General features: G+C 44.7%; 3 protein-coding genes and 2 long non-coding RNA genes across 16 annotated transcripts; 2 read left to right on the top strand and 3 right to left on the bottom strand.

The window, feature by feature from the left end:
- Window positions 1-43,680: 43,680 nt before the first annotated feature.
- LOC108385828 (uncharacterized) lies at window positions 43,681-115,690 on the bottom strand. 6 transcript variants are annotated; one of them, XR_012127595.1, is made up of 8 exons: window positions 115,060-115,690; window positions 101,498-101,580; window positions 98,349-98,515; window positions 96,198-96,381; window positions 94,618-94,768; window positions 50,912-51,017; window positions 48,467-48,735; window positions 43,681-46,387 (listed from the first exon to the last, which is right to left on the bottom strand). It is a non-coding gene; the product is annotated as an uncharacterized lncRNA (long non-coding RNA). The 6 variants fall into 6 exon arrangements; XR_012127594.1 differs by lacking the exon at window positions 50,912-51,017 and having other exon boundaries at window positions 43,681-46,108; window positions 46,201-46,387; XR_005060602.2 differs by lacking the exon at window positions 50,912-51,017.
- Window positions 115,691-115,739: 49 nt separating this feature from the next.
- On the top strand, window positions 115,740-121,359 carry EOLA2 (endothelium and lymphocyte associated ASCH domain 2). 7 transcript variants are annotated; one of them, XM_037015488.2, is made up of 5 exons: window positions 116,255-116,436; window positions 116,900-116,952; window positions 118,868-118,954; window positions 119,564-119,846; window positions 120,506-121,359. In XM_037015488.2, the coding sequence occupies exons 4-5, from the start codon at window positions 119,594-119,596 to the stop codon at window positions 120,970-120,972; spliced, it is 720 nt and encodes a 239-aa protein (XP_036871383.2). In that variant the 5' UTR covers window positions 116,255-116,436; window positions 116,900-116,952; window positions 118,868-118,954; window positions 119,564-119,593; the 3' UTR covers window positions 120,973-121,359. The 7 variants fall into 7 exon arrangements, with proteins under 7 accessions (XP_036871380.2, XP_036871383.2, XP_073084301.1 ...); XM_073228200.1 differs by adding an exon at window positions 118,447-118,732 and having other exon boundaries at window positions 116,255-116,952; XM_037015485.2 differs by lacking the exon at window positions 118,868-118,954 and having other exon boundaries at window positions 115,740-116,392.
- An 8,452-nt stretch (window positions 121,360-129,811) lies between these two features.
- LOC140847465 (melanoma-associated antigen 8-like) lies at window positions 129,812-130,953 on the bottom strand. The gene has a single exon (XM_073227880.1). The coding sequence runs from the start codon at window positions 130,671-130,673 to the stop codon at window positions 129,990-129,992; it is 684 nt and encodes a 227-aa protein (XP_073083981.1). The 5' UTR covers window positions 130,674-130,953; the 3' UTR covers window positions 129,812-129,989.
- A 189-nt stretch (window positions 130,954-131,142) lies between these two features.
- LOC140847477 (uncharacterized) lies at window positions 131,143-133,395 on the bottom strand. The gene is made up of 3 exons (XR_012127530.1): window positions 133,327-133,395; window positions 131,685-131,777; window positions 131,143-131,408 (listed from the first exon to the last, which is right to left on the bottom strand). It is a non-coding gene; the product is annotated as an uncharacterized lncRNA (long non-coding RNA).
- Window positions 133,396-134,027: 632 nt separating this feature from the next.
- On the top strand, window positions 134,028-135,320 carry LOC108389019 (melanoma-associated antigen 1-like). Its single transcript, XM_073227554.1, has one exon. It carries the CDS (start codon window positions 134,256-134,258, stop codon window positions 135,318-135,320), a length of 1,065 nt encoding a protein of 354 aa, XP_073083655.1. The 5' UTR covers window positions 134,028-134,255.
- Window positions 135,321-144,179: the final 8,859 nt, after the last annotated feature.

The following is a 144,179-nucleotide window of genomic DNA, read 5'->3' as shown; positions in this document are numbered from 1 at the left end:
CCTATTCTGTTAATGCAATCCAGTATATTTTTCATCTCTACCAGTTTGATTTGAGCCTGTTTATATCTCCTATTTCTCTCTTCATCATCTTCACGTTGCTCCCCACCTTCATAGTCATATAGAATGTCTTTATAATAGCTGTTTTAACATTCTTGTCTGCTAATTCCATTATCTCTATAATTTCTAAGAATTTGTTTAATTGGTATTTCTCCTGGTTATGAATCATATTTTGCTGCTTCTTTGTATGGCTGATACTATTTGATTGGATACTGAGCACTGTGTTTTACATGGTTGGGTGCTGGATTTTATTGTATTATTTTCAATATTATTGGGTTTTGTTGTGGAATGCAGTCACTTGGAATCAGTTTGATTCTTTCAAGCCTTGCTTTTAAGCTTTGTTAGGACAGGTCTATATCAGACTTTAGTCTAAGGATAATTTAGGCCTATTACTAAGACAATATCTTTTTGAGAACTCTAGTTGATATCCTAGGTATTGCAGGTCTTTCCACCCTGGTTGGTGGAAACATGAGCTATTCCCAGCCCTGTGTGAGCTCTGATAATTGTTCAGTCTACTGCTTGCTTTCTGGTGGGCCTTTCACTGACCAAGGGTAGTTTTTTGTCATGCATATACAGATCGGAATTCAAAGACTCAAGGGGAACTTCTGCATATCTCTGAAGCTCTCTCTCCTTCTCTGTACAGATCCTGGTCTCTAGTATTGTTTCTTGCAATTTCTAGCCTTCTCGGATTCTATGAACTCTTAGATTTCTCTCTCCTATTGAGCAAGATCTCTAGGATTGTTTTGGGTCCCCCTTACTCTGCTGAAGCCAAGATAAGGACTCCAGGCAATAAGCTGTGACGATCACAGGGCTCACCTCACTTGTTCTCCCTCTGTCAGGAATCACCATTTTGCACTTTTGTACGCGTGTTTTCCAATGTCGGAAAGCCATTATTTCATATATTCTGTCTGGTTTCCTAGGTAAGATGGAAGATAATCAGTCCCTGTTATTCCATCATTGCTGGGAGAGGAAGTTCCCACATTACGTTATTTTTACATTTTCTTACAAGCACAACTGTTTAATAATTTTTAAAAAATTATTTTAAGAAAACCATTCTTCATCTCTGATTGTATTTATTTTCGGTGCCATACATCTGGTCATCAAGAAAAGAATGATCTAGACCAACTCTCAACCTGAGAACTGCTGACATTTTGTGTTGGAAAAATTCTTGGATGTGGAGAGCTGTACCATGTACCAAGGATGTTTGGCAGTTGTGACAACCAAAAAATTCTCCAGTGATTGCCAAATGTCCCTGGGGGTGGGGGTTGGGAGAGCACAATTGCCCTGGGTTGAGAACCAATCTTTCAATGTTGTAGCAATCCAGAGAACATCCACTTTTATAAAAAGGTTGGGAAGTCTTAAAAACATAACAGGAGCGTACTGTAAGGGCACAGAAGCCAACCTGAAAGAGTTCCCAGTGGCCAAAGTTGAAGCAACTTGAACAATGAGCAAAAAATATCCCAAACAAAATAAAATCCTTAGATTCATACCGATATAAATACATAAATATGGGAGAAGGTACACACTTCCTGATAAAAAATTAACAGACATAGAAGGATTGAGGGAAGCAGGAAAATCACCATTAGAGCACCACAGTGATAAATGCTGTAAAAGGTATCCACCAATGGCTGCTGCAGTGAGTGGGCAAACATTAAAGCAGAAACAGTATACCTGCATAATCTCCAAGTATTTCCCCCCCCAAGTATTTAGTAATTACAGAGGTGGTGGAAAATGATAACTTGATGGTGGAGAATACTGAGAAATCACTTTAGCCAGCGATCAAGGGTAGCGTCCCATTAACACATATTGATACCATGTACCCTGTGATATTATAAACCGATAAAGGCCCATCACCTGTGTGGCAGCTTGTCCAAAACTGCACAGTCTCCATCTATTCTTGAGAAAAATCAAGACAAAAGTAAACTGAGGGGCATTCTACAAAATAACTGCTTGGTGCTCTTCAAAGCATCACAGTCATAGAAACAAGGAAAGACTGATGAAGTGTCATAGACTGGAGGAGACTAAGGAGATATGATGACTAATGCAGTGCGGTGTCCACGACTGGATCCTGAAGCAGAAAAAAATACATTAGTGGAAAAACTGGTAAAAGCACCCGAAAGTCTGTAGTTTAATCAATAGTATGGGACCAAGGTCAAGTCCTTAGCTTTGAGGACTGTAAGATGGTTAATGTAACATGATCACATGGAGGAAGCTGGCCCAAGGTTATGCAGCAGTTCTGTGTTTTTGGTGGCATTTTTGCAACTTTTCTATAAATCTATATTTCCAAATAAAAAAGTTTTACAAGTTGGGGCATCCTACAGTCTCAACTGTAGGCATATATCTGCATATTTAAAAAGATCTTATTAGAGTGAACATTGGAGCCACTAAGTCTCAGGGTTGGAAGGGCCCCCATAGATCACCTAGCTCAGTTCTTTGATTTCACCTTTTGGGCAAACTGGGACTAGGGAAGGAATGGGATCCACCCGAGTTGATGCAAAGAGTAGCAGAACAGGGACTGGAACCTCTTTTCTTGCTCCCAGGTGCGAGCTCTTGCTGTGTCTTCCTCATAGGTTTTCACCCTCACCTCGGAAACATTTGTAAACACACCCGAAGATGTTTTGGGTAGATGTTATGGCGGACCTCTGTGCTCTAGAACAGGGGTCAGCAAACACTCTCTGTAAAGGGCTACATCGTAAATATTTCCGGTTTTGTGAGATGCTGTGCAACTGCTCAGCTCTGCTCTTGCAGCTTCAAAGCAGTCATAGACAATATGTGAACAAATGGGGTGGGCTGTGTGCCAGCAAAACTTTACAGAAGCAGATAGTGGTTCAGATGTGACCTGTGGGCCATAGTTTGCCAACCCCTGCTCCAGGTCTTCACTAAAGAAGATGATGCATGTCACGCAGTACAAAGATAAGTGAAAGTTATGTGCATGCCCCTAGCTGGGCAACAGTATTAGAGAGGTGGTTGTGATGATGAGACCTTCTGAAATGAAGACAGAATGGTAATAAGAGATAAGGTCTCTTTGTTCTTCCTGTTAGGTTGGCCCGAGCAGAGGATGATCAAGTACCATAAAGGATGTCAAAGATGGTAAGCCCATAAATGGAAAGATGAACAGCCATCCCCCTGACACTTCATTCTGCCCTTCAGGCGAGCTGGGGGCTTTCTATAGAAATACCCAGAGCTGCAGAGCTTTCAGGTTTCAAAGGCAATGAATTAAACCTTATTTCAAAATAATTGGTCTTCATGCCAAAACATACACATACACAAAGGAGCAAAGTGTTGTGATCTAAAGGGGTTGGGAAAAAAAATGACAGAATAAAAAGAGTTAAGATCTGTTAAGAGATCATGATGTATTTATTATAACTCTGTTTAGTACCAAGAGAAGGCAGGCAGCATGGGCGAGCAGCTGGACAGCAGAAGAAAGAGTTTCCTTACATACAATGTTTAATGTTATTTCCAAAGAAAACGTTTTCTAACTGGAATCTTCTCTCAAGAAAAATAATTTCTTTTCTATTTAATAATGGTTATTACCTATTTTAAAGATACCCTGTGATGAAAATAATCTTTTGAGATGGAGCAAAACCTCAGTACTATCTTTCCTTTTTATTTTTCCTCATTTATCTGCAATCTTCAACCACAAAGTAAAACAAATGAGAAAAATTCTAAATATACTGAACATGTGTTTAAGTAATTTTTATTCCTGACAGTTACTTGACATTGACAGAAGGCTTCGATGGGTTTGATTAGCTTGTTACTTCTCAGGTTAAATAGTTCATACCCTTATTTCGTTTCCTTCTGCATTTGACTTCAACCTTACAGGGAGACATACTATTTTACTCCATCGTCAGTCCTGACATACTGTGACTTAGCTGGTTAGAGCAATGGGGACCGCAGGTGCAGTCTGTCTGGGGCTCAGCTAGCAGCCCAGCCATGCTGTACCTATGAGTCCCAGGGCTCTGTCACCTCACTGCTCCTGGGAGGCCACTGGAATAAATCACAAGAGGGCAGGAAAAGAGCCGGTGAGGACTCAAAGCCATGTTAATGAAGAATATAAGATAGTTCCAATAGCTGGAAGAGACCCACTTCCAATACTTGGCCTTATTGATCAGACCCCAGTACATTTGCTCTTGTCAGATTATGGGTCTAGAATTTTAACTTCAGGGCTAAGAGACTTCAGATCCAGACAGAAGAGATGGGACAGGGATTAAATGAGAAGAAAACTGTATGATGCTTCCAGAATCATGGTTACCTTCCCCCCTCCCCTGCCTACTTCCCATTAAGGGCTGATTGGCAGTGAAGTCCTGAAAATGAAAGAGGTATCAGCCCAGCAAAGCAGGCGGAGACAAGTACCTGTGGCATGTCACTGGGTCTCTCAGAACCTTCCATTCCTCTCCTATGGAATGTGGATCTAATACCATCCTGACACACTGGATATGAGGATTCAAGGTTAGAATGCATGGAAAGAGCCCTTTAAAGCTCTGGCACAGAGGACACCCTTATGTTTAGTAGAAATCTACCCCTGGGGCTTATGGGAAAAGGGATCCTGGGTAGCCAGCCCAGGACAGGGGAACATAGGCCGAGAGCTTAGCTCTCAGGAAACACAAGTGGGCTTTCTGGCCATCTCAGCCAGCTGCTCCCACTGCGCTGTGGGACAAGCAGCCTGGAGGACAGGCCCCATGGGAAGGCAGTCAAACAGCTTTCCCCAGTTGAAAGCCAGCACCTTTGGAGTGAATAGTGCCATGTGATGACACTGAGTACTTTTGGGGAAGCAGCCACCAGGCAAGAGAATTCTCCAGTGAGCTCTCTCAAAATCCCAGTTCACCCTAGAATAGATGCTGAGCTGCAGGCCATTGCAGGATACTGCTTAACTGAGGAGGCTCCTCTCCTCGCCACCATTTCTGCCTTCAGCCAGTACCTTTTAGCAACTGTCAGAAGGTTGTGCTCTTTACAGCGGCTGCTGCTCCCTTGCCTGCTAGAGCTGGAATGCTGAGGCAGCCTAGCAACTTCCTAATTCTGATCCTAAGGTGAAGACAGAACCACACAGCATGTGAGTATCAGGGCAGAATACGTAGGGTTAAAAACCTCATCCCCAGTTGGTTTCTATGGCTTGTTCAGTCCATTTTGGATTTATTGCCCACTCTAGCTGCTGTGACCTTGAAGAAAGAAAAGCCATTTTAATAGCAGTGCAGGTAAAGCTAATTTAAGGGAAATCTGCTGCACACGTATCAAATAATGTCTTTCAAACTGAAATGAGTGACTTTGGAGTGACACAGATTTGGATTATCCTTTTGAATTATCCACACTTCTCTTCTTTCTTTCTTCAACACACCTGAAAGCTGGCGTAGCCATCACACCTCAATTCTAGGGAGGGGGCCAGAGACAGTGAGGAGGGGTCGTGGACAGTTATGACTATTCGTGACTGGGCGCTCAGAAAAAGAAAGGAAGCATGATTTTCAAAACAACTTCACTGAGGCAATACCTACTTTCACAGAGCTTGACTTGTGTTGGCATCATCTATGTGATGGCATCTCTCCTCCAAGTCAATTTGTGGTGTGTGTTGAGTATCTACCAAATGTGAAACAGAATACTCCACACTAAACACAGAAGCCCGAGCAGTCACAGAAGATGTGATGTCACTCGGTAGGAAAAGAATAGGAAATGGGGAGGGAACTTGACGATACATACACGTGTGTGTGTGTGTGTGTGTGTATAAAACTTTAATTCTCCTAAGAACCATGGAAGATAGGTGCCATGAGTTAATTTTAAAAATGCAGAAAGTTAAAGTGGGTAGATAGTAAGTTGTTTGTCTACAGCCATACAAGCAAGGTGAGGTAAGGCCAGGATTCAATTCCAAAGACTGGGCTCTTTTCACTGTACTATGTTGGCGTCTAAAAGTACGGCTCTTCATATCTGGGACAGGAAATGTACATGATTGTCCCAGACTTCCTCATCATACCTAGCAAGGAAGATTTTAAAGACTGCTAGTCATGTGAAAAGGACTCACGGAGCCAACTTAAAGAGTCTCCCACTGGCCAGTGCAAGTCTCAATATAAATAAGAACAATGGATTAAAAGACATCAAATATGGTTAAATCCACGAATTCATCATTATACTTGAAAGAATAATCACTCACTGCCTTTATTAGTGGATGCTAGCAAACTAGCTCATTATTTGGAATCCGCATTTAACTTGCCTTTTTGTACAAATTTGTCCCTAGATAATGAAGTATCAGGTGTACAGATGTATTCCAGCTAAAAGCTAAGAAGGAATAATAAAAGAACATTATCTTTTTTGCAACCCTTAATGAATGAATGAATCTAGACTTGATCACCAGTGGCTGCTAACTTAAAAACAAACAACCAGATGGTATGTGTCTCTTAATGGAGAGCACAAAACCATGTATGAAGTCGTCTCACCAAATACAAAACAAAACAAAAAAAATACCCTTAAACCTAAACCTGATTAAGTCTCTAAATTCAACTACTAATTTAGAGAAAACACAGAAGTCTGAGGATACTGAGACTACATAAATATTACACGTAACAACAGGAACACAACCAGCAAAATCCAGAGAGTGGAAAGTGTAACAGTAGAAACAATTCATTTTCTTCAAAAAATAAATTGCAGAAAGGAAAAAGATCTAAAGCAGGAACCTACAGATTAAAAGAGACTAAAAGGATTTATCAGTCAATTGTAGTATCTAGCCTGCATTTAGAACTGTATTCAAACAAGTAAGAATCCATGTATCCTAATTGTAAGATAATTGGAAACTGGAACACTGACTGGATATTTGTTGATTTTAATGAAGTTTTGTTCATTTTGAAGTGTGATGATTGCATTGTGGTTATAATTTTTAAGAGTCCTGATCCTTTAGAAAGACATACTTAACTGTTTAAGATTAAATCTAGCAAAGATTAAACATGATGCTTGCGATTTGCTTCAAGATATTACAGAAAGAGGGGAAGTGGATATGGTATCGGTGGAAGAAGGGTGGCCATGGCTTGATCATTTCTGAGGCCGGGATATATACATATGCCAAAACCCCACTTCTTGGAATTGATCCTATGGATATACAGTGGAATCACATCATATACAGACTGAGTTATACATAGGCAAACGCAGGCACTCAGCATACACAACAGTAGGGGAGAAAGGAGAGAGGTAGACAGAGGCAGACGCAGAAAGAGAGTTGAGAGAGACAGAAGACCACGGAAGTGGTGGAGCAGTTTGTGCCTGCCGTTCTGCTCAAGGACGCTGCCATGCCCTGGAGAGAATTCAGGTGGAAGCTGTGAATCTGTTGCTCCCTCAGTAAGTCTCAGTCCCCACGTGCCTCTCACAGAGTGAACACCTCATTGTGATCGTGGTGTTTAAAGATGCATATCTGTTATTCAACATGGCTCATACCTATAAGCTTGTCTCTTCATCAAGTGCTGAGCCAAAGGGTCAGCAATCTACTGCAATACTGGGGGACAAATAGGCAAGGAGGCTCTGCTGGCATGATGAAGGTATGATATGTCAGCTTTCTCAGGGGACCTTGAAGGGCAGTATTGATTCTATGGGGTTTTCACCCCATATGCTAGTTCAATAAGCTAACAGAAAGAAGCCAAAGTCCACTGTACCACACACATGGGTGCAAGGACATGTATAGAAAGATATTTAGTGGTCAATGTATTGCTGTAATATTTTAAAAGCTGGAAGGATCCTAAATGTCCACTAACAGAGGACTGGTTAAACATGGAGTGTTTAATCCACAATGGAATACCTGATGGAGCCGTTACAAAGAAAAAGAGACATTGTCCATGCCTTGGTAGGGAAAGATGTCCGAGACACAGTGCTACACGAAAAAGGGATGTGGCAGAATGATGTATGCGGTGTTCCTCCCTTTCTGTAAATGACAAAAAGAAGAGACATATCCCTAAAAATACATACACGCCACAGTGTTTTTATTATGGGGTATTTCTAGAAGAGTACACAAGAAACTGGCTATAGTGATAGACTCTGATGAGAGGAAACGGGAGTTTTGAGTAGGACGGTGACTCCCTTTTCATTATATACTCTGTATTGTTTGAAATCTTACCATGTGAACATACTAATATTTAAACTTTTGCTGAAGTATAACACACATGCAGACACATTCAAGTTCATACCTGTACAGCTCAATGAATTAGCAGAAAGTGAACACACCCAAGTAACCACCACTCAGGCCCCCAAATAGAACATGACGAGGCTCTAGAAGCCTCATCAGGTCCCCATCATCTTCCTCTCCTCCCTCCCGAAAGTTAGCTACCACCCCGATTTCTATTACTGCAGTTTAGTCTATTTTTCAACTTTGTAGAAATTGAATCAGACATCATGTGATCTTTGGGATCTGACTTTTTTCAATCAATATGATAATAGTCTTCCATGTTCTTGTGTGTAGCTCTAATGTGTTCATTACCATAGAATATTCCATCATATACATGCACCACAATTTATTTATACATTCACTGTTCATGGGATGTTTGGGTTCTTTCCAGTATTTGACTGGCACTAAATAATGCTTTAAGGGATATTCTTGAGAATGTCCTTTAGCAAATACATATAGTGGAATTGCTGGGTCATAGGAGAGGGGTTTACTGGGCTTTAGTAGATACTGCCAGTTTCCCAAAGTAGTTGCATCGGTTTACCCTTTAGCTAGCAGTATATGCAAGTTGAATTAATTTTTCAAGCAAATAATAACAAAAACAAAACCCTAATTCAATTAATATAAACAGCATTGATTCGATTGGTATTTCTGTGTTATATTCTGTGTTTAATCTGTAAAAATTACAGACATGGGTCATTGTGTTACCTAATGTACTTATACAAGGTTCTTATCATAAATTCCTATTTGAGTTTCATGTCAGTGAGAACCTGATCTTTAAAGAGGACTACAACTGCTTTCTGGTTCTCAGATAACATATACCATTGTAACTCTTACCCTTAACTGGCAAAAAATTCAGAGTCAAAGTCAGTGCTCAATAACTGTAGCATTCTACTTATCTAGTGTACCTATCTGGCAATAACTACTCTTTCTTCTTGAAATAGACAATTCTGGTCTATGCCTTGTTTTGCATTATGCTTAAACTAGTAAGCTTCTGCAAATCTTTTCGGAAATAAAGGGGAGAAGATAAATTGTAAATAAATAAACCAATAATAGTTTTTCTAGCCCCAGATGGTGAAGTTTTAAAAGGAACTTTAAGAAACTAAGGCTAATGCAACCCAAACAACAGAAGTAAAGAAAAGAAACCGTATAAAATGCAATGTTCTGTAATGTGTGATTGACAAACCACCCTGTCACATGGCTGGTGGCCAAGATAATGGCAGGCTTGTGTGAGTCCTGAGTTGTCATCAGACAAAATGCTATGGTTTTATCCTGATGAGGGAAGGTGGAAAAAGCAGTGTTCTCCCAGGATTTGGGATCTTTTGACTCAGTACCCATTGGCCAAACCCCTTCCCCCAGATGAAAGTCCAATTTCTTTTCCTTGAACTAGAATTAAATCTACTGTGGAGGGGGCACACAGACAACTGAGATATGTCTCGGTCAAGTACTGCCCTCCTGGAACATATTCCTGGCTGTGCCTCCAAGCAGATAGAATCACACATCCTTTTTAGCCACCATCAGAAAACAGCCCAGCCAATCCAAAGTTGTGCTTCCCTCACCTCTGGATGCGCTCTGATGTTCAGTTCATGCTTGATGAGCACACTGATGGAGTTCTTAGATCTCACAGTAGGGACCACATGTGCTCAAAGAGATCTTCCCATCTGGCTAGGGACTAAGTCTGCTCAGTTTCAAATGGACATCACAGAGAGTAGGAGCTCAAGGGAGAGAGCGAGCCTGGACTGAGGTTTCCAGTAGTTTCCAGAGATCTGGAATTTGAGTGGAACTTTGAAGGACTGATAAGGTATAAGGGTAATAATTAACATGATGCTTGGGAAGTCACATATGCAGACCAATGTGACTATAATCCAAAGCAGAAGGAATGACTATGAGGAAAGGAAATTCGAGTCACTTCATGGAGGCCCTCAAATGCCAAAGTAAGAAATTTGGATTTTATGCTATTATCAAAGATTTTTGAGTGGGGTGAGAAGAGATCACGGTGAAAGCAGTATTTCAGGAAATGAGTCTGGCCATGGTCCGCAGCAGAGACTGGACTGGGGAGAAAAATGAATAGGGATTCCCCTGCTGTTACTATAGTCCAGGCAACGACAACTAGAGTCTAAAATTGGGTGAGAGCAGCAGAGGCAAAAAAGCAGAAACAGAAGAGTACAAAGGAAGGATCACCAGGGTTTAGCAGTGATCAGGTACAAAAGGAAACAGCAGATAGAGCTGAGAATGCCACTGAGGCTTGCAGCCAGGAGAACCCTGGGACAGACACCACTGCTACTTACAGTGGTGCTCTTTGTAATAGCAAAGGCCACAATGCCTGTCAACAGGGGCTGACTGGCTCAACACACCACAGTTCGTCTTTGGGACGGGATACACACAGTTACGAAAACAGAACAGGGAATATCTCCGTGCATCGACACAGAACGATCTCTAGGACACGGTAAGTGGAAAAAGGGAGCAGAGCAGTTTTTACAGTGCTTGCTACATTTGTGTAAGAAGTAGGCTGGAATACAATGACTTATTCTCATTTGTTTAATAAATATTCAAACACATAATGGATGCATGGATGCATAAACCCAAACCTAATCAAACATGATTACTCTAGAAGGAGGGAGGATAAAGAATGGGGGCAGGATGGAAGCCAGACTTTTAGGATAGCTCCTGCTACATAGTTTTGACTTTGAAACCATGTAAATGTTGTACATCAATGAAATGTAAGAAAGGGAAAGAAACCAGAGGGGGGGAAATGAAGCAAATGAGTCCAACTGTGTATTAAGTTGGTAACATAACCATGCAGGAAACACAAATTACTTCAAGAGACTTTAAAACAATACTTTTGACTACCTCCCTAGCAGGACTTACTCTAAGGGCCAAAGGAAGAACAAAGACAACTTAAACTGAATTCAGTAATCTTAGAAGGAACATTGGAATTGTTCCTTTGAAACTGTTACAGACATACTGTAGGGTAATGCAAATAATTATGTAATGTCATTAAGAGCCAAGACGTTCAGATGGAGAGAAAAGAGACACAATTACAAAACCAAAGATATTAAGTAAAAGCCCTATACTCATAAATTCAACTCTGAAATATCAGTGGGAACTCATCGTGTTTCTTTTTAAAAAATATAGGCCTTTGCCAGCTCTTTTCACTACAAAGCAAAGACCTGACGACCTAGCAACAGGAACCCCAGCCCTCAGACTGTGCTCTGGTAATACCATTTCCCATCAAGAGGAACTAGAGCTCCTTGGAGAAACGGTTGACTCCAGGTCTGGGTTGGGAATTCTACAGGATGAACCTGAAACCTCTAATCAAACCAAAAATCAAGAAATCAATCATGACAAAAGGAAACAAAAGCCAGCTTGAAAGGATCCCCACTGGCTTAAGATGAAACAATTTTAGCAACAAAATGAATAATGACTACAATGGATCAAAACACATTAAGCATTTAAAAATCCATGAGTTTATAACAATACTTAAAAGATTTGATTGGTCAACGTTGGAGGCTGCCAGGATACCAACTCATTGTGAAAACTGATGTTTTTCAAGGGAAGGTATCAAACATTTATCCTGTATTTTTTTTGTAAACACTGTAATTCAAGATAACTAAATGGTTGATGAATAAAACTCTTTATAGAAAAGTACCAGTAATGAATGCAGAAGAAATAACAGAATTAGAAAGTGCCATTTCTCATCTCTTAATGAAAAAATGGACCTAAATGGTAATTATCAATGGTTGTTAAAACCACTAGGTCAGTGGGGACCTTTATAGTGATTGTCTTGGAACCTATTGATCTGTCTTAGTATCACTAAAAGTGAGACAACAGACGTCATTTGCCTCATGAGGTGATGAGATAGAAAGCACACAGCACTGGCTTTGAAGCATTCTTATCCCCCAAATTTTGACTTGAATCTAATCAAAGCCTCTAGACATATAGTTTTCAGGAAATACAGGGGATAGACAAACAGGTTCAACAACAACCCAAGAAAATAATCAGACAAATTGAGAATGTGAGACATTCTTCAGGGCAGATGACCTGGTTTCTACAACAACAATTTTAGCAACAAAATGAATAAAGACTACAATGGATCAGAATCAATAAAATCAATAAAAGACTTGGGAGATCTAGCCAGATGCAATGTGTGGGCCCTGTTTGGATTCTAATTCAAATGAATCAACTATAAGATGACATCTTTGAGAAAATCAGGGAAATCTGAGTATGATTGGGCATTAAATGAAATTAATAATAAATTAATTACTGTTAATTTTGTTAGATGCGATAATGATATAGTAGTTAAAACATACATATTCATACATATTCCTTATGAGTGAAAATTGATTGAAAGGCACTACCGCTAATGTGAAATAGAAATGGAGGGAAGGGTCAGTTTGGAGAAAAAAGGCTAAGAATGTTTAGACATGAAGTTTGGGAAGACAGCCAGAGAACCAGGTAGAGATGTGCAGCAGGAGCTGGAAGACTCGGAGCTCAGAAGAAATGCCAGAGCCAGGGAGAGATTGAGGAGCTATTCATACCAATGCCTCTAAAGAGCCCAGCCTTGGGATTAGATTAATTTTCACTGGGAAAGGAAGAGGTCAGGGCCAGGTCCAAACCCTAGAGAATATTTACATCACAGGGTGGTGTTGGAACTGGAGGAGGAAGAGCTGTGGTGAGGACGCAAGAGAAAAAAGCAGACTCAATACTACCAAAACAAAGCAAGGGTCAGAAAAGCATGAGAAAGCCCCAGACAGTTTGGTCTCAGGAGGTTAAAGGAGAGCGATTCAAGAAGAGTGGTTAACAGTATTCAAGGGTGGTTAGCAGGGTTCAGAGGCCTGAGGGGAGTCAGGCCTTAGAAAATGAACCTATATCTTACCCCACATTCTTACTATAAATCCCACCAAATTTCAAGCTGACAATGACTTCACTAATAGCAGCAAGGCTGTACGAAAGTGTCTTAGTCATCAGCCTCCGTCTGTCCCTCATTCACGCCTTCCCTCAGTCAGCCAACCCATGTAACCCGCATTCCCCGAGTCCCTACTCCCAGACCCACACATCCTGCAAGTACTGAGACAAAATATCTGCCCTCCAGAAGCTCACAGCTTAATGAGGAAAACAGGCCTGCAAAATAATTACAACATAGTATTAACATTTCAGTAAGGACTTACTAAGTGTGTATTCTGGGCCAGGCCCTGTGGGAGGTATGGGAGATACACACACAGACAAGTGGTTCCCTGAAGCTCAGACCACAGCTTGGAAGGCAGATGGAATTGTAACATATTGTGATATGAACTAAAATAAAAGGAATGTACAGATTATATGGGCCCATTTTACGTACAAGGGAACTGAGGTACAGGGGGACATACAGCTGTGAGTGGCACAGCCAGAGTTCCAGTGCAGGTTTGTGAGGCTCAGGTGCTCTGTCATACTGCCTGAATGACTCTTCTGAGACTCCCCATTCTCTTTCCACTGTGACCCCAGGGGCACAGAACAGGGGATCAGTGAGTGTTTGCTGAATGAATAAATGAGCTGTACAACCTCACAGGGCTGTTGGAAAGGTTCACTGAAGTAAGCACTAGGTTCATTAGAGGTTACTGTGTAGAGTCCTCGTGTAGGGTGGCAGCTGAGGACACAAAGACCCCAGCCCCAAGTGACGATCCCTGCTGTGTGAGCTGCTATTACCAAAAAGAGAAGGCATATCTAACAAGTGTGTAGGGCTAGCTAGGGACTGGCATCAGGGAGCTCTGAGAACGGGGGGCAGTGCCTGGTCACGTGGGCCCAGAGGGCTCACGCTCTGAATGCAAGGGCTCAAGGACTCGGATCTAGTTCTCAAATTGGGCCACTGACAGCCAGCCAGGTTGGCCTGGTCCTGAGTCTGCCAAGCCACTAGCCTGAGGCTCTAGGAAGCCCTCTGAAGATGGAGGAAGGACAAAAAACAGAGGGAGAAAAAAGGGGAAAGATAGGATAGGAAGGAAGCAGAGGGGAAAGGAGGATGGAGGTAGCTGATATTTATCAAACGCTGATTGCGGCCTGGCGCACGGACGGCTGAGTGCTTTACAGGCAGTCGGGTGACCCTCACATCCATGTAGGAGGCAGATACTAATATTAACTTCCCCATTTTGTGGACGTTCCCCAGAGACGTTAAGTAACGTACTTGAGGTCACAGAGCTAGGATTTGAACTCAGGCTGCCCAAACCCCAGGCTGGAGCTCTAATCCACTATATTTACTGGATCTCGGGGTCTTTCTGAGCTAGGGGCAAGGGCTCTGCCCTTCTCTTCCTGAACCTATCAGAGCCCTGCCTGCAGGCAGCAGTGGCCGTGCCTGATGGCTGCACAGGAGACACATAAGCACAGCAGAAAACTAAGCATCTGCTCCAAATGATTCTTCGGGCTGCAGAGAGAAGGTGCCAGGGTGGGAGAGGCAATGTTTCAATCTCCTCCTGCGAGCTGCTAGTCTGCAACAATGAAGATGTGCGCAAGGCCTTGAGCTGAGGCTCTGCCCTGTGGTTTACAGAGACTTTCACATATATTACTTGATTAACATGTCACTTGGGAGAAAACAATTTTTTTAAAAACGAGTTGGTTCTGGATCCTGGAGATTTTTCCCAGAAAATTAAGTATTTCTCTCCACTTCAATCCACATGTATTTCCCAGATGTCTTCTAGTCTTCCCGGAATTTCTACTAAGAATTTCAGCTATCCCAATAAGAATGTTCAGACAACACAGCTCCTACTAACATATGGAGCACAGATACCCTGGCTCCAAATTCATTTCCCTTTCCACCACAGCTGGGGCCAATGCTTCCAAAGGAATGGCAGAAGGAAAACAAGCTCCATGGGAGCGGGGCTGTCACTCCTGGTTCGGTTCCATTAGTGCCCAACTTAATTCCCCTAACATACTCAGATTCCTACAGCTGGACCCGACGGGCCTTCTACCTCGAGGCTCAGGCCCAACCCAGTCCCCAGACCAACTGAGGCAGAGGCGTGTGGTTAGTGCCTGGTCTCAAAATGGCTGCCTGGGCAGCTGGATGCCCCCAGACCAGAATTCTCCCAAGCCTACTTCTTACACTGGCCCAGTCATAACGGCTGGCCCTCTGCCTCCATTCCTACCCCTAAATCCATGTTGTCCTGCTTACTACTCCCACCTGCTTTGCAACCGGAGCCCTGGCCTGAATGAGACACTATCTTCCTTGTCTCTTTCCCCAACACCTGACACAGAGGATGGGTGTCAGTTGCAGGCCTGCTGGGTAGATGAGCCCCTCCGCCCCACCATGATTTTGTCCACCGTTCTCTCTGGAACTGGCGCCTTGGCCCAGTGGCTGGCTTTGGCCATTAAGGAGAGGTTTTCCACATGATAAATGCCCAATCGGCTGAAGACCCAAGCAATACCCACATACCCACCCCTGAGTTGTGTGATCTTGAGCACGTTGCTTGACCTCTCTATCTCTTGGTTTCCTCATATATAAAGTGGGGAAACAGCATTGCTACCTCACAGGATTGCTAGGAAGATTAGAGAGTGAATCTAGGTTAAGTGCTCAGCACAGTGTCCAGAGCAGTGCCTGCTCTGGCCACTGTTATTATTGAGTTAGTTACCCTAGACCCCAGTGTTGACCATTTTCCGGAAAGTCTCTGAGGCACCTGGGCCTGCCGAGAAACCATTCTCCTTCACCTGCTTGCCTGCCTCAGTGTATAACAGGGCCACGTCCCCAAGCATGCGTGCTGGCCCAGCGGCCATATGCAGTGTCAGAGCTCAGTTCCCCCTGCCCACCTCCTGGCTGGCTTCTGCCACTAGGCCCACTACTCCAGGTGCACAAGTACATACTAGGATGAACACCCCTTTCTAACAACCGAAGTTTGAGTAAGCAGACTGTTCTTGGTACTCCAAGTAACAAGACTGGGCAGTCCCTAGAGTGCGTGGAGGTGGAAGGAAGCACCAGTAGGGTTCAGAGAGGCAGCAGGCCTGGGGCAGTAAAGCAGAGCCACAAAAGCTGGGGCACATCTCTGGAAACTAGGGTGGTTGCACAACCTTCCAAAGGCTGGAAAGACCACTTCCCCTGACACAGGAGTTTGCAAAGAGAGCAGGAAGGCAGCTGGGCTGCTTGCTTCGCGGGGAGCCTGGGTCCTGCCAGTGCAGCCCCTGACATAACCCAAACAGAATCCCCGCACCTCGGAGACTCGGGCCACATCCCAAGGGAGAACAAGGCCTAAGCAAGAGCGCTTGTCTGCTGCTCAGAGCCCTGGAGGAGAGCGGCTGTGCAGACCTGCTGACCTGGGGGATGTCTGACGCGGTACCCTCAGAGCTTATGCAGCCCACTGCCTTTCTCTACAGGCAACGAAACTGGGGGCTTATTTGGTGGAACTGGCCTCTTCACTCACCCAGCCAGGAGCAGCATTTCAAAACTAGCCTCAGCGAATACCTAATCTTGGCAACTGGCCCACAGCACCCCCTCCCTATGATCCACAGGGCTCGTTCTCATTTTTGTGGCCCTGTTCCACAGCTCCCCTTCCCCACCTCAACTCCTCCATCTACCCCTTTAATGCCTGCTGCCTTTGGTCCCTCAGTCTGGCCAATGCACGTGGACTTCCTCTGGCTTGTGGACTTGGGCTGTCCCTCCGGCCTTTTCACTGACTGTGTGGCTTCAGGCAGTGTCTGCCGAGGACGCCTCCTACAGCCCCAGCCCAGCCAGTCTCCTCCCCACCTCCCCCAACATGCACACAGCTTCCAGGTCATGGGGTTCAGGCACTGTGGCTCAGGAAAGGAATAATAATAGTAGCACAAGCTCCTTGGCAGAAGGTGAGATGTTTTTAATTTTTAAAATAAAGAACAGAACCCTGGTATAAACCTTGACTGCAGCTGCCTAGCTACATGATCCTGAGGAAGCAATCCAACCTTCTTGAACTTCAGTCTTCTCATGCACAGGATGTAGACTGAATGGGATATTGTACCTAAGTGGCAGGGAGAGCTCACCAAATTGTAGCTAATAGTAGTAGTAACAGATAATCTAGTAACTTCGACGTCTTCACCATCTGTTAACCTGGTGCTCCAGAGCAGTTGCTCGGTAAGTGCTGAGTGAGAAAGATGCTTCCTTACCTGATTGGCACAATTACCAGGTGAGGCAGGTAGAGAAGACACTGGTCTCTCCAGAGATGGGGACCTGAGGCTGCGTGGCTAAGTGGCTTATCCCAAGTCACAGTTAGTGAGCAGCAGAGCCTGGACAGGGAACTTCTGCTTCCTGACCTGATATTTACTGTTTTATGGTACCTGATCAAATTTAGGGCTGAAAAGAAATGTAGAGAAATTGAAAGCTGAGGCCAGAGAGCCCAAGGATGTTTCCCAAGGCCAAAGAGTTAGTCAGCTGGGGAGCAGAGCGCAGGTTGCCTGACTCCCAGCCGAGTGCTCTATCAACAACACAACGGCTTACCTTGCACATATCACTTCACTGCTCCTAGTTGAGCAAACATGCCATCCCAGGCTCAAGGCTACCACAGCTGTCTAGGGAAACACACTTACACGGCTGGGAAGTGCAAAGGGCCTCTCCAATGACAAGCCCGCCCTCAGAGTACCAGATTCATTTTCCACGGAGGGTGCACTTGCCATGTGATTTGAAAGAATGTGTCAATGTGAAGCCCAGTGACCATCAAGAGTGCACCAACAGTCACACACTTGGTGGCGTGGAGTACCATCTCTGAAGTGGACCGTACAGTATTTCTGGAATGTTAAGCATGAGCTCTGAGAAACACCTCACTTGGCAGTTTCTTCTAAAGCAAAACAGTTAAATGAGGCCTAAGTACCACAGGATATTACTGTTTACATGCAACCCTTATCCCACGAATGTGGGAAATGGAGCCAAATTCTACCAGCTCTTTCCTTGCGAGAGACGCTTCACAGAACAGAGAAGGTCAGCACTGCTGCTTGGTCTGCCTTGTTTCTTGCAGTCAGCTTCACTTGAAAGTGAAAAATGCTGTCCTCCAGGCGTTGGCTGGGGAGATGTATTAGGCTTGCAGTTAGTCTGAGGACGCAAAAGGGAAATGAGCGGCGAGTTTGCCTCAGATGAAAAACGTAACGGAGAGGGGCAGAAGGGAGTGACTCATCTGTCAACTCAAGTAAAAAGGGATCGCCAACACTTCTAATTTAAAAGGTTTTGAAATTCTAAGGGTTTCTGATGAAACGAGAGGACGTTTTCTATAAAAGAGAATCACCACCTTGGATTCTAATAGCATTGTTTTTCTCCCCTTGAAAATACCACCAAAACACATTTGTTATCCAGCCCTGTGCTGTTGGGTAACAGTGGCCGTAGAAGCAAGTGACTGATGGAAGAGGCCTGTCTCCATGCCCACGGCATGCCCTGGCCAAGCACACAAATCATGAGTCCCTTGCGCTACTACCCCAAGCGCCAGCAAGCTATGCAAGTTGCGACAGGCGCAAGTAAACGCCACGCTTCCTGGTTCCCTCTGCTCCCAGTATAAATAGCCACAGCAAGTCTTAGACAAGCAGTCTATCTTAGTGCGCTTGCCTGGGTCTTGCTAGGAAAGGCAAAAGGCCTTTTTGAAAGCACCATCTTTGTGGAGAATCTCCAAAAAATGTTACCATTTCACAGTTGGTTTTACTCTTACTGTATTCACCTAACACTTACTACAGGCCAACTTTTGGGCTAGTTGTCAGAGACAGAGAGAAGAATAAAGGAGGAAGCAATTAATTCTGTTTGTGGAGGAGGGAATGGGCTTGATACTGCTTGACCTAGTCCTGGGGAACATGAATAATACTGCACCATGCATAGGGGTTGGGGTGGAGTACTGATGAGAGAGAAGATGTAAGAAGGAAAGAAGCTGGCTAATGGCTCATGCACTCATTTGCTTAACATTTGTATCACTGGATTGTAAATGGTTGGGGCTGTATTCTCAATGTGAATGAGTATATTCATGAAACATACACTTGTTATTAAAATGATGCAATGCCTTTTTGCAAAAGATTTTGTGGAGCAGAAAGCAATGGACTCCCATAACTATATTATCACTCATTTGTAAGACTTCTGAAGCTTCTAATAAACAAGAATTTGGTTTGTGTCTAATTGGGTTTTAATAGCTTTGACGAAATTAAGGGCTCAAGGAATTTGATGTGACTATTTTTCATTCACACTTTGTATCATCCTAATCTCCTTAGAAGGTATAAATTATAACTTACTCTCATAAGACTATAAGCAAAACCTATAAGCAAAAGAAAACTACTTAATAAGATATTTTTATTAGACACTAGTTTTATTAGATAACAAATACATACTGCAACCACAGTCCTATGTCTGGTCAACGCCATTCATTATTTTCCAGCTTATTGATGAGACATTTTATAAAAATAAAGATTGTCTCCTAGACTGTTAAGACATATGTCTGCAAAGGTGTATTTTACATCTATATCCTAGATTGTAATATTATGTCTATGTCATTAACTAGGGAAGCTCCCAAAACAATTTTTTTCATTCCTTGAAATTCTCGAGGGTCTTCTAGGGTTCAGAAGGAATCTCTCATTGTTAAGTTTCAGGGTCTACATGTTCTAATTCTAACAAATAGTTATTTTCATTTTTTTATAAAAAGAGATAGTTATCCCAGTTCTTATTAAAATTGCAAAATTACAAATTAGCCCTCTCTCCAGAGCCAACCCTGGACATGTCACAGAATCCGGAGATGGATGGCTCTATGGAAGTAGCATAAAAACAATGATGAAACCGCTAACAGAACAAAAGGTGGAGAACTCAGGGAGCTGAGTAAGGTAGGACTGGGGGGAAAGAAAGCCCAAAAAAGGACAAGAACAATGTACAGGAGTTAAAGTAGAACATTAAAAAAATATACTAATTCCCCCCCCACACCCCTTTATTTATGCCCCTTTGACACTGGGAGGCATATAAGCAGTAGATCAGTACCCAGCAGGGGTGGCAGGGTAACTTCGGGGTAGAGCTCAGGGCTGGCTGGGATGATGGATTCTAGGTAACAGGTGAATGTAGATGGTGTAGCCCTTAATGGTTTTTCCCTACCTGCATCACATACCAGTACCTTGCAAGCTAGAAGATTACAACTGGGAGAGGCTTCTTTGGAAAGAGAGCAATGCCAAGGTTGAGTTACCATTTGTAACATTAGAGTTTTTTTCCCCAGAGGCATATTTTCTCATCAAACTCATCTGGTGGGGTGGCACCAGCCAAGGCTTAAGGTTTATTTTCTCCCCACAGCAACACATTACAACCCAAAGTAGCCAATAACCCTAGTGGAATAAGAGCTCAGAAGGTAAAACAGTTAATGGGTATTCACTGGAAATTACAGTGGGACAACTGAGAATAGCAGCTGAAACTGGGGAGTGCTGACCACTCTAATACCAAGTGAGTGCAAGGGGCCTGTGCCAACAAGCACTGAAGAGGAATCTAGCCCCTATGAACTCTCAAAGCCGACTTGCTAAGGCCCCCTTCTGGGACAGAATCCCACATGAAGGACGTATTGGCAAAAGTAAAATAAAAATTCATCAGGATAGTTTCTTCTGCTTCTGATACGGCTCAGTAAGCTTCTATTGATCCTGATCCTCCTGCAGACAGCAACTCTAAACTCCAGAAAAAATATAAAGAAACAACAATGTGAAGAGACTGGAGAGTGGATATAAACAGACATATTCTGAAGGGGAGTTGGCACAAGGTGAGTTACCAAATTTTTACAGCTTTTTGGCTGAGGGCAAAGTAAAGCGGCTGAGTGGCTAAGACACTAAGAGTAGAACACCAACAGTAAACCTGCAATCTTTCTGGAAGAAATATAGGACAGAGCTCAGGACAACCACAGCCATTGGAAAGTAAGGGAGGGATCTTGAAAAGGAGAGAGCCAGACAGAGGGAGCCCTTATTTCTTCCTGTAGACTCTAAACCAATCTCAGCTGACTCCTGAACCATGCATACTTGGGACAGACTTCAGCTAAAGATCAAAATCCTGAACTAAGATTTCAACAACCACCGAAGAGTTTAGAGTTTGAATCTAACCGATTTATTTACCAAAATGATAAATCAACATTTTTCAGAGGAATAAATCAGAGCTAAAAGAATCAGCAGAGAACAAACCTGAGATGACCCAGGTTATAGAATTAGCAGACAAGAATTTTAAAGTGATTATTATAACTATGCTCAAGAGAGTAATAGAAAATATGCTCAAAATGAATGAGAAGATAGAAAATCACAACAGAGAAATAGGAACTATAAAAAAAAGGAACTAAAAAAATCCAGAATTAGGAAACTTAGTATGTCAAAAAAAATTTTTTATTTTGAATTTAAATCACTGGATAGACCCAACAACAGAATGGAAGTGAAAGGAAAAGTTTCAGGAAAGTTAAGATAGAACAATAGAAACAGCCAGTGTGAAGAACAGAGAGAAAAATATATTAAGAAACAAAAGCATGAACAGAGCCTCAGGGACATTTGGGACAATATCCAAGGGTGTAACATACATGAAATTGGAGTTCTAGAGGGAGAAGTGGGAGAAAATGGGGTAGGAAAAAATACCGAACTTGCAATGGCTTAAATTTCCCTAAATTTAAATAAAGACATAAATGTAAAGATTCAAGAAGCTCAGCAAATCCCAAGAGGAGAGAAAACAAAACTCTGGGAATATCACAATCAAACTGCTGAAACCCAAATATAGTTAGAAAATCATAAAAGCAGCCAGAGAAAAGCAACACTTTATATACAGAAGGGGAAAAATGTTTCAAATATGGTTGACATCAGCAACAGTGGAGGCCAAAAGAGAAAGACCAAAATCTTAAGAGTGATGGGAAATATGTCAACCCAGAAATATATACTCAGTAAATATATTCAAAAATGAAGGCAAAATAAAGACATGATAAAAGAAAGGTAAAAAAATTTCTTAGTCAGCAGATTTGAACTACAAGAAATGCTAAAGGTGTAGGAGAATAGCTCTACCCCACAGTGCCCAATGACCTTTTTTGGTCTCCATATGGGCCATCTCTTCAAGGCTTGACCACAGTCTGACCTGGGTCTTGGTAGAGCCCCTGCAATTCCTCCTGGAGCGAAGGGAAATAAGCAGCCTGGTAAGGAACTATCACAAGGCCATTCTCATCCATCTCCCTAATGTCAGTTGATCACATGACTTTCCATCTTTCCCCCCACCTTAGGGTACAGCTGCATGGTAAATACCTGCTGTAGTTTAGAGTTGACTCCTCAATAGCAGAGCAACCCATTGTCCGTGTCTCCTGTCATCTCTCTCCTCTTGATTCAGTGTCATCCTGTAAAACTAGAGATACAGGGTGCAAATACCATGCTGAACTTGTTGTTGCTCTCCAAATAATGAAGTGAAGCTATTCGGGCTTGTTGTCTCTTTACCAGATGAATCTATGAAAGTGTGACAAGCCACCTAGCAGCTGCAGCAGTGATCCTATTGACCTCATTAGCCACAGCACTGGTACTACGTGACCTCTTGACAAAAGGAAGCTCTGCATCAGGCTGAAGGGAAATGAACCAGATGGAAATCAGACACTCATTTAAAAAATAAAAGCAGAGGTGATAAATATCTTGGCAAATATAAAAACCTATCTTGTTCCTTTTAATTTCTCAAAATGCAAAGGACTATTTAAAGCAAAAATGCTGCTGCTTATAGGCTTTATATGTAGATGTAATACATATGCCAACAACAGAAAAAAAGGATACAGAGGGGTTATATTGACCTCTAATGTTGCTAGGTTTCTACATTTTATATAAAATGTTATAATATTATCTTTACCTAGACTGCGAAAAGTTAGAAATATATGTAGTTATCTGGAGAACACACACTTTAAAGAGGGTTCTCTAAGAAGCCATTAATTCTCATGTCATGCAGAGAATTTGGAATAAAATGCTCTTAAAAGAAAGCAAGTTTGCCCTAAACTTAAAATAGGCTAATATTAAACTCCTTTGTCCTACCTTGGCTGATAAAAAGTAATAAGTGACTTAAACATTTCTTAAGGCAATAAATAAATGAACATGGGAAGACTTAACATTGTAAAGGTGTCAATGACCCCAAAATTAATGGGTAATTCAATGCTACTCCAATTAAAACTCTAGCATTGCTTTTTAAATTATTTTCTTTTGAAATGATTATAGACTTACAGGAATTTGCAAAATAGTTCACAGAGTCCATTGACTGCTTCCCCCAGCTTTTCCCAAAAGCGACATCTTAGTTAACTAGACTACAGAGCTTATTCAGTTGTGACCAGTTTTTATGCACACCTATATGTGTATGAGAGGGGTATAGTTCTATGCAATTTTATTACATGTATAAATTCATCCAATCAAAATCAAGATAAAAGGGTGTTGTGTCACCACAAAGGCATTCCCTGATGCTACTCCCTTTTACTCACACCCACCCCTAACCCCTGTTCCTGTCCCCTAGCAACCACTAACCTATCCTCCCACTGTATATTTGATCATTTCAAGAACATTACATAATTGGAATCATACAGTGTTCACCTTCTGAGAGTTACTTTTTTTACAAAGCATCAAGTCCTTAATATCCACCTAGGATTTTGTATATATCACTAGTTCATTCTTTTTATTGGCCAATACTATTCTATGGTATGGATGTAGCACAGTTTGTTTATCCATCCCCCATTGAAAAACCCCCATTACATGAACATCAGTTTTCACTTAATCTGGGATAAATGCCTAAGAGTGCAATTAAAATTATATGGTAATTGCATTTTTAGTTTTATAAGAAATTGTCATACTTTTTTCCAAGGTGACTATACCATTTTACATTCCCATGAACAATGTATGAGAGATAAGTTTCTCTGTACCCTCACCAGCATTTGGTGTTATCACTATTTTTTTTATTAAGGTATCATTGATATACACTCTTATGAAGGTTACACATGAAAAGCAATGTAGTTACGACATTCACCCATATTATCAAGTCCCCCCCATACCCCATTGCAGTCACTGTCCACTACTGAGATGTCTGATGATAGCCTGATGGGTTTTCCTTTGTATGTGATTTTATTTCTCTCTCTGGCTGCTTTTAATAGTCTGTCCTTGTCCTTGATCTTTGCCATTTTAATTATTATATGTCTTGGTGTTGTCTTCCTTGGGTCCCTTGTGTTGGGAGATCTATGCACCTCTATGGCCTGAGAGACTATCTCCTTCCCCAGACTGGGGAAGTTTTCAGCAATTACCTCCTCAAAGATGCTTTCTATCTCTCTTCTCTGTCTTCTTCTTCCGGTACCCCTATAATTCAAATATTGTTCTGTTTGGATTGGTCACACAGTTCTATCAACAGTCTTTCATTCCTAGAGATCCTTTTTGCTCTCCGTGCCTCAGCTTCTTTGTATTCCTCTTCTCTAATTTCTATTCCATTTACCATCTCCTCTACTACATTTAATCTGCTTTTAAATCCTCCATAATATGTGTCATTTCAGATACTGAATTCCTTAATTTTTTAATCACAGTCCTGAATTTGTCCCTGAGTTCTTGAATATTTTTCTGAACCTCCATGAGCATGTTTATGATTTTTATTTTGAAATTCCTTTCAGAAAGATTTATGAGTTCAGTTCCACTTGGCTCTCTTTGTGGTGTTTGTGAGATTTTGGTTTGAACCAGGTTCCTTTGATGTTTCATATTTGTATGTAGCGCCCTCTAGTGCCCAGAAGCTCTACTCTCTGGAGCTGCTCAGCCCGTAGAGTGATGTTGGGGGTCGCAGGGGAGTGGTGCTGGTGCCTGTGGGGAGGAATGAGCTGTTTCCTGCTTCCCAGCTGTTGTGCCTGTCTCCACTGCCAGAACCACTGGGCTGAGCACACAGGTGAAAGCCTGTATGCTTTGCATTTGTAGCTGCTGTAGGCACAGTCTCCTGCTGGCTGGCCTGATGTCAGGGCAGGGGCCGCTAGTTTGAGAACCGGTGCTGGTCGGCTGGGAGGAAGGTGCAGCAGGCTGCATATCATGGTGGGGGGCCTCGGAACTGTGTTGCCAGCCAGGGGAATGGAGTGCCTGAAGCTCCTGAAAATTCCCAACCTGCTGGGCAGAGTGTGCCCAGACAATTTTGTCCAACTGTCTTTTCTCCTGAGCAGCAAGTTCTATGTAATCCTTACCCCTTTAGCAGCCCTCTTGCTGTTAGGAAGTCTCTCAGACTGCCTGTGCTTCTTTTGTCCCACAACAGCCAGATGTAGATCCCTGTTTTCCACAAGTGGCTGAAATCTCAGTCTCCCCAAGTATTCCACCTGTCTTAGCTTTCCAACCCCATTAATCTCCAGTGTACCATGTGATGTAGGTTTGTGCTCCCAAAGCAGATCTCCAGGGCTGGGTGTTCAGCAGTCCTAGGCCTCCACCCCATCCCCACACCCTTTCTCTCCCTCCCACCAGTGTGCTGGGGTGGGGGAAGGGCTTGGTTCCCGCTGGATCATGGCTTTGGTATGTTACCCTATTCAGGGGGTCTATTCTTTTCTCCAGGTGTATGCAGTCTGGCACAGCCTTCTTTCCTACTTCTCTTTCAGGATTAGTTGTATTAACTATATTTTCGTATTGTATATGGTTTTAGGAGGAGGCCTCTGTCTCACCTCTCATGCCACCATCTTTAATCCAATTTCTATCACAATTTTTTTATTTTAGCAATTCTGATAGGTATGTAGTGGTATCTCATGGTTTTCACTTGCATTCCCTGATCTCTACTGATGCTGCATATCTTTTTATGTGCTTATTTGCCATCTGTGGATCCTCTTCAGTGAAATGTCTTTTCATATATTTTGCCCATTTTCTAATTGAATTATTTGTTTTTTCCTATTGAGTTTGGAAAGTTTGTTATAAATCCTAGATACTAGTCTTTTGTTGGACATGCAGCTTGCAAATATTTTTTTCCACTCTGTAGCTTGTCTTTTATTCTCTTAGCATGGTCTTTCACAGAGCAAAAGCTTTTCATTTTTTTAATTTCAAAATTTGATTTTTTTAAATTTAATTTTGATGAGGTACAATTTATTAATATTTTCTTTTATGGATCATGCTTTTGGTATTCTGTCTAAGAATTTTTCACCAAGCTCCAGATCTGGACATTTTTTTCCTGTGTTCTCCTCTAAAAGTTTTATATTCTGTGAACCATTTTGATCCAGTTTGCTTTAAAACATATTCTGCATAAAATGGTCCAAGAATAAGAATACATAGTTCAATTCTTCATAGGAAGAGCAGAACTATTAAACAAGTATGGAAAATTCAGTCTCACTAGTAATCAAAGAATGCAAAATTGCAACAATAAACATATTTTTAAACAATTAAATTAGTAAAAATTCAAGAAATTTTCTTGTAGAATTCCCCACACTCTAGGTTTGGTTAATTGCATTGTTATGGTGTTTTACAATGTAGGTTTTATTATTACTTAGGTATAGTGAAGCCAGCAAAGCAGGAGACAACTGTCATTCCATAGTTTGTTAAAAGTTTCTAAGAAGGAGACATGGGATGGAAGGCTTTAGAAGTATAACTGACTCAAAATCCAGTGAAAACAAAAGGCTGACAAACTGGGCTACATAAAAGCAAATAATATTTGTGCAACAAAAACACTAAAAATAGAGTAAAAGAACAACTGGTAACTTGGGAGAAAATATTTGTAGCATATATCCCAAAAGGCTAGTTTCCTAAAATATTAAAAAACACTCAAAAATTGAGGGATAAAGGACCAAAAACCTGATACAAAAAGGGGAGGGAGTCTCATGAACAGATCGATTTACAAATATATATATATATATATATAATATATATATATATATAAACAAATGAAAAGATGTTTCAACTCACTCAAAATTACAGAAATACAAATTAAAACACTAAGGTACCATTTCTCACTAATAAACCTGGTGAAAATTTTAAAGTATGAGAACACATTTTATTTTTGACACTGCTGAGAAACAGGCCTCTCAAATATGGTTGGTGGGAATGCCCTTTGGTACAATTTCCATGGAGGAGAATTTACCAATAGCTAACAAACCTAACACCTTTTGATCCAGCAATCCTACTTCTAAGAACTAACCATGAAGATACACCTCCAACAATACAAAATACATACGCACCTGGTTTTTTATAGCAGCAGTTTGATATTTCATAGTATTGAAAAAACCATAATGCCCATATATAGGAGAATGTTTGAGAAACCTATGATATATCCACACAGTGGAGTTCTAATGCATTTTGTAATACAAGGACAATGATGATCTCTATGAACTGACATGGAATGATTGCCAGGATGTGCTGTTAAGGAAGAAAAAGAAAATTGCAAAAGAATTTCTCTAGTATGCAAGCTTTCATGGTAAGAAAGAATGGGATGTGAGAAAATTTACATATGTCTGTGCATTTGTGCCAAAAGAAACATGAAAATGATAAACTGCATATGAATGAGCTTGCTTACCTAAGAAGGGATGCGAGAACACTGTATACTAGGGTATAATAGGATTGATCAAACTTGCGAATACACTGCAGGTGATGAGTATAGCTTTCTCACTGCTGGGGAGAGGAGTTACAAACGAGGAAAGGAGGAAGGTAAGAATGAGCCCTGTGCTGTTAGGTCGGAATCAGCTGCAACAGTATGAATTCATGGTGTTTAGGATAGATGGAGAGATGCAAAAATTAGGATGCAAAAGCATAATAAGTAGGATATTTACACTGTCTCAAACTATCTCTCCACAAGATTCTTACTAATTACAAAGGGAAAAATAGTAACTTTAGGATAGAGAAACCTGGCAAGACACTCCTTTAACCAAGTGGTCAGTTAATATTGCCACTAATGAGATACAGAGCTGTCATGAACTCCCAGATATGATGCATTGAGAAGGCACACATACTTCAGTGGTATTCTTTCCAGAAAAGCATGTGCTCAATATAATCCAAAGAAAACATAAGACATCCGAATTGAAGGACAATCTACAACATAACTGATGAGTACTTTTCAAAAGTGTCAAGGGTGTGAAAAACAAAAGGAACTGTCCTAGATTAGAGTGGGATGGGGATTAGATCCCCAAACAGAAAAAAAAAGACATTAGTAAGACAAGTGGTGAAACTTGAATACAGTCTGTAAATTAATTAACAACATTGTATCAGTGTTAATTTCCTGGTTTTGAAGTAAGGTGGTGAAGTGGATGAAGTGAACTCCATGTGTTATTTTTGGTGAAGTGAATGAAGTGAACTCCATGACACTACTATTTTTGCAAGGCTAAAGTTATTTCAAAATAAAATATTTTTAAAAGTTTCTGCCTGAACTAGCACCAAATTCATTAAGAGCTCTGCAGATGATCTTTCATGTGGGAAGGTCAAAGGGTGGAACGTAGCTTGGAGATACTAAAGACCCCAAGGCCTTGCTCCTTCCGGATCCTAAACCAAGGTTGGTGAAAGAGGTTGCTAACCACTAAAGGTGGGCACAAGGGCCTTCCAGGTCCTGCATGAGATTGAAAAGGAAGATGATATCCATGTGCAATTCATTAATCCTCTCTTTATGACCGAGGAGAAGCTACATAAAAGGCCCAAACTAATATTAAGAAGTAATAAAAAAGATAACAGGGGTTCCAGTTATCCAAAATAACACAATAAGAACTGAAATTTAAGCAATCCAATTTTCCAGTTAGGCAACATTCAGATTCCTACCTTCCCTTCCCAGACGTAAGATCATGTACAGTGGCAAGAAACTGGGCAGCACAAAAAGGATTCCCCTCACCCCCTGCAAAGTGGAACTTCTACACAAGAGCTCTAAGAAGAACAGAGAGGTTTCTTTCCTACTCAGCTTGTTCTCCAACCAGGAAGGGGCAGAACAAATGAGGAAAAAAGAAGTTTCGGTGCTGTTCGTTGGTCTCTAATCTGCTGATCCCTTACTGACCAGTCATTTCTTGTTACAGGAAAAGCCCTTTCCCTTTATCTTTATAATCTGTCACCTTATGTTCAGGATCCTTCATGTAACATCTAAAGCTGTCCATAACATGGTCCTAACCTTTCTTTACAGTCATGTGTTTATTTTGGAGGCACAGAGCTTAATGGTGACATGATGGTGTTAACTAAAATTACTATGGTAATTATTTCACAATATATACATATATCAAATCACTATGTTATACACCTTAAGCTAATACAATGTTACATGTCAATTATATATCAGTAAAACTAGAAGAAAGAAAAAGATAGAGAGAAGAAGGAAGGAAGGAAGGAAGGCAGGGAGGGAGGGAGGAAGGACATAGGCTTGGGGCCTGACAGAGCTGGTTTGAATTTCTACTCTGCCATCTCTTAGCAGGTGACCAAGTTAATTGCTGTGAGCCTTAGTCTCCTGATTTGTACAGTAGGAATGATACTGCCTATAACTAATCAGATAGCTATGGGTGAAAATTAAATAAGAGAGTGCATGCAGAGCCCTATTCAGAGCACAGAGTAATGACTCGATATAAGGGGACTATTACTAGCCCTAAACAGATCTGATGATTTCTCACCTTGTTACTTTACTGGCTCTTGAATCTTGGAATGCCTCTGCTTACAGAAATTCTACCCGTTTCTCAAGGCCAGTCCCCATGTCTACCTTGGCAAGAAATCTTTCCTTCTGTTCCACCAGGATAAATTCTACCCCAGCCTCGAACCTCCAGAGCATCTGTACTCCCCCCCGTGGCCCTGGTAAGTTGACTTGAGCACTGCCCAGAGCTGAGCCTGTACTGAGCAGGTGCTCCATGACTATTTACTGAATTAAATCCACATAGTGCCCAAATGTTACATGATTTCTTAGAATTTTCCGTAAGAATTCCAAGTTCAATAATTAATTTCAGATGCCAGAGTTTCTGTTAGCAACCTCAACTCATTGTTAAAAACATATAATGAAGAATTGAATGGTGGGTGAGGGGTGAGGCGTGAGAGTGGTGGTGAGAAAGCATAGAGCGGAGGATGGTGGGAAGGAATCCTCTTGGCATTTGCTGCCAATGATATTGGCCTCTGAGATGTGCATGTGCCATATATGTGTTTTCAGGCCTGCTACTATCATTTTTTGTTCTGTCCAGCAACTTTTCTTTGGGATTTGCAACAAAATGATAACTAAGGGAAGTTTGAAAATAGTTAACAAACATCTTAAACATAACACAAATGCTTTTTAGATGGGTGGAAAAGATGACATTTGCCTATCAGAAGGGTGTAAAGGAATAATTCTGATGCCCCTCTCAGCCCTGGTGTCTCTTGCTCTTCCTGCCTCCAAACCCAACACGTAATGCCAATGGAAAGAAAAGTGTGAAACCCCACATGCCCACCCAATTCTTCCCTTAAAGTTAAAAGTGCCTGATTCAAGACTGAGTTCTTAGGGTTGGGATGCTGACAGGCGTGCTTTGCCTGCACTGCCTCAGCAGGCACTGTATACAGTCACATATGAGCAAAAAGAATTACATTGCTGAAGAGGGAGAGAGATTTTCACCAGTTCCGTGGAGAAGCACTGATGAATTTCAGACAAAGCAAAGCCCTTGTAGATTACTTTCACTTCTTATTCCTGACTTGGGAATGTTCACGAGCACGTGAGCATATCACTTTCCATCATTAATGACTCAGAGGGAGTTTGAGGGTCATGGAAAATCAAGTAATGATCAATTCAAGTGGAGTCAAAATAAGCAGGTTGCCTTTACCATTTTGTTAGTGAAATGAATAATGCCCAATTATCTTCACGTCCATCAGACTTAACATCAGAAACATACATTAGGATGTCACAAAAAGGAAGAGAACAGCTCTTCCCTTGAATGGAAGTAATCATAGCTTTATGTTTCATCCTCAAAATTCCCTCCCTCCTTCCCTTTCTCCCTTCCTTCCTGTCATAGACATTTAATGAATACCTACCACGTACAGAGCCCTGTGACAGGTACTACTGGAAATAAAGAAATCAATAATACTGTGTCCTCAGGTAGTTTGTAAGCTTACCAGGAAAGATAAAACTGTAACAAAAGCAGAAAGGAGCCACTGCAGATTCCTACAAAATTGCATACATACCCCAGACACTGGCTCCCTCCAAAGAACTCAGTCCTGGAAATGCTACCAAAATAAGAGGAGGGGGGTTGATGGATCTGAGAAATTGAAGGGACATTTGTGAGAGGCTTCTGGGGAAGTACACCCATTTATATTTATTGTATGTACCATTTTATTGGACTTATTTCAAAGAAAGTGGTAAACTTTCTGAGGCCTTGAATGTCTGAGATATTTCATTCTTATATTTAAGTGATATTTAGCTGGGTATAAAATTCTAGGTTCCAAGTTTTTGTCCCCACAATACTTTGCAAATTATCACTCTACTTTCTTCTTGTATTTTGAGTACTGGGATATCAACACAACTTTGTTCCTTTATAGGTGATCTGCTTTTCCTTGCTGGGAAGTCTTCTCTGTTCTGATGCTTAAAAATTTACTACTATGTGTCTAGATACAGGTTCTATCTTAAATATCCTGTTTGGAAAACTGAATTTGTTTAAACTGAGGTCGTCCATATTCCACTAAAACTGGAAAATTCTTGATCATTATTTCTTCAAATACTTACCTCCTTTCTACTGTTTTTCTCTCCTTTTTGGACTCTTACTATACTGACTTGGTACTTCTCCTTCCATACTCTATGTCTCTAAAATTTTTAAAAAGAATCTTCCAACTATTTATTCCTTTCTGATGCCTTCTGAGAAAGTTATGCAACCTGGTATTTCAGCTCATTCATTTATTCTTCATATGTATCCATTGTGTTATTAACCTCCCCACAGTCAAGTTCTTTATTTCAACTCATATTTTTCATAGCTAATATTTCTGAAAGCTTCTTTGTAAGTGTTTATTACTACTTCATGTTACCAATACATTCCCTTAGCTCTTCAATGATATTCTAGTTTTGTTTTCAACTATTACTTAGACTAATTCATTAATTCAGCTTTGTCTGGTAAGGTATGTTAATTTTATTGTCTTTCTTTTGGAATAGTTGCACTCTTCATAAGAAACATGTTATTTAAGAGGACCAATGCTTAGTAACTTCTAAGGTTACAACAGCAATTTTTTGATTGATCAGACCACCTGGGTTATAACTTTCAATCAGATTTCTCAGACTCATGTTAGTGACTCTACCCTTATTCTCTTTGGTTTAGGTTGTACATTCACCCTTCCAAAGGTTTATTCACCCATCAAAGAGAAAAAGTTGCAATTAAGATAAGGATCACCAAGCGGTAGTAACTGCTATGCTTGTACAGCTTGAAGTAAAAGTATCAGTTCTGTGTGTGGTTGGTTGCTTGAAACAGACAATATAACTATGCATTGCCAGATATTGCTGTTTAAACTTGATGATATGATGTTTTAAAAATTGCTAAACAGAGCAACATCACTATATTTAAGTATGACACACAGAGAAAAAGATTTAATAAAGTAAATGCCAAAGTGCATCTTGGTATTTTGTTTTTCACTGTGATTTTTTCACATCATGCTTAATATGTTAAGGAGTCTGAGAAAATTCTTTGGTTGGTTTGACTCATCCCGGGTGGTCTGCTTTTTACCTGTGAGAGCCAGTGATTGTCACTATGGTAATACAGGGTTAGAAGTCTGGACTCTCTTCGGGCATGGCTGAACTAAGTAAAAGAGATGTGGGGTGAAAACAGCACTTGCCTGGGAATTGGTAGACCTAAGCTCCAACCACAACTGCGTCACATAATAGTTGTGTGATCTTGGACACATCACCTAACTCTCTAGGCTTCAGTTTCCTCATTTGTAAAAGTAGGGTTGAATTACATCATCTCTAATAGCTCTTCAAGCTGTGCAGGTTTACCATTGAATTTCATACAGCACTACAAACATCAGTATTTTATGTAGAGGAATTTACTGCTTTAGAACACACAAAAAGGTAAATAAAATTACTTTTACATGTAAATCTTTCAGTTGCATACAGAAAAATCAAGAAAAGAAGAAAGTCTATATGCAGAGTCCAATTTGTAACTTGCTCTGCAATAAAGCTCAGTTTCTAACCATTTCCTTTGTTAATCTTTCTCCTAACAATAGGCTACCTCAGGGCATTTTCACAGCTTTCACCAATTTGTCCCCATTTAACTTGATCTGTGAAGTCTATAGACCCCAAATGCTAAATACTCGATTAATAGGTGCTTACTAAGAGTTCAACTATCTCAGCTAGTTCTCATGCTCCCAGCTTAATCTTTTCTCCTGTCTCCCCCAGTAATCAGTTGTTGCACAGTTTCCAAGTGTCAGCCCCTTTCTCCAATTCCCATTATTTTCTCTCCTTCATGAATCAGAGTTTCTGAGCTGCCTTTTATGCTAGAGGCATATGATGTCATTGTGTCTACCCCCAGCTGTTCTTAATTTTCTCTCAGATCAGCTTTCTTGAAGGACTCTCAGCAGGCCCAAAGGCACAGCCCTCCCTTCTAGGGTGCGGATAAAAGGCTGGGGTGGAGGGGAGAAAAGGGCAGTTCACCAACCCATAATGACTAATCCTAGCACAATAAAGGGCAGGGCTCTTTTAATAAACAGAGCACTCCAGGAAGAGGGTGGAGCCAACTGAATAAGCCCCAGACTCTGATGAGACAAGTGTGCTCTTAGAAGCTGTCATAGCAACAGGAGTTTGCTGTCCAAGATGTTGATTATCTCTATCTAAGGTAGTCCTCTAAGACTGGAGCATCTCCCTCTGAGGCCATCCTTGCTTCTCGCTGACGTGAAGTACCTGGCTCTAACCACCTACAGTGCCAGCCTCCTGCCTTGAACCAAGGGCTGGCCTTCTCTGCTTAGAGAGTTAAAATGGATAGTGGGGGACTCTAGATAAATTTAACTCTCTCCTCCACAGACACACAGTGTTTTGTGGTGTTGCAGAAAAAAACTTGATACACCAATTCACATGACTTATAATTCTTACTGAATTCATGTTACAGCATCCATAAGTGCTGCTTCAAAAGTGATGATGTAATGATGCTTTACACAAAGGAATAAATCTCTGAGATGGAAATTCTTACTATACAATGGCACCAGGCTAGAGAAGATAGGATAGTACCCATGATAGTAACTTTGCAACAAGTGTTTCCCAGTGGGATAGTGGTAGAACCTTTTTTTTTTTTTTTTTAATCTTATCCTATTTAGGCCAGCAGCCAGCTGAGAAAAATCCCTCTAGGGCAGGGCAATTTTGATGGAAGAAGGGCAGGCTAGAGAGTAAGGGAATACAGTGGAAACCCATGGTGCAGGACCTAATGGATGAGCTAGTAGCAGTGCTAAGCCCTGGCTACAAATAAGAATCTCCTGGGAGGCTTTATACTTTAAGTTCATTTTGAAATAATTTTAAAATTACAGAAAAGTTGCAAAAACAGCACAGACGACTGCTGCACACACTTCATCCGGCATTTCCCATGTCAAAATCTTACATAACCATGGTACAGTTATCAAAACTAAGAAATTAACCTTGGTACAATATTATTAACTAAACTACAGATTTTATTTGTATTTCACCAATTTTTTTACTAATGACCATTTTCTGTTCCAGGATCAAAGTCAGGATACCACATTGCATTTAGTCATCATATATCTTTAGTCTCCTCCAATCTATGACAGTTCAGCAGTCCTTCCATGTCTTTCATGATCTTGACACTTTGAAGAACACCGATCAATTATTTTGTATAATGTATCTTATAAGTTTTTCCACTAATGTCCTTTTTCTGTTCTAGGATTGAATCCAGAATACTATGTTGCACTTCATCATCAGATCTTCCTAGTTGCCTGCAATCTATAACATTTTTTCAATATTTCCTTGTTTCTCATGACCTTGACAATTTTAAAGATTACTTGTCAGGTACTTTGTAGATTGTGTCCCAATTTTGGGTTTATCTGATGTCTTCTCATGATTAAATTGGGATTGTGTATTTTGGGGAAGGATAGCACAGAGATGAACTGACTTTCTCATCACATAGATATCAGGAGAGGAGGTACATGATATCAACATGGGATATTGGTGATATAAGCCTTGATCACTTGCTTAAGATTTCTTCTAGGTCTCTCCACATGTAAAGCTACTATTTTTAAATTATGTTGATGTAATTGTAGATTCACATATGAAGTTGAAAATGTAATACACAGCTCTTGTGTATCCTTCACCCAATTTCCCCCAATGGTACATGTATAAATTCTTGTTAACCACCACCACAATCCATAACCACAAAGATCTACCTCTTTATAGTCACAGCTCCTCTCTCAACATCCTTAACCCCTAGACACCACCAATCTGTTCTCTAGCTCTTTAATTTTATCACTGTTGAGAATTTTGTATAAATGGAATCAATCGGTATATGACCTTTTGAGACTGGCTTTTATCATTCAACATAATGCCCATGATATTGATTCAAGTTGCTGTGTGTATCTACAGTTCATTCTTTTTATTGCTGAGTAGTATTTCACGACATGGATGTGCTATAGTTTCTTTAGTCACTCACCTTTTGAGGGACATTTGGGTTCTTTTCAGTTTTGGGTTATTGTGAATAGCTCTGCTATGAACATTCATGTACAGGTTTTTGTATGGATGGAAGGTTTCATTTATCTGGGATATGCACCCAGGAGTCCAGTTGCTTGTATGGTAAGGTTGGTAAGTATGGCAAGTTAATGCTTAGTTTTGTAAGAAACCATTGTCTTGCCAATGGGTTTCAGCTCTGGGCAAGTTCTCTATGGATTCAATGTGACCAAAGAAATTGACAGCAAAATGTTCTTGGGGTGAAAGGGTTATACCCAACTTTATTTCCAGGTGGCAGGTCAGTCACTAAAATCCCATTCACTCAGAGTGAGTCTGTATGCAGCAAGCTGGTCTCTGCCTCTGGGCCCCTCTGTCTGCACAGCCATCCTCTGGGCCTCTCTGCCTGCACAGCCATCCCACACAGCTGTCCTCTGGGCCTCTCTGCACAATTGTCCCACACAGCCATCCTCTGGGCCTCTGTCCTCTGCTCTGCTCTCCTGCAGCTTTGCAGCCCTGCCACCGTGTCGCACCCAGAGCACTGGGCAGAGTTCTTTATATAGAGTCAACAGCCATGTACTGCCCACAGGTGTGCAGTGAGCTAGTCAACCAGGGCCAGGTAAGAATCTTGGCCATGGGAACTCTCATTTTATCCACAACCACTAAACTATTTTTCAGAATGGCTATACCATTGAATTTCCCACCAGCAATTAATGTCCAATTTCTCCATGTCCTTGTCAGCATTCGTTATTATAGCTATTTTTACTTTAGCTGCTCATATAAATATATAGTGCTTATTTTCTAATTGTATTTTTTAATCCTATTGAGTTTTGATAGTTCTTTATTCTTTTTCAGATACATGACTTGTGAATATTTTTTCCCAGTCTATAGCTTTTATTTTCATCCTCTTTAACAGGGTCTTTCACACAGGGAAAGTTAGATTTCCTCCTGTATTTGTCTTCTGAAAGATCTATAGTTTACATTTTGCAAACTTACATGATTCATTTTGGCATAATGTCTGCATAAGGAGTGAGGTTTTAGTTAATGGTTTTTCTCTTTCCTTTTTTTTTCCTTTTCTTTTCTTTCTTTATTTTGCCTATGGATGTTCAACTGCTCCCACACTGTTTGTTGAAAAGGCTATCCTTCCTTTATTTAATGACTTTTGCAACTTTCAAAAATCAGCTGGGCATATTTGTGTAGGTCTATTTCTAGATTCTTTATTCTGCTCCATTGATTGGATCCTTCTGCCAAACCACACCGTTTTGATTAATGTAGACCTATTATAAATCTTGAAACCATGTAGTCTGATTCCTTCCACTTTATTCTTCTTTTTCAAAATGGTTTAGCTATTTCAGGTCTTGTGCCTTTTCATATAAACTTAGAAATAGTCTACTGATTTCAGCTCTGATAAGAGCTGGGAAGTCATCATGCCCTTCCTTAAAAGAAAGAGTGAACAAACTGAAAAATCAATGACTTTTCTTGAGTCCATCAGAAAACTGAGGTTGCAGGGCAAACCACCACCCTAAAATTCAGAGTCAGGATCATCCAGAGAGATACAGCTGCAATTTACTTACCAGGAGAAGAAACCCCTGGGATCATAAACTAGTAGGAACACCAAAAATGGTCATTATGAAAAATTGCTGAAGACTCAGTGTGGACTACTGTGAAAGAGAAATTTCTGAGGACTGCAGCACAGGAGCACACCCAAAATTTCAGGAAATCTATCAAGTTCTCAGGGTAAAGATCTGAAAATTCTCTTGTGGCAGGGGAGGGAAAGAAGAATCATTGTGAATTATGCCTAAAGCCTTCTCCATAACTCTACTGGGGAAAAGACTTTGTCAGCACCTTATCTCAACTGGAGAAGGGCATTCCTTCCACTGCAGAAAACTAAAGACAAAGCATCTTTAAAGAAGACAGAGTGAGGTGGGGCGGGGAATCTTACAAAGGAACAAGTATAAGAATTACTTTAGAGCTCTAGTCAGAAACCATGCAAACAAGAAGACAGTGGAGTGAAAGACTTAGTGTTGAAAGAAGAAAAAGCCAACCCAGATTATATATCCAACAAAATTATCCTTCAAAGGTGAAAGAGAAACAAAGTCTTTCTCAGAAAAACCAAACTGATGAAAATGACAATAGACTTTTTCTGCACAAAATCTTAAAAGGAGTTCTTCAGGGGGAAGGAAAATGATAGAGGTCAGAAACTCAGATCTACATAAAGAAAGGAAGAATGTCAGAGGAAGGACAAATGAAGGTAAATTAAAATCTTTCATTTTTTGAATTTTTAATTGCTCTAAAAGATAACTATTTAAAGTAATAATACTAACAATATGTTGGTTGATTATAGCATATGGATGAGTGAAATAAATTACAACAATGTTACAAGAGATAGAGGAAAGATTTGAAAATATTATAAGGCACCTACACTGCATGTAAAGTGGTATAATGTTATTTGAAGACGCACTCTTAGTTTAACATGTATATTGAAAACTCTAAGGCAACCACTAAAAATTGTAAAAGAATGTATAATTGATATTTTAAGACAGGAGGTAAAATGGAATCACATAAAATCTCTCTTAAAACTGGAGAAGGGTTGGGGGGCACAGGGACGGCTGTGCAACACAGAGAAGACAAGTAGTGACTCTACAGCATCTTACTACGCTGATGGACGGTGACTGTGAAGGGGTATGTGGGGGGGACTTGGTGAAGGGGACAGCCTAGTAAACATAATGTTCTTCATGTAATTGTAGATTAATGATAACAACAACAACAACAAAAAACTGGAGAAGGCAGGAAAAAGAGTGGGGGAGTAATTTTCCTTGCTCTGAAGTCTACTTTATCTGATATTAACATAACTACTCCCACTTTCTTTTTGAACAATATTTGCATAACACGTCTTTCTCTACTTCTATTTTCGACTTACTTATATATTAAGTAGAAAACATAAATAGGAAATAGTAAAACCACTATATTTCCCTTTCCATACCTGTTAGGACTGAATTACTAAGTCCAGCCCACACTGAATGGAGGGGAATTAATCTCCACCTCCTGGAGGAAGGAGTATCAAAGAATTTGTGGACACGTGTTAAAACCACCACAGTAATTAACGAATATGTTGGGGATGATATTTTGAAGCTATGCAAATATCTTGCTCTCAAAAACTATTACTAGGCCTAGTTTTTTAATTTGAGAATGGTATGTAGAAAACAAAATGCAGTGCTAGGTGAGCTCAATTCTACTTGAATATGGGTGCTTTTAGGCCCTATCAGTGGACAGAGCTGGAAAACACACGTGTGTAAAATAATCCATGTATACACATATATCAATATTTATTTCTGCATTTATCTTTATATGTATATATCTTTACATAGATAGGTACAGACGTGTTTATTCCATGTGGATCTCCCCGACTCTAACCTAGTATCACAGGGTTTCAGCTTTCCCTCCTTGCTTATTTGTAATTTTTTTCTATGACAGACTCTCTGTGGTGCCTTTAAAAATACAGATGCCTGGAGCCCTAGCCAATATCAATTAAGTTGGATGCATCCATATGTTTTAAATATACATCCAGGCAAGACTGGATACATGATTTGTGAGGCCCAAGACAAAATGAAAATGTAGGGCCCCTTGTTCAAAAAGCAGGGGAAAATGTACTAAAATACCAGGATTTTTTCTTTCTTCTGTGGTCTATCATTCATGGTGTTGCCATGGTATTTTCTATTTGCTATTCAATGTCATTCTAAGTTAAGGAAAAGTAAAATTTTAAATCATGAACATGCATTTTACTGTTTGTCTTTACATTGTGCAATGCCAGTTTCAAATAAAAATATCAGAGCATTTAACATATATGCAGAATCATACCAAACCTGTATAATTTGTATTTCATGTCTCATCCTTGCAAGGTGCCTTGAACTGACTAAAAGAGATGAACATTAGCCATATTCAGGAAAGTTGGAAGAAGGAAGATAGTGTCACCCAGATATGGAGTAGACACAAAGGATATTCTGTAGGGCACAGGGATACTCATGGGGCAGGTGTAGACCCTTACAGACACCTGGAACCCCACCCAATGACTTATGTCATCTGCGTGGGCCTCACAACTGTTGGGTCTCCCCTTCCACCAGCTGCTGGACTGACATGCTGTGCATTGTCAAAGGGAAGGGAAATTGATCCAGCTATCTCCCTTCTCATGAGCCTGCCACCCTGACAACATGTAGGTACCTCCCAAGGGTATTACCACCTCTCCAAAATGATGCACCAGTACCTGAATCAGGCATAGGGAAGAGGCTCACTTGCCCACTGAATACGACTGGTGCTGTGAACCAGGTTCAAGGATGGTCATTGCCATGCCCCACCATGAGGGGCTGCAGGATGCATGTACCTGACTTTGACCCTCCCCACATCTAGACTCCCGCTGGGGAATGGATGGCCGTAGATGGTGGGAGGTGAAGGGGGCCCAGGGCACTAGGAATTAATGGAATGGCAGTCAACAATCCATCTTGAAGGTAATAGGGAGGCAGTGGGAGGTACAACCATATGTTAATCAAGGTTCCAAGCCTTTCCTAGTACATGTTCTTTTGTCCCACGGGACTTCAGTTACAAAACACAGTTTCAAAGATAAAATTATTATTAGAATTTCAAATGGCAACTATAGAGCATTAACTCCAGCATGGGACCCCTTCTGAGCATGGGACCCCTTCTGAGCATGGGACCCTGTGTAATTGCACTGGTCACATGGCTATGAAGCTGTCCCTACCCACTGATGATCTTAATGTTCACCCAGGGTTGAAAACTACTGACTTAGATACTGCAAGATTTGGTGGACAAGGCAGTCTTTCTCAAACCAGCTCCCAGGCTACCAGAGCCCCCACAGGAAAACATGGACGGATATGGGGACCCAAGAGTAGCTCAGAGGAGACCAGACTGGGTGTCATTGCCTGTGGCTGTCATTGTAGAAGTCAAAGTAAGGAAGCAGGGAGGTCTAGTCCTTAGTTTTGAAGAGTCTCCAATTCCTCTCCCTTTCAGAGTCCACAGCCCTATCTCAGTGCCCTTTGGTTGTAAACTGGCCTGCCTTACCCAATGTGAGGGGTTTTAAGATACAGGCTACACACACCTAAGCAAACTGCATGTGCCCGCTAAGCCATAGAGGCCACCTCACTCATCTCCTTCTATTTTTACCTATTTTACCCACTAGCTAGCCAGGCTCTTAACAAGGACTCCTGAGGCTGCTCCAGGCAGCCATCCAGGTCTGGAGCCAGTGCTTATGCACTGAATTCGAGAGTCCTAGTGCACAAAACCTCTCACCTCTGGCCCCTCCATGACACAAACTCCTTAGAGGCTTCTTTCCTTTTTACTCAACATTGATTCTTTTTAGAACCTTTCAGTCTGTCAAGTTCTGCACTTGGCACCTAGCACGCACTCACTCAGTATTTGTAGCCTGACTCATCTGCTTGCTTTTGGCCGGCTCAGGATTCAGTTCCTGCATTCTCTCCCCTAACTTCCATTGCTCTTCTTGGCTCCTCCCTCAGATAGAACTCCTTCCACCTCCCAGTATTCTCTTTCTCACTCTTCTCCAGTCCCCTGATGCCACTTTATGAGACCAAAGCAACTGCATTTACATTGCAGGGCAAAAAGAAATAAAATAAGAACATACACGAATGCCCTTGTACTGTTCACCATGTAAGAACTTATTCACTATGTAAGAATTCGTTCACTATGTAAGAATTTGTTCATTATGCTTCAGAAGATTAGAAACTGATGAGAACTAGGCTTGAGATGGATTAATGATTGTGCATTGAGCATTGACCCCCCTATACAGAATTTTATTGTTGTTAACAACCATTTGATCAATAAATATGAGAGATGCCCTCTCAAAAAAAAAATAAGAACATACACATATTGGGGGATTTATTACAGGTCCCCTTCTGACACTTTGACCCCAAAGTCCCCTGGGGAAGATGCACAAGTGTAGTGTCAAGAACTGGAGTTCTGAAACTTGAATCCTAAACCTGTCTCTTACCAGGATGCCATGTGACTGTGTATAAGTTACTTAACATCTTTGGTCTCTAGATTCTCCCTCTATCCTACTTTCCTCCCCAGGAAACTGCCTGGTATGGATTGTATCAATAGGTGTCGCCGGCCACTGGCTTCTTAGTTGGGTTTGGCCAGAAAGGAACTCTGGCCGGTGATCAAAGATTGTAGCTTCCTCTCAGCTTCCTCCCTGTGGAGTCACCCTGTGGGGGGTCAGCCATGTGCCTTGGCCAAAGCCCTGCTCTTCTCTAGGCTGCTCACTCTAGAGGTCTCTCCTTCTAGAAACACGTCCTAGACTCTCCTTTCCTTCACCCCTTTGGGCCTGGTGGAGCTATTTATTTAAATAGCCCTAGGGTATTTCACTAGCCCTGTGGTTTCCTTACATCCCTCCTACATGTTGTAAATAGTCACTTTACTAAACCCTCCTCAAACTATCCTAATTTGACTGTGCCATATGTTTTCTGTTAGGGCCCTGACCAATACTGAGCCTTACTTTCCCCTGACTTTAAAATGGAGACAGCAATACCTCCATATTATGGCATGTTCAACAGCAGCACCTGACACAAAACAAATGCTGAAGTAGCTCCCTTCTTAATTCCTCTTCTTCTTCAAAAGCTATTTTTGCTTTTGGGTTTGAGTCCTGGCATTGACACTTATGAGCTAAGTAAATTTCAAAAAGTTTGTTTCATCACTCTGAACCACAGTTTCCACATTTGTAAGGTGGAATTCATTTAACAAACTCATCCTCCCAGTATTAACTAAGCATCTACTATGTACTAGAAACTGTTTTGAGCAGCAAATTACGACTACCTGGTTTGCTGACTTCATAGAGTTATGGTAAAGATCAAAAAAGCAATGAGTCCTTAAATACCACAAGTTAACCAAAACTCACCCAAGATAAACTGAACAGTCCTACAATTATTAAACAAATTGAATTTATAGCTGAAGACTTCTGAAAAAGAAATCTTCAGGCCCAGTTGATTTCACTAGCAAATTCTATATAACATTTAATGCAAAAGTAACACCAGTTCTACACAATCTCTTCCAAAAAGATGAAAAGGAGGAAATGTTTCCCAACTTATTTAATGAGGCAAACATAACACTGATGCCAAAAATCAGACAAAAACAGTTCCAAAAAGCAAACTACAGAACAATATCCCTCAATATATACATAGAAATCTTCAACAAATATTATCATATCAAATCCAGCAACATGTAAAGAAGTAATATACTATAGTCAAGTGGGGTTTATCACAAGATCACAAGATTGATTTAATCATAGAAAAATCAATCAGTGTAATCTACCACATTAATGGTCTAATGAGGAAAAACTACATGATTATATTAATTGATATAGAAAAAGCACTTGAGAAAAGTCAACATAAATTAATGATGAAAATTCTTAGCAAAGGAATGGAAGTAAACTTCCTTCGGATAAAGAGCATTTCTAAAAAACCTGATAACATCGTACTTAACTAAAGAAGACTCAATGCTTCTGCCCTAAGACCAGGAACAATGTAAAACATCCTCTCTCATCACCAATTCAACATCATACTGGAAGCCTTAGTCGGTGGAACAAAGCAAGAAAAAATAAATAAAATGTATAAGTATTGGAACGAAAGAAAGAAAATTCTGTTTGTAAGCAACATAACTGTCTACACAGAAAATCCCAAGGAATCTACAAAAAAATCCTAGAAATAACATGTGAGTTTACTATGGTGGTAGGATATAAAGTCAAAATACAAAAATAAAGCATATTTCTATATGCTCCTCATGTACCATTGGAAACCAAAATTAAAAAAAGATATATGTATATATACCATTTACAGTAGCTCAAACAAAAGGAAATACTCAGATGTAAATCTAATAAAATATGTACAAATTTTATATGTTGAAAACCATGAGGCATTGATGAAAGAAATGTTAAAGACACCTAACTGTAGAGAGATATACTGTGTTCATGGATTGAGTGAAACATCATAGTAAAAATGTCAATTCTTCCCAAACTGATATACAAATTTAATGCATTTCCAATCAATAGCTCAACAGAACTTTTTTGTGTGTGATTTCATATATGTAGATTGTAACATTTATTTTTTTTAATTTAATAAAAGCAAAGGAACTAAAAGGGCTAAAACAATTTGAAACAGAAGAATAAATTTGGAGGAATAACACTATCTAATTTTAAAACTTACTGTAAATCAAGACAGTGTGGTATTGTCAAAGGGAAGGAACCATAGATCAATGAATTAGGACAAAGTCCAGAAATAGACTCACATAAACATGGCCAATTGATTTTTGACAAAGGTGCAAAAACAGTTCAGTAGGGTAAAGACAGTATTTTCAACAAATGGGGCTGAAACAATTTTATACCCATATGCAAAAATAAAACCTTGACCTAATCTTCATACCTTGTACAAAAAATTTAACTCAAGGTGGATACTTGATCCAAATGTAAACATGAAATCATAAAAAAATAGAAAAAAACAGGAGAAAATCTTCTTAATTTTGAGTTAGGTAAAGAGTTCTTAGATGTAACACCAAAAGCATGATCTATAAAAAGAGACCTTGATAAATAGGACTTCATCAATATTTAAAAAGGTTTTGCTCTGTGAAAGACACCATTAAGAAAATGAAAAGACAAGCTACCGACCGGGAGAAAATATTTTCAAACCATTTATCTGACAAAGGACTTGTATCTAGTATATAAGGAACTCTCAAAAGTCAACCCTTTATCCCCCTAACCATAAGATCATTCTGATTCAACCTTGCCTCACTGAGCATGTGCTCTGAGCCACACCTAGTACTGGATACTTTCACACCCACCGTCCTATTGAATCCTTATGCCAACCCTTAGTGGTAGGTAGTGATTATTATCCCCATTAATGATGAGAAAACTGAAGCACCAATGGTAAACATAGAACAAAAAATAAGTTCAATGGGAAACTGGACGGTAAGGCGTTTCAATCTTAATCCCAGATTGCACCATTTTGATTTCCCATTCTGAGGCCACGTTATGATGCATGGTGTAGTAAGTGTTTTTAGAAAGAAGAAATGTTTTCACTGGAATAAGTAGCATTCTAGGTAGGGGAAGCCTGGTCATCTCTATTGAGCCTAAATTAGGAGCACTTGCCCAAGTTGGTGGCTTCCATGCTTGCAAGATACAGTGGGCAAGACATCAGGTGACTGATTAGAGGAAAGACTTCCTGGCTGACCAGGGGTCTCCATCTTTCAACATATGGATGGGGGAGCTCATGGAGTCTTTATCTGCAGGAAAAGGGATATTCTCAAGAATTTCTTTCAGATTAAGAGTTAAGAGAAAATGGGGAGAGTAAAATAGAGAAGTAGAGGAAATAAAAGATATAGAAAGTACTCTTTCTTCTGCTTTAGCAACGTCAGTTTAACATCATATCTTCTGTCTTGCCTCCTTTCTAATTTCACTCTTTAGATTACGGATAAAGTATTTAGCTTCACTGCTTTCATGAAGACATGATTATTATGAATCACAGGGTCAAAAAGCCCAAGTGCCTTCTGGGAAATCCAACTTGACCAGGTTTTATCCTCCTCAGCCTCATAATATGAACAGTGATATGGTGATGGATTAATTTGTCTATCCAGGATCATCAACCCCGTTACACCTTTTAAACACCTATCAAAACCAGTGTTGATGAATGAAAATACTACCTTCAATTTTAAATAAACCTTATGGCATAAATAATCCAACATCAGACATCATGCTAGTAACCCGAGGCCAAGCCAACATGGGCTACACAAGTATACAGGAGGCCCCTGTGTTAGGAAGAGTTTGGACACATCTCATTCAGTGTAAAGTTCTTCCATTTGACAGGAGTAGCTTTAATACAGTCCATTCAAAATAGGCTTCTTGTAATTCACTGGAGGCTTCCAGAAAGGTAGAAGACTTTGAACAGGCACACTTTATTCTAAAATCCCCTTGTGGGACACCTGTACACATACACAGTTGACAATCAATAGCAATAATAAAGGTTTTATCTCATTTCCATAGTACATTTTCCTTAATATGTCTCCAATCAGCAGTGCTCTACCTCTGAAATTCCAAGCTCAACTTGTATCTAGGCAGTGTCAAATGAAAAGGCGATGCGATAAAAAAATTACTAGTGTGTTGCAAGGTGATTCAATTTACATAATGACTCTAGATTTGATTAAATACCAGATCCCCCCTCCAAAAAAATCACCTGTGGAGGCATTAAATCTTACAGCCACACACACTTCACTGCATTTACGCTTTATCCACAGAAGCTCCAGTTTGTTTACCTTTGCAGAGATTACTGCCATTCCTCCACAGGAACACAGCATGCAGGTAGTACCTGGAAGTTTATTCAGGAGAGTGGCAGGGGCTCATGCAGCATAAATACCAGAAAAATGTGTGAGAGGGAGTCATTGTGCTCATCCAGAGAAAAGACCATACCACAGGCTCTGAGGCAGACTGTCCTACTCTATTGAAAATGGAAAGACTTCTTAATAGGCCATCCAAATACTTTCTCCCCAAACCAAGGCTTCCTTTCCACTAACAAACTAAGGCGCTCACCATGGGCTTACCCTTCCAGGGGCACACTGGCAAGGAATGAGGCCACAGAGTACCAGATTTGGAATCCGTTCCTGTCAAGTTGGTAGATCATTTACGCATGTTCTCTCACCGTAAGTATTATCCCAGCCCGGGTTGCAGATGGGGTATTCTCTTGTTGCTCAGTTGCTGCATGGCCCTCAGTGTCAGTCTTTGAAATAAAAACATTAACACAAACAAGTCAAAACCTATGCATTATCGTCATGATGGGCCCCAAAGCAAATGGTGCCATCATACAGCTTCCAGAATACAAACTGAAAGAGATTACACAACAGAAGTGCTCTTAAACTTCATATGCCTGTAGACCAAGCCACTGGGAAGGGGCTGCTACCAGCTTGGAAAGGAAAAGATGTCTTACCACTTTCCAGTGGAACATTAAGTGAAGAGAAGGGACTGTAGCATCAGCATGTTGCTCAGTTGCTGAGTCCAAACTGTTTCAGTCAGAGAAAATTGGTCACTTCTCTAGCATGACTGATGTAAACTAGTCGTTCCATGCATTCTTAGCTTCAGTAGCAGGCAGAGTCTTGGCTGGGCAACTCTAGAAATCTAAACTTGACCAAAGCTCTGGGTGTTATTCAATGTTCTATGCATCCACTCCTTTCAAGGCATCTGTTTGCTATCAGATGTGTGTCAATCCCTTGCCAGTCATTCACAAAGACGAAGAGGTAGCTATGGTCTACCACGGCCTCCCTCCAGTGCACCAGTGCTGCATCACTGAAGGTCAGGTTCAGGTCTCAGGTCAGTGCATTATCATTAACTTGTAAATAGTCAACCACAATTCTGGCAGGCAGGTTGCCTCAGCAACCTGAAACAGTACTTTAGCATATGTCTGACCGATAGTACTTACAAAATAACCTTTTAAAAAGTGCCATTATTGGGCTATTTTTCAAATGTGCAACAATTTGAATATAAAGAGATTAAATTTCCATTTGCCAGCACAAAGTAAGGACTATAAACTAGTGGATTAACATTTTTGAGGCATCTGTTATGCTCCTTAAAAATATGTGTGAGTGCAATAAATAAATAGTTTTAAAGGACACAGGATGTCTTTTGGTATTTCAGAAAAATCTTACTATTTGTTAATTTTTTTAATAATCATTTGGAAGGCTAAAACTGAAATTTGTTTCCCTGCAAAATGTTTTTCTTTATCACACTGGTTTATTATGTCAGAGTTGCTGTGAGTCATGAAACTGCCTTGTTCCATTTTTCTTTTTAAAAAAAATCCCCAGGGAACTCAGGGAATTAAACTCATAAATTTAATTTCAATATCTGGTAAGCTGTGAGGACAATTATTAAGGCAGTCATTTATGAGTACCTAGGGGAAATATGGATTCTTCAAACACAAATCATGCCAAACAAAGCTAATTCCTGTTTGCAATAGGATGACAAGGGTAATGGTGAAAGAGGGATGGAGCAAAGTTAACATATCTTCGAGAGAGAAGCATCTGATATAATTTATTCTGACATGCTTACAGAAATACCAGGGGAAGACAAATAAATAGGGCTAGTAGAAGAGAAACCTGATGTAGTACCCAGAACTGGTTTGGTATAAGCTCTAAGTGAATGGAACCGCTGACAGAGTCGGACAAATTTCAAATGCAATGCCACTCAGCTCAGAGTAGCCACTCTCGGGTTATAGCAAAATGGATTGTAATCTTAGTCAATATAATTAAAGTACATGTAGTTATATACACTATTCGGGAGAGAAACACATTAAATGCATTACTGATATATTGGAGCTGTTTAAAGTAATCCCATGTACTGTGTTTTTTAAAGGCAAGTATTTCTCATATAAAGAATCTGCATCAAATGAATACGAATGTAACTGGAAGGTATCTATCCATATAAAGGGACCACTAAGACCCAGAGGCTGTCATGACAGGGAAGAGACTTCCTCTACACTCGCAGAGGTGGGTGGGAATCCAACACTTTTTTGAGCTACAGAGCAAGTCCGACTATCTCAGCCTAGTACTGAGGCTCTTGGTAAGCTGGGTCAGACTCACTGCTCCGCCCTACCGGACCAATCACCATTCCCTGGGCTTTCACACCTGTAGGGCATGTGGTTCCTCAACCTCAACTGTCTTTCACTACAGTGTCTTCCTGTAGTTGTCTCACCAATCTTTTAAGACCAAGCTCAAAAGCTTCTTTCAAAAATAAGCTTTCCAGATTCCCTAGTTTATTTTTCACTCCTCTAATATCCATAGCACCTTGTCTAAACTTCTGTATATACCTTTATTATTGTCTTCCTTGTTGAGAATTAACAGTGTACATGTTGATTCCCCTGTTAGACTGTGAAGTCCTGGAGGGTGAGAGCCATGTCTTATTCATTCTTTATCTTGTTCACAGCAGGCATTCAACAAAAATTTGTTGAACTGAATTGGATTGGAACTGCAATAAACACACCACCGAGACATTTATTATTGAGAGCTCCACAATTCCAGGACAACTTCTATTGGTTGGGCCTTTCCCTGTCCAGATTTTCAGGTTTATTTTCCAGTGCTGGAAATAAAATAAAACAGAAAAAATAAAACTAAAAACCTAAAAATAAGTAAATAAATAAACACTCTTCCAAACATTCTGTTTATTTATTTAAAAATTTGTTATTATAGTTGCCTTAATATTACATTCATTTTAGGTGTATAACCTACTGATTCAACAGTTATAACATCACGAAATGCCCAAAACAGTGACCGGGCCATGACCACACCCAAATTTTGATTCCCCAAAGCCTGAAGGCAAGACAGTTGGGAAGTCAGGACTGGAGACCACCAATAAAAGGAGACTACCATAGAAACCATCTCCTAGTTACCATGTACCTTCTCCTAGATGCCTCATTCAGATAAATCTGAATTCAAAGAGGTAACACCCAGGGCAGCACTGACAGGGAAACAGGAGAACTCTGATCTGGGGAAATAAAATAAAAGACCATTTCACTCTTGCGTGTTGGTGTTTTGGGTCAAAGTAGGGATTGTCAGCCTACATCTCTAACTGAGGTGAAGCATGAAGAGATTAAGCAAAAATGCCCAATAATCACTGATGCTGCTGAAGTCCTGTAACAGTATTGCACAGGAAGGGCTGTGGGGCTGCATAACATGGGAATCCCTTTTCAGCTTGAATTATAAGCAGGAAGTGCTATTGGTAATAAAACCTGCCATCTGCAGAATGCTGCTTTCCCAAATTTGATGGTTTATTCCAAAAGGCCTTTCCACAAAGAACAGTAGAAATAAAATACAGAAAAACCTACTAGGTCATCCACTCTCTCCTAGAAGGCCTAATGCAGACTATATTCTGCCACATAATTGCTAACACTCTCAATGATGCATAAAGGGGGATTTACACCAATAAATCCTAAATGGAAAACAGGTATAAAGCAGCAATACTGAATGCAAGGGAAAGAGAATCATCTTTACTGACTCATTTTGATGCATTCCAAAGTGACTATGAATTAAACAGCATGTTTTTTCTCATTGAAGTATCATTGATATACAATCTTATATTGGTTTCAAATGTACAATGGAGTGGTTCAACAGTTAGCCATACTATTAAATGCTCACCCTCTCTAGCGCAGTTACTATCTATCAATGTAGAAAGACGTTACAGAATCATTGACTGTATTCTCACTGTACTACCTTCCTCATGACCGACTTACATTGTGATGCCCCGTTATCCCCCCATCCTTCCCCCACCTGCCCTAACTCCTCCTCCTTGGTAACCACTAGTCACTTCTCAGTGTCTATGAGTTACTGCTGTTTTGTTCCTTCTGTTTTGCCTTGTTTTTATATAAGTAAAATCATACGGTATTTGTCTTTCTCCACCTGGCTTATTTCACTGAGCATAATACCCTCTGGATTCCCCATGTGGCTTATTTCACTGAGCATAATCCCCTCTAGCTCCATCCATGTTGTTGCAAATGGCAGGATTTCTTTTCTTTTTATGGATGAATAATATTCCATTATATATATGTACTACATCTTCTTTATCCATTCATCTCATTGATGGACAGTTAGGTTGCTTCCATATCTTAGCTACTGCAAATAGTGTGGCAATAAACATAGGGGTGCATATGCCTTTATGAATCAGGGTTTTTTGGGGGGACGTGTAAATTCATAGAAGCAGAATTATACTAGATTGAATGGCATTTCTATTTTTACTCTTTTGAAGAACCTCTGTACCGCTTTCCACAGTGGTTGCACCAACTGACATTCTCACCAACAGTGTAGGAAGGTTCCCATTTCTCCACATCCTCGCCAACATTTGTTATTTCTTGTCTTTGCATAGTAGCCATTCTAACTGCTGTGAGATGATATCTCATTATGGTTTTGATTTGCATTTCCCTGATGATTAGTGATGTGGAGCATCTTTTCATGTGCTTGTTGGCCATTTGTATTTCTTTGGTGAAATGTCTGTTCAGGTCCTCCACCCAATTTTTAATCAGGTTATTTGCTTTTTGGGTGTTGAGGTGTGTGAGTTCTTTATATATTTTGGATGTTAACCCCTTGTCGGATATGTCATTTACAAATATATTCTCCCATACTGTAGGATGCCTTTTTGTTCTACTGATGGTGTCCTTTGCCTTCCAGAAGCTTTTTAGTTTGATGTAGTCCCACTTGTTCATTTTTGCTTTTGTTTCCCTTGCCCAAGAAGATGTGTCCAGGAAAAAATTGCTCATACTTACGTTCAAGAGATTTTTGCCTATGTTTTCTTCTAACAGTTTTATCATTTCATATCTTACATTCAGGTCTTTGATCCACAAATATGGGGAGAAACAGAGAGAGCTGGTCCTGCAACAATCAAAGTGTACCTTTATTTTAACAAGGCAAACACCCTTTGCCAAGGTAGTAAGGTGACCTGACTGGGGACAGCAGGCTTTCTTGCTGTTAAAGGAAATCCATAGGGAAGTTGCTCTTCAATAAAACCCATTTATACTGATGATCTCAATTTTGTGATTTAGCCATGAGGGCCCTTATAAATATGTTTTCTATTTATTTCATTTTACTTTTCAGACTCTTCTATTTTCCTTCCTTTTTATCCAGCTGTGAAAAATAGGATGCTTCCTAACTTTGGTACAATCATTCACTAAATGGCCCATAAGAAAAGCACAATGGGAATTCAGACTCCTGTTTGCCAAACAACCTTTGTCTTCCCTGCTCCTTTCTCGTCTTCTTTAGTTATTGTGTGGAAATCTGAATGCTAGGCCAGGCTGTGCCACTACCTTGCTGGGTGGCCTGGGAAAGCGGCTCCTTCTCTCTCAGGCTCACTCTTCCCACCTGTACGATGAGGAGCCAGACCACATGAGCACTAACTTCCAATAGCATCGACTCCATCACGTCTGAGTGAGAGGACCTATATCACCCTGACAGAGCTGGAGACCCTCTCTTGGTGGGCCACCAGCCCCTCGTGGAGGATGCCCAGCCTCCACAGAGAGGGCCTTCCACTCAGGCCTGGGATTGATCTCTCGGGAATCTGAGCTAATCGAGGTTGGGCTGACCAACCTCTTTGGAACTACAGATACTCACTTAGTAGATACAGCAGAGAGGCAGTTAATACTTTGTGACTGAATGACAACTTGGGTAAAAGAACTCAAAATGCCAGCTCACTCAAGGTTCTCTGTGATCCCGCAACTGTCTCTCCTCTAAGCTACACTGCCATCTTCGTGGTGTCTGTTTCAGTCAGGGTTCTCCAGATAAACAGAACTAATGGGATAGATATATAGATATAGATGTGTATATACACATACACATATGTAAATATATATATACACATACATATGAATATATATATATACGTATACATGTATATATACATATGCATGCATGTGTGTGTGTGTGTATAGACAGAGAGAGAGAAAGAGGGAAGAAAGAGAGATTTTAAATAACTGACACATGCAAATGAAGGAGCTGACAGGTCCGAAATCTGTAGTATGGGCCAACAGGCAGAAATTCACGTAAGAATTGATATTGCAGTCTTGAGTGCAAAATCTGCAGGGCAGGCCAGGCAGGCTGGGAACTCAGTTAAGGCCAGATTTCTTCTTCACTGGGAAGCCCCAGGTTTTGATCTTAAGGCCTTCAACTGATTGAGGCCTGTCCACATTGTGGAGGGCAATTGCCTTACTCAAAGTCAACTGATTTAAATGTTAACCGCATTTAATCTAAAGAAAAAATGCTTCCCAGCCATATCTAGACTAGTGTTTGACCAAACAACTGGGCACCACAGCCTAGCCAAGTTGACACATAAAATTAACCATCACAGTGCCTAGTCACTGTTCTCCTTTGAATTGGGTGCACCATGGGCTAGCTAATACTGGCCTTGTACCGTTGCCTTGGTCCCTAAATCCTGCCAGATCTTATGAGAATGGTTGCTCACATTTGGTTTGCTATCTCCTATGTTATTAGCCACTTAAAAAATAGCTTCGGTCTAAGCTGCTAGATAAGCAACAGCAGGCACCAAGCAAAAAGAAGTCAGTAGCCCCTGCACGCCAGCTCAGAAATTCCTGTCCACTCAGGAAATCCTTGCCTTCAAACATCCCCATGCATTGGCTCTGCTGGCTCCCCAAAGCACCTGGCTTTGTGTACTGTCTCCCTACTCTCCTCTGGCTCCACGTCAGGATGTTTGCCTTACTTCTGATCTGCTGTTCCCTCAAGATATGGTCCCAGTCTTTGCTATCCACCAACACTGGCTAAGAGGTTCCAGGTCTGTGGCCTCCACCCATCTGGGAAGGAAGACCAGATAATCTGTATGATGCATTACAGTCCTTAAAACACTTTTATATCCACTATCCACCAACTGGTATTCTTGACACCACCCTGAGAGCTCATAAATGAGCAAAGGTATTATCTCCACAATGCCTCCTTTAGCAGATAAGGAAACTGAGGTTTAGAAAGAATAAGTCCTGGGCACAAGCACACACAGCTAGCCAGTACACGTGCCCCTGCTATGGGAGCTGGAACTCCGGGCTATTTCAACAAGCCGGAAGTACTTCTGCAAGCAGCCGAATACCATTCGGCTGACTACTAACCACAACAACAATGTCACCTTAGATTCACATGCAACTTTGCTTCCAAAAAGACCACAAAGGCATTTTTCACCTTTCACCTAGTTATGTCATGCTGGTTCAAAAATTTCCAACAGCATCCCTTTTCCTCTTTCAGCAGAGACATAGAAATTCTCACTTATTGCCTATCTCAGAATTTTAACTTGAGTTTAGCCTGCAAAGTCATTGACCGCAAGGTTTTATAAGGCTGTTAATTGGCACATAGTGGGTGAGTCTGGACACGGAAGCTTCCATCCTGAGGGAGGTGTCCAGGTAAGGCAATCTGGCCCAAGGAATACCAATACAGACTTTGCAGGCTATAACTGGGAACTGGCTGGGACTGAGACAGACCTGCCTGGGGAGGTCCAGAATCCAGAGACCAGGCAGGCCCAGGAGGGCTTTGAAGGTAGGGTCTCCAAGGAGACGCAAGAAGTAGAGGTTAATAGTCAGTGTCAGGAAGGCCTAGGAGTAACGGGGAAATGTCCCCACAAAGCAGATGAAGCACATCTTAAGAGGGTCTAGTAGCAAGCAGACTGGTAAACAAGTGGGCAGAGGTCCAGGCAGAGCAAGCAGCAGCTTCAGTGAGGGCTACTGGTAAGCAACAAGGGGCTGTGCTGGGCAGTAGGCTCTGAGGCATTGCTGAGTCTTGGACACAAGCCATGGGAAGAGATCTCTGCAGACAGACTGATGGGCAAATCCAGACAGTTCAGGCAGTGGTCAAGCTCAGACCTGAAGAAGACTGAAAAGAGAAATAGAATTCCAGTCTTTAAAGGACAAGGACACCAAGTATGCAGCTAAGGCAGGAACCAGGCTCTCTGGTAAGAAAGTAAGTAACAGATGAGGAATGAGTACCCGGATGTAGAGGAGAAGACAAGAGGTTGGTCATGGAAAGGCATCAAGAATCTATGAGGACTGAGGCACAGAGTCGGAGAAGAGCTTACAGCTGCACTGCCTCAATGAGCCAGGACCCTTTAAATCTCTCTTGACTCAGAACAGAATGGGGCCGAGAGCCTTGCTGAATGGGACAATGGCCTACATGTGGAGGCTGCACAGGCCCAGCTGCACGTAAAGGACAGAGGGAGCATGAAGCCAACAATCAATCCCCTTATAGGGCTTGTGGGGTGGAGAGGGCACTTCCCTAGCCAGGTGAACCTGTCAAGAAACCCCAGTTGTACATGTCACCCTCTCTCTGAGTGTGGACCTCTCCTTTCCCTCCCACAGGCCGTCAGTAGGTACCCCTCAGAGCCAAAGCAGGGAGAAACAGAACCTTAAATATTCAAAAACCTGTAATAGGAGAGCTGGAAGAGTTCAGCCCCCAACACTAAACAAAGGGGGTACCTGAGACCTGGAGTTCCTTTAGAGACCTGCCCAAGATCACATAATGATTTAATAGTAGGGGCTGGGACTTAGATTTCCTGACTCCCAGCCTGAGGTTCTTTTCACGAAGCCCCAAAGATGAATATTCCAACACTTACACACATCTGAAGATAGCTTTATGACAGCCCGATTTCCATCCATGCATTGGACAATCAAGTTGATTTATCTCATTTGATTTCAAAACACACATTTATAGGTATAGATGAAGAGGGTAGGGAGACTTCACCAGTCATCATATATAATAAATTAACTTTCCTTCCAAAGCCTGACTTACTTTGTCATTTGACAATATGCTCCCCACCACAAAATGTGCTAAATTTAGTAAATTTCAGTAGCATGCTAATCTCAAAATTCCAATATTTCCCCATTGCTATAGTTATGGCATCTGGTGAAGTCAGAGTTCAACAGCTGTGGGCAATGCTAACACTGATCCCAGCCAACTCTGTGCTTGGTTTCTAATGTAAGACAAGAAAAATGGGAGCAAGACAGTCACTTTCTCTCCTGCCCCCACCAAGGAGCAAAGTCCCTTTGCCGGTCTGGGTTGGACAATATATTGACTCCCCCAGTAGCACCAATACACCCGGAGCTGTGGCTCCCAAGGTACTGACTTGATGATCCAAGCAGCTCCAGGTCTATAACTGGGAGCTAATGGGTTCAGGATGTGCAGATCTGCCAGAGCTGTAATCTACTCAACCAGGGAATTTTGATGCCTAGTATAGCTGGATGCTTGAGTGTCAATTGCTTTTACAGACATATCATTTAAGGATTATTGGGTAGGGCAAAATGAGGGCTTTCAAATAGAGTTATCACATTGGGCTACATGGAATTCCATTTCTGAATTTTCATTTTGAACTATTATTTGAGGGCTTTTACTTTTCAAGAGAACTTGTTCCAAGGCAGGTTTCTTAGGTCTACATACTGGGCCCATTAATGGGCTCTAACCTCTCTCTATAGAGCTCTCTATTTCCTTGACTCTGAACAGTGACTTTGTCTCCAAATGTTATTCTGAACATTTATGGGCCATCATAAATACACATGACACAGTATTACCAAAGTGTGACAATAAAATCAATATCATATAAATTATGGCATGGATTTGTAATGGCAGGCTACCTTATAGCATTGGAATATAGAGCTGGGCCCATTTTTTTAGGACATTTACCAGGTTTTCTATAATCCTTTCTCTCAAATGTTAATTTTCTCTTCACATTGGTATGTTTTATGGGTACACATTTTCCAGAAAATATAATCTATGTCTGAGTTCAAATGGACTGTTCAAAAAAATCATTCATATATAACTACTGAGATTTTTCCATGGGTGTCTGAACAAATTGGTAACGGATCCTTTCTTGTAAAGAGGTTCTTATAGGAGACCATATAGCACATCCGTGACAGAAGCACATTCTCAAAATGGTCCCTCCTATCTCTGACCATTTTGGAGTGTGACACACCCCTGACTGACCAGTGTGCACCAGTTTTTAGTGAAATGACTATAAAGCTTATGCACTGTGCTACATTCAGTCTGGGCTGGCAGACACAACTATGATAAGTGATGCTGCCTTTAAGCTTGAAAACTTTCATCTGGTCACACTGCTAGGTCCCCCCATGGCTCTGAAGGTCCTTCACAGAGATAGAATCAGGCTTGGAACATCTTCACACAAGACCTGTGGCTCATCTCAGTTACTCTAGTTTCCACCTGGAAGCTCTCAGCTTGAGAGGAACCTAGATTCATGAGAGATTCACCACTGTGGCCTTTGTGGATGGGGGGACTACATAAATATGAAATCTGGAGACTGGCACCTCTTTTTTTTTCCAAATACAAAATATCCAAGGAGTTCCTTCAAAGTGTTTGCCGTATCTCCAATACCCCAGAACTGTAGAAATAGCTCCCCATTTCCAACACTTGAAAACTCAGGTACACTGCTCAGATGTCAGGAGGAATTCTGCCATTTTGAATTTCAAGTTGTACTGATGCTGCAATAATATGGTTACATGGCATCAGTGTTTCATCACACAATAATATGCATTATTGGCCAATATTTCCATTCCTGTCTCTAGATGTCTTACCAACATTCCTATGTTATTAAAATATTCAGTATAGAAATTCCTTACAATAATGGGGACTTATCCTCACTAATGTTCACATCTATTCACAACACAAAATGACATGAACAGCTAAGTCTTTGGTGAATGTGGCAGGGATACTTTGGAGAGCAATTCAAGAATCTTAAAATCGTTCTCCTACAATTCCGTACCATTTGAGATACAATTCTGAATGAAATATAATTTGTTGACAGTGATTAGAGAGAAAGTGGTAAAAGAGTATTCGTTATTAGCTGGCTCTTGCTTGTGACCCAAGTTAAGGAAACACATAGTACAGGAGAAAAGCACTGAATTGGGAATCAGAAGACCCAGGTTAGTCTTTTCTCTGCCACTTCCTAGCTGTGGGACATTGGACATGTCCCTTGCCTCTTCAAATCTCAATCTTCCCATCTGTAAAATGACAGACTTGGACCAGTTGATCTCTAAAGACCTTTCCTATGCCAGAGTTTGTGGTTTCTTATTGTTTAATTTGCAAATCATGGTGAGAGTCATCTCCTGTTTTCTGATATGCATGCTAGTGGTATCCCCACCAGCCCTAACTGACAAGGCTTAATCTTCTGAAATTGGGTTACCAGACCAGCCTTTATTACCTTATTCTCACATACTGCCATAAGATTCCTTTCCAAGTTGCTTTTAGTGTGAGGTTCCTTTCATATTCTCCATTGAGCTTATCTGGTCCAATAAAAAGTCACAAGAGAAGAAAGTGACACATTTTACTACACAGGAAGCCTTTTGTGCCCTCAAAGATGAGAGACAGGTAGGAGACGATGTCATCTGGTAACTAGCTAAAGAAACTTCAAATGTTTATTCTAAAGAGAGAACACAGCAGTATATGAAAGCTGCCTGTAAGTATGTGAAGAGCTTTCACATTGGCAAAGGATTTTCCTTGGCCTGTGTGGTCCCAAGGAGTTTAATCTAGGGCCAAGCAGTAGAAGATACTAGTTGATGGATTTTGGTGCAGCCTAAAGAAAAACTTTCTAATAGAGCAAACTGAAGATGAAGTAAGCTTCCTTGAGATAGAATGAGCACTCTGTCACTGGAAGTATTCAAAGAAGAGCCTAGACTACCACTTGTAGAAATACAACCAAAGGTACTTAGCCTAGGCAAGCTCATCTTTGAGGTCTCTTCCAACTTTGAAATCTACTGCTCATTTCCACCCTCACTCTCTCTCCTTCATCCTCTCATTTCCTCCACTTGCCCTCCCCACCCACCCCAAATGGTCATCTGTCAGACAGATCATCTAAACATACCCTTTATATCTCCATTTCCCTGCCCTAGTTCAAGACCCCATCTTATCTCACTTGAAACTAACAAAACAGCTGGTAACTGGTATCCCAGTTTCCAGCGTATCTTCCTTCATCTAATTTCCACATTGCTGCTAGAATAACCTAAAATTAAACATTGGTAACATCATTTCCATTCTTAAAACTATCCAGTGTCCTCTTATTATTTTATAGGAAAAAAGATACAAATTTCTTAGTATGGAATGTAAGTTTTTCCAAGCCTGTCTTTAGCCTATCTTTCCATCCACATACTCCATGCCTTAGGCAAAATGGACTGTCCAGCAGTCAGAATATTCCAGAGCACTTCTGCAGTTCTGCACTCTTCTCATATTTTCTCCTTTGCTTAGACTGCCCTTCCCCTCTTGTCCATCTGAAAAACTCTCATTCAGCCTTCGGAGTCTAGCCCAATGTTCTGTGGGCTTTTATCATCTTCCCAGGTAGGATTCGCTGCTCCTTCACCTGTGTGATGCTACCGTTTTCCAAATACCTCAACACATCTTATTCTGTGGTGATGCATTTGGTGAACTATGCATGTGGCCACATGGAAAACATAGAATGCCAATGTGCCCTAAATGAATTCCTAATGTACTGGTCTTAATCCTCAATGAGGCATTGCTGCGTTTGTAAACCATTTAGCTTTTTTCTAATATTTCTCGATGCTTTGGTCTCAATTCAATTTTCAGATGCTTAGGATAGAAAAGTTGTATTATTATGACTTTTTCTCAGAATTTTAAAACATTCATTGCCACAGAGTCCTGAGGAGAAAGATGTTGTTGCAAAGATAATGCAAATGGCTGGCTCCTGGAATATAGTGAGTCAGGAGCAGATGAACAGGCATAATTTAATTTTGCAGGGTTAGACAATATAGAATGGAAACAGAAAATAGAAATGCTTTCATCTTTCCAAATGATGACTTCTACTTCTTCCTGTTCCAGACTAGGGTCTTAACTAGGTCAGGGCAGCAGGTTGAGAGCAGGTGAGAAGTAGAGAATGATGAAGCCACAAGAGCGTAGCGGAGAGGGCTAGTTCCAGAGCAGACTGGTGGGCAGAGACTGATGAGAAGCCCCAAGACCACGCAAGTATTCACGTTTACGTGTATGTGTGTAGACTCACTCTGGAGGGAACCACAACACGGTGATTGTGGCAACTGCCTCTGGAGAAGAGAACTAGGGCACACAGGTTCATCTCAGAGAGAGGGGCTGACATTTCAACTGAATACACTTTAGCATTTGCATTTTTCTCATGTGTGTCTTTAATGTGTGTGTGTGTGTGTGTGTCTATATATATATATATATATATATATATATATATATATATATAATATTATATGGGATGTACATAAGAACAAGACAAGTCAGCAACTGTGAACAGTAAAAATGGTGAAGGAACAGCACAAGATATTCAAGGGCCAAAAAACCAGCAAGGCTGTCCTGACCTAAGCAAACAACATAGGCCAGAGAACAAGGCAAGGCTCCTGCCCGGGCCCCTGACCTTGAGGGCAGTGCTGCCCAAACTGCAGGTACCTGTGTTTATTCCCCTCTTACCCTTGCTGCAAATCAATTCCAAGCAGACCTGATCTGGATGCTTACTGTGTATCTGAAAATATCTGGCTGGGTAGAAGGTGAGGCAGGGAGCAAAAGGGGTTTTCTGGCAGTGTGATGATGGTTAGTTTTATGTGTCAAATTAACTGGGCCATTAGATGACCAGATATCTGATTACACATTATTATTTCTGGGTATGTCTGTGAGGGTGTTTCTGGAAGAGATGAGCATTTGAACTGGTGGACTAAATAAAGCAGATGGCCCTCCCCAGTATGGGTGGGAAGCATCTAATTCATTGAGGACCTGAACAGAACAAAAAGACAGAGGAAGACTGAATTCTGTCCCTGTACTGATTGAGCTGGGACATCAGTCTTCTTCAGCCTTCAGCACTCCTGGTTTTCAGTCCTTCAGACTCATCCTGGAAGCCATACCATTGGCTTTCTACTTCTCAGGCCTTCAAACTACGCCACCAGCCTTACCAGGTCTCCAGCTTACAGATGGAAGATCATTGAACTTCTCCTGTTGGTTCTGTTTCTCTGGAGAACCCTGACTAATTTAGACAGTTTTGATAAATGGGTTCTGTAGAACACATTAAGCATATATTCTTGCAAAAGCTCTGATAGAATTTTCCAAAAATCTATTGGAACAATGGGAAATTAAGTGGTGATGGCCACTCATGCCCTATATGATGACTGAATCCCATCTGTGACAGATGTGATACATGCCATGTGACCAGAGCCCAGAAGCACTAGTAATGGTGTGACAATGCCAGCCCTAGAAGCAGATGGCCATCACCATCTAGGAAAACATCCTAAAGTAAATGTTGTACTAGTAATCAATGAAAGACATCAATAATATCTGCTTTGAATACAAAAGTCAATGCACCATGATGGAACATGACAGGGGACTACCATTTCCTCAGCAATTACATGGCAGGCACCACACTTAAAAGAACTCTAACAGGTTGTGATTATTACTCCCATTTTTACAGATGAGAACATTAGGCTCACAGAGATAAAACTAGCAAGTAGAAGAGTCCCATCAAAGCCAACTATGTCTAATTCCAAAGACTAGGCCTTTTTTGTTCTAAGAACCTGGGATCTAGAAATCACCTTCTGTGTAGGGAAAGCCAATGCTAGAGGGAAAGCCAACCAGAAAGGATCAATATAGCTGTCAGCTAGGTCCACAGAAAGTGGTAGAGGGCAAGGTGTGTGTCTGCCCAGGACAGATCTAGTCACATGGTCCCCAGTCAAGGACTGCTATAAATTACCCCAAAGGATAGGACATGGGCAGCAGGATGGTTCATCCATCTGAGGTTCATCCATCAAGGCAGCCATGATAGCTGAAGTCAAAGATCAACCCTTGATATGAGAGGTACCATCTTGCAGGCCCAGATAGCAGACTGACCCAGGGCAAGCATAATCTGGCTGACAGGAAAGGGGTTAGACTGGGCCCAGATGGTGGCTCTACCCTTATTGCTCCTTAAAGAAAGGGATTGTGGCCCAGCCTGATAAAATTTTAGGGGGGAGCTCTAACAATAAGAGCAATGGCATTCTGTTGCCATAACTTTAGCCACATGCTCAACTAATATACTACCACCATCCACTCATGAATTTAATAAACATTGAAGGGCTATTATATGCCAGGCACCAGAGGAACAATGGCACAGTCCCTATCACTACTTGTGTGACTCAGAGTTGGTCATTTTTTGAAACACTCACCATATTTGTCGTGATTCTTTCAGTATCTGCCTTCACCTGGGCAACCCATGTATGTAGGGAGTGGCTATGTCAGTCTGATTCACCCTGGTATCTGGAGCTCCCTTGGATGGGACCTGGTATACAGGTGACATCACCATTTTAGACATGTCTGTTGCAGTAACAATACATCTCAGGGGAGGAGGGAGCAGTTGGGAAGCCAAGTAAATCAAGGACTACAGTAAACTACGACAAATGTGGTAAATGATGGAGGTAAGCTTGGGGTGGGGGCATGAGGGAGTCCAGAGGAAGGCATCTAAACACAATTGCAATGACGGTGGTCAAGAAAAGGTTTCCAGGAATAAAAGGTTCTTCACAATGAATTCTAAAGAATAAGAAGAAGTTAGTAAAATAATGAGGCATAACTGTCCTGGGTGGGTGGAACAGCAATGCCAATATTCTGACTGCACAAGGCTAAAAAATTACTATTCGCTTAAAAAACCCTTAGTTTGTTCAAACAATTGAATTTTAACCAATCACAGTGAGGGAGGCAGCTGTGTGTGGACACAAGGCTGTGCACTGTGCCATGTGAGGGTATGTTTGCCAGCAGAGTTGCTTTCTGGGGTGATCTGGAATGCTGGGCTGGAGGTCGGGGGCATTGTAAAAGCCTCCAGGAGAGCACAAGGGGACAACCCCGGACTCTCTGCTGCTTAGCCGAGAAAGGGCATTCACTTTCTAGTCATTTCTTCCAGCCGGCTTGGTGATCTGATTATTTGCTGACCAGTCTGCTTCCTGCTCCAATGGCCTATAACCTCCACAAGGAGAGCAGCTCTGTCTGTGATGTTAAAGATGTCTGCCAAGTCGTTCCTATTTCTTTCACTGAGAGGTAGAATCTAATCACCCTCCCTTTGAATCTGGGTTAGCCCTTAGTGTCTTGCTTGACCAAGAGAATCCAGTAGAAGTGACATCCTGGGACATCAGAGGCTGGGTCACAAAAGGCCAGGCATCTTTCACCTGAGTCACTAGAACACTACCTCTTAGAGCCCTGAGCCTTCACATAAGAACTATCGTAATACTGAGACCAGCTTGCTGGTTGAGAGGCCCAGCTGAATACAACTGCGTGATCTCTGTCGATGACAAGAATCACCCAGTTGAGTCCTGCTTGAATTCCTGAATTATGGGATATTGTAAAATGGTTGTGGCACGGATCCACTAAGTTTTGAGGGTGGCCTGTTGCACAGCAATACATAAGAGGAATGCCGTCTTGGTCACCATTATACCCATGGTGCTGGTACTATGTCTGGCATGTAGTCAACCTCTAGTACATATTCACTGCCGGAAGGAGTGAGTGCTAGAGAGAAGGACAGGAGGCAGGGCCAACAGAGAAAGACAAAGAGCACATAGAAGAAGAAACCAGTATATATTGAGAATACTTCAGATAAATGAGTATACTTTTTGAAATAATATGCTACCTACTCTGGGAAGCTAACCAGAATACACACAACTTAAATTCTCCAGGTGGGGAGGAGGTGGTGTCAGAAAGGGACAACTGAGTCTCTACCCCATATTGCCTACCATAAAGTCCAGCTGTCCAGTGGCCTTCCCTTTATCCTGAGATCTCAGGGTTTTCCAACTCTCACAATATGGACTCAGTCAAGTTATAATTAGTATGCTTTTCCTTCTCTTCACTGTAAGACCTTTGCACTTTCCTGGAAGTGATTAGCTCCAGAAAGACCAGCTAGAAATTTTGAGCCAGAAAATAATTACCAAAATAAATGCACTTTCAGATTTGTCTTCAGAACCAGAGCCCCCTTGCGAAGTATACACACAAACTGTGTCTCCCAATGGAGGCATGTGGACTTTGATTCTATATGTGACTAGGTTTTCCTGCTCTCACCTTTAATTGCCTGAAGTTTAGACTGAAATTCAATCAGCAGACTATTGTTTTCTTCTTCCTGGGAAGCAAGTCACAGCTGAAAGGAAAGCTGGGGGAGAACTGGGTGGGGTTAGATATCTGAATCTTGGCGTGACTCTTACGAATTTGCTTTTCCATTTTACTCACCTCCCTCTAGCTCTGATGTTATCATTAATTTCCCGAGACAGAGAAAGCCCAGACTTCCTCAAAGAGTTCAACTACCTGCCTCAGCAAAATCCAAAATGGGGGGATACTGGCTGCTCCACACAGAAACTCCTCTCCTATGTTTGTGTCCAAGGAAATGCACACAAAGGAAACACACTGGCAGGTTCTTTCATTTCTGCCTTCCTCTAGGTGGCTAAGAAGCAAAGTCTGTGGTGATTCTGGGTGGCCCATCCAAAGGCCAGAGTGGACAGGACACCCTTGCAGCCACGGAATAGATGGCAAAGGAGAGACAAAGCTGCTTCTGATGCATTCAAAGGCACAAGCTAACCAGCTAACCAGCACCAACAAAACAGACGGTGAGCTGTGCAGAGGGAGAGTAGAAAGAAGACTTACTTTTATTTTCTCATCAAGTCCAGGGTTTTGGTTGCTCAGTGTTTCCAAATGGCACAAATGTTAAAAGACCCAACGTGGCTTTTTCTACCTACCTTTCTAGACACTTGGGCTCTAGTCCTGCCTCTGCTGTCGACTGACTGTGTTATCCTAAATCAGCCCTTTCTCCTCTTTGAGCTTAAGTTCCCTTACCTGCAAAACGTAGAGCATGAACAGTGTTTAAGGACTCTAAATAGACAAATGCAGTCAAATATGCATGATCCAGGAGCAGATTCTCGCGAGAGTAGCTTCTCTGTGGGTCACTTCGCCTTCAGACTTACAGATAACACCACTTCTGATTAGTACATTTCCTCCTTAATTAAGGCTTTGCTGCCATTTCAATGTCTTCTTTACTTTGCATTCAAAAACATCCTTTGAAATCCACACACTTAACTACCTCCTATGTTGTAAAGGAAGCCTCAGTAATGCTTAGGTCATTCTAAGAAAACTAGTAGAGAAGGGGCATATACCCAGATATAAGTACAAAAGCATTATCACCAAATAATAGGGACCCCATATTAAATGGCCACTGTGTGCCAAGATTTTACATGGATCATTCAAATAAAGGTACCAGTGATGGTTGTTGATGAGAGTCAGACACTGTGCCGGACACTCTGAAATACACGTTCTCAAACAGCAAACACTACATAGCATGTACTTCCTGCCTGGCTCTGGTCTGTGTAGATTGATTTCTTCAAATACTCACACTTACTCCAAGAGGGAGGGAGGCATTATTAACCATGTGCTACAAGATGAGGAAATGAAGGCAGAAACACATTAAGTAACTTTACCAAGGCTTCACAAGTTAATAAATAACAGTTAAGAATCAAATCCACAAGGTCTGATCCATATAACCCTGCAAAGAAGATAACGTCCTATGCCCACACAGACACTTCCAGCTGTGGGTTGACTGATACCCTCAAAACTCCACTGACTTAACACTCCAAGTCTACTCCTCACTCATGCTACATGTACACTGCCAGTTGATGAGGGAGAACGCTCTGCACAGGCACTTAGGGACCCTGCCTGATGGAGGCACGGGGAAGAGCACGTGGAGATGGTACACTTGTTCTTCTCTGTTTCAGCCCAAGCGTGACACAAGTCATTTTCCCTCACAACTCATTGGCCAGACTTAATCATACAAGTCCACCTAACTATAAGAGGGCTTGGAAATTAGTCTTTCATGTTCCCAAGAGGAGAGAAGCGATGTCAGTAAACACTAGTCATGTCTACCACAAGCTACAAGTATCAAAACAGCCAACTCAAAGTTCAGGTCCATACCTAATGGAAATCAGCAATCTTTTAACAAAGAAGGAATGGCTATCAGATAGGTAACTAACAGTGTCCATCATACATCCTCCTCTTCAGATGAAGAACCTGCGTCTTAGAGAGGTTTAGTAATGTACTCAGGGTCACTCAGTAGAAGAGTGGTAGTGTGAACTTGAACCCTGGTCGGACTCCAAGGTCTGTGCTCTTTTCATTCCAGCAAACTGCCTCACAAAGGAGAAAGAAATAGTTCTGTGATCACCCAGCACGCGGGCCTACCTGCAGCGGTCCACAGAGTCGCAAGGAGAGCGCGGGAGCTAGACCTGGTCATGGCGCACTGTGGCACCACAGAGAAGTGTGGCTGTCAGACCTGGAAAGGGCTTTCAGGCAAGAGGCCAGGCCCTCCTCTACTGCCTCAGCACTTTTTAGATACAGAGACCTTGGCCCATCAAGGGAAGTACTTTATCCAAAAGTATCTGGATGATGACGAGATAGCTCTACTATAGCCAGGGTCCTGGCAGGAAACAGACAACACATTCAAAAGGTATCGCTGAAGGTGTGGACAGCATGAAGGGGTCCAACTGTGGACTATACAGCAGGCCTGAACCAGAGCAGAGAGAAGCTGTTACCATCCTTAGGCCTGAAGTGTGAAGGAGAGCAGAACCCAGGAAAAGCAGAGGCTGCCAGAAAGGACAGCCCAACAGAAGGTGTGGCACAAAGTAGAGGAACACAGTCAGGCCAAATGTGGCCTGGCAGAGAGGAAGCTGGAGAAATACATACCCAGACCACTCTTTCCTCCCAACGCTCTGCTCCTCCTCCCTCTTGCATTGGCCAAGCCTAGGGGAGACCACAGGACAAGGGAGCCTGGGGGATGCAGTCTGTAGAAGTCAGTTCTCTGGAGCCCAGAGCAGGGTAGGGAAGGGTAAAGAGGGGATACGAAGTGGCAAACTGAGAATATCTCTTATAGCGTCTCTCCCTTTTTTCACAGATTTTCATTCATCATGCTCAGTGTCAGAAAGTGCTAAGTACGTTTTAATTTCCATCAACACTCAACACTTTCATTTCCATCAACATTCAAGTTTTGTCTTTAAATTTTGGTAGTGAAAGCATGTTATATATCCAAGTGCTATTTTCACTTAGAATAACACTATTTTTATTTAGAAGATCAAGAGTATATTTTAAGGCCATGTTTAGTTCAGCATGAGGTAAAGAAAACTACATTATTAAAATTCTTTCACAGCATGGCTCCTAGTTACACATGGCAGATTGACCACATGTGACTATCTCTCTCTCTTCTGAAGCCCTATTAAAACAACATTAAAGGAATTAAAACAAAAACAAATAAAAACAATGAAAGAAGAGGGAGAGAGATAGAAGTCCACACAGACTAAGAGAATAGGAAAGGAGACCTTAGTGGATGAGCACTGTCAACAAATTTCTTGAAGATGGGAAGTGACTGGAGGAATGTGTATCAATTTATTAGAATGGAGGAAGCTATAACATAAGTGCCTACAGGAGATGCCAATGAAAAGTGAGCCAGTTGGCCCCAAAAGAATCCTGGGAAGGCTCAGGGCTTTGAAATACCAAGTGCCACAGAAGTTAGAGGTAACATACAGGAAAACAGGAAGTGAAAGTCTGTACACGGAGGAGCAGGTGCCCACGTTTCTGTCATCCCCCGCAGCTGAGCCGGTAACTGTTCCATCTACTCCTTTTGCCCCCAGGAAATGAGATGTGCTCTCTGAAGATGCTGAATCAGACACACTCAGGATACCAGGCGCATCAGGTATAGTAGAGGGTGGAGTAAGGCGCATGACAGAAAATGGAGGGATTAAGTGAATGGCAGGAACCCAGCCAGCCTACCCCCAATCCCAAAATACCTGCAGGCGGACTAAAGGATTCAACAGTTAAATAGGTGAAGGTCACTAGAAGAAATTTCTCCATATACTGGCATTTGGAGGTCCCGCAACAAAAAGTCAGTTGCTGCCTAATCACTCTACAGTGAAGCCCACTAGCTGACAAGCTCTGCCTTTCCGTCCAACACTTCCAATCAGCTTCTGAGAGCCCCGCTCTTACATACGAAGAGAACAGCCAAGGGTCACAACACACTTGAGAAAAACCTCTAACATCAGAGAGGCCAAATTAAACAAAGTAGAAAAGGGAAACCCGGAGGAAACAGTGATACTACAAGAATCAATCTGTCTCTCTCTCTCTCTCTCTCTCTCTCTCTCTCTCTCTCTATATATATATATATATATATATATATATATATATATATATATGAAAAAGGAAAAGAAAATGAGGAAATTGATGGAAATTGAAAACATGATAATCAAAATGCAAAAAAGGGAATAGGAAGATTAAAACTGGGAAATCTCCCCAAAAGTAGAACACAAAGGCCAAGAGAGAAAAAGATAAGAAAAGCAGAGGAACAACCAAGGAGGTCTAGCATCCAAATAAGTGAAATCTCAGAAAGAAAATACAGAGGGGAGAAAGTCATTAAAATCATAATAAGAAGAAAATTTCTCAGAAACAAGGACATGAATTTCTACATTGAAAGGGCCCAAGAAAGGACCAGAAAAATGAATCCATAAAGATCTACATCAACTCACATCATCATAACATTTCTGAGTAGTAGGAGTTAAAAGAAAATCCTAAAAGTTTCCAGAACAAAGGAAAAAAAAAATCTTATTCAGAAGATAGGAGTCACATTCACATCAGACATTTAAATACCAACACTGAAAACTAGGAGACAATGGAACAATGCCTTCAAAAGGTTGGGGAAAATCAACCTATAATTTTAGATGCAGCCAAACTATCTACTTCCTATGGTGAATTATATAATTTTGCCTTATACTTCCATGCTCATTGGCATCAGACTCAGCCATAAGATGTGCCTTTGGCCAATGAAATGTAAACAGAGGTGTTGTGAGTCACTGCTGAGCAGACACTTTGAGAGTTATTACTGCTTCTGTCAGCGCTCTTTCTTCTCTGCCATGAGAACTGCTTTTTCCAGAGAGGGACTCTTTCTCAACCTGGGTCTCAGAATGAACAAGGCCTAGATAGAGCTACAGCTGACCCATAAAGGACATAGGACATGAGTAAGAAAGAAGTCTTGTTGTGTAAGTCACTGAGGTTTTAGAGTAATTTCTAACCACAGCATAACCTACTAAAAAGCTGACTAATGTACTTCCTATGAACCTTTACTTAGGAATCTATTATAGCATGTGCTCCAGCAAAACAAGTGAATAAACCAAAAAAGAGACATGGGACCCAGAGAACTAGGACTCTAGCTTTCACTGAGTAAAACCAGTGGTAATTAGGAGTGCCATGTTTGCAGCATAAACTAGGCTATCTTGACCAAAAATAGGCTATGAGACAGCTAGATTCTTATCTACCATCTAAAACAATCATCTAAAACATCTAAAATAATCAATCAAGAAACAGCAGCATAAATATATTGTATAAAATATGAAGGTATATACCAAAAGCAATAGCTAAAACAGTTAAACAGTGGTTGCTCCAAATGAGCAGGCTTGAGAGGGATTGTTTTTGTTGTCAGTGTTGTTAAAGCCTGATTTTAAAAAATTATTTGTACTACTAATTGATAATAATTGTAAACCATTTTATACATGCATACGCTAGTGAGGATCCAGTATAAGGAGCAAGATATTGGTAGCAGCAGGGTTGAACTATGAATTTCCTCTCCTGTGCTCATGATTCCTAATGAAGAAAAAAAAGTTTAGCCTACATTGTTTTTAATAGAGATAACTCAATTACCACATGACTCTTAAGACAGATACCTTCATACTAAACACCCACTCCAGACATTTTATAGGACTTTTGCCTGCAGGATCATAATTCCAGAAGCAGCAATGATAAAACCAGTAGAAATGGATGAAGAAAGTTTTTATACTACATAATCAAGTATACTAAAAGTCAGTCTGCAGAAGGACTGGGGAGATGGCCTTACAAAACCATCATACTAAATCCAAGAAAGCATGTATTTCTCCAAAGGCTAAGCTCTGTCACAATAGGATGCCTGCCCAAGTGGACCATGAAACCTCCTTCCAGAGATTTTTCTTCCTTAGAGAGTTTCTCTACTCATGTTTACAGGGATTTCTGCTGTGCTTCTTTAAAGGTGCAATACGGCCTGTCTCAGTAATGTATGAGAGAGAGCAGCCTAGGAAAAGCCCATCCATCTTGCAGCAAAGGAACATAGAGATGAAGCCCCTTGAATGATGTCCCGTGGTGAAGCCCATTTCATCAACCAGAAGAGCATTACCAAAATATCAATATAGAGAACCTCTAGGGAAAGTGTGTTTCCATGTGCACTGCCACATCAATCCAACCATGTTCCCTGTTATAACAGGATATCCATTTGGAAGAAGGTGTGTCGGAAATAAGAACAGTGCTTGTGGCTTTAGATTACAGAGTAAAGCTACATATGCCCGGATCACTGTGTACTGTGAACAACAGCTCCTATCATGTCTAATACATTCCTAAATGGCACAATCTTTGGCTGCTCTTGCAAGCCAACTCATTTGATTGTGGCTGCCACACTCCACTGTGCCACATGGCTTGAGGTCCCCAAACCATGTATTCCCTTGACCTCGGTCTCTGCTCATGCCAGTGCCCCGGCCTAGAATTTTTCTACCCAGCCGTTAAGAGTGTCAGTTACTTGTTGATGTGTCTTTCTCTCCCACTAGACTGTGAGACAACCTGAGAGCAGGGACTGTGCCTTTCTCATCTGTGCATTCTCAGTAGCCAGCACAGCATCTAGACCATAAGAGGTACTTAATAAATATGTGCTAAATAAATCTTAAAGGGCACCACACACCATTTGCTGATTTCATAAAGTAACAAATATACCAACTGAAACTACTCTACATGATGCTTCAAAATGGCCATTATCATGGCTTGCATACCCCATATATGAGCTAAATAGCCTAAACAAACAAACAAACAAGCAAATGGAGATGATCTCAGATCCCATCTTTAAGAAAATAATAAAGAAAACTTACTCTCAGAGTACTACTTCAGTGTGGCCAGAAGGCATGAGAAGCTCACAGAACTCTAAAACAGAAGGTGCACTGTGTATTTCTGGTTCCTCCATATGTGCTGAGCCCAGAGCAAATGACTCCACTCTAGACAGGGTTCTGTTTCTTCCCTGGGCATTGAGAAATCAGAAACGTGGCAGGAGAACATAGCCATTGTTAAGTAATGGATCTGTGACGCTCATAGTGCCGAAACAAATGTGCAATAAGAGGAAACAAAACATACCCTCTCCCCTCACCACAGAATGGTGGCCCGGGAGTCCAGGTGGTCCACAACAACACCGAAGGAAGGTCTAGGAGTCACCTAAAAGACCGAACCCCAGCATTTGCTACAATAGCTCCTCTGAACCCCTCTGAATTGGTTTGAGGGCTTCAGCACAATAGATGTCATTAAGAACTTTCGAATTAATCTACACGGGATAGAGAGATGGTTACTGTACAGACCAAACGCCACTCTACTTTAGATGTCACCAAAAAGTTTGCTGACATGGCCCTTTAGACAATTTGTACCCCAAAGTCTAGACTTCTGAAAGAAAAGTGACACCACCAACCTTATAAGGGAAGTGATGGAAGGTGGAGGTAGAAAGAAAAGTGTGGGGCAGAGGGGCAGCAGGCCCACAGCTCAGCTATGATGTGTGTAATTGGACTTGTCCGGCCTTCCCGAAAATCTTGATGGAGACCCAGCCACCAGCTGACAGAAGCAGTGCCTATTCAAGTCTGTTTGCCAGAAGGCCAAGGACAAATTCTATAGGCAAAAAAAAGAAGCATCACCTTTGGGCTCTAAAGGGGAAGCTTGTTGGCTTCCCCTCAGCCATGAGCCAATGACGTATGACGGCTCCAAACTCCCCCCAGTGCCAGTTCACTCTGGAGCGTCGATTTCACGCTGGACTACGGAGGAAAGAGAACATGTTCCAAAAGCTACAGCAGCCAGATCTCACTAACAAATCTGGACAGTTAGCTGTTTGTTACTACATGACAGTTTGTTTCATAGGAGGCTGGCAAATCCCCTTGCGGTTTCTTTGGTTAGTGCTTCCTGGATGGAAGGGCAGGGACTGTGAGTGGGCTCAGCCTTGAGTGAACTATGAGATGTCCACGGTCCCATGGGTGTGTAACTGGGCTACGGGACAAAGTAGACTATTCCCCGTATCTGGCAGCAAAGCTTTTATAGCGATAGTGAGGACTCCAAAGACTTCAGTGTCAGGGGAGCAGGGAAAGAAGGAGCACAGACCAGAGTTAGAACTTGGAGGGCCACAGTTGTCCCCAGGGGTGCTGACCGGTCCCCTAAGTTAGAAAGATGAAGAAACCATGACAAAATGCAAGCTGGCTATTTCAGATGGTAACCTGGTGAGGAAGGCCCAGCAATAGTGTTAATACGAATCATCAAGTAGGGGGCGACACCACGTTTCCACAAGGTTTCATTTGGATGGGACCCTAGCTGGTAGCTAGCTAGAGAGAGACAGAGATTGGCACCCCAAGGAAAGGCCTAGCAAAGCTTAGGCTGAGTGTCAGAACCCTAACGAAGCAGGATAGCCTTCAGTGGGTTACTGGAGCGTACCCCAGCTTCACACACACCATAATGTAAAAAGGAGAGCTGTGGATGAATGACCTGCTGTGCCACTCAGGGGCTCTTCCCAGGGACAATTAATAATTGAGGTATCAGACTAATTCCAAATGTCACCTACTGGGGGTGGGGAACCTCTACCACCCTGCCAACCTTAGTTCTTGATGCTTCAGGTAGTGGGAGTCACGGAGTCTTCTGGCTGCTGCCCTGGTCCTGACTGTTGCGAGGGTAACCCGAGTCTGACAAGCAGGTAGCAGAACTGGAATGCAGGGGCTCTCCTCCCATTATGCTCTGCCAAGGTCATCAGTCTACTGTGTGGGGCATCCAGTGCCATGTAAGGGAATGGAATTCGGCCTTTGACTCAGTGACCCAGGGTATTAGCTCACATTATATCAATCTCTAAAGGATACCAGTAGATAAATTTATCTAGCATTAATATTTCAGTGTCAGTGGCCTCAGAGAGTGCTTCAACATATGTATCAGATGGATTAACTCCTTTAGATTTAATTCCCTTCTCTCAGCAAACTCCTGTCACACCAAAGGAGTAAATACCACTCGGTGGATACTGCAGAGCTAGCCAAAACATAAAGTCACATCGATTTCAGCCAGCAACTGTGAATTTCTGGAAGCAAATTCTCTTTCCAGAGGATAGTATTTGTCACTTCAGAAATGTTTGCCAATATCAAGCCACACTCCCTGACCTGGGGGATCACAACAGCGTACATGCATTGAAGGGACTAGATGGTGGTGGGCAGAGGGCAGAGATGGCTTTGCATGGAACCCTGTGGCCTGCTGCCGTGGAGGGGAGGACAACCTGAATCCAAAGCGCATGAACAGCTGAAGGCACACTCACAAAGCAGGGACAGCCGATGGCAGGGGGGCCACTGTTTCTTCATGAGCACCCCTCCGGACAGGTTACAAAGCACTTTTGGAAGCATTATCTCACTAGGGCCACCTAACAGCTCTGCAAGTCAGGCAGGGAAGGACTGTTAGATCCAGTGGTCAGAGGGCAGCTTTGGCCCTTTCATCTGGTGATGACGGAGCTTGAATATGTGGGCCACAACAGTACTTCTCAAACCCGAATGTGCCAAAAGTGGACCCTGAGAGTCTGTGGTACTACCAAGTCCTTGGGTAATGCTGATGCTCTGGACTAGGGTTATATTTTGAGGAGCAAGGCTGGTGTCCATAGGCATGTGTGGAAGGTCCCTCAGGGTAAGGGACAGCACCAAGAGATTTGACAGAAGGGAGAGTTAGCAGTGCACCTGCGTTTTATGCCCTTGCCCCAGGCCCACCACAGTTAGTTAGAGGTGGCCTTGCCTTCATTGTGCCAGGAAGTATAAAGAGTATGTCAACCATCTCTGGGCACCAAGGGAAACAGTCAAGTGGGAGATACTATTTGTCCCTCTTTCAAAGTCCCTACATCCCTCCCACCATCACCTTCCATGCCAGAAGCTGGAAGACTACCCGCTGTGACTCATCACAATGACACATGTCATCAACTGTCTATATCAACTGCCTCCTTCCATGGGCAGTCACACAGTGTTGTACTAGCCTACCACAATGTCTGGCTCTCAGAAATCATATTCCGCCTTGCTCACCACCAGTCAGCGTCAAAGACTGAATATACGGAATTCACGGAAGCAGATGAAGAGATAGATTGTTAATGACAACACACCTTCTGTCAAGCAATCCCATACACCTCCTGGCCTGACAGGGAGGGCAGGACTCTTTACTAGACCTGACCTACCCCTATTAACACACAGCAGAGAAGCCATCAAACCCCAGCCTCAGGCACTGGTCCACTAACTAGCTACAATCCATATTCAAATCACCACATTCAAGACAGCAAACCTGGAGTTTTTTCTGTCTTTTATCATTGCAAAGAGAAGGGTAGAAATAAAAATAAACACACAACCACAGAGGTATTGTTTAATTGGAATATTCCACTGGAGGAGCAAACCAAATGCATTCCTGAGGTGCAGTTTTCAAAACCTTTCCAACATAAAATCACTTCAATCCAGTGGCAGTTTTAAAACGAATAGAAAAAAACTTCCTGTGGAGTATGACATGGGAGTTGGCAGCCTAGTGCCCTGTTTACTTGGGACCCCATTTATTTATACACACAGAAGCCCCCAAGTCAGCTCCAAAGAACTCTATTGCTCCAGAACTCCCCCTTTGGAAATCACAACTGAAGCATATGTCACTTTACTAAGGTCAGACTTTTTTCCTAATCTCACCAATTAGTACTCAGGCACAGAGAAGAAAAAACAAAGACAGATGAAAGAAGGAAGTCAGGCCACAGTGGTCTGAGTGGGTCAGAGCTGCCAAACATTTTAATAACACATCCAAATGAAACCTCATGATCACTTGAGGAACCAGAGAACTGGGTCTGAGTCCTAATTCTGTAACTAACTCACTTTGTGACCTTAAACAAGGCCTCAGACGTAGGATCCTTCTCTGAGCCTCAAACATAGGATCCAGTTGGCCTCTGTCCAGCTCTGATGCTCTGGGATTTTATGATATTTCAGGATTCCATATTTCAGTGAATATTCATGGTCATATCATCTATCACAGAGAGATGCTAGAGGAAAATAAAGAAAGGGAAGTCTTTATGTTGTTTTGCTGACATGGTCCTGTGCTTTCCTTCAGAAGTGCAAAGCATTGTAATAGCTTATTCCATTGGATCCATAGCAGAAAACGAAAAAGGAAATTAATCTTGAAGAAATCATATGTCTGCAATCTTTGAATATCTCTTAGTCATTAAGGTTCCAGCTACTTCTGCACATTGCCAGTCCTTAACTGACTTCTGGCTAGAGAAACAGAATAGCATTTGATTTTTGTCGGGGAGGGAGGTGGTCCTTAGGGCATAAGACCAGGGAGGCAGAGAAACCATCTGTAGTCCAATCAGAGATGATGAGGGCCCAGAACAAAGTCATATCAATGAAGGAGGAAAGATTCCAGCAGCATTCAGGTGGACATATCACCAGGACTGGGCGCTGCATTGAGAAAGAGAGGGGTAGAATGAATGCCAAGTGTCTTACTTGGGTGACCATGCCATTATTCAAGCCATGACTCTGAGAAGGAAAGAGTTTTAAGAGGCCAGGGGATGAATTAAAGGTTGGAATGTTGACTCTGAGGTGCCTGTGGACCATCCAGCAAGTGCCATCCAGCAAGCAAGCGGGTATACTGGTGCAAAGTCCTCCAGGTCTAGGCAGGATCAAATGCCACCGTGAGATTAATCTGGAAGTCCTCGGCATACAGGGCTCCTGCTTCCTTGTCATTCCACCACATTGCCTCATTTACTCATTAAAGTATTTGTGGTACCCCCCAAAATATTTAGAGCTTCTATTTAACTTTGCCAGGCAAGGGGATACATGGGTGAATAAAAATAGACATGTATGTAGCTTATAGTCTAGCAGGGGAGACACTTAACAAGAAAAAAGATACATATATCATTTTAAATTGTGATAAATATTTTGAAGGAAACAAATGTGTACAGTGATCAAGAATACCAAAGGGAGGAGGGGGGAACCTCTTGAAAAGGCCTTTCAGCCAAGACTTGAAGGGCATTCCTGGACTAAGGGAACAGAATATGCAAAGACCTAGAAGCAGGGAGAATTTAGTCACAGACCTGGGAAACCCACTGTCTTGGGTTCTGAGGTATGCCTAGAGTGTTTGCTGCTGCTGTTACTTAAATGATAATAGTAGCACAATAAGGCATATCAGAAAATTATACCAAAGCCAAAGCACTTGATGCCTGTGAAGTGGTGTTTAACAAGTTTATGTTGCCACCAATGGGATGGATAGAGATGGTTACATTAGACAGATGTAATATCAACTTAAACAAAACTTTAAATAACGTTGCTACAGAACTCTACATTCCATTGCTAACAGCACTGACTGCCTCAGATCATGCCAGCACTCTGAAGCAGCACTCTGGGCAGAGTCACTGTTCTGTAGGATTTGAGTTAAACACTGAGGAAGCAATACTTAAAATAACATGCCTTTTAATGATTAAATAGAGGGTTGGCACAAACTGCAGAACAGAAAAAAAATTCTCTGCAGCCACTGGGGAAAGGATAAGTAAATTGTGTTTTGCAATTCCTTCCTGGTGGGTTTGCAATTATTCCACAGCATGGCAGCTAAAATGCCTAAGAAATCACTTACCTGAATCTCAAAAATAATTAGTTCTCTATCCTTTGCATGTTCACTATAAATTCTGTTGACCTCGTCACACGGAAAGACTGAGTTTACCCATTTACTGTTCTAAGTCTTTATTCCTTGCAGGCAAACAAAAGTGTGCGGGAGGTTGAACAATTCCTGGCCAGCAGTGTGTACTTTAACTAGGATGTTTAAGATGCACCAGTTGAATAATTAATGTATAAATCTTAGCCAGCTGGGTAAGGAAAATGAAAACAAGCTGTATTTGTTATAGACATAGATCTAGCTATATTAAAGTGTTTCTGCTTTTAAGATAAAGCCTTTATGTCAAAAACAGCAAAAGACAGAAATACTCCTCTTTGTAGTGCTATTAAAAGGGAAATTAACAAATTGTGTTAATTTGTTGTGCTTGTAATTTGGCTGAAAACTGGTGTTGCAGTATTACAATTTGGGTGTGGGACAGCATGCAAATGAAGAACTCACCAGCACTTATCAACTATCTGCTTATTCCCTTGTTTGTAAAACTATTCAGAAATGCTGTGGCCTGCCTGTGGTAAGCTATAATTAAGGCTATTTTTGTATAACTAAGGGCATTTTATAAATTAACATTTTAAAGTCCCCTGGCAGCCCTTCTGTCTTTTGTCTCGCATAGGCAGGATCTATAGGGTGGGCCATAGAAGTGAGCCCTGTGCAAGTGAACCATGTGTGATTTTGGCAAAGGACTAAAGGTCTCCAGCTTGCTGGAGTGTGTGCGCTACTAGGGGGCTATCAGCCCCATCAGGGTCCTGGGAACACAGCAGACCTCTGGTTTAATTCTGCTCTGTAAGCTATTGCACCCGCAGAGCCGAGGAACACTACTCACCCCTACTTAGGTTGTTCCATGCCACTTCCAAAAACGTTAAATGGCCCGACAGAACCCAGACTGTCTTCACCAACCCTGGCTCTGGCAAACAAGCCTGGGAATGGATTTGACTATTTATAGTTTGATTTTGACTTTGGGGATTTGCATAGGTTCAGCTCAAATGAAGTGCTGAGGGTGTATTGCTTTTCCTCAAGTCAAACAAGCCAATGCTTTAGAACTCAGAGTCGATGGATGAACTACACATCTTTACCTCCTCAATCCTCATTTTATATACATAGAAACTGAGGTTCCGAAAGATTAGATGACTCGCTCAAGGCCAGTTAGTGGCAGAGCACTGGTTAAAACCCAAGAGTTTTATTTCCTCTCAGCAGGGCTCTTTCCAACACACATCGGCCCCTAAAGTCAGCCTGCTAGAAAATGTCCAAGCAGTGAGTCGTATGGAGTAATTTATTGGAATCTATCTATGAGGTTATAAGTGGACATAAGCTCCAAGGCTCCTACAGAACTGCCTGGTTTTTGAGCTGCTCACCCCCCTCTGTGGCAAGACCACAGCTTAACAGCTTGCTGGGATACCATGGCCCACACAGGGTTTGACTGGCTTAGAGTTGGACCGTGCCCACATTGCTCCTCGTATCTGTTACCCCCAAATCTGACCCATCTTCCTGTGGTTTGGCTCGAGACCCAAAACGCCTTATCTCTCCACTTTGGCTCATTCAGAGATTCTTGCTCTTTTTCCCCTCCTCCCAGCTTCCATCCCACCATATTCCCTGTCCTTAAACCTTCCATCCATACTGCTGCCCCATCCGGTCTTGTCATCTCAGGATTTGAAGTCCAGGCCACCACAGGCACAGTACTCCCTCCCTCTCTTGGTCCACCAGCTTCAATAGATGAGGACCAGGGGCAGGGAGTGAGGTGGGGCAAGCAACAGGATTTAGACACTCACGTTTCCAAAATATCAACTAGAAGTTTCTCTCAACCACCTGTTGGCATAGCCACAGATGGCTAGAAAAGGATAATAGAAAGCTGACCCAGGGCCTTGCAAAGACCATGGAGGGCTGCTGGATGAAAAGATGAAATTTAGGTGCCACCCACGGTTAGAACTGAATACTTTTTTTTACATTCTTTACTTTTCAAAATTGTCCACCTCTATATGGTTTATAGCAAATAAAGAATATTTTCTAGGCATGAAATTATTAGCTGAGGCAATTGTTTTGGTGATGCTTTTAAAAAGAGGCAAGAAGCCACCTAAACTATCATAAAGATAATTCCTCATCAGACAGCATGGGTGGAAAGCTTTCATTTAGAGAAATAATCTCTGCACAGAGAAAGCAAGAAAATTAGGCCTCATTTAGCAAATACACGTTACACTAGTGATTGGCAATAAAACAAGTACATGAAAATATAATTCAATTCAAACTATTGCTAAATTTGTGATAATCCAATCATAGGCTGGCATATTTTACTTTCCTCTATTAAAAAAACAGCAACAACAGGTTTCTGATAAATTAAGAGGATAAACATGAATTCTTAGGGTATGTTTAACCCAGTTCAGAGAACAACCTGCTTCCAAGCTCTCTGACAACATTCATTTGTATATAAATAATTAGTGTGCTAATTTCAAACGATCTTTACCTGCTCATTGGAGCATACTCCAGCAAGACCTCTACTTAGCAATATTTTGTTAGCTATTTATAATACCATTTCTGCTAGCAAATAATAAAAATCAATTATTTAAAAAAAACCCATAATGCAGCATTGTGACATCAGGATGCCCATCCCTCCCCTAGGCCCCAGCTCCTGCTCTGTGTTAGAGAAGCCATGCACATCGCGGCATCCACCAGGTCTTCATCAGAGAGTACTTAGATTAAAAATGTCTGTAAGACCTGCAAGCTGTAAGACCTGCAGCAGTTTTCTCCAGTAACTGGGGATATATAAACCAAGACTCCACTTAGGAACCAAAATGCCCAGGAATTTAAGAGACTGTAAAGGAAAAGAAAGAACCATGCACCTGTACTGTTTTCACAATTAAAAACAAATCTAAGTAGTATAAACATTTTCAGAAAAAGGGTAAAGAAGTGTCCAAGTAACTCAAACACTATCTGAGCCAAGGCAGGGAGACCCCAGCCCTGGCAAGAAAACCCTCAGCACAGGCCCAGAAACCCACCTTCCGCTTAAAGACCGCTAGAGCCTCAGAGCTTCCCATCTCCCAAAGCTCTTCCTATCATTCAACAGTTTGAGGCATTGGACAGTCTTTCCTTCATATTGGGCCAAAATCTGCCTCTCCGTAATTCCTACGTATTGATCCTCATTTCTTGCAGGGGCTTGGGGGTTGAGGGGAGAGTGTAGGCAACAGATAAACTAATGTGTTTATGGTTCTTAGCATGGCATTTTTCACATACATGTTCTCCTTGGATCTTCTCAATAAACCTGTGAGGCAGACATTCCTATTACCCCTGTTGTGCAGATGAAGACCTGGAGGCTAGGGGAGGCTCAGTTGCTGCACGGGGTTGCAGAGTGGTGACGTGGCAGAGGCAAGGCTTCAACGCCAGTTGTCCCCTAACTCCACCTTTTATACCATTTTCACTACCCTACCTTGCCTCGCTGAAACCTGCCCCTACCCCCCAAAAAAGGCTTCTGCTTCACCATGAGCACATCCCCTGAAGGCAGAGAGTGGCAGAACAACGGAAGGTGCACGCGCTCCACACTCGCCCTGAGATATCTGCTATTCACATGGCTTCAACCCCCATACAGAGAGGCCCAAATCTGTATTTCAAGCCCATGCACTTATCCTGAGTTCCAGAACAAAATAGCCACCCTCGCATCTGTATGTTCCACAATACCTCAAACTCAGCAGGTTCCAAGCTAAGTTTATCAACTGCTCCCCATCCTCTCTCAACCCTCCATTCCTTATCTTGGTCAGAAATACCCTCCTCTACCCGGCAGCCATGCCAAAACCTGGAGAATTATCCTAGACATTTCTTTCTCCCTCCCCATAACTTCATAACGACTCTACCACTTTGCTATTTCTTTTGGTCTGTCTCTTCCTGTCTGTCCCCACTGCTACTGCCTTATTCTACCTACCATGAAATCTCACTTAGACAAATTCAACAGCCCCCTAAATGGTCTCTGTGCCTCCAGTAGCATCCCTCTCAAGTCCATCTGCTTCCATGTGGATCACCACCAGAGTGATCCAATGTGACACGCTATGTCCCTCCCCTGCTACCAACCTGCCAATGACTTCCTGTTGCCTCCAAAAGTGAGTGTCAAAATCAGCTAATCAAGAAAATGATGGGATGTCTGAGTGGATCATCTTTATATTTTTTAAAATCCCTGGATGAATTGAACAAGTCAGCAATGTTTGGGAACTAAGGGTGTACAAGGAAGTCTACACCCTCAGTGACCTGACCCCTGCCTACCTTTCTGGTCATTGCTCCTGCCACTTCCTCCCTGGCAATGAACACTCCAGCAATTCCCAAGACCCATCTACTGGCTCATACCTCTCTGCCCCCTCTAAAGCAGACCTTTCAACCTGAAATGTTCTTTCTACCCTTGGCCAGCCTCTACTGAACCTTCGAAATGTAACTGAGATGTCACTTCTTCAAGAAGCCTCTCAGGACCTCATCAGACTGGATTAGGAGCCCCTCCTCTGTGACCTCACAGCATCGCACAGTTTTCTGTCATAGCACTTAGCACATTATACTGAAATTATTTCTTTACGTTTCTGGCTCCCTGACAACGCTATAAGCTCCTCAAAATCAAGGGACATGTTTATTCATCACTGGCAAATGCCTGGCACAAAATAGGTGCTCTGTAAATGTCAACCTAAAATCCAAGTCAAGGCTCTACACTGACTAACTGTAGCTTTGGATTTTAGGAAACACGAGTCACCTGCTTGGGCCTCACATCTGTAAAAGAGAATAATAAATCCCCATGTTCATTCATATGCCAAACATGTGATTTTCTACTAAGTGCCAGGCACTGCATTATATAAAGACTGAACGAATCAATTAATGAGTTTTTTTGAAAACTGTTACAGAGTGCTGCCAAGATAAATCTGCAATTTTAGCTTTTGCTTAGTTCCTCTGATCCAGAAATAACAATTTCATTACATAAAACCACAGTCTACTAAGCTTTGGTCTCCATTAGGCTCACCAACGTAGCAGAGTAAGAAACCACTTAGCCCAGAGGGAAGGGCACTGGACTCAATGGGACTGGAAGTGCACTCTGGGGAAGCCTAACATAGTGAGGACCCAGTATGGCAGGGGCAGTGCTAAACTCATCTCCCAGGGACACAGGATTCACCGCTGAGCAGCACTAAAGAAAGGCCACTAAGCTCCAGCTCTCCCCACTGACTCCTACCCAACCTGTGCTCAGGTTTCCATGGTAAAGGGTGTGGAGCCCAATGCAGAGGCTAGACTGGGCTCAACAACCTGAATTTCAGAGGCTCTTCCAGGTCTTCCTGAAGTCTGTCCACTCAGGCAAGTCCTGTACCTCGTGAGATTTTCCTGGGGGTGTCACTCTCAGGGGGCAGCAGTCTTCAAGCTCAACCCCACAGAGCCCATGGAAACCAAACTGACTTGCTGTGCTTGAGGAACCTGAGCCTACAGGAGCTCTGGGCTGCTCTCTAGAAAACTGTACCAATGTCCCTGAGGGCTTGTATCCTGTAGGTCCAGAGAGACCTTAGACTAGAGATTCTTGGGCTTGTTCTTAAGTTCTTCCTCTTTCCCACATAGTTGTTCACCCTCTAGGGGAAGTTCCAGGCCACAGACTGCTTCTTAGAATGAAGTGCAAGCTCTGCAGGTACCTAGTAAGGATACCGTGTGGTGTAATGCCCAGTCCCTTGAAGGAATCTCATCTCTCATTGGTCTAGAAGTAACTCTTAGAGTGGGAGCTATCAGAAGTTATGCAAAAACCCAGCAAAGAGGGGATGGAAGCATTTTTTTTTATATACAGAGCCCCCAGAAAATATAAGTCCACAGTCACTGAAGTGGGTTCTTAGCAATCATGCCCTCTGGATAGCAGCCTACCTCCAAAATATTACAAAGTTGAGATCTTTGACTAGGAGAGAAAATAAAAGGGATGAAATCTGTGCTACTGTGTTATTTCACACTTCTGGGACTACAATTCACCCCATGGAACATTTCATCATTCATTCAATATTTACTGAGCAGCTATTATGTAGCTGGTAAATCAGCCACAGTCTATCCTTGGGGAGCTCACAGTCTAGTAGGGAAGACAGACATATAAACAAAAGAGTTAAAATATGACGTTGTGTGAAGTATAGATGAATCTCAGAGTTGGACATAGTTCATTGTGCTGAAAGCCCCAGGAAAGGCTTCCCAGAGGAGGGAACACCCAGGCCGGGTTTTGAAGAACGAAGGCAGACAAGGCAGGAAAAGGAGTCTGAGTAAAAGGAACATGTTAAACATCCCAGAAGAATATTCCTGAAGCCTAAGATAAGATGGGGGTGGTGAGCAATGAGGAATGAAGCCATAAGAAGCACGTGAGGTAAAAGGCTGGAACTATATCCTCTAGGGAGGCAAGGAGCCACCAGGGAGACTCTGCAATTTTTCCCATTTTTATTTGGTTGTGGTTATTGTTGTTTCTGTTTTGGTTTGTTCTTTGCAGTTAGATGGCATGAATACATTTTCAGTCTGGAAAATCACTGTCTCAGACTGTGTAGAGCACGTTGCGGGGGCACAGTGGGAGACTAGACACAGGAAGACAAGATTGAAGATGACTGAAAAAGTCTAAATGAGAGACAATAAAAGCTTGAACAAAGAAGTATTGTGGGGATAAAAACAGAAAATTCAAGATAATTTTAGGATAGAATAGACTTGGTGAATGTTTGGCTTTGGGAGAGAGGAGGAGAGGAGGAACGATGGCCAGAGTCCTGTCCTAAGAACCCAAGATGGCATTGCCATTAACTGGAAATATGAGAGGTGGAACACATTTGGGAGCAGCTGGAATGGGAATAGTTCAGTTTAGATATACTGAGTTTGACAAGTCTGTGAAGTACAGATGTCCTGCAGATAGCTGGATAGATATGTCTGACATTCTCAAGATATTTCAGGAGTAGAAATGTACATTTGGGAGTTATAAGTGTGTAAATAATAGTTCAAATCTTGGATCACATAAAAATAACCAAGGCAGAAGGTATACAGTGATCATAGAAATGGGAAGGTCATTTAAGGGGCAGGTAAAAATAACCTCAAATAAAATGATCAGAGAGAAGAGAACCAGGAGAGTAAGGGGTTTAGAAAGTAAAGAGGATGGAGTTCAAGGAGAGTGGAAGAGAAAACAGATGCAACATACTATGAAAATAACAGAACTAGGCAATGAATTGTTTATTCCCTATCCCATTTCTCTTACCTTCAGATATAACACCAAGTTTCAAGTTCAGGTGATTAGAAGAATAATGGTAAAATTAACAGAATTAGGGACACGGGAAGAATAAATAGCTTGGGAGGAAAGCTGAAAAGTTTCAGTTGGAATATACTAATTCTGAGATGCAATCAGGACATTAATGTCTGGCAAGCAGATGGAAATCTGAGACAAATCTTGGGAGAAAGGTCAGAGTTGAAAGTAAATATTTGGAAATCATCTGTATGAAGGTTTCAGTGGAATCTGTGTAATTCCCATAGAAAAGAATATCACAAGTGAAGAGGAAAAGGAGATAAGTAAATTGGCCAATAAGCACATGAAAATATGCTCAACAGAAAGCCACTAGGGAAATGTAAATCAAAATAAGGATATACCACTTCACAACCACTACAATGGCTGTAACCAAAAAGACTGACTGTGACAACTGTTCCTGAGGATATGGAAAATGAAACCCTCTTACATTGATAGTGGGAGTGTCAATGGAATAGCCACTTTGGAAAACGTGGGCAGTTTCTATGGAAAACAGTTTGGCAGTTCCCCTAAAAGTTAAACATAGAGTAGCCATATGATCCAGCAATTCCACTCTTAGGTATCTATCCAAGAGAAATGAAAATATATATTCAAACAAAAACCTGTACACAAATATTCATAGCAGCATTGTTCATAATAGCTTTTGGATAAACAACCCTTCAGCTTTTGATGAAAAGACAAACAAAATGTGGTAATATCCATACAATGGATATTATTTAGCCATAAAAAGGAACTGGGTTTTATTAAAAATAAAAGTGTATGGTCTGTGAAGGGCTTTGTTAAGAGAATGAAAAGAGATCACAAACTGGGAGAAATATGTGCAAAACGCATATCTGATAAAGGACTTGTACCTAAATTATACAAAAAACCCTTAAAACTCAATGAGAACAACAAACAGTGCAATTTAAAAATGGGCCAAAGATCTGAACAGACTCTTCACCAAAGATATACAGATGGCAAGGTGCTCCACATCATGTGACATTAGGGACTTGCATACTGAAACAGTAAGATACTAATATGTACCTATCAGAATGGCTAAAATCCAAACAACTGGCAATATCAAATGCTAGCTAGCAAGGATGCAGAGGAACTGGAACTCTCATTCATCGCCACTGGGAATGCAAAATGTACAGCATTTTGGAAGACAGTTTGGTGGTTTCTCACAAAACTTAGCATACTCTTACCATATGATCCAGCAATCTCACTCCTTAGTATTTACCCAAACATGTTGAAAACCTGCACACAGATGTTTATAGCAGCTTCATTCATAATTGTCAAAACTTTAAAGCAACCAAGATGTCCTTCAGTAAGTGACTAGATGAACTGTACAGTACACCCAGACAATGGAATATTATTTAACACTAAACAGAAATGAGCTATCAAGCCATGAAAAGACAGGGTGGCACCTTAAACACATATTGCTAAGTGAAAGAGTGGATCTGAAAAGTCACAATACTGTATGATTGTGACTACATAACTTTCTCGAAACAGTAAAACCAAAGACAGTAAAAAGATCAGTGATTGCTAGAGATTCTGGGAGAGGAGGGAAAGACTGCATTAAAAATCCCCAGTGCTCCAACTATTCATCAAAACAATTCTGTATGGTACCATAATGGTGGACACATGGCACTATGCTTTTGTCAAAATGTATATAACTGTAGAACACAAAGAGTGAACCTTAATGTATACTGAAGACTTTACTTAATAATAATGTGTTAATATGGGTTCATCAATTGTAACAACTGTACCACAGTAATGCAAGATAGTGGGGAAAACTATGGTCCTGGGAGTAGGGAGAGGTGGAGCATAATGGGAACTCAATATACATGTATGCTCTCCAAATACTATAGAGGTATATACTGCAATATACACTATGTGTACACTGTATATGCACTTATATGTACTACCTGTTCAATTTTCTGTAAACCTAAAATTGCTCTATAAGAATAAAAGGTCTAGGTAGAGAAGAGAAAAGATGGCAGCGTGAGAAGTGTGGCAAAATCTCCTTCCAAAACCACATATACTTTGAAAATACAGCAAATACAACTATTCCTAAAAGAGTGACCAGAAGTAAGAGTACACCAGCTAGTCTACATCTGGGAAAAGCCAACATCTCACGGAAAAGGGTAAAATAAAAAGCCATGACCCAGAGGATTCAAGATGGTGGCATGAGAAGTGAGACAGAGAACTCCTCCCCAAACCACATATAATACAAAAATATAGTTAATACACTCTTCCAAAAAGAGCAACAGGAAAGAAGGCTGTGCCAGACTGCATACATCTGGAGAAGAGAGCAGACCTCATGAAACAGGGTAATGAACCAAAGCCCTTCCCCCACCCCAGCTCACCAGCAGGAGGAAGAGAAACAGAGCAGAGAGCAGGGTGGAAGCCTAGGACTGCTGAACACCCGGCCCTGGAGATCTGCTTTGGGAGCAGGAACCTACATTGCATGGTGCTCTGGAGATTAGTGGGGTTGGAAAGCTAAGATAGGGAGAATACTTGGAGAGACTGAGATTCCAGCCATTTATGGAGGACAGGGATCCACATCCAGCTGCTCTAGGACAAAGGAAAGGTGGGAGGTCTGAGAGGCTTCCTAGCAGGGAGAGGGCTGCTAAAGGGGTGGGGTTTGCACAGAGTTTGCTGCATGGGAGAAGTAACAGGTGGATGAGTTTGTCCAGGTGTGCTCTGCCCAGCAGGTTGGGAACTTTCAGGAGCTTCAAGCGCTCCATCCCCCTGGCTGGCTACTCAGCTGTGAGGTCCCCCACTATGATAATGCAGCCTGCTGCACCTTCCTCCTGGCTTGCAAGCCAGCCGTCCCTGTCCTGGTGTCAGGCTAGCCAGAGGGAGGCCCCGCCTACAGCAGCTACAAACACAAAGCACAGAGGCTTACACCTGTGTGCTTGGCCCACTGGTTCTGACAGTAGAGACAGGCACTATGGCCAGAAAGCAGGAAACAGCTCTTTCCACCCCCCAGGGCATGAGCACCACTCCCCTGTGACCCTCGACATCACTCCACGGGCTGAGCAGGTCCAGAGAGTAGAGCTTCAGGGTACTAGAGGGCATCACATACAAATATGAAAATGTCATAGGAACCTAGTTCAACCCAAAATCTCACAAACACAGAAAAATGGCCAAACGAAACTGAACTCACCAATCTGCCTGAAAGAGATTTCAAAATAAAAACCATAAACATGCTCATGGAGGTACAGAAAAATATTTAAGAAATCAGGGACGAATTTACGATGGAGATGCAATCATTAAGAAATTCCATATCTGAAATGAAACATACAATGCAGGGATTTAAAAGCAGATTAGATGTAGTAGAAGAGACAGTAATTGGAATAGAAATTAGAAAAGAGGAATACAAAGAACCTGAGGCACAGAGAGAAAAAAGGATATCTACAAATGAAAGATTATTGGTCACACAGAGAGAACTGTGTGACCAATCCAAATGGAACAATATTTGCATTATAGGGGTACCAGAAGAAGAGAGAGAAAAAGGGATAGAAAGTATCTTAGAGGAGGTGATTGCTGAAAACTTCCCCAATCTTGGGAAGGAGAGAGTCTCTCAGGCCATGGAGGTGCACAGATCTCCTAACACAAGGGACCCAAGGAAGACAACACCAAGACATATAAAAATTAAAATGGCAAAGATCAAGGATAAAGACAGATTTTTAAAAGCAGCCAGAAAGAGAAAAAAGATCACATACAAAGGAAAACCCACCGGGCTATCATCAGACTTCTCAAAAGAAACCTTACAGGCCAGAGGGAGTGGCATGATATATTTAATGCAATGGAGCAGAAGGGCCTTGAATCAAGAATACTCTATCCAGCAAGATTATCATTTAAATTTGAAGGAGTGATTAAACAACTTACAGATAAGCAAAAGCTAAGAGAATTTACCTCCCACAAACCATTGCTACAATGTATTTTGGAGGGACTGCTATAGATTGAAGTGCTCCTAAGGCTAAATAACTGTCACCAGAGGAAATAAAACCACACTAAAGAAAGCAGAACAATTAATTACTAAGCAGGCTCAAAATCATGCCAACTACCCCCAAGTCAATCAAGGGATAGACAAAGAGTACAGAATATGATACCTAATATATAAAGAATGGAGGAGGAAGGAAAATGAGGGAAAAAAATCTTTAGGTTGTGTTTGTAATAGCATACTAAGTGAGTTAAATTAGACTGTTAGACAGTAAGGGAATTACCCTTGAACCTTTGGTAACCCTGAATCTAAAGCCTGCAATGGCAATAAGCACATACCTATCGATAATCACCCTAAATGTAAATGGTCTGAATGCACCAATCAAAAGACACAGAGTCACTGAATGGATAAAAAAAAGAAGACCTATCTATATGCTGCCTATAAGAGACTCACTTCAAACCCAAAGACATACAGAGACTAAAAGTGAAGGGATGGAAAAAGTTATTTCATGAAACTAATAGGGAGAAAAAAGCAGGTGTTGCAGTACTTGCATCAGACAAAATCGACTTTAAAACAAAGATAGTCACAAGAGACAATGAAGGATATTACATAATGATAAAGGGGTCAATCCAGCAAGAGGATGTAACCATTATAAACATCTGTGCACCCAACACAGGAGCACCTACATATGTGAAACAAATACAAACAGAATTAAAAGGGGAAATAGAATGCAGTGTATTCATTCTAGGAGACTTCAGCACACCACTCACTTCAAAAGACAGATCAACCAGACAGAAAATAAGTAAGGAGACAGAGGCACTGAACATATTAGAACAGATGGACCTAACAGACATCTACAGAAGTCTCCTCCCAAAAGCAGCAAGATACATATTCTTCTTAAGTGCACATGGAACATTTTCAAGAATAGATCATATACTAGGCCACAAAAAGAGTCTCAATAAATTCAAAAAGGTTAAAATTGTACAAACCATCTTCTCAGACCATGAAGGTATTAAACTAGAAATAAATTATGCAAAGAAAATGAAAAAACCCACAAATACATGGAGGCTTAACAACATGTTTCCAAATAACCAATGGATCAATGACCAAACACAAAGATCAAGGAATATATAGAGACAAATGACAAGAATAATTTAAAAACACAAAATCTGTGGGACGCAGCAAACGCTGTGCTAAGAGGGAAGTATATTGCAATACAGGCCTACCTCGGGAAAGAAGAACAATCCCCTATGAACAGTCTAATCTCACAATTAATGAAACAAGAAAAAGAGGAACAAATGAGGCCCAAAGTCAGTAGAAGGAGGGACATAATAAAGATTAGAGCAGAAATAAATAAAATTGAGAAGAATAAAACAATAGAAAGGATCAATGAAAGCAGGAGCTGGTTCATCAAGAAAATAAACAAAATAGATTAATCCCTAGCGAGACATACCAAGAAAAATAGAGTGTCTACCCACATAAACAAAATCAGAAATGAGAAAGGAAAAATCACTATGGACACCACAGAAATACAAAGAATTATTAGAGAGTACTATGAAAAATTATATGCTAACAAACTGGATAACCTAGAAGAAATGGACAACTTTCTAGAAAAATACAACCTTCCAAGGCTGACCAAGGAAGAAACAGAAAATCTGAACAGACCAATTAACAGCAACAAAATTGAATTGGTAATCAAAAAACTACCTAAGAACAGAATCCCTGGACCAGATGGTTTCACTGCTGAATTTTATCAACATTTAGTGAAGCCCTAATACCTATCATCCTTAAAGTTTTCCAAAAAGTAGAAGAGGAGGGAATACTCCCCAACTCATTCTACAAGGCCAGCATCACTCTAATCCCAAAACTGGGCAAAGACACCACAAAAATAGAAAATTACAGACTAATATTCATGATGAACATAGATGCAAAAATACTCAACAAAATACTAGCAAATTGAATTCAAAAATACATTAAAAAGTTCATCCATCATGATCAAGTAGGATTTATTCCAGGGATGTCAGGATGGTACAACATTCGAAAATCCATCAACATCATTCACCACATTAACAAAAATGACAAAAACCACATGATCATCTCCATCGATGCTGAAAAAGCATTTGACAAAATTCAACATCCATTTATGATAAAAACTATCAAGAAAAATGTGCATAGAGGTAAGTACCTCAACATAATAAAGGCCATATATGATAAACCCACAGCCAACATCATACTTAACAGTGAGAAGCTGAAAGCTTTTCCTCTAAGATTGGGAACAAGACAAGGAAGCCCACTCTCCCCACTTTTACTCAACATAGTTTTGGAGTTCCTAGCCACGGCAATTAGACAACACAAAGAAATAAAAGGCATCCAGATTGGCAAGGAAGAAGTTCAACTGTCCCTGTTTGCAGATGACATGATATTGTACATAAAAAACCCTAAAGAATCCACTCTAAAACTACTAGATCTAATATTTGAAATGAGCAAAGTTGCAGGATACAAAATTAATACACAGAAATCTGTAGCATTCCTATACACTAACGATGAACTAGCTTAAAGAGAAATTAGGAAAACAATTAATTCACAATTGCATCAGAAAGAATAACATACCTAGGAATAAATCTAATGAAGGAAATGAAAGACTACAAGATACTCATGAGAGAAATTAAAGAAGATATCAATAAATGGTAACACATCCCATGCTCATGGATAGGAAGAATTAATATTGTCAAAATGGCCATCCTTGCTAAAGCAACCTACAGATTCAATGCAATCCCTAGCAAAATATCAACAGCATTCTTCAACAAACTAGAGCAAATAGTTCTAGAATTCATATGGAACCACAAAAGATCCTGAATAGCCAAAGCAATCCTGAGAAGGAATAATAAAGCAGGGGGGATTACGCTCTGTAACTTCAAGCTCTACTACAAAGCCACAGTAATCAAGACAATTTGGTACTGGCACAAGAACAGACCCATAGACCAATGGAACAGACTAAAGAACCCAGATATAAACCCAAGCACACATGGTCAATTAATATACAATAAAGGAGCCATGGATATACAATGCAGAAATGACAGCCCCTTCAACAGCTGGTGTTGGCAAAACTGGAGAGCTACAGGTAAGAGAATGAAATTGGATTATTGTCTAACTCCATAGACAAAAGCAAACTCGAAATGGATCAAAGACCCGAATGTAAGTCATAAAGCCATAGAACTATTAGAAGAAAACATAGGCAAAAATCTCTTGAATATAAACATGAGCAACTTTTTCCTGAACATATCAACTCAGGCAAGGGAAACAAAAGCAAAAATGAACAAATGGGACTACATCAAGCTAAAAAGCTTCTGTAGAGCAAAGGACACCATCGGCAGAACAAAAAGGCATCCTACAGTATGGGAGAACATATTCATAAATGGCATATCTGATAAGGGGTTGACAGTGAAAATATATAAAGAGCTCACATACCTCAACAACTGAAAAGGAAATAACCTGACTATAAAATGGGCAGAGGATCTGAACAGACACTTCTTCAAAGAAGAAATTCTGATGGCCAACAGGCACATAGAAAAATGCTCCACATCACTAATCATCAGAGAAATGCAAATTAAAACCACAATCAGATACCCCCTCACACCAGTTAGTGTGGCCAACATCCAAAAGACAAACAACAACAAATGCTGGTGAGGATGTGGAGAAAGGGGAACCCTCCTACACTGCTGGTGGGAATGTAAACTAGTTCAATCTATGGAGGTTCCTCAAAAAACTGAAAATCAAAATACCATTTCATCCAGAAATTCCACTCCTAGGAATTTACCCTAAGAATGAGGATCCCAGTTTGAAAAAGACATATGCACCCCTATGTTTATTGCAGCACTATTTACAATAGCCAAGATATGGAAGCAACCTAAGTGTCCATCAGTAGATGAATGGATAAAGAAGATGCGGTACATATACACAATGGAGTATTACTCAGCCATAAGAAAAAAGCAAATCCTACCATTTGCCGTAACATGGATGAAGCTAGAGGGTATCATGCTCAGTGAAATAAGCCAGGTGGAGAAAGACAAGTACCAAATGATTTCACTCATCTGTGGAGTATAAGAACAAAGCAAAAACTGAAGGAACAAAACAGCAGCAACTCACAGAACCCAAGAATGGACTAACAGTTACCAAAGGGAAAGGGACTGCAGATGGTGGATGGGAAGGGAGGGATAAGGGGATTAAGGGACATTATGATTAGCACACATAATATAGGGGGGGCATGGCGCAGGAGTTATAGCACAGAGACCACAATAGTGATTCTGTAGCATCTTACTATGCTGATGGACAGTGACTGTAATGGGGCATTTGGTGGGCACTTGATAATGGGGGGAATGTAGTAACCACAATGTTGCTCATGTGAAACCTGAACATAAGACTGCATATCAATGATACCTTAATAAAAAAAAGTAAAATATATATACAAAAATATAGAAGGTCTATCAGTTTAAAGCAAAACAAAAACTTAGAGAATGAAGTTCTAGTAAATGTTACAGCATAGATGAACCTTGGAAGCATTGTGCTAAGTGAGAGAAGCCAGTCACAAAGACTCCTTATTGTATGATTCCATTTATATGAAAGGGCCAGAGCAAGCAAATCTATGGAAACAGAAAGTAGATTAATGGTTGTGTAGGGCTGAGGGGAATTATGGGGAAATAGAGAGTGATTGCTAATAGCTATGAGATTTCTTGTGGGGTTTTACAAATGTCCTAATATTACTGCGGCTATTGTGATGGTTGTACAGTTCTGTGAATATACCAGAAACCACTTTAAATGGATGAGTATGTGTAATATATCTCAATAAAGCTTGAAAAATGCTAATGAATTGGAAAGTTTCAATAAAATGGATGCTTTTCTAGGAATCCTAGCAAATTGGGATTATGAAGGGGTAGAAAACATGGGGGAAAATTATGCTGTTAAAAAAACATTTCCTCCAAAGATTATTACTGTCCCTGGATAGTTTTATGAGTGTAAGTCCAGGAGAGGAAATCCCGGGGCAAAATACCTCTAAAAACCAAAATCAGTCAAAGGGAGAAATAAAGTTTAAAACCCGTTTATTGCTTACAAACTGCAGTCCAGCGCCATCTCTCTCCCCTGCTCTGTAAGAAGTCAGCAAGCAAGCAAACCCCTCCCCTTAACCTCTCAGGTTCAGACACGCCCCTCAGTTGCCCAGGTAATTACCCACTGACATGTAGATGAACTTCTCTCCACCCCTGAGGATATGCAAATGCACCAAAGCCAGGGGAGATATTCTGGAAATGTTACAATTTTACCCACAATGAGCAAGTCCTAATTTATAAGGAACAGACAATTTCCATGCTCTAAAAGTAGTTCCCTGTACAGAGGAAAAGAAGGTAAAAAAGCCCCATTCATTTTGTGAAACTAAAGTTGTCCTGTCCACAAAACCTAATGAACACACTCATGCATGCGTGCACACACACACACGGAAAGAAAATTGAAGACTAATACCAGGTATGATTACAAAAGCAGAAATCATAAATAAAGTACCAGCAAACCAAATCAAGCAATACAAAAAGAACACTACTCCGTAAACAAGACGGATTATTCCAGGGGTGCAATTTAACATTAAGAAATCTAGATAAATAGTTCATAACAACAATTAGCCAAAGGAGAAAATCTACATGAATGACAGAGAATTAATAGCTGAAAATTATTTTTTAAATCTCTTAAGAAAGCTAAGAAAAATATTTCCACCAGAACAGAAAACTGGGCATTCTACAAGTGGCAGGACCAGAGATGACTTATTTTCATCTTCTGCATTTTATAGTTTTTCTACAACACAATTTTAAACTCCAGAAAAAAAGTTTAAGTGTGCATCTGAGGAGCAAGGAGAGAGAAAAGGTAAAACAACATAACAGTTCCTTCTGCTGCCATCATGCTGAGCCATTTGTGTCAGAGTGTGTTGGCACCTCAAAACTGAATTCAAGAATTTGTTCTGTATGAATAGGAAGAACATAGATTAAAACAAATGAAAAAGGGGGTAATACATTAATATGTTGTCTGTATAATTTTTACAATGTATAAACACAGAAAACTTTAGAAACCAGCATGTCAAACCATTAAGAATGGTTAATTCTTGTTGGTAGGAATATGGGATATTGTTACTTTTGTGGGCATGATTTTTAATTTTTTTTATTTTCCAAAAATAACACAACCAAATGAGAGAGCCACAGAAATTTCTATTCATTGGTTCTGGAGCAGTAGGGACATATTTAATCACCTGTCTCTGAGTCTGGCAGGAGCCCAGTCAGTTCCTTGGATGGGAGGAAGCATTCACGGCCATCCCTTTCCGCCCCTGGATTCCAGGGCTGAACATGGGGCACTTCCAGTGAAATAATCCAACAATGCTAGTCTCTCCATTCCACTGCATGCCAGGGAGACCCTCACCCTAGGCCAACAGACCCACAAATGGACCTCTAGGCCTTCAGAGCCTCCAGTGAGAAGCATTCTCTCCCGTGCTATGGCCCTGTACTCTGAGCTCTTATGTCATCTGCTCCCACCACTGGGCTATGAACTGCTGGAGGGCCGGTACTGCAGTTTGGGGCAAATCTTGCCTCTGTGCCTAACATAGCACCTTGCATAGACTAGGTATTCAATTAACATTTATGAGACTTTGAAAGGCAGGCGAGTATGAAACAGCATCTTGGTGCCTGACTTGGGAGTAGAGGGACAAGGGTATCAGCAACCCAGAAGCATCTTCTCTCAAGAAAGCTCAAGCTAGCTCACAGCTTGGCCACTTCCTGTACGGTGCATGGCGGTGGTGGTCTCATGGGTAAGACTGCCACCTAGTGGACGGGGGCTCGCACATGCACTGAGTGAAACAGTCCACCGTAGAAATCCAATGGTCCAAACTGATTTAATTAAAGATATACAAATCATCACAATAAGCGGAACAGTGGGGAGCAGATGAACTGTCTGTGTAAGGACACGGCAGCAACAAAGTCAGTGGCATCAATATACAAACTTACCTGTGATGCAATAGGTTTCCTTTGTTCTAAAGTGAGGGAATACACCCCATCTTATTGCAAAGGAATTACAAATTAACTATAAGGGTCAAGGTGCATGGTACTTACTCAAGGTTTCTGGGGGTGCTATGGTACTTCCATAACTTTAAAATAATTCTACCTTTTTCAGTATTATTTCTCTTAGTGGGAAGATGATGGAATTTGCCTACCATAAGAATTAAGTAAAGGGAGAAATCTCCTTTGCTAAAAGTTCATATAATGAAAGGTACAGGAAAATGACTTCCTTCCTTAAAAAAGCTAATCTTTTAAATATTGCTAGGTGTCCCAAGTCATGGACTGGTGTTTTTAGAAAAAAACTTTTAGGGACAGAGAAACTCAGATCAAAATTGTACTTATATTTTTACAATTGAGAAAAAAAGCCCTTATATTTTCCCCTACAAATATAAGCCAAATAAGGACTGTCAAACTGAGCACAGGGAAATTTTTTCTAACATCAGAATGGAATGACGTGCCAGGGCTCAAGCTCACACATAGAAAGTCTGAAAGCATGTGCGGGTTAAATACCTCACACTTGATCTGTGTGAAGTGCTGTCCTTTCTTTCAACACAATAAACTGGAGACGGTCCATCTCGACTTGGAGCTTCAGGGAACCACATAGATTTCATGATGTCGAGAGTACTATACACAGCTTGAGAATCCCACTCTGAACAAGTACCTTGGAAAAGCGAGTTAAAGAATTTTTTTTTCAGTTAAGCCAGGAGATATCTTAAATCCTAGCCAGTCTAACTAGAAAATCTGTGGAATTCAAGAGGTAAACCTCACCTGCTGGTAAATACCAGCCATATAACAGAACTTACAATAAAGTTTCTGACTGATTTCTCTGTCCTCACTTGTCCGAATTTGGCCAAACGGATACATTCTAGACTTTATTAATATTCTTACAGTCTAACTCAGGCTATTTCACATTTCTCCTCCAATCCCTGTTCAAAAACATGCAATGCCCCAAACTGCCTTTCAAAAAAAAAGTGAAACACCTCAGTATGGTACTCAAGGCCTCAAAACTGTGGTCCCAATCTTTCAAACATATTTGACATATTCTCCCACCATGAGCGTGTGCTCCAGCCAAATTAAACGGTTTACTGTTCAAGTGTATCAATATGTATTTTTTCACCTCTCTAGCAGTGAAAAAAATCAGGTCAGCCCAGAAGACCATTAGCATCATTCCCAAATCCTGTAAACAGGTGGCCCAGAAGAAAAAGTACCATCAGACATGCTATCACACAAGGTGCTGCCTTCGAGAATACAGATCCATGGAGAATGACTCAGAAGTTCATTCTCTCAGCACCTGCCCGGGGCTGTTTCAGTGCTTGTTGTAGTACTGACTAGTCCAGTGCTTCCCAAACATTTTTGGAGTTGTGATATTTCATTGGTTCTACTTTTTTTCTTTTTGGTATTATTTTTGTAAAACTCACCCATCCCATCCCCAAAACGCTATAAAAAAAACTTCAAAAGAAAATAATCAATTAAGATGAGTTTGACTTTGAGATTTTAGAGCAGTTTTGTGAGGCTTTTTGAGATCCTACGAGACACCCTGGAATATCCCCAAATGCAGTTGAGAGTCACTATCTCGGCATATGGTGAAGAGGGCTTTGATTTGGGTTTCACCCATCGCATGCCCAAACTCTCATCTATTTTCGAATTCATCATGGTGCCTTCAAATTGGCTTCCCAGAGTCAGATCTAGCTCAATGAGTAGGCATTTTCCTTGGGAGTGAGTCTGCATGCAGGAGGCCCTTTGAAAAGTAACCCAACCACAAACAAGGTTGTGCAATGCACCTACCATCAGGGTAATGGCAGGAGAGGGACACACAGAATGAAAACTAATGATGTACCTATTTTCTCCCAGGTCTCTCAGCCTGGAAATTATGAGAACACATGCTGTAAATAAAGACCTTTGTTTTCCCAGAATGAAGAAGTCATATGTAATCCAGGTAAAATAATCTCACCATAACTCTAGAATCAACTTATGATAGTAAACATTCTATGTGCTACCAACAAAGTATGAGACACTATCACATTATTTGATAATACAGGGATGTTAAGTCTTTTTGGGCTGCAGAGAGACATTTATGTTACTGAACTTACATTTGGAGACCACAAGGCTTGGCCAGGTGTGGATCCAACATCCCAACAGAATTGTTCTTGGGAAGGAGCTGGACTTTGGACTGGCTTTAGCTGCTGTGAACAGGAGTTCTTTCTGAAGTAGGGATGGGAGTTCAGGACTTTGAGATTTTTCTCACTTTTCACAGGGTTCTCTGTTGAGATGTTTCTGCAGAGAGATTAGAAGTGAAGCACTGGGAGAAGAAGCTGGAAAACAAACATAAGGCTCCCTTGCCAGGAGTACATTTTGTCTCCACAAACCTATTTTGTTTGCAATCACAATTCAGCAAACATTTTTGACAGAATTCTTTAATTGCAACTGAGAGACTGAACTTCAGGCTAGCCGTCTGTGAAGAATTCCAATATTCGAGTATAACTGTAATATAAATAAGAGTTCTACAAGTCATTGGAGAGTCTCAGACCAAAGGAAAGATGACAGACCATGCAGGCTACTGGTCTGTCTCCAGAATACAAGAAGCCTACCTCAAACAGACTGGATAAGAATCCAAGTCATTCTCAAAGGATTACACCGAAGAATCGAAGAACTGTAGACGTATCTTAGAGCCAGAAAAGACCTGCAGAGAACATTTGCTATAGTCCTTTTGCAGAGAACAAAGGTTTTATGCCGACTTTAAGTAGGCCTAATGTTAAGAAGGCATCCTTCGCAACCTCAGGTGAAAATAAATAATGTGAAATAAACAGTACATGTGTAGAGTATCAACACATAAAATAACTTTTTCAGATTCTATGACTTTTTGCATATAAAAAAGGGCCAGCATAATCTAGTCAGCTAATCTGAAAGTACTAAACACTAAAGTTCCTCCTGCTTCTTAAGTATTTCTTCTTCTCCATCCCCTTGAATAACTGCTTAGGTCACTAGGTGCCTCTGGCTCCTACCAGAATCACAAGTGATTTTGATCTTTCAGAGGGAGAGCTATCCCAAAGAAAACCTTAAGAGATGGATTAGTGCTTCATTTCCCCTAGGAATTTCCATGTGTTTAGAGAAGGGGGTCTAGATTAAAGCAAAGCCATTTTCAGAGTTGACTAGACATCCCAACAGGAGGCTGCCAGTTCCCCAGATCAGAAGCCAGGCAAAACTAAACACACAGCATAGCTATGGGCTTCTGAAGCCTTCACTGCTCTTCCCTCCTTGGCTAAAGGAGACTAGAAGTTTCAGATCTCCCCGGATTCAGAATATGGGCTGGGAGACAAGCACAAGGGAAACCTATCCTATCTCTAAAAAAGCTCTGCATGCAGAAGCTAGAAGGCCATCTATCTGGAACATGGAAAATGACTACTGCATTGGATGAAATATGAGATTTCTCGACCTCTTCCAGCCCTAGGATTCCAGGAGCACTATAAGGGGATGAAGCAACAGCAGTCACACCAGTCCCTAACTGGTCTATGCTACGCTTTTAAATTCATAAACGATTCTCCCCTATTACCACTGCTGATCTTCACAAAAGCCTCATGAAGCCAGTGTTGTTAGGATAACTTCAGAGATGAGGAAATTTATGCACAGAGAGATGAATTTGTGGCCCAGGGTCATGCAGCTGGTGAACAGCAGGACTGATATCCAAACACTCCTTTCATGGCAAGACAGGGCCATGAACAGAAAATCGTTTTCCATTTCGCTGTGGCCCTATCACCCTTTCAGGAGGGCCTCCAGGATGAAGGCCTTGTAGAATACACAATCTAAGATTCCCTTGAAACTTTCTGCACAGCTGTGGGATATACATTCAAGGATCTGTGGCACTGTGGCCGAAAGCACGATAATCAGCAAAGTAAATTCTATTCCTGAGGGAGTCCCTCTTCTCTGGCAGATTGCTCAGCAAGAAGCTTCCTATCTCCAAAGAGGGACACTGCTCCTTTGATTTATTGTGAGTGTCTATGACTGAATCTTTGAGAAATACACACAGGATTATTTGTGTTTTGCAAGAACAATTAACGTACCAAGAAGAAATCATTCTGAGCAGCAGCCCTACTCTGGGCTTCATAGTGACCAGAAGTAGCAGCACTTCATTCACTCAGACCCTACAAGTGAAGACGTTAGAACTTATATCGAGCTATGCCATGTCTATAAAAAACTAGTTTTCTAACCTAATCAATCTGGTAGTAACTTAAATAATTTCTTACCTTTTCCACCCTAAAACAGAGGTCAGGGAACAGTTATGTGACAGGTCCTATAACAGTCTCCCTCAGTCGCAGCCATCTTTGCTTGTCCTTGAGAGCTTTTCTCCTTGAAGAGTAGTGACGGATTTATTTGAAAAGGAATCTCCTAAAATGTCTCCCTTCAGCAATTTCTACAGTTCATAGAAAAGAGATTTAGTTTGCAAATATTTAATGTGTAGGTGGAGTTCTAAATATGAATGAGATGGAGTAGCTCATGGCAGACCAATACTCTCACTGACAATAACTAGGAACGCCAGATAAAATTTGAAAACATCTGCCTGAAGGCACGAGAGCAACCAGGACTTCAGAAGCCGGAGGCATTGATGATCTAGAGTCACCTTTTTCCTTTGGATGTTTGCTGATTCTAGTCATGAGACAAATGGGTGGGGCTGTGAGTAAGGGCCTGGACTGAGGGTCTCTACTAAGAGAAGAGAAACCAGCAAAGCTTTGCCTGGTCTCTTGGCAGGGGGGCTATTAATAGATTTAAAGAGCCAGGACTCTGGTGAGAAGGAAGAAAAGAGCTCAAAACTCTGCTGGTTTTTTCCTCAAGATATTTACTGAATTCTGAAACTGCATTAACCAAACATCTAACAAAATGACTGTCAAACTAGAATTTTATACCTAGCAAAAATATTTCTCAAAAAAAGAAGTTAAAGGACGGGCAACATAGAAAAGACTAGGAACAACAAATGATGGTGAGGATGCAGAGAAAGGGGAACCCTCCTACACTGCTGGTGGGAATGTAAGATAGTTCAATCACATGGAAAGAAGTATGGAGGTTGCTAAAAAACTCAAAATAGAAATACCGTTTGACCCAGGAATTCCGCTCCTAGGAATTTACCCAAAGAAAACAACTTCTCAGATTCAAAAAGACAGATGCACCCCTATTTTTATTGCAGCACTATTTACAATAGCCAAGAAATGGAAGCAACCTAAGTGTCCATCAGTAGATGAATGGATAAAGAAGATGTGGTACATATATACAATGGAATATTATTCAGCCATAAGAAAGAAACAAATCCTACCATTTGCAACAACATGGATGGAGCTAGAGGGTATTATGCTCAGTGAAATAAGCCAGGTGGAGAAAGTACCAAATGATTTCACTCATATGTGGAGTATAAGAACAAAGAAAAAACTGAAGGAACAATACAGCAGCAGACTCACAGACTCCAAGAAGGGACTAGCGGTTACCAAAGGGGAGGTGTGGGGGAGGGCAGGTGGGGAGGAAGGAGAAGGGATTGAGGGGTATCATGATTGGTGCACATGGTGTGTGTGGTGTCACAGGGAACACAGTGTAACACAGAGAAGGCAAATAGTGGATCTGTGGCATCTTACTACACTGGACAGTGACTGCAATGGGGTATGGGTGGGGTCTTGATAATAAGGGTGAATGTAATAACCACATTGCTTTTCTTGTGAAACCTTCATAAGAGTGTATATCGATGATACGTTAAAAACAAAAGAAGAAGAAGGTAAGACTTTTGGGAGAATGTGGCAGTGATGGCATGATAGTTCTTGAACGTGTCTGAATCACCCATTTAAAACAGAGTACCAGAACAGTAAAGCAAAACCCATAAACAGCATCTACAGCAAAACTGGGTGAAATGCAAAACATGAGCAGGTGGAGATAGTCCACTATTAGCTACAAGACAGTATAGTATCAGCATCTGTTAGGAGGAAGCAGAAGGAACCAGTAGGGATATCTGAAATACCTGCAAGGAGGAGCACCCCAAAATAGTCAACATGCAGTTACAAATGTAGCTCAGAAGATTATTTTGAGAACAAGTCACAAGAGGAAGAGTTCTGCATACTCCCATATATGAGTAACTACAGGCGGTCTGAAGGGCTGAGCAATTAGGGATCAAAGAAATCTAAAAGTCATCAGCCAGGAGATAGCTTCCACCCTGGGATGCAGTAAACTGGAAGAAACATTCCCATAGTTAAGAGAAAAACAAGCCAGACTAACTTTAAATGCATGATTCATGAGTGTTTTCTAACGTGTTGGGGAGTTGAGGTTGCAGAGCAGAAAACTTGCCCCACATCTGGGAGACACAATCTGTAGGAGGAGAGGCTATGTGAGCTCTCACTTACCTGGAGTAAGCTCACAAAAACCAGTAAGAGGAGTTCAGCTAGCAGTATTGATGAGTCAGTGAAGGTCAGAGTGAAGCCTCTGAGGGCCTCAGAAACTGAGGGAGTCCTTACCCTCTCGCAGGCTCTTTCTCCTGGGTGCTTTCACTTCCAGAAAAGATCAGAAAGAGCCCTAAGAATGGATCACTGTAATGCAGACCTTGGAGAGAAGAACATGACCCATGTGCAAGGGATAAGAATCTTTAACCCATGCATTTCCCTTTTATCTCCCAGAGAAGGAAAAAGATGCTTTTCCCTGTGGAGGAAATGACAACAAACTCCACCACCTCTAGGGCACTGGTGGAAAGGCAGTTCAGTTGGGACAAGGAAAGGTCAAGGCACTACTCTCTGCTCCTGGGAGAAGGGCAGAAATGTGCGTGGTGCCCACAACTACACAAGGGGAGGGGTGAAAGACTTGGGAAGGACACAGTCCTGAGACCAAGGGACTTGATCCCTGAGACTGAGGCATACAAAGAAAATGCCCCCCTCCCAATTCCCCACACCACTAAGCAAGTAAGTTCAAGTAACTGGTAATAGCAGAATAGTCTTAAGAAAGGGCCAGAAGAGGATGATGAGCATGCAAAGAAACCATCTGAAGTAGTGTACAGGGAAGATATAGAAAGCTTAATGTTGAAAATCTATTGCTCTGGAAAACTCACTCTCATCCAAATAAAAATTATTTACCTCAGTCTCTACTGTCCTATATAAGTTCAGCTTCAAACAAACAGACACATAACAAGGCAAGAAACGTTATACTCCCAGGAAACACGCAATCATCAGAACAAGCATCTGCTATGAAATAGACACTGGAGGTATCAGACAAGGAATTTTAAATAATTAGGATTAACATGTTTAAAAGCTCTAATGGAAAAGCTGTGTACCATGCAAATTGGCATGTACTTGTAGCAGAAAAATACAGACTCAAAGAAAGAATCAAATGGAAATGCCAGAAATGAAAAACACAGTCCACAGATAATCAATACCTTCCATGGGCTCATGAGCACTTTCAACACAGCCAAGGAAAGAATCAGTGAGTTTGAAGATCAGTCAACAGAAATCAGCCACACTGAAATACAAAGAGAAAAACTAGAAATTAAAAGCAGAAAAGAATATCTAAGATAATATAAAACAGTCTGTGTATAATTTTAATTCCATAATTCCAGAAGGGAGGCAAGCGAATGGGAAATCACTTTATTTTGTTTAGTTGTTATATTTTTATGAAGTCATAATAGGCAACAATGCCCTAAATTTAAATGATGGACACCAAACCACAGATACAAGAAGTTCAGAGCCCCCAATAAACCACCCCTTTGCATATCATATCCAAACTGTTGATAACAAAAGCTAAGAGAAAACCTTGACATCACCTAGAGAAAAAAGAAACACTACATAGAGACAGAGAGAAAAAAAAAAGCAAAGAATAACATCAGATTTTTCATCAGAAATCATGCAAGTCAGAACTCCACACCGAGAAAAAAAATTCACCAAAAAATTAAGATGCCATTGTTGTTGACAATGTAAACCTGTACAACCACTTTGGAAAACCATTTGGCAGTTAGTTCCTTAAAATGTAAAACACAGAGCACTTTAGTTCTGATGTAAAAGGTGTAATAATGTGATAACACGGGAGTAGTTTCACATTTTTTTAAAATCATCACCTTCAACAAAATAGAGAGTAGTATTGTGGAAATATTATATCTTGAGTAGTTTATTCAACCTCTTTTAAAAATAGTTTACTGAATGAAAAAAATTTTTAAGTGTAAACATAGATTTACCATGTGAACCAGCAATTACACTTTTAGGTAAGAAGTAAAATGAAAACATGTCCACATAAAGACTTGTAAACAGATGTTCATAACAGCATTATTCACAACAGCCAAAAACTGAAAACACTTCAGATATTCATCAATTACTAAACAGATAAAAGATGGTACACCCACACAATGGAATACTATTCAGCAATACAAAGGAACAAAATATTGATACATTTTACAACTTGGATGAACTTCAAAACATGATGCTAAGTGAAAGAAGCCAGATGCAAAGGGCTCAATATTTCACCAATCAATTTATATGAAATTCTAGAGAAGGCAAATCTATAGGCACAGAAAGCAGATTTCTGTACCTTAAACTGATATGGTAATGTATGTCAACTATATCTCAATAAAACTAGAGGTGGGAAGAACAGGAAAAACCAAGCAAGCAGACGCATGGTTACCTGGGTTGGAAGTGTGAGGTGATTGGCTTATGCTCTGAGGGATCTTCAAGGGTAATTAATGGCAACATTCTGAAAGTGGATTTGGTGATCACTGCACAATTCTGTAAATTCACTAAATATCACTGGAGTGTACTCTTAAAAGGGTGAATTTTACAATGTGTAAATTATATCTCCGTAAGGCTAATTTTTAAAGTGACAGAGAAATACTTTCTCAGAAAAACAAAAATAATGATGGAAATCAGAGCCAGTAGTCCTACTATACAAGAAATCTTAAAGAAGTTTTCAGGCTGAAGGAATATATTACACTGAAACACATATCTTCACAAACAAATCAAGGATGCTAAAAAGAAGTAAGAGAAAGCACAATAAGTACATTTTTTTATATTTCATTGATCAAAAACATAGCTGTCTAAAAGCAAAAATAGTAGCAAAATATTGTGCTGGAGTAGCTGTAGTAGCATCATACAAAACTTCAGAACAAAGAGTATTATCAGAAATAAAGAGGAACATTACATAATAGATCAACTTTCCAATAAGATACAAAAATTATAAATGTGTGTGCACTTAACAGAGTTTAAAAATACATTAAACAAAAACTGATGGTACTGAAAGGAGAAAAAGACAAATACACAATTATAACTGGACACCTTAACATTCCACTCCCAGTAATTGACAGAACATGTAGGCAGAAAATTAGTAAGGCTATAAATTACCTGAACAGCACTATCAACCAACCTGACCTAATTGATGTACATAAAAAAATTCCACCTAGCACATCCTCCTCAACTGCACATGGACCATTCATAAAGACTGATCATACTGTGGGCCATTAAAACAAAACTTCAATTAATTTTAATGAATAGCAATCTTATTAAAAGCATGTTCTCAGACTATACTGGAAATCAATAAAAGACAGATTTCTGTAAAAAATATTGTTAAGATAATGAAAAGACTAATCACAGACAGGGAAAAATTATTTGTAAATCACATATCTGAAGAAGAACTTGTAACCAAAACATGTAAAGAACATTCCAAGTTCAACAATAACAATAATCAAGTGTGGTATTGGAGGAGGTATAGGCGCACAGATCAATGGGACAGAATAGAAAACACAGAAATAGATCCACACAAAGATGGCCAATTGATTTAAACAACGGCTCATAAGAGCAAAAATTGATCAATTGTACCTCATCAAATATGAAAACTTTTCATCTGTGGAACACTATAGAGGAGGTGAAAAGACAAATTCCAGACTGGGAGAAAAGCCTGCAAATTATATAACCCACAAAGGACTTGTATCTCAACAAGAATATATAAAGAACCCTCAAAACTCAACATTAAAAAAAATCCCATTAGAACATGGGCAAAAGACATGAAAAGACATTTAACTGAAGAGGCTGTACAGAGGTAAATAAGCACAGGAAAAGATACTCAACATCATTAGCCTCAAGGAAATGCAAATTAAAACTACAATGAGATATTACTACAAGCCTATGAAAGTGGTTAAAATAAAAAACTGTGACAACATCAATGCTGGTGAGGATGTCGAAGAAATGGATCACTATTCATTGATAATCAGAATATAAAATGGTACAGCAACTCTGGAAATTAGTTTGGCAGTTTCTTTAAAAACTAAAAATGGATTTACCAGGTGACCCAGCAATTGCATTCTTGGGCATTTATCACAGAGAAATGAAAAGCTATGTTAGTGCAGAAACCTGTACGAGAATGTTCATAGCAGCTTTCTTCGTGATAGCCAAAAACTGGAAATTCCCAAAATATGTGAATGGTTACATTTTGGCACATCCATACTATGGAATGCTCTCCAGCAATAAAAAGAAATGAACTGTTGATACGTGCAACAACTTGAATGAACCTCCCAGGGAATTCTGCTGACTGAAAAAAAAAGCCAGTATCAAAAGGTTACATCCTACAGTATGATTCCATGTATACAACATTCTTGGAATAACACAGTTATAGAGATGGAGAACAAAGTAGTGGTAAGGGTAAGGCATAGGGGGTAAAAAGTGAGTGAGGCTATAAAGTGGTACTATGAGGTATGAGGATGATGTGGTGATGGTACAGTTCTCTACCTTGGTTGTGGTAGAAGTTACATGAAGCTATACATGATAAAACTGCATAGAACACACACACACACACAACTGGTGCATACATAACTGGTGAAATCTGAATAAGCTCTTTGGAGTGTATCAATATCAATTTCCTGGCCTTACTATTGTACTCTAAGTTATGCAAGGTGTTAGCATTGGGGGAAGCTGGGCAAAGGGGGCACAGGACCTCCCTGAACATTTCTTTGCAACTTCTTCTCAATCTATAATTATTTCAAAATAAAACGTTTTTTAAATTAACAATAAGAAAAGACCCCAATTTTTTAAATGGGCAAAAGATCAGAACAGAAAATTCACCAAAGAAGTTATATGGATGGCAGATAAGCATACGGAAAGATGCTCAACATTACTATCATCAGAGAAATGCAAATTAAAACCCTGATACCACTACATAACTCAGAATGGCTAAAGTCTTAAAAACCTAGCAATATGGGGTGCTGGTAAAGATGTGGAGCAACTCAAAGTCTCATACGCTGCCAGCGGGAATGCAAAAAACGGTACAACCACTCTGCAAAAGTGTGGCAAAACTGTATACAAATATTTAGAAAACCTTTTATTCATAACAGAAAAAAACTGGAAACAAACCAGTGTCCTTCCACTGGTCAATGGATAAACTGCAGTACATCCAGACAATGGACTCCTAACCAGGAATGAAAAGGAGTGAGCTACTGCCTCACACAACCACATGGATGAATCTCAAAGGCATTTTGCTGAGTGAGAGAAGCCAGACCCAAAAGACTACATGCATGATTTCATTTACTTGACAATTTGAAAAAGGCAAACATTACAGGAATGGAGAAAAATAATGATGGGTATCAGACCAGTGGCTGCCATGGTTTGGGAATGGCAGACTGGAATACCAACAGGTGGCACAAGGCAATCTGGAGGGTGATGGAACTCTTCTGTATCTTGATTGTGGTGTTGGATACATAGCTCTGTGCTTCAGTGCAAAGTCTGAAATTGTACACTGCCTAAGTTTGCTCTATGTAAACCAACCAACTAACCAACCAACCAACCAACCAACCAACTAACCAACCAAAATAAGATCCCCCTACACACACCTAAATGTCAGCATGTGGTATCCAGGATGGAGAGTAACTGGAACTCACATTTTGCTGGTGGTAGTGTAAATTGCTACAATCACTTTGGAAAGCTATTTGGCACTATCTGCTAAAATTGTACATACGCACACCCTGTAAGTTATCAGTTTCACCTGTAAGCATATACACAACAAAAATACATATTTTCCAAAGAAAGTAAATACAAGGATGTTCATAGCAGCTTTATTTGTAATAACAAACACCTGGAAACCATACCAATGTCCACAAACAGTGGAATGGATAAATCAATCATGGTACAGTCATAGAAAGGAATTGTGCATGGCAATGAGAATAAAAGAAATACTGCTCACACAACAATATGGAGGAATCTCACAAACAATATTAAGAACCCAGACAATAAAAAAGAAGTACATAATATAGGATTCCCTGTATGTAATCAGAGATGTTACAAGCCAAAAGAGTGGTTACCTTAGGACAATAATAGTGATTTGGAGGGAACACAAAGGAATTCTCGCAAAGTTCTATTTCATAATGTAAGTGCTGGTTACTGGTGTGTTACCTTTGTTGAATACCCAATAGTTTATTCACTTAAAATGCATTTTTTTCTGTTTGCAAATTATGTTTCCATTTAAAATGTTTTAAAAGCACAGTATATATCTATATTTCACTTCTTTCCTTTTAAAAATTTAGGTTTGCTGATTAAAGCTTCTGATTCCAAAGGGGAGAAGTGAGAATTATGCATGAAATTCTTTGCTCCTCATTGGACAGAAGGATGGAAGCAACTTTTGATCATATGCTGTATCATGAATGGTGCCAGGGGCTTCACAACAGCCAGGAGAGGTAGGTATTTCATTTCCATTTTAGAGATGGGGAAGACCCAAGGACAAGAAGATGGATGGTTCCAATGACTGTGTGATTCCAGCATTTCTAGAATGACAAACTCAGGGAACATCAGAGAAACGGCTCTAAAGAGTATACAGTCCAGCCCCTTTGTTTTGCAAAAGGGGAAAATGTGTCCCATAAGAGAAAGGACTCATTCAAGATTACCATCCACTGAAAGAAGGGACTCCAAATGCAGTCTCCTGAGGGCCATCCAGTCTATGTCCAATGCACGATGACCACTGTTTACAAATCATAAGAACACTTTATGCAATGGAGAGAAAAGAGCATTAAATGGGGAATTGAAAGACCTAGATCCTGTCTTGGTTTTGCCAAGTAAGCTTGACTTCCCTCTTTGGATTTTAAGTCCCCCTGGTAAAATATGGGGTGACAATAACAAAATCAACAGAAGGTAAAGTCTTGGAGCCATGACAGAGGCAGACCCAGGTTTTGTGGGACCTGATGCTTAATACTCGAGACCCTCTTAAAGGATAAGAATACATAATTACCAATAAAAAAGTGGTAACAAAAGTGAATGTGTAAAATGTGTACGTGAATATGTAAAATATTCTGCATGCTGAGAATATTCCCAACAGGAAAGAACTCATGATTGCTGATTGTACAGATGTGATTCATGACCAGAAGACTTTTTAAAAAGTTTACAAATGTTAAACACATCTCAAAATTCAGAAAAAAAAAGTGACAACAAATAAAAGCATTTTTTATTAACTGCTTGGTACACCTCTGTAATACGTTAATCCTACTTTTTTTGTCTGTTATACTTGCAGAATCACAGAACTCAATATATAGCTGTACTTACAGCTGAGATTTTTTATAGCAATGCAGTAAATACACACCTGCAGATCACAAGAGGAAAAGAAATGGGCAGAGCCTGGAGGAATCCACGTGCAGACTCCTCTGCTCTCTCCCTCCCATGAAGGGCCACACAGACCACTCTTCCTCCCTCAGCAATGAAAATGCAATGACATGGGTATGATGTTTCTGTCCAGAGAATCCCAGACCCAGTGTCCGTGGTTTTTTATTCAGCATTGGTCACATAAGCAACCCCCTGCCTAGCAAAATCTCAGACTCCCAGAATGGCAGCAGGTGTTCAGCATAAACCACACAGTTTACGTTTATATATAAACAGCATGTGCACAGTTAGCACCCTTTTCAGCTTTGTGTTGACTGGCAACACTCTTGAGAGTCAACTTCCCAGATGTCAGTGACGGGCCAACCTAACAAGCAGGCCTTTCTAAAGGGCAGTAGTGTCAGGTCTTTTCCATTAACTCTTTTTTGCACACTACTCAATGTTTGCAGTTTTGATACAGGTCAGTACACCACAATCACAGGAATTCTGAAAAATGCCATTTCCCACAACCCCCATCCAAATGTTAACCCTGTGTTTATAGCAGTAGACACTGCATACTGAGAATATTCCCAACAGGAAAGAACTCATGACTGTTGATTGTACATACCTGATTCATGACCAGAAGACTTTTCTGCAAATTTGCTTCCGGCTCTGTACATTGTGAACCTTGATTCTCCTCTACTACCAACAAATTTCCAGCACCGAGCGCTACAGACATCACGACGTACTCTCTAGCCTCACCCCAACTGTCCTGGCCCTGGGCGCACTGGCACAGTAAGGAGTATTCCTGGGTGCTATTTCAGTAGAGGGCAGCCAGCAGTGACTCAAACGGGCACCACTGGTCATGAGCCCCTTAAATACGTCTCTCCAAATCCAACCAATTTAACATCTCCTTAGACAGATTCCCAATATGCCCGTGGCCACTGCAATGCCACCCAACGTATGAACAAGGGTGACAGAGACAGCAGAATGGAGAGTTACAGAAGAGAAACCGCTGACAAAAGGCTTGGGACCCAGATAATGAGGTAAAAGAGAGAACGCATAACCAGAAGGATAAGGAAATGAGGATGGCTTCTAGCTTCCCAGAGTACCTGAAAATGAGTGACCAGCATGTAACCTAGGAATTCAAGGACAGCCTGAGCTGGGATACAACACAAGTACCCAAATGACAGAGCTGTCTTTCTCCTACGGCCGTGTTTATAGCAGCACACGCTGCATACTGAGAATGTTCCCAACAGGAAAGGTTGAGGTGAGAAGGCAGCATGAGCTTTGGTAGACACTGAATGGACAGGAGGAGGGGCTAGTGCAGAGGAGCCGGGCTGCTTCAAGCACAGGCAAAGAGAACTGCACTGGGCAGGCACAGAATCGATCTGAGCACTCCAGGAACCTGAGACAGCTAAGAAAGACAACCTCCTGAATTGGCCAGGACTGAATGAATTCTCAACCAGTACAGTGACAACATCAAATGTGTCCCCAGTTTGAAAGGGCCTTCTAGGGAGCACGTTCCACCCTCTACTCTGGATGCAGGGAGCGGAAACCATAGTTGGGAGTCAGAAGGACCAGTCAAGTCCTGCTTCAGTTAATCACTGTGTGGGCTGAGGTAAATCACTTCTGCTCTCTCAGCTGCCTCACCTAAGTAAAGAGAATGTTCACGTCTTCCAGGAACCTGGAAGAATCCAGTGTGATACCAGGATGAGGAAAAGGACTTTGAAAGGCATTCTTCCTACACCAGAACACAGCACAGGGACCTGTAGGTGAGCATGCTGTGAACTGTAAATCCTTGTAGGAATGAATGTTCCCTTTGCTTTCCTGTGGCAGAGATGAGCCCTGGAGCCATGTGGAAGTACCTTGCATACAGCAGGAACACTCCTTACACACCGACTGTGACCTCTTCTCACTCGCTAGTGTACAGGCAGCTTAAAGCTGTGGTCTTGTTGGTATTGTAGAGGGAAACTGTAGTACTTCAGAATTAATTTGATATGAATAGCAGTCATTTACAAATAGGATGTACTCTGAGTAGTTTCGCTACGAAGGGATAAGTGGACACAAGTAAGCACTGAAATGTCTGAAAGGGGGAAGAAACCCAGAGCAGACCTGCTGTGACTACAGATGACACTTGCACTTCCCCCTCCCCACTGACCCCTACCTAAGCCTTGCTCTGTCCTAGTAGGAGGATGTATATGGAAGGGATTGGCAGCACAGAGGTCACATGGCCCTGGACCACACAGATCCCCAGAAGCAAGTGACAGACTTGATTGGGATTCCGGCACCCTGGGTCATTCTGGAGAATCTACCAGCAGGACTCTCAAGTGTGGGAGTAAAATGTATATGCTGGATTTGGCAGTCCTCAACTACGGTATTAGGGATGAAAATTTAAGGATGGTGCCTTTGGAGAGCTGTGCAGCACAGCAGGCCCTTAATCTCACTCTGATGCAGCCTCTCCTTTACCTGAGAGAGCACCCACCATGGTTGAGTAAATGGAGTTGACCCTTTGGTTGCCATCATAAAGTATATTCTGGAAATGCACACTCTTTTGGTTCAAGTGTAACAGTCCCTCCTGCAACCTGAAGGAAATGTGGACCAGCTCACAGGAGCAACACAACTCCAAGTCCCTGAATCACACTTCACTGAAGCTGGAAGGAGCCGAAGTGGTCCCTGAGGATAGTGTCTGGCTTGGCAGATAGGATGCAAGAACACACACTGGGCCCAGGGCCAGCCCACCTCAGAACATAACTCAGGGCAGCAGGCCCACAGCCTTGGCAGCAGGCTTGGAATGGATGCCCTGTGTTCCCAACATGTTTGGCAGCAGAACAGACTCTGGCTTGGCCAATCCTAAGTTTGAGTCTCAACTCTGCCCCTGGCCAAGTGAGGTTAGTCTAGTCCCTCAGCCTCTGTGTTCTTGGTTTCCTCAACTGTCAAGTGGATGTACCAGCACCTACATCACCAGGTTGATTCAAGGACCAAAAGTGATAAGTGGTGGGAAGCACCTTGATCCACATCCTTTGCTTAGGTTATTCTTCCTTGTCACCTTTGATCTCCTGTCCTCCCAGCCTAAAGTGACCTCTCAAGAGTGGACTCCTATTATCACCATGTGCAAAACCCTGCCTATTCTCCAGATATAAACCCAAGCATATATGGTCAACTAATATATGATGAAGGAGCCATGGATATACAATGGGGAAATGACAGCCTCTTCAACAGCTGGTGTTGGCAAAACCGGAAAGCTACATGCCAGAGAATGAAACTGGATCATTGTCTAATCCCATACATAGAAGTAAGCTTGAAATGGATCAAAGACCTGAATGTAAGTCATGAAACCATAAAACTCTTAGAAGGCAACATAGGCAAAAATCTCCTGAATATAAACATGAGCAATTTTTCCTGAATGCATCTCCTAGGGCAAGGGAAACAAAATAAAAAATGAATAAATGGGACTACATCATCCTAAAAAGCTTCTGTACAGCAAAGGACACCATCAGCAGAACAAAAAGGCATCCTACTGTATGGGAGAACATATTTGTAAATGACATATCCAACAAGGGGTTAACATCCAAACTATATAAAGAACTCACATGCCTCAACACCCAAAAAGCAGTAGCTGTATTAAAAAAAGGGTGGAGGATATGAACAGGCACTTCTCCAAAGAAGATATTTAGATGGCCAACAGGCACATGAAAAGATGCTCCACATCGCTAATCATCAAGGATATGCACATTAAAACCACAATAAGATATCTCCTCACATCCCTTAGAATGGCCAACACAGAAAAGACTAGGAACAACAAATGCTGGCGAGGATGCCGAGAAGGGGGAACCCTCCTACACTGCCGGTGGGAATGTAAATTAGTTCAACTGTTGTGGAAAGCAGTATGGAAGTTCCTCAAAATGCTCAAAATAGAAATGCCATTTGACCCAGGAATTCGACTTCTAGGAATTTACCCTAAGAATGCAGGAGCCCAGTTTCAAAAAGACAGATGCACCCCTATGTTTACCGCAGCACTATTTACAATAGCCAAGACATGGAAGCAACCTCAGTGCCCATCAGTAGATGAATGGATGAAGATGTGGTACAAACACACAATGGAATACTATTCGGCCGTAAGAAGAAAACAAATCCTACCATTTGCAGCAACATGGATGGAGCTAGAGGGTATTATGCTCAGTGAAATAAGCCAGACAGAGAAAGACAAGTACCAAATGATTTCACTCATATGTGGAGTAGAACAAAGCAAAAACTCAAGGAACAAAACAGCAGACAACTCACAGAACCCAAGAATGGACTAACAGTTACCAAAGGGAAAGGGACTGGGGAGGGTGGGTTGGAAGGGAGGGATAAGGGGAATAAGGGGCATTACAATTAGCAGACATAACATGGGGGTGGTGCACAGGGAAGGCAGTATAGCACAGAGAAGACAAGTAGTGGCTCTATAGTATCTTTCTATGCTGATGGACAGTGACTGTAATGGGGTACATGGTGGGGACTTGAAAATGGGGGGAATCTAGTAACCACAATGTTGCTCATGTGATTTTATATTAATGATACAAAAAAAAACACCTGCCTATTCTTCTTTGCACAGTTCAGAGCAAGCCTCCCTCTGATCTCCAGTGAGATGCATCCTAACTGGCCTCTTCTAAAGTCTCATAGCACTGCACAGATAGTTCTTTCTGTGGACTGTGTCTAGTCCTGCCTCAAATGAGAGTTGCTGACATACTTGCCTTTCTTATCCAACTAGCACACACTGACAGCAGGGCAGGGCCCGTCTCACCCATCTGCCAAATCCAACATGATAGAGTCACTGTCATGGAAGTCAGCTGATGAACGCTGGATGACTCAAACTGAACAGTTTATAGCCATCAGCAGTAACCAGTGTCTCCCTTGGCTGAAGCAGGCTCTGGGGACAATATGAGGTGAACTGGGCAGGGTCCTTATCCACAGAAGGATTCCAGTCTAGCTGGGTAACAGGGAACACACATACACACAGAAAACAGAAACTGCCCAAGATAAGCTTATACAAAAAGAATACTATAGACAAGGTTTTGAAAGGTTGTCAGGAAGGAGTGGGCCCTGAAGCCATGTTCACATGGGAGGCTTCATGAGGACACAGGAAGTGAGGAGGGACAGCATCTGCCTTGAGACCACTGTAGACTGGGGAAGAGTCCAGGCTGTGAAAATAGAAGGGTGCCTACAACGAAGAAAGCAGGAGAAGGCAACCTTGGGAAAAACCATGGACTGAATACAGCCTCAGGAAGCTTAGTAATGGCTGAGCCCAGGTCTATACAGTGCTCCTAGTAACCCCATGAGGCCAGGACTGTTTTTATTAACTATGTTTGACAGATGGGCAAACTGAAGCCAGAGAGGTTCAGACACTTGAATGCCATTAGGAGCCAGGGCAACCCCAGGGCAGTTGTTTTAAGAATCATGGTTATGCCACAGGGGAGGCTGTGATCACAGGGCTGGACAGGGATTAGAAATCTGCTTGTCTCATGTGAGAAAAGCTCCAGCTTTGAGGAAATACCCAAATAGAATATTGTCCACAAACCTGTTTTCCTTAAGGATTCTATCTGTGGTCCTTATACTTTCATTGTGATGAGGAAATATTCAGAAAGTTCTCAAGTCCCTCCCCCTCTCTGGGTTTGGTAGGAAGCCAAGGAGACAAAGTTTCTGTTAAGCCTTCAAGAATATAAAGGAATCACAAAGGTGCTTAGGTGCTTGGGATGAACACACTGTAACAATGCATCCCCCCACTAGGATTGGTATGGAGCAGCTTGTTAATCATACTCATGGAAGCCCATTAGTTTACAATACAGGACCTGGGTAACCTTTATAGAAATAAATTAAAATATAGCTAGCATCCTGAATATACCTATAGTGACCTAATAGCTGCTACTGCAACAGTTTCTGGGTGCTGACTTCCCCCTTAGCTTTGTAGTAAATGTATAAAAGACATGACCCTGCTGTACTCGGGGCTCACACCTTTGGATATCACTCTCCTCTGAGCCCACCGGTGTGAAATAAACCTCCACCCTCCAAGACCTCGGAGTGCCAACTGGTTCTTCCATCCGCAAACCAGTCCAGATTTTCCGGTTTTCTGTAACAAGTGCTGATTTCACTTCGGGGAAAGGGTGAGGAAATTAAGTGGGTCAGAAGAGATTCCTGTGCTTTGTAAAAGATATCTATGGTACTCTCACTCACAGGACGTCAAGACGTACCTGTGGTGAACTGAGTACTTTGGGTAAGTGACTGCGGTGAAAGAGGAAAGACAAGAGGTATCAGAGCCAGGGGAGAGGCTCAGGTAACAGCACCAGCCCAGACCCTGAGGCCTGAACTCAGCAAGCAGCAGTGCGGACCAGGAAGGGCAGCATTTCTTCTCATCAGGCATTTGGAAGGCAGGGACACAGGACGTGGTCATCAAGGAAATGCGGAGGGAAGGGAGCCCAAAGAGCCAAGCGTGGCCGCAGTGAGGGGTTTGAGCCCCTAACAGAGGCAGAGGCCAGGAAACCGCTCTGATGGGGAGCTGGCTTCGTGTGGGACGTGTCAGTTCTCAGGGGCAGCAGGAAACAGGAGTGGAGGTTCGCCTTCCCCCCTGCAAAAATGGCCATCTAAAGACCATCCCTCGGGACCTCGCCGGCCGTCCCAGGGTGGTTTGGAGGAAGGAGAGGCCTGGGCGCGCAGCCCGGAGGTGCAGGAGTCAGCCTAGAGATCCCGCCCTCTCCCTGCCTGCGTGTCCTCCGGGCTCCATCCTGAGGGTCGGTTTAGGTCTCTGAGGACGACGGGTCTGCCACTTCGCTGCCTACCGGTGCGGAGCGAGCTGGACGCCTACATCCTAGGAGGAAATAGGGCACTTGCGGGCCTCAGCCCTTGGGCGGGTCTAGCCCACCCGCCGCGCTGGTCCCAGGCTCCAGGGCTCCACCCCCCCGACTCCCTCCGCGCTGCCCCTCCCCGGCCCTCCCCGTCCGGCCCGGCCTGCAGCCCCCAAGCTCGCCCCAGCCCGCTTCCCGAGCCCCGCCCGGCTCCTCCACTGCCTCCACCTCCGCCCAGCCACTCCAAGCCTCGCCCTGCTCCTCCCTTGGCTCCACACCCACTCAACTCCTCTCGAGCCACGACGCACTCCGCCAGCTCATCCTGCCAACGCTTTTCCCCAGCTCCAGCCGGCTTTTCCCCCAGCTCACGCTCCCAAGCACCACTAGTTAGGCGAACGTCCTACACAGACCAGCCCCTCCCTAGCCCGGCCCCGCACGCCCATTGGCTCCACCCCTGCCCAGACCGCCCCCAAGCTCCGCCCCAAGCCCCACCCCGTTCCTCCCGTGGGCCATCCACGAACCAGCTCCTCCCCAGCGGCGCCACGCGCTCTCCAGCCCCGCCCACCCCACCGTCAGCTCCCCCTCACCTGCGTTTCCCTGGGTCGACTGGGCTCCTCCCTCTACCACAGCTCTTTCCCACAGCTCCGCACCACTCCTCCCTGACTGTCGCTACCCTGCTTTCCCCAGTTCCAAGCTGCTCCTCTCCTGCTATACCACACTCTTCCCTCAGCTTATCTTTCCCAATTTCCCCCGGCCCCGCCTCCCCCAGCTCCTCCCAGCTTTCCCCCAGATCCACCCTACTCCTCCCCAACCTGCGCCCCGCTCCTGTTCCAGCCCCGCCTCTGCCTCGCCTTTCCCACTCACGCCCTGCTCCTCCCCTACCTCCTCGTCCCCAGCTTTGTGCCACCTACGCTCCGCTCCTCGCTCACCTACTTGGCTGCAGCTCTGCCCGACTCGTTTCGGAGCTTGGCTCCGCTCCTCCTCCAGCTCCGTCCCACTCCTCCCCCTACTCGGCCCAGCTCCTCCCACGGCTCCACCCCCGTCCAGCTTCCCGCAGCCCAGCTCCACCCATACAATGGCCTCTCCACTCCCCTTCCTGCCCTTCCCGCCCCCGTTCCTTTTCCTCCTTTCCGTTCCGCTCGCGGCCGCCGGTTGCGGGCCCCAGACCCAGCCGCGTCCTCCCGCGCGCCTCAGCGCCTAGTGAGCCCAACAACGCCGGTTAGCAAAGCGGCCTGCGAGCGTACGGGCGCGTGTACGTGGGCGCGTGAATATTAATTGCCCGGCTGCGAGGCTGCGTGACTGCGTAAGGGAGGGTTGCGCTCCTGCACGTGCGTACGTACGTACGTACGAGTTTACGAGTCTGCGCACAAGAGGGGCGTCACCATCTCCGCTAGCTCATCCGGGTGAAGGACAGCTGTCAGCTGCCCCCGGTGCTCGGTGCCCGGGCGGCGGAGGGAGTGTCAACGGCGCTGAGGCAGCCACGACGCGGGCCGGGCGCTCTGTACTCTCTCCGCGGAGCGCGTCGTCTCCTTGCCTGGGCGTGGGAGGCGGTGGTCCTGGCGCGGGCACCCTCACGAGACCACGGGGAGGCGGAGGACTGTCGTGCAATGTGGCCGCCGCCTGGTCAGCCGAGCGGGCCCTCCACTCGCTCGGCGGGACCCGCCCCGCCCGTCCGAAGGAAGTCGGAACCCGCCAGGCGCATGCCAGCAGCTCTGCTCTCCGCGCGCAAGGTTACCTCTGGGCTGGGGTTTCCCGGACCCTGTGCCTGGGAGCACCAGCAGAGCGGCGGAGGCCACCCTTCTCGGCCCCGGCCCCGGCCCCAACCCCGCCACCGTCACGCGCCCGCCATCCTTCCACGGCCGTGGAGCAGCGACGTTCGTCTGTGCCTAGAATCGCCAGTGTGCACGTCCATGCGCACCGGTGCGCCGTCCTTCCTGTGCTCAGCGCCTCCCGCATGGCCCTTGGTCTGTGGCCTCACAGAGGCCCCTGGCTGTGCGGTGTTCAGCTGGTTGCCCGTGGCACCCCTCCGGGCTGGGCACACCCAGGATGATGTTGAGGGGAATGGGATTGTTCATAGGGTCCCCAAATTCTGCCCATGGGACAGTGTGGGAGGACTTGACAGTTTTCTCCTATTGGACTCCGGGTCTGCTGGGCTGTAAGGACACCCTCCACTTGAACTTAGAAGAAATGATTTTCTGTGCCTGCTGGTTGGCAGCCCTGTGGACCCTGGCCCAGTGAGGGTGGGGGGATACCACTGCATTGATTAGCAGGATCAAACCGTGAGCCAAGTGAGGTGTTTCCCATCAGATGGACCCTCCTGGGTCCTCGTGGTCTGCAATCCCCGCTGAGTACCAGACTGTTCTGGTCATTAGCCAACATTGCTGTCTTGTACCTAACGACCTGTTCTCACGATCCCTCTTTGTGCAGGTGAAGAAGCCAAGACAAGTGGGAAAGCGCGTCATCCCAAGTCCACAGAGCAGGTACTCTGTGCCTCCGAGACAGGAGGGCACCTTTAGGTCCTCCCTCATGGTCTCATTTTAACTTGATTACCTCTGGAAATACCTTTCCTTTCCATATATGGTCATGTTCGGACATACTGGGGAATGAGACTTCAATACATGGATGGTGGGGCTGGGGTGTGCGTGGGGGTAGAACATGAGTACAATGCAACGCAGCACAACCTACAAGGCCCCTGAGATGGGAACAAACTCGAGATGTTCTGGGGGAGGACGGAAGGCCTTGATGGCTGAGGGGTGGTGAATAAGGGAGAGAGGAGAGCAGGCTGCTGTTGGTGGGGGGGTGGGGGAAGCAGATTTCGTGAGGCCCGGTGGGCCCTGGTGAGACGTGCGTCCGTGCTGGTTGGGGGCGGAGCCCCTGGAAGCTTTCAGCAAGGGAAGGACATGATCACATCACCCCTGGACCAGAACCACTCTGGCCACAGTGGGGGCACTGCCAGGCAGGGGCCGTTGGGGAGACTGCAGGAGAGGGCAGTGGGACTCTGTGGACTCGGACCAAGAGTGTGGCCGTGGAGACGAGGGAAAGGGGTCAGGTTCAGGATAGGCTGTGGAGATAGCAGCCATGTGACGTGAGTGGTGGGTGCAGGAAAGGGAGCAGGGGCGGCCGCTAGGTCCGGGACAAGAACAACCAGGTTGGTAGCAAAGCCACTTGTGGAAGGGAAGTGGATTTGGGGACCTGAGTCTGTGCTGGCCATGGAAGTTGAGGCCGAGCAGCTGTGGCCCATGTGGAGGTAGGCAGAGCAGGCAAGCATGCGACACGGAAACCTGGGAGGAAGGGCAGGAGGGGCAGTCAGCGGTGTCAGGGCTGCCGAGTGGTGAGTGAGAGGAGGAGACAGCAGGTGTGGGGCGGGTCACTGGTGCCTGTGGTGACGGGTGTACTAGCGAGGTTGAGGGTGACAGTGCGTGGAGAGGAGGGAGAGGCTGCAAGCATAGACAGCTCTGCTGAGGACTGCTGCGTGGAGGTTTAGACAATGAGGCAGACGCTGGAGGCCTCTGGAGGCACAGGCTCAGGGGGTGGGTGTCTCTGTCCCTGTGGTGAAGGGGGTGCGGGCGTGGCCCTCTAAAGACGGAATCATACTCTACTGGTAGGGTAGGGGGAGTGAGGCTGCCAGAGCGGGGGCAGACAATGGCCAGAGCAAGGTCCTTGAGCACTCGAGAGGGGTGGGGTCCAGAGCACAGCTCACGGGGCTGCTCAGCGTGAGAAGCGGAGGGAACGCAGAGGACCTGGGTGCAGGGACAGGCAAAACAGTGGGATGGCAAAGAGGTGAACACAAGGCAGCTTTGGTGCACCTGGGGCCGGCCCTTGGGAGTACGTGAGTTTTCTTAAACAAGAGGATGTGGTTGAGGTCAGGTTGACCTATAGAAAGATAGGGAGGAGGGAGGAGGCAGGGTGCGGGTGCTCGTGGGTGGGGCGCCATGACGACGATGGGAGGTCACCGTCTGTGACTGTCCTGTTAGGTGCCAGGTACTGGGCTAGGTGCCCTCAGCACCTTGCCTCCCGTCCTCACAGTCACGTGGAGACAGAGGCTCTGAGAGATGCCGCCACCCAGCTGAGGTTCAGGCCTGGGGCCCCGCTCTTCCCACTGCACAGCTCTATCCTCCAGCCAGGAGGCAGAACCCCACGACCCCTGCTCCAGGCACCAGGACAGGAGGGGAGGACAGGGCGTGCACTCAAGTGCCCTGGAATCGTGGGCCGTCTCTCTTTTCCTCGGCAGCTGCTTCTCAGCAGTGGAGTGGGTGACAGGTACTGCCCCTACCAGGTTATTTGAGGATCAAACTCTGTGACCTGTGGGTCGTGCCCATCCCAGCACCTGGCCAGGAGAGGGTGCATGTGCACTGGTGCCACATGGCCCTGCTCTCTTTCAACTTCTCCTTGTAGGCTCACGCAGGGCAGGACATCTGCTAGAACAGTGCTGTGGGAGGCAGTTGAAGGAGGGTGGCGCCCAGAGGCCTGGGAAGGAGACAGGTGAGGTGACAGAGGCCATCTGAGATCACAGGGTGCCCCCAGGCCTGAGCTGAGGTCGCACCCCGAGGATGTGTGCTTGTCAGCCCTGGGGTAGGGGCTGGAGAGATTGGGGTCTGCAGGGCCTTGGCGGTGGCAGGCCCAGGGAGCCAAGGGGTTTGGGGTACCGATGGTGGTGGGAGAAGACGCGAACCTCATTACTGTGGCTGTCTGTGCTGGGAGAGGGCTAGAGCCGGTGCGCTGGGCTGTGAAAACAAGGGGCCCTCCCTCCATCCTCTGAGCTGCCCTGGGGCTCAGTGAACTTGGTCCTCGAAGAGAACACATGCCTTCTGGGGCCCGTGCCTTTCTCTCACTGTCCCCACCCACCTTCACAAGCTCCCCAGAGACTCCATCTGCTGGATGAGTCCCCCCCAGTGACGCACCCCCTCCCTTCCTGTCAGCTGACTGCGTGGCACTGGAAGAGAGGAGGCAACCATCTCCACTCGCCCAGCATCCTGGTCCCTGGGATTTCGGGCACCCAGGGACATTGGGGAGAGGTCAGGCCCATGGGCCGTGAGCTTGGAGGGCTGCTGGACGATGCTCATTGACATCCACGGTTCTGTGCTTCCGCAGGCCGTAGGAGGTCCGAGGAGCTCTGGGAAGATGACATTCGGCTGCCTGTCCTTCCGGCAGCCTTATGCAGGTTTTGTATTAAACGGGGTCAAGACGGTGGAGACACGCTGGCATCCGCTGCTGAGCGGCTACCGCAGCTGTACCATCGCTATCCACATTGCCGTCAGGGACTGGGAAGATGCCACCTGGAGGAAGCTGCTGGTGGACAGGCTGGGGATGACCCCCGCTCAGCTTGAGGCCTTGCTTCGGGAAGGGGAGAAGTACGGCCGTGGAGTAGTAGCTGGCAAGTGGCAATGCACCTGGCCCCGGGCTGCGGGTGGTGGAGCTGGGCTTGCATGAGCTTGGGAGCTCGGGTTAGCCCTTTCTCCACTCTGGGACTCAGTGCAGCTCTGAGAAGCAGGGCCAGGTCCAAGTGTGCACGTGGCGTTTGCCTCTGTCTCTGTGTTTGTGCACGTGCAGCAGCATGACACAAAGGGGGTCCGGGTGCCTCTGGGCCCAGGCTGCTTCCTGTGTGGCTCCACATACCTGCCCCAGCCCCACAGCCTGCCGCACCATGGTCCCTGCCACCCCGAGATTCCATGTCACCTGAGGAAGTGCTCAGGGACCTGAGGGCCTGTCCCCCACAGGGGCCCCTTGGTATCTGCCACCCTCCCTCAGCAGTGTCACTGGGGCCTGCCCGTGACTTGGGTGGGGTCGTGCAGGACAAGGCCCTCTGCTCTCGGCTTCTCTGCCTCCTGTGGCCTCACCCAGAGCTCCCCGAGCAGCATTTGGCTCATGGGAAACGCTGACTGGGAGGCACCCCACTCACTCCTCCGTGCCCGCTTGGCGATACTGCGTCAGTCTCCTGGAGGGGGTAGCATGAGTTGAGTGAGCACGTTGTCCCCCAGGCAGCCCTGGGCTTACAGAGGTAAATCATCCAGGTGCCTCTCCCTTTCTGCACAGGGCTCGTGGACGTTGGGGACACTGTGCGGTGCCCAGAACTCCTAGCTCCTGACGAGGCTGCACACCTGGAAAGCCAAGCCGTGCTGGCCGACCTGAAGCACAAGTACCTGACCACCCTGGCCAACCCCAGGTGGCTACTGGAGCCCATCCCCAGGAGAGGCGGGAAGGATGTCTTCCAGGTAGACATCCCGGAGCACCTGATTCCCTCGGGCGGGAGGCCTGACGAGCATGGGCGCCTCAGAGGAAAGTTGCCAAGAGAGCAGGCCAATCACGACCCATCAGCCGGCCCCGCGCCACGCACGGTCGAGTCGGCTGCGAGCTGGATCGGCAGCCATGGACAGCGCTGCCCAGAGTGTGCTGCTCCCCTAAGCAGGTCCCCACTCGGCTGCAGGGGACCGGGGAGCAGAACTGTCCTTGCAGGACACCCCCTCGGCTGGCGACAGATGCTCAGGGACTCTGACCTTTAGGGCAGAGGGAAAGCTGCCAGTGAATGTCCTTGCGCTGCCACTGATTTTGGTCCGGCTGATTTCTGGAGTGTACAAAGAAGCGTGTTTTAAGAGCCCTGCTTCGTGTCCTCCCCTCTCTGGTCAAAACTCGTGGAAGGCTCGACCAGCACCCGGGGGACAAGCAGGTGCCAAATGATGGCCCGAGAGAGGCCAGCCGTGGACAGCCTCGTTCACGAGCAAGGGGACATCAGGCTTAGAAGTGGAGCGAGCCCCTGTCCGTCCTTGCTTGTGACTCTTGCCCCGTTGTGACAGTGTCTGCTGGCTCATGAAGCATGCGTGCTGGACCTGTCCCTCCAGCAACTTGATGTCCAAGGAAGGGGCCCTAAATACAGCTCTAACAGAAAAGTGTTCGGTGGTGGTGGTTTTTGTGTTGTGGGGAACCTTTCTGTCTTTTCTTTCGGGTGGTTTCTTAACAAAGTTGGTAGGGTGCGTCACCCATGAGGACGATGGGCTTTGCCCCCGGTGCTGGCTGGGGCACGGCCCGTCTCTCTTCTGAGCCAGACCACGGAGGGGTTGTACAGCCCTGAGCAGAGGGGGTGGCCCTGCTTTTATGTGGGCCTGTCTGCCAGGCTCCTGGATCGTGGGCTGGAGATGCTCAGCTGCTGTTCAGGAGCGCCCTGGCACATCTTAGGGGCAGCCGTGGGGAGAGACCCTCGTGTGTCAGGATATGGGACTAAAGTAAGGAGATGCCCCTGAGGTCAGGAGCGAGGCTGTTGCGTCTCCTGAGCAGCAGCCCAGGCTCAGGGGACAGGGTCTGCGTCAGCTTGCCTCAGTGCACCCCAGCCCAGTCCTCGGCTGAGGACTTGGTGTGCACATGGTGCTCCGAGTCTAAGAGGAGAGCGGGAGCCAAGGCTCGTCACGGGCCAGGATTTCCAGCCACCTCGGGCTTATGCTGAGGTCTGTGTGGGACAGCAAGGTAGAAAGAACCACAGACTCGAAGGCTTCCCATTCGATTGTTTATTTGATCCCACAGGGGTTTGCTGTCATTTATGAAAGCCAAAAATAGGTCCATGGCTACAGAATGGTGGGGTTTTTCTTTGCTTTTCTTTTTAATGTACCACCAGTGGCCTGTGAGATTAGGGAGCCAGCTTACCCTCGAACTGCTTACAGAAAACACTCGTAATCCGAGGAGCTCTCTTCCTGCTCACGCCCTTCAGGGGCCTCCTTTGGGGCCATGAACATAAGGGGGGCCAGCAGGATGGAATAACAGCTGCTGCACAAGGCCATCACCCTTACCTTAATCTGGGTCAGCTGGGGGGCTGCTGGACGGCTCCCCTGCACTGTCGCTTCTGGCAGTGGCTGGGGGCGCACATCCCATTCCTGGACGTGCCCTCCCCGCTTGGGCCCTGTGGTTCCCTAGGGGAGCAACTGTGCGTGGGACAGCGGGCTGCAGTGCTCATAGACCAGGCGCCAGGGAAGGTAGGAGAGCGCTGGTGCCGGGCCCCTGAGCCCTTGGGCCTTCGTGCTGGGCCCCTGTGCTGGCTGCTCTGGCGGACTCCCTGCCGCAGACGCACAGGCAGCTTCTTACAGTGGCTACCGGCTTTTCTGGAGCTGTGGCGCATCTCCCCGGCTGGGTGGCGCTCCTCAGGTAACCTCTTCTCTGGACCATATTCTCCACCAGCAGAGGCTTGTCTCTCTGAAAGTTGGAGTTGCACTAGATCTGGAACAAAATCATTTCAGTCATTCCAGGAGAGACTGTTCCTTCTTCCCCCATCCCCTCCCTCCACTCCCTCCTTCCCCACCCGCCCCCGGCCTCTGTCCACCCTCCCCGCCTCCCCCCACCACCACCTTCCCCCCATCCTTCCCCCCACCCCCACGCCACCACCTCCCCCACACTCCCGGTCCAAATGGTCTCATTTCACTCTGGAGAAGACATCTTTTTTAAACTGCTGGCAAGTTGGATTAGGCTTTACAGCCTGAGTGTGCTGAAGATCGGCCATGCAGCGGTTAAGGTGTTACTGTCGCTAGTTGGGGTTAACTGGCCTCAGCCTGTGGTCACACCTGCAGGTCGTCTCTAAGGGGCTGTAGTGTAACCTGAGGATCCATCCATACCATCTCATCTCTCGGTAAGTAACGTCTCACGAGGAAAAAAAGTCACCCTCGGGAGCTAAACCCTCTGCGTGTGACGGTCCCCTGGGTGTACTCAGGAGGGGTGGGAGTGACACAACACGGGGAACGGAAGGACTTTCTGCTTTACCATCATCCTCTTGTTCCCTGGAGAGCACGCGCAAGGGTCGTCAGGGCATATTTTGCTGAATCCATACAGGTTCATTTGGCGGATGGAAGTCGTCAGGCTGTCCGTTTCAAAAATTCTGTCTGAGCCAGTCGGGTGAAGGATCTCCCTCTGGAAGAGGTCTTGGTAGGGGGGCAACCCACTGCTTAGGTCATCATCCTCTGGCTGCCACACGATGTCACAAAGGTGGCTCCCGGCCGGCCTGTAGAGGAGCCCTGGCCCTGAGTGGGGGAGGGGATGGGTGTGGGGTGCCCCACTTCAGTCTTTGGGAGAAGCCTGGAGCGGTGTGGTTGGCGTTCCCAGAGGGGGCTCCCATGTGCTGCCAGGCACCCATTTTCTTTCACAGGCTGGGCCCCAGCTGGGCTGGGAATCCATGATCCCGTGCCCACTCCCACCCCTAGAGGCGGGGGAGGCCTATTGCTGGCTTCTCTGCTTTGCTCAAGGGCCAGGCCCTGTTTAGTCCTAGTGTGGCCTCCACCAAGTCCGCCCACGGCGGTTGGGTCCCTGGGGGCCTGTGCCTCCCAGGGGTGGCGGTCCCAACGGGCGGGTCATCCTAGTCTCGCCAGTTCTCCCCGTGTTCCCCTCCCACACCAAGCCACCCCACTTGGTTTCTTCCATCGGCTCATCTGCTCCTGCTGCTTGGTCGGTGCTGCTCACACCAGAGTTGGGCCCAAACAGAGAGTCCTATAGTCTTGCCCCTGGGGTCACGTTGTCCACAGAGTCAGGCTGTGCTCAGCAGTGCGGGAGAGCTCCTGCAGCTCCTCGACCTCGGTGGTAGCCACAGCCACTCAGACCCATGGTGGCCCCCAGTGCCGACGTGTGCTCGGGTGGCCCCGCGCCTCTGCTGCGCTTGGCACGCTCCCCTTGAGCTCTGCTTGCCTCCAGATCTCGTCCCTCTGCAGATCACAACGCACTTGTCTTTAGTGCCATTTCCTCCCCATAGAACCTCTTCTCACTGCCCGAGACGTGCTGGCCTGGGGACCACCTGCATTGGCCCTTTCCAATCAGCTGTCCCAGACACTCGGCTCCAGCCCCCCTGCCCCTTGGCGGCCTGCCTCCATCCCGGAGCCGAGTTTCCTCCCTGTGGCGGGGTAGTTTGGCTTCTGCTCCCTCGAGTTTCTGGCCTCCCGCTTCCTGATTTGGTCCTCTCTGGCACCTTCCCTTTTCAGCACTGGATTCTGGGCTTCGGCATATATTGTTCTGCAGAAATGGTACACATGTACCTCATTCCCTCCACGCCAGGCCTGGTCTCCGTGCCCCAAGCCCGCCCCCACCCCTCGTGTGTCCCTCTCCTGCCATTACCCGGATGCTAGGTGTGTGGTACAACCTTGTTTGCTGTTGGGTTACTTTCCAGAAGGCGCCCTGCACACAGAAGCACTCCTAAGGAATGTGCCCACGTGTTTAGCTAGACATGACTCCAGGAAGCCAATATGAGGGCACCCGTCATGCATTTGCACGTTAATGAGAGTCTGGCCACGGGATGGGATGAAACCCAAATCCAAGTCATCTTCACCATGGATTGAGGGGACACAACAGCGGTTATGTTTTGGGGATCGTGCATTCTCTCACTGACGGCATGGACGGCTTTGTTCACACGAACCCTGTCCGGGGAGCCAGGCCTCACGGCAGGGCCAGCCCTCTCTAGGTTCTCTAGGTTCTGGGCATCGGGGTACACTCCCTGCTCCCTCAGGTTCCTCAGCGTGATATTGGGAGGACCCCGGACTCCTACCTCTGTGGCCCCGCCACCCCTCTTCTGACCTCCTGAACCGGGGCACACAGACCAAGGTCCTCACCTCCCTGAGAACTCAAGAGAGATGTGTCATGAGGCCCCACATGCACACTCCCTGAACCCCAGCAGGATCCCAAAGGCTGCCATTAGGGCCAGCCCCTGTCCTGTTGGGGGGGGCTCTCGGCCTCCCATAGGTCATCCGTTCACCCCTGCCGGGGCCTGTGCTTCCTACCAGCCCCCACCGGGCATAGTGGGCATCTCCTGCTTAGACTCAGACCTCACGACCCGGGGGACTCTCCCCCTTCCCGCCCATGCGACGAAGGAGCATGTCACTTAGGGCTTCCGCTCACTTTTCATTCCAGGGCTGAGGAAAGAGGACACCTGGCCTGTCCTCCCAGGATGGACCTCAGGGGGAAATAAGCTTCGGGTCCCCCGTTTCCTGGACAGGGTCCGTTCAGTCCTCACCCACGTTCCTGGGCACCCCTCTGTCCACCTGAAGCCACACTCCTCACACCACGGCCCTCACCTCTGGAAGAGTCCCTGCGACAGGAGACAGGGATCAACTCTTCTGCTTATCCTGCTCTGGGGCGTCCCAGCACTGAGCCCAGGGGCCCAGGTTCCCTGCTCTTTGGGCTCTGAAGTCCTTAGGCGTCCCTCAGGGTCCTCACTCTGCCTCCCATTAGGACCCGGTTCCTCCCCTCTGCTGAAGGGAGGCGCATTTCCTGAAGCGAGTCCCCAGTGCCTCTCGGGAGACGGCATGGGGCCCTGGATTCTTGGGCGGGGGCCCTCAGGCCTCCCCCACGGTTCTACCTGGAGTCCCTGTGGGTGACCTGAATCTGTCCTCGGACACTGAGGCAGTCCCGTCCCTCAGGCCTCCCAGTCGGAAGACTAACGACGTGACATCCGGAAGCCGGGTCAGACCACCGCCTGGAGGCTGCCAGGAGGAAAGCACAAGGTTTGGGGTGGGGGGGCCTCGCTCCTCCCCCTGGGCCTCCCTTAAACCCCGCCTTCTCCCACCTGCCGCGGCTCACGAGGCCCAGGGCTCTGCTTCCCCAGGTCCCTAGTGGATGTGGTCTGGTGGTGGGATGGGGGGAGGTGGGGCAGTGGGAGGAAGAAGGGGTGATGTGGGGAGTCGGATTTTGAGTGCATGGGGGGAGGTGTGGGGGCGGGTGTTGGGAGTTGAGGGTGGGAGGTGAGGATTTGGGGGAGCGTGGGGGGGGGGTGAAGGATGTCAGGGCAAGCTGCATAGGTTCTTAGCACCCTGGAGCTACCAAACCACAACTGGATGAAGGTTTGTGGGAGCAGGTTTTAGGAAGTCGGTGGATGAGGGAGTTGGGGGCAGTGTGGGGGCACGGTGGTGGGAGGTGTAGTAGTGAGGTGGTGTGGGGGTGGGGTGGTGACAGTTGGGGGAGTTGGGGAGGAGGCCGGGAAGGTAGGGGTTGCGAAGTTGGGGGAGATGGGGTGGTGTGCAGGGGAGGAGGGTTGTGGGGAAGGGGAATTTCGGTGGCTGGTGGGGGTGGGGGGGTGGGGTGGGGGCTGAACAGGCAGTGGAGAGGGGTAGTAGTGAGGTGGTGTGGTGGTGGGGTGGGGAGAGGTGGGGCAGGGGGGTAGAGGTGTGGGTATATGTGGAGTGGGATGTTGGTGCGTGGGGGGTGTTCTGGGGGAGGTGTCGGCAGGCAGGTGGGCGGGCGGTGTGGGTTGGAGGGAGCTGGGGGTTGGGGGAAGGGGTGGGGGGAGCTGGGGGTTGGGAAGTCGATGGGTGGGGGCATTGGGAGCAGTGTGTGGGCGCGGCGGTGGGAGGTGGGGTGCAAGGGGCCGTAGGAGGTGTAGTAGTGACGTGGTGTGGTGGTGGAGTGGGGTAAGTGGGGTAGGGGGAGGGTACGGGAAGGTAGGCGGTGGGAAGTTGAGGGTGCGGGAGGTGGGGTGGTGGGGGTCAGGGGGAGGGCTGTGGGGGGTGGGAAGTTCAGTGGGTGGCAGTATTTGTAATTGGGGTCGGGTGTTTGCGTGCAGTGCTGGGAGGTGGGGGGGAAGGCGGGGGGGAAGAGGGCTAGTAGTGAGGTGGGCTGGGTTGGTTGGGTGCCCAGCCTGACGACTCTGTAGCCAGAGGACCATCCCGGAGCCTCAGGGCTGCTGGCACGGCAGAGCCGGCTTCCGTGACCACCAGCGTCCTGGCGCGTGTTCTCCCCACCCCCCACTCCTCACCGACGGGGGTCCTCCTCAGCCCTGGCAGAGCAGCCCTGCAGCCCCAGGACAGAGGCGAGCTGGAAAGCTGCAGGGCCCCTGGCCATGGGGAGGGTCCGGGAGGAAGCACCCCTTCCCTTGGGGTGGGTGTCTTCACAGCCAGCCAGACTTGAGGCACTCTGTGTGTGAAGGACTTCATGTTTCCTGAAGAGGCTGAGCGGGTGCAGGGCATTTGCGCAGGTCCTCGGGTCTCAGGCTCACCGCGCATCATGGCCCTGTGGAGTGCCACGATTTTCCCTCAGTCACCCTCTGTCGCTGCAAGAAAGACATTTCCGTTCTCTACCTAGTATGTGTGTCCACATATGCATATAAACAACATACATATAGATAATATATGCGCGCGTGTTTGTGGTTCAGATGATGTTGTGCATATTGCCCGGTTTTTGTAAAGATGAACGTTTTAGAGCACTGTTAGGTGTGCTCATACATAAAGAGGGAGTTACAGACGTTTCCCATTTATCCCTGTCCCCACCCACTGCTACCCTCTGGAATTATCGATGCAGCCACAGAGGGGCGCATTTGTTATCACCCATGAACTTACACTGACCGTCATGATCACCCAAAGGGCTCCCGCCTGGCCTTGTCTATTGCATGGCTTTAGACCAATGGATACGGACGCCTTCCATCATGACCGTATCACAGTGAGGACTGTCACTGCCTGAAAGTTCCCCTGTGCTCTGCCTGTTCCCTCTCCCCCCATGGTCCCGGGCAACCACATGGGTCCTCTTCCCGTCTCCGTACTCTCGCCTCTACAGACTGTCACACGGTTGGGATCACGCAGTATGGAGCCTTCTCAGGTGGGCTCTTTCGCTTAGGCGCACGCATTCAAGGTTCCTCCATGCCTCTTCCTGGCTTGGTGGCTCATTCCCGTAGGGCGATGAACCGTTTCCCACGGTCTGCACGCTCCCACAGTTCATGCATTCACCTACTGCAGGACATCTTGCTTGCATCTACGTTTTGGCAGCTGTGAGTCAATCTGCTCTCAACATCCATGTGTAGGATTTTGTGTGGATGTAGGTTTTCAGCTCCTTTGGGTGAATACAACGTGGGCTGCAACATACAGTAAGAGTGCACCTACTTTGGGCAAATCCGTCTTCCCAGTGGCTCAACCATTGTGCCTTCCCACCAGCAATGCAGCCACGTTCCTGCTGCACACCAGCATTTGGTGTCTCTCTACCAGATTTTGGCCATTCCCGTAGGTGAGCAGTAATTGTGTGTACACGTGTGCTTGTGTGTGTATGTGCGTGCCTCATATGTGTGTGTGTGTGAGTGAGACATCACAACCCGACATGTCAGGCGTGCGCATGACTAGGAGTCAAGCTGGGGGACGGCCGAGCCAGCCTGGGCACTTTGTAGAGCCTTCCCCGAGCACTGGGAGGCAGCTCCCAGCACATGACACGTGCACAGTCATGTCGCCAGGGGCACAAGTCCTCCCCGGGCTGCTTTCTGGGAGGAAACGCAGAAACGGAATTAGAAAACTTACAGGTACAAGGAGTTTTAGGACTGGAAGGAGTAAGTCAAGGTGTTTTTCGCCTAGAAAGAGGTGGTGTGACCGCAGACCGGCCGAGGCCAAGCTGTGCCGGGGAGAACTTGGACTGTGGCTCCAGGGCTCCCAGAATCATGCACCTGGAAGGCCGGGGGCAGGGGCGGTGCAGGAGGTTTCCCTTCGCATTCACTGGGTCCAGGTCCCCTGGGAAGAACCTGCCTCAGGGAGCTTTGGGGCGTGACTTTTGGAGAAAGACCAGGGAGGGAGGGGGGCTAGGGCGGTCTTGAGGCCTCCCTATGGGTCAGCTGCCACACCCAGTATATTCTCTGTGCCCCGGTCCCTGACCCTGACTGTTACCCAGGTCGGCTCTAGAACAGGTTTGCAAAGCTCTGAGCCCTGAGAGGAGCCGGCCTGGGAAAGGGATCGTCAGCATGGTGGCTTCCGGGGGCACCCTCGGCCCTCCCTCCTGGCCTCCCGTTGACTCCCGGTCGGACTGTGCCCCCGCCCTCGGCCCACCTGGGTTCCCTCCCCAGACCAAGGCCTTCACTCTCACAATTGATAATGGCAGGCGGCGGTGCCCAGCCTGTCGACTGTATTCAGAGGACCATCCCGGATACTCAGGGCTGCTGGCACATCGGAGCCGGCTTCCCTGACCACCAGCGTCCTGGCGCTCGTGGCCCCCGGCCAGTCATCACCGAGGGGGGTCCTCCTCAGCCCTGGCAGAGCATCCCTACAGCCGCAGGTCAGAGGCGAGCTGGAAAGCTGCAGTGCCCCTGGCCATGGGGAGGGTCCGGGAGGAATCACCCCTTGCCTTGGGGTGGGTGTCTTCACAGCCAGCCAGACTTCAGGCACTTTGCATGTGAAGGACTTAATGTTTCCTGAAGAGGTTGAGCAGGTCCTCGGGTCTCAGGCTTATCGCAAGTCGCCCTGTGGAGTGCTGCGATTTTCCCTGTTTCACCCTCCCTCGCTGTAAATGCCAGCCTTACATGTCTCCCAGGTTCTTGAACACAGCAAGCACATTCAGTTACCTGCTTGTGTTTTAGTTCTGTGTAGTGACACATTAGAAGGAATGAGGAGCAAGAATTAACCAAGCGTACTTTTATTTCTCCGTTTTATTGCTAATTTCCATCACTTTTGGGAGGGAGTGGCGAGGCCGATGCCATGTGACCTAGCTCCGGTCACAAACGCAGATGGAAGGTGTCCCTATGTGTCTACAAAACAGCAACGCACTGAACTGGTAAGCTACAAACATACATGGGATAGATGTCATTCATAAACAGATGCTGATGCTAAGCCCCCTTCTCACTGCTTCTAGCCTCCTCGGATGGGGATTGGGAAGAGCCTGTAGCCCTGCTAAGGAGTCTGAACAAAAACTGCTGGTCCTGCACCTTGCTGGCCTCTGCGTGGGCCCTGGGGCCCCAGAGCAGCTCACAGCGAGCGGGATCCCTGTCGGGTACCTGCCGGTACTCCAGGTACTGCTCCTGCACCCAGACCCCGGGGATGAGCTCCCTGGGGTCCCAGAAGATGATGTGCTCCCTCCCGGGGTACACCCCCCTGGCACTAAGCATTTTCCACATTTCCTTCTCAGGGACCCGGCTTCCCCACAGGACAATCACGCCCAGGAGCAGTGCCAGGAGGCCGGTTTTGGGGAGGCGCTGCTCTTCGGTCACCCCATCCCAGGTGAGGCCCAGGGTGGGGACCAGGACATAGGAGTGGCTGCTGGGATCTACTTCCTTTACGTCAATGCCGAAGATCAGCTGCAAGGACCAGGAGGCACGGCTGAGGATGTCAGGGAAGGGGTCCTGGTGATCCTGGACGACCCGCTCCAGCATCTCTGCCTTGGTGGTCGGCTCCTTGGCGCGGTACTTGTGGAGCAGGAGGGCCACCAGACCAGACGCCGCATTACGAATCATGACCGTGGGACAGGATGCCGTGTCTTCCAGGGCCCGTGCGGTGCTCAGACCCTCTGCCATTGGGCTGCCGAGGCCACCATCGTGTGGGTCGGTGGAACAGAGGCAGCGGCAGTGAGCGAGGGGCAGGCACCCTGAGGACTCTGGAGGGGACTCGGGGTCCCTGGACGACCGTAAGCTTCCTCCAGAGGGCTTGACATCAGACAACAGAAAGAGCAGGAGGGGCTTGGGATCAAAGGACAGCAAAAGCAAGAGCAACAAGAGGGAGAAGAGGGGGAGGAGGAGGATGAGCAGGAAGGAGGAGGATGAACACAAGGAGGAGAAGGAGGAGGGAGAGGAGGAGGGGAAGGGGAGGAGGAGGGGGAAGAGAGAAAGGAGGAGGGGGAGGAGGAGGGGGACGGGGAGGGGGAGGGGGAGGAGGGGGAGGAGGAGGGGGAGGAGGGGGAGGAGGAGGGGAAAGAGGAGGAGGGGAAGGAGGACGGGAAGGAGGGGGGGAAGGAGGATGGGGAGGAGGGGAAGGAGGAGGGGGAGGAGGGGGAGAGGGGGGAGGGGGAGGACGGGGAAGGGGAGGGGGAGGACAGGGAGGAGGAGGGGGAGGAGGAGGGGAAAGAGGAGGAGTTGGAGGGACGCTGTTGCACAGCATGAGGATCCTGTGCTCCCAGGAGAGCCTGGGTGCCCCTGGGGGATGGAGGCCTTCCTCAAGCATCCCGTGCAGTAGCTTCGCAGGACGAGGCACGATGACTTGCTGAGCAGCCGGCAGGAGGGTGGCAACGAGGTGGGAGCTCTGGACCCTGGGGCCTGCGGGGACAGGGAGCTTAAGGGGCCTTGGCCCACAGATGAGGCCCTGGTGGCCCCCACACAGGCTGCTTCCCCGGCTCCTCTTTGGGGGTGTGCATGGGCCTCCCAGGGGTCTCCCCTGCTGGGCGGGTGGCCTGTCCCTGCAGAAACCACAGGACGGTGGGATGCAGACCTCGGGAGGGTTCTGCAAAGCCTGAGGCTCTAGGGCTTGGTCCAGGGGCACCCTCTGTCTGTGATGGGACAGCTCTGGGGACACATTCTGGATGGGCGTCCCACCTTGTCTCCTAGCTGGGCCTGTGCCTCCACGACTCTGCAACCTCTGGACAGGTGCCTCAGAGCAGGGCGCTCACCTGCCGATTCCTGGGGTCCCTGAAAGAGGTCACGAGGGGGCACATCAGGGTGACGGCCGCCAGCCCAGCCCCGGGCCCACTGGTGCTGACAGGTGAGGTGTGCTCGCCTCTGTCGAGTACCCACCTGGCGAGGAAGGGGTGTCCCCTGCAGGCGCAGTCAGGACCCTCTCCCCCCACCATGCCCCTGCCCCTGATGCTGACGTCAGACAGAGCAGGGCACACACGCCAGAGCAGGAACAGAAGGAAGTGAGTGCCCACGTGAGTCCAGGCCCTGCCTTGGCCGGCAGGCCTCCTATAATGGGGAGCCTGCTGGGTCCTCTCAGGGTCCCCAGTCAGGGCCCGGGATGCTGCCTCAGCTGACCTGGGTAGAGATGTCGGGTGCAGGCCCTCCTGTCCCAGAGAACCCTGACCCGGACACGAGGAGGGGCTCAGCCAGCCAGCCCTGCCCAGGGCCTCCTGGCGAGGAGAAGGGGAAGCCGGTCTCTGCACGGTCCCTCCTCCTTCTGGGTAGGCCAACCTTCATGCCCTCCGTCCTGCCTAAGGGTTCTGTTCCTCACCTCCCTGAGAGGTAGAGGCAGAGGTTCCGGCACACACCAGGAGTCAACGCCTCTCCCGGGTCTTCAGGGGTCATGCAAGCAGGGCCAACTTCACGGGCGGCCTCTCTGGCTGGAGGGGCAGTCCCCTGAGCATCCTCATCTGCACGTCCCGCTCTGGGGCCTCCCAACACCATGCCCAAGGGCCCAGGTTCTCTGCCTGTTTGGGCTCTACAGTCCTGAGGCGTCCCTCAGGGCCCTCACCGTGACTCCCAGTAGGACCTGGGTCCTCCCTTCTACCAAGAGGAGGCCCTGCCTGCTCCTTATGCAAGTCCCCAGGTCCTGTGATACCCGGATGAGGAAGTCAGGGCCAGCTGCACAGGTTCTGAGCACCCTGGAGCTCCCAAACTTCAGTCTTTCCGGGAGTCCAGGGTCCCGCAGTCCTCCTGGGGGCTCCTCATCATGATTCCCAGCAGGGCCTGGGCCCTCCTCTCGGCTGAACTCAGGCCCTGCTCCTTAAGCCGGTCCCAGTCCCTCTGAGGCGCGGAGGAGGAAGTCAGGGCACACCGCGTGTCATCACTCCACCCTGGGGCCTCCCATGGCTGACAGGCAGGAGCGGCTCGTCTGGGGCCCCTCCCCTCCCCCTCCCCCCAGGGTCCTCACCTGCAACGCGGGCACGGCCTGTGAATGTTGACCAGGGCCGTCATGTCCGACCAAGGCCCTCCCTGCCCTGACACACCCCCGGGGGACGTCTGCGGCCGTCTCAACGGGTCACCAACCCGGGGGTGCCCTCGGCCCTCCCTCCTGGCCTCCCGTTGACTCCCGGTGGGTCTGTGCTCCCGCCCTCTGCCCACATGGGTTCCCTCCTCAGAGCAAGGCCTTCCCTCTCACGATTCAAAATGGCGGGTGGCGGCATGCGTGTGGCATGCGGGTCACAGTGCCCAGCATGAGGACCCTCCTGGGGCCTCCTTGGGCGACGGCATGGGAACCCTGAATTCTTGGGCTGGGGCCCTCAGGCCTCCCCCACGTTTCTACCTGGAGTCCTTTTGCGTGACCTGAATCCAGCATCCGACACCGAGGCCGTCCGGTCTCTCAGGCCTCCTGGGCGGAAGACTAATGGCGTCACATCCGGAAGCCGGGTCTGAGCATCCCCTGGAGGGGGTCCTAGCTCCTCCCTCTGGGCCTCCCTTAAACCCCGCCTTCTCCCACCTGCCGCAGTTCACAAGACCCAGGGCTGTGCTTCCCCAGGTCCTTAGTGGACATGGTGTGGTGGTGGGATGGGGGTGGGTGGAGCAGTGGGGGGATGGGCGGGGGTATATGTGGGGTGGGATGTTGGTGTGTAGGGGGAGGCCTGGGGGGTTGTCGGGAGGTTGGTTGGCCGGCGGTGTGGGTTGGAGGGTGTTGTAGGGTGTGGGGAGGGGGGAGGGGAGCTGGAGGTTTGGAAGTGGATGGATGGGGGCATTCGGGAACAGTGTGTGGGTGTGGTGGTCGGGGATGCGGTGAATGGAGCCCTGGGGAGGTGTAGTAGTCAGGTGGTGTGAGGGTGCCGTGAGGACAGGTGGGGCAGGGGGCGGGTGCGGGAAGGTAGGCGGTGCAAATTTGAGGGTGCAGGAGGTGGTGTCGGGGGGCAGGGGGAGAGCTGTTGTGCGGTGGGAAGTTAAGTGGGAGGGGGTATTTGGGGTCTGGTGGCAGGGCTTGCTGGTGGGCGGTGGGGCAGAAGGTGCAGTGCAGAGGGTTAGTAGTGAGGTGGGGTGGGTTGCCTCAGTGCCCAGCATGACGACTCTATATCCGGAGGACCATCCCGGACCCTCAGGGTTGCTGGCACATAGGATCCAGCTTCCATGAACACCGGCATCCAGTGGCTCCAGGAATCGGCAGCTGAAGCACTGAGGAACCTTTCCTGAGGTCGCAGAGCCACGGAGGACCAGGCTGAGCCAGGAGACAAGGTGGGACGCCCGACCTGGATGTGTTCCCAGGGCTCTCCCATACTGGACGGGTCCCCTCGGCCTCCAGTCCCAGATCCTTGGGCTCGGCTGGCACACCACCAGGGCCCCATCATTTCATCCTTTGGGTTCTGCATGGACAGACTGCCCGCCCAGCAGGGGAGACCCTTGGGAGGCAGGAGCCCACCCCCAAAGCAGAGCCCCAGGGTCCCCGGTGCCCACTTCCCACAATCACCACTGCAGGCTGCCATTCCCCTGAGCAGTGTCAGCACGCCTCTGGGCACCAGGAGTGTGCAGTGCCCATTGGAGGAGGCCCAGCAGGAGCTGAGAAAAGCCCAGTGCCTGGAGGGGACACAGCTCTCACCCCAGGCCATGCCAGTCCCACTGGAGAGTGAGTCCCACACCCATAGCTCCAGCAGCCGTGGGGATGAGGCCGCAGGGGATGCCAGGGCCTCTCTCCAAGATGCGCTGCGCAGGAAGGAGATCCAACTGGTGACCTTCCTGCTCCTCAAGTACCGCGCCATGGAGCCGACTATGAAGGCAGAGATGCTGGAGCTGGTCGCCCAGGATCACCAGGACCCCTTCCCTGACATCTTCAGCAAAGCCTCCAGGGATTTGCAGCTGGTCTTTGGCATGGATGTGAAGGAAGTGGACCCCAGTGGCCACTCCTATGTCCTGGTCCCCACCCTGGGCCTCACCTGGGATGGGGTGACCGAAGAGCAGCGCCTCCCCAAGACCAGCCTCCTGGCACTGCTCCTGGGTGTGATCCTCCTGCATGGTGGCCAGGTCCCTGAGGAGGAAGTGTGGGAAATGCTTAGTGCCAGGGGGGTGTACTCCGGGAGGGAGCACTGCATCTTCGGGGACCCCAGGGAGCTCATCACCGGGGTCTGGGTGCAGGAGCAGTACCTGGAGTACCAGCAGGTGCCCGACAGCAATCCGGCTCGCTTCCACCTGCTCTGGGGCCCCTGGGCCCACGCAGAGACGGACATGGTGAAAGTCCTAGAGTTTATGATCGAGGTCAAAGATAGCACTCCTAATGCCTGTCTGACCTGGTATGAAGAGGCTGTGAGGGAGCAGGAAGTGTGAGGTCAGGCTAACATTGCTGCCGCAGATGATCCCGCCGCCGCAGCCGATGCAAGTTCTGGTGTAACATGCAGTGGCTTCTGCCCTGAGTGACGTCTACACAGCCTGTTCCGTGTTATCAAAGGGCAGTCGGTGACCCAAGCAGCAGAGGGTCAGGCAGGGGCGATTTACCTTCTTTTGTTTTTGGTATTTTTAGGTGTTAGTTACATAGAAAGTTTAATAGCTCCAGAATCTAATTGCTGAATGACATGGGTCACACATTTATTGCTGTTCATGTGGTTGATTAGAAATAGTTTTGCTATTTTGTAAGACAAGTTGGGAAACCGTACGTTTTCTTTGTAGCTTGTAAGAAGTTCATATGACATTGGAATAGGAATTTCTGTGGAAATGGGAAAGAATTTATCAGTGAAATAGAGATAAACATTTAAATGGTTCATTTTTAAATTTTCTCAACATTTTCAGCCTGTCGTTCTGTAAAATAAAAAGATATGTATCTGGGCTTTTCTTTCCTCATTCAAGAACGTAGAAGATATTAAATAGTAATAAATGACATTTCTGCTCCCTGGCTCATTTAGTACCCCCAAATGCCCTGAGCCTCTGCTCACTGGAAAGCCCTGTGTTACCAGTGGGACACTAGGTAAGCAGGACACACCCCCCCTGAAAGGAAAGGAGCGACACATAGCAGCAATTCACCGGAGAGTTCCGCTTTATTAGGGAAAGGTGCTGGGTTATATAGGAGGGGGCATGATTGATTGAGGTGTCACTTCTACGGGGCTGGTGGCTGTTGGCTAGGTGCTGGGATTGGGAGGGGGGCAAGAGGTGATTGGGCTTCAGGTGGCGCCGGCGGGAACTGAGGACCCCGAAGAGAAGCCGGAAGTTTGCCATCTTACTGGTGGGGACCCTTCACCCCCCCCCACATGCCTGACCGTGTTTTTTGTTTACTCTGCTGGCTCCTCTCCCAGGCCTTCTTCTCTTCCCTTCGTCACGCTGCACTGTCTCTGCCAATGATCTCCTGCACTCCTGCAGCTGACTTGCCACTGTGTCCCAATCACGTACAAAACCTCAGTTTAGATCTCTCTTCTGAGCCCTACTGAAGCATCTCTGCTTGGATAACTTATAAGCATTTAAACCTGTTCACATCCAAATTGAATGATTTTCCACCACAAGCCTCCACTGTCTTCCTGTTCTCTACCTCAGTTAGCAGTACCATACTGCGTCAGTTGTTCCAGTGGAAAATCTGGGAGTCTTTCTTGATTTTGCCATATTCATCAATCCCATTCATTCAGTGAAAAAAAAAAAGCTCTCTATTTTAACTCTGAAACTATGTGTGATGGTTTGTTTTATGTGTCAACTTGGCCAGGCTATAGAGCCTAGGCTTTCAATCAAATACTAGTCTAGGTGTCACTGTGAAGGTAGCTGTGGTTAGCATCCACAATCATTACCCTAAATAATCTAAGTGGGCCTTATCTAATTAGTTGGAAGGCTTTAAGAGCAAAATCAAAGTGTCCCTGAAGAAGAAATTCTGCCTCAAGATGGCAGCATCAACTCTGGCTTGAGTTTTTCAGCCTGCTAGCCGGCCCTATGAATGCTGAACTTGCCAGCAGCCCCCACAATTGCATACGCCAATGCCTTAAAATAAATCTCTCTCTGTTTTTATATGTCCTAGTGGTTTTGCTTCTCTGGAGAACACTGACTGATACACAATGTTTCTGTTCCACCCTGTGCTCTGTTTCTGCTGCCCACCCCCTTCTTTATCTCTGCATTCCCCAGTCTCCTTTCGCCTCTTACTGTCGTCTTACCAAGTCCAGTCCATTCACCACACTGTGGCCACTGTGCATTTGTAGACATGCAAATCAGATGGTGTCACTCTCCTGCTTAATACCCTTCAACAGCTGGTGATTGCCCTGACAACCCAGATTCCTTTCCCTGGTTCGTGGTCCCTGAGAGCCCCCCTGCTCTCCGCCTTGCTTGCCAGCCCACCTACCGCTTGTACTTCTTCCTCATTCCCATGTTATGGCGGCCATACCAAGTGTCCCCAGGCTCACTGCAGTCCCTCCTGCCTTTGCATGTACCTCCACTCCTGGCCCTTTAGCTACCTCCTCCCCCTTCTGGCCATAGCTGAGACACTACTTCTTCGGGAGACCTTTTCTGGTCCCTGGACCAGGTTTGATCCCCTTCGTATACTTTTCTATACGGTTAGGTTATAATATCATTAATCCTGTAGTGCTTGAAAGTGAAAAATGGAATTTACAGTTAATTCAGAGAAAGTGAAAGATATGCCGGATGCTTACCTGTCCCCAGAGTTACAGTATCAGCTCTCAAAACTGAAGTCCCCACTGAGCCAGTAGCTCAGGCAAAGCAAGTGTTGCTGCCATGTCAGTACCTACTGAGCGAGCAGCCATCTATTCTTGCAGTTGGCGTGGCCCCAGTTGCAGTTCCATTTCCATTTCACATTTTTTGGCCTGTTGTCCTTGTTCAGTTATTAAGCTCTGGTTCAGTTTCAAGCCACCCGTCTATACTCTGCTCTGTGAGGCTGGGGCTGGGGCTGGGGCTCTGCCCACTACATTTTCCCTTCGCTAGTGCTGCCTAGTAGGTTCTGCTGATAAGAGGCTCTAGCGGGAGACTGGAAGACCACTTGGTCACTCTGGCAGGAATGGTTTGCTCCAGTAGTAGCAGCTGAATTCAATTTCCAGGTTCCTCTCTGCCCCTTGCTCCTCCCAGAACCAGTGTCATCACAGCTCTTCAGAGACACCAGCCTCAACCAGTTGGCTGGCTCCCCTCCTTAGTGGTCTAAGTCCCAGCCCCATGGCAGTCTGCCTGCAAGTAAACAAGGCACCTGTAGGCTGCCAGTGCCCCTTTCCTGGAGGTCTGGGTTCTCTTTTGAGCCTTACCCCTTCATTCTCCCAGGCCTCCGGATGGCAGATGCTTCCTATAGATCCCACCTCTGTTACCTTAATGTTCCTATTTCCATTTTCAGTCTTTTAATATCTGTTTAACCAATCTCTATATTAAATTCTCTGCTAAAAATCGCTGGTATGGAAAAAAAATCACGGGTGTAATTTCTGTTGTCCCAGCTGGACCATCACTGATACTCTCAATTCATAGAATTTGGTTCAGTGACAACCCATCGCAGGATGGGGATGCTGGCTGGATCTGAGTTATCCTTCTTCCTTTGGTGAGACAGTCTGTCCCCACAAAGGCCAATAGTTGCCATTCAAAAGGCATGTACCATTCAGTAGTGGAGAGATGATCCACTCCCAATATTGGCAGAGTCTCATTGCCAGAGTTGTCAGATGTGAGACTGGTCACAGATACTTAAAACTCCACGGAATGAGAATGAATTTAAGGGTGGGGGCAGGTATTGTTTTACTGTTGCCTAGATTGCTTCTGTGGCTTCTTGCTGCAGGGGTGCCTATACCAGTTTGGCTACCAGTCTGGTGACAGTACAGATTCCTGGATGATGTTCCTAGGAGCAGGATGTGCTGCCTCTGATACCCAAAGAGGCCAAACAGGTCACAAGGGCTCCCTTTGTGTAGTTAGCGTCTGCAAAGCCAGCAGTTTTTCCTGACTGAAATATCTCTTTGGGTGGCTGCTCATACAGCCCCCAAGATACAAACTCAGTGGCCTGGCCCTGGTCTCTAGCCTGCCTTGAGGCCCTGCCCTCTGTGGACAGCTGTGCTTAGAGAGCAAGCATTATGATGAGAATGCTTTCCTCGGTGAGGGCCACTATCAAACTGTCATCAAGATAATGGAATGGGCTTGCTCAATGCATTTCTCAAACACTGCAGTCAAGTATCACCGGGTAAGTTCGAATGCCTGAGGCAAGACAGTTTGTACTCGGCTAGGTGAAAACAAAAACTTTTTTCTTCCTAGAGAAATCTGGAGGACACCAACAATGTCTAAGCAGTTCTGTCCAAGAGTAATAAAATGTGAGTCCCATATGAGATTTTAGTTTCTAGCAATCACTGTAAAAAAAGTAAGAAGAGACATGTGTAACTAATTTTAGTGACATAGTTAACCCAACAGGTCCAAATACTATCATTTCAGCATCTAAACAGAAAAATTAGGTATTTTTCATTCTTTTTTTTCTAGCTGTTTTCAAAATCCATCGTGTATTCTATCTACATTTACAGCATGTGTCAATTCAGACCAGCCATTTCCAGCACTCAACATGCACGTGTGGTTACTGGCTGAAGAACTGGACAGTGCCCCTCTGGGGCCACATACCCAGTGCCAGTAATGGCTGCAGTCAGTTCAGCCACCTGTTGGCATGTCAGGTGCTTTGAGTGCCACTATTAAAGCCATAATGAGCTGTAATCAGGGGCCATGGTCACTGCATTTATTCACTGCCTAAACAGGGCTGGGAATTGGAAGACAGTGTGGCCTGACACTCACTTCTCACAATAGAATAAGCCTGTGTTTTCCTTCTCACCTACTGGTCTGTGATACCGCTTCAACCCCACAGTCGTGGTAGGTTTTGGAAATACAAGAGGTTGTGCACTCATCAGGAGGGATGGTGAAGCGCACGCCCACCCAGCAGGTCAGTGTACTCTGGACTGAGGGAGCCGGTGTGGCCACACCAGTTACGCAGTCCAACAATGGAACTGTGAACACGGTCTCATCAAAGGGGCCAACGGCTCCTGGTCATTGTGTCGATTCTCTTGGCAGTTAAGTAAAACCAGTCCCAAATCCTGCCAGGGAAATTCATTTACTGTGGGTACCAGCCCAAGAATGACACTTCCTTGGGCTCTAGTATCTGCTCAGTCCAGGTCTGCTGAATCTTCCCCATGCTTAAGTTGTGGGCTTCACGGACTAGGGCAGAAAGTCAGCAATCCCCTTGAGGAGGGTAGCCTGGGCCCAGGTCAAGTCTGTTTTTAAATAGACTCAAATCTGGATTGAAGGGCCCTCTAGCAAAGGGGCTAGAAATCAGCCTCCTGTCCTGTGAAGATGGGGATGCCTTTAGGAGTCTTGTTTCAGCATTAGGATGTGGCTAACCACTGAGCTTCCTCCTCAGGACGCCTCTCCAAGGACTTTTGGAGATTTGCTGGCCAAGCAGTGGGGAAACCAACAATCCCGCCGGCCAGAACCTCCTCGCATCAGCTCTCTATAGGCGTCCCCCTAGTGCCTGCTTTAAGGCCAGTCATTTTTTTGTTTCCTGCATCCCTGTCCTCTCTGCAACCTCCTTACAGTGATTTGGGCTGCTTACCAGCCCGTTAGCCTCTTGGCTTTTCCCATTTATCTCTTTACCCAGCAATTCCTGTATTCAAGACACGGAGCTGGGACGTGCTGCCTAAAGGGAGCCTCAGAAGGAAGTCTAGAGTGGTTCTCTTCTCCTGCCTTTTCATTTTTACTGAGACTGGGGCACCTTAGAGAGCCCTTTCTCTCATTTTCCCCTTTTTGGTGGGGCCTAAATCAGCCCCAAAGAATTGTCCCAACCTTACTCCCTGGCGGGTGCAAAGTTAGGGATATGCTTGTACAAGATCCCATCAACTTTCCCAGCATTTTCTGAGTTAAGGTCATTTTGTCACAAGTTATCTCCACACCCAGGACTTTCATCCCATGCTACAAGGCAGCTGTGACCTCAGTAAGGATGTTTTACTTTGCACTCAATACTTGGGGAGGTCTCTGTGGCTAAGTGAATCTGGTTTCCCGGAGCATCCAATTCAAGCACAGGGCAGGCACATGTGTTCTCCCCCAGTACTGAACTAGCAAACTTGTCTGGCCATTAAACCCTATGCTGTCCATTCAATGCACTCACTTCATGAATGTAGCTTTTTCATCATGTAAGCAGTTCAAATCTCAAGGGTCTCCTGTGACCATTGTTGGGAGTCCAATTCCCTGTAAGGGTACTGAAGCCCCTCAGGCTGTACCTCAATCCACCCCGACCCCACTCCACAAGTCCCCAGGTGGTATCCTGCGCAATGACAGGTTTTAAGTCTGAGGTTAGGTTCACCTACTGTTCCAATGGTGCTTGGGGCCAAGTTCTTCTAACTTCTTTTTCCTTAGGGCTCACAGGGCTGGCTGCATGGCAAGAGAGTGCCAAGGGATCAAACTGTTTCAATCTGTCTTACATAGAGGACCTTCCAGGATTTCTGTGGCCATGAATAAGCATCTCAATAACATGATCACCAGTGACTTCAGTTCTGCCAGGTTTCCCACCAGCCCTGGGAGGGATGTCATCCATCCCTGGTATGGCTGCTTACACCTTTTGCAATTTCCAAAAAACCAGAGCTGGAGAAAGTTAGGAGTTTGTCTCATGTTGGGCACCATCTGAGAAAATGAACAGCACACCAGCATGCAAAAGGAAAAGGTTTTAATGAGTGAAAATGGCAAGGGCCAGCAAGAAGAGCCACACAGACACCTCCAATTTCTCATGCATAAAGATATGCAAAGGCCAGGACACTGCTGGCTGCACCTTGGGGCTGGACTCTAGGGGTTGATTTCTTCCCTAAGAGTCTACCCTTCCACAGAGCAAGCCTGACAGCAGTGTTGCATGCAGAGGATCAAATCAGGGGCTCATGCCAGCTTGAAGGGGAGTTAAGGCTGCTAGGACCTTTGACCTTGTGGGAAGCTGGATTTAGACTGTGGGACAGAGGAGCCTCCAGGAAGTTGGATTTCAGTCCAGTGCCTCTTGCTAGCTGGTTACTAGGTAACTTGAAAGAGCTGCAAGTCATGGGGAAAACCTATCTGTCCCCCCACCCTTAAGTGGAAATCTGATCATTTAAAAAACCTCAAGGGCTCCCTGAAGTTCAACCTCATAATGTCCTCCATGTCAGTTATCTCATATTGTCCTAGCTACACTCAACTTTTGTAAGCTTCCTGAACACAAGACTTTTATGCCTATATCAATGCTGTCAGCCCCTTTACTCCTGGCTAATGCCTCCAATCTGTCTTCCTTAGGTAAAATTTCACTCCACCCAGTAAACCTTTTACTGGCTCCATGCCACCTCGATCTGGGTTGTTTCTGTGCTCCTAGCCCAACCTGTGCATCTTTGCACTTCCCGTACCATATGCTAGAACTGCCCATCGACATATTAAACTCTCCACTTGACACTGAGCTTCTTGAAGGCCTGAAATATTATCTCTGAATCCCCAAGAAGCTTGTGAATAGAGCGAATGGTCAATATTCAATGAGAAACAGATGAAATCAAGTGGGTGGTCCATTAATACACTCTGTAGCTTTCTCCATACAAAACATGAACACCTTATGAATGTGTATGAAACTTTGGAGTTTGGCCACCCTAGCAACCATTTATTTAAACCATGAAGAAACCGAAACCTAGAGGTGAAAATAACTGGACCAAATTATCACAGAGACATTCTCTGCCCTGGTCAACTGTGGAATGTACCTTATGATTCTTCGCTTCTCACAGCAGAATTCCGTATGTCCCTGTATACCATGTGGGATCTATGTTACACTTGCAGCTTTTAGTAGTATATATTCTTTAAGCAATGGTACTACTCTGTTCTTTGATGCAATAACTTACAGGTTTTGATCTCCGGGGAAATCTGTCAAAGATGCATTAGTATTTACCAAAAGAACTTTAACAAGTAACACTGGCATTCGTCTTTCCCTCTCAGCATAAGCCATGCAAGCTCTGTATGACACTGAATAACAACACCCCTAATGACCAGGACTCTGTGACCATCCTCTGATGACACTTAAACCTTCCTTCAGTCCTCAACCTACCCCTGCAATCAAGTGCATGATACACAGAAATTGGTGGAAAGACCCTTAAACACTCAATTTTGAAGCTTAGTCTTTAATCGTTTAGCAAGTGCAACTTGCAGACTTTTAATGCCTCTCCCATTAAGATAAAACTCCTTAGCATAAAAAATGGCCGGTTTCTTCATGGAAACCTCTGAGAGAAACATAAAGAAAAATTCTAAATATCCCCACTGAACACACAGAAGAAAAGAGGCTCATGACTTATGCTCTGGTATCTGTTAAGCTTTCTGAGCAATCAAGACTAGAATCTGGTAATGGTTATTTTAGAATAACTGGTTAGCAGAGGCATTAGAGGGTCATGAGGGAAAGATGCTGCTTATGGCCATCAAACAAACTGGTCCAATAGGGATCAAACCAATACACTGCCTCTAAAGGCACCATATTCCTAAACATCAAGAGCTCTAAGATCATGATCAGATGAGAGAAATATGGCTCTGAGCAAGCCAAGTTGAGTCTCAAACCTGCTACTGCCAACAGACTAGGCTGTTCATGTGTGGCACTGAAAACCACCATGAAACTAGGAAAATGCAAGCAAATTACTCAAGGATTGTCATCTACTTGCCACCTCCAATAGACTGTGCTCAGTTCTTTTGGCTCTGGAAGAGCTCGGAACCAGACAGAATGATAGCAGACAACCAGAAAAGTACCAGAAAGGAGGTGAGGGGCAAAAACCAAAAACAACACATCAATGTAGACAAGACTTTTATGCATCATTGGAGCATTTTGGAGTCTAACACTGGGTAGAACTTTGGTCACCTCTCCACTTCTACCCTCTCTTCTAGGCCTGTGCCAGAGTTCCGTGAAGAGACCACAACAGCCAATTCAGGTACATTCTACCTACAGACCTGACATTTATTTAATTACAGAGATACTGATATTGTAAGAATTTTCTGCCTTTTTAAACTATACACATTGAAATATTTTCCAAATGGCAGGGTATGTTTATGTGTGCACAGACAGGAGTATGTGTTTAGTATGGTTTATTGGCACTCTATGTAATTAATGTGCTAAAATCTTATAACTGGAAATATGGAGAATTATTTTTGCCTTTGAAGGACACATAAAAGATTACTTGCAAGGCATATATATATGCTTCACATGATAAATCACTTTTCCCCCACATATTTTATATA

Source organism: Manis javanica, chromosome X (genome assembly GCF_040802235.1).
Source record: "Manis javanica isolate MJ-LG chromosome X, MJ_LKY, whole genome shotgun sequence".
Taxonomy (NCBI): domain Eukaryota; kingdom Metazoa; phylum Chordata; class Mammalia; order Pholidota; family Manidae; genus Manis; species Manis javanica.
This window is presented reverse-complemented; position numbering and strand designations above follow the sequence as displayed.

Excerpts from the sequence above, each read along its gene's own strand:
- EOLA2 (XM_037015485.2), top strand. The coding sequence starts at position 116,080 with ATGTGGCCGCCGCCTGGTCAGCCGAGCGGGCCCTCCACTCGCTCGGCG. Across the intron at positions 116,393-116,899 it reads GTGCACGTCCATGCGCACCG|GTGAAGAAGCCAAGACAAGT; the intron begins GTGCGCCGTCCT and ends CTCTTTGTGCAG. Across the intron at positions 116,953-119,563 it reads ATCCCAAGTCCACAGAGCAG|GCCGTAGGAGGTCCGAGGAG; the intron begins GTACTCTGTGCC and ends GTGCTTCCGCAG.
- LOC140847465 (XM_073227880.1), bottom strand. The coding sequence starts at position 130,673 with ATGGCAGAGGGTCTGAGCACCGCACGGGCCCTGGAAGACACGGCATCC.
- LOC108389019 (XM_073227554.1), top strand. The coding sequence starts at position 134,256 with ATGTGTTCCCAGGGCTCTCCCATACTGGACGGGTCCCCTCGGCCTCCA.